Below are 142396 nucleotides of genomic sequence, written 5' to 3' on the forward strand. Positions count from 1 at the left end.
GAACTGAAAGAGACTCAACGGGATCCTCCCAACCTGTTCTTCCTCGTATTGTAGCTGCAGTTCTCAATAACGCTTCTCGAGGTAATTTCCCTTCTTGCATTGTAGAAACGGCAGAAGCCCAAAACTCACTAGTTTTCGTACTTCCACCAATTTCATCATCTACTCTAGTACCATAACTTGCACTTTCTCGTGCTACTGTTTCATGCCCTTTTAAGTAATCTTGAACCAATGCTCTCATTCCTCCCTTGCCAAAATTGGTTTGAAGAAGATCCTCCCTATCTTTCAATGCTATCTTCCCATCTTTCCAGCAAATAATTCCCTGCCGTATCATATTATTAAATTCATTGCAATCTTTTCTAGTGTGTGAAGCATCATCACACCAAATGCATCTTTGTACATATCCTTGTTTTGAAACATTCTTCGAATTGTTTATAGAAGTATTCTCTTCAAGTCTTGCCAATTTGATTTGAAGATCTCGCATTCCTCGTATAATTTCTTCCATACCCATATCTGCTTTCTTTGACAAGGATGTCGAAGGTTGAACTGTAGGCATTGTCGGTGGTGTTGTACGTACTGGAGCTTTGGGTGCTTGTACTGTTTTCGGAATATTACTCCTATCCTTCTTCCTTTCTTTTTTTGTAAGCAACCCCACCGCATCTTCAACGTTCTTCCACTTCGTTGTCAATCCTTCATCTTCTTCTTTGTCTTCAAGAAGGGGTTCTAATTTCTCTTGCAATTCTCTATTAGAAGCTTGAAGAAATAGATCAACTTTGTTCGGCTCCAATGTCAATTTTTCTACCTTCGATAATTGAGAGTACTGCCTCTCAAATTCCCTTAGTAGCTCTGTTGCTTGCAAATTCTTATTGGGCCGTTCAATCCATCCCAGAAACAGCTTCTTAGTAACGCGATCAGCATCTTCCAAGAAATATTCATCTTTCAATGCATGTGAAAAATCCTCCCATGAATTCCCACAACGATCCGTAATCGATGTAATGTGGTCCCTTATCTCCGGTATCGTGGCAAGTCCAAATAGTGCAACCATTTTCTTCTCAGAAACCCGATTTAATTCCATTTCACGAACATAACATCTTAAATACCTTGAAATATTCCTCCCATCAAATTGATCAATTTTATTGACCACTGCTTGTAATGCTTTGGTTGCCAAAGCTTCCTTTCGATCATTGCTTTGCTGTTGCTGCATTGACAATGAGAAGGCTTGAAACAAACTAGCAATAGACGGATCCATGTGCATACCTTGTCCTTTAGAAGACTCTCCACCAGAAACTTCTCCTAAAAATCCTTCAAAATTTTTATTTTCGTTTTCCATAAAAAATAAAGATAAAATCAACCGAAATCCAATACCTTCTACCTCAAGCTTTCACGTCGGGTTCACCACTTATGTCGTATTACGTGCTTTCCTGCTCGAGAATGCGCCAGGCGTCTGGCTGTAGAAGGTAGTATGGAGATTCGCCGATAGTCAAGCAGTCTATCAGTTTTTGACTGCTGGAATATAAACGACTGCAACAATGTACCGTAAATCTATACGGGTGCTCTTCGACTGCTTGTCGAAGTCCTTTTTGCCCCAGCCGGTAGGTCTCTAGACGTTACAGAGAACCCCGTACAACCCAAACTGTTAACCTTCAATACTGCTTTGTACTTACGATCTTGTATCCACTGACTGTCTTGTTAGATTAACCCAATAAATTTCATTCATTCCGCATACTCAATCCTATAGACACCCTTTTAATCCTTCAATCACAGACGTAACTCGATTTCACAAAACAGTCAAGAGTATTCAAACCCACTTCATTTAAAAATCCCGATTCACCATTACAACACTGACTTCAGCAGCGATTGCCAAAACTATATCCCACCTAACCTTATCCTCTGAATTTCTTCAATCTTCCGTCTTAGATCCAGAATTGGCTCCCACCTCAAGCTTGGATCCGAAATTGGCTCTCACCTCAACTTGGATTCGAAATTGGCTCTCGCCGCCAAGCTTTCTCCTCCGTTTTTACCTTTAAGAAATCCATTTACCGAAAACAACGTTCCCTGAGACGGCACAGAGAACAGGACAGCCTGAAACAGAATCGAACCCCGTAATCGGGACCACATTGAGTCGCCCGACCAATTCAGGTCCTATATTGGGAAAGATGCCCATAGTAACCTGGATGTTCCCGTAATTGGGTCAAATTGGTCCTCGCGTCAGATTGGCTAAGATCCGTAGTAAGACCTGGATTTCCCGTAACTAGGTCAAATTGGTCCTTCTCTTCCTGCTGACTCCCGTTATTGGAATCGAAAGGGGCATTCCAGTATGCCCCGGCTGACTGTAACGGAGTCACTGAACCTGACCACTCAGTATTTGTACTGGAGTTGGTCGATGCTCCCAATATTCGAGGTAACTGAATATTAATAAAATTCCCCTTTCTTTTTATTTTCACTGTATACTCGTGTTACAACACGACACCGGATGCAAATCACATAGCAAGGATTGATGGTGAGTCCAAAAAAACTACTGGCTTTTCCAATAGATAGTGTTGCCACACCTTTGTGGTGTATACAATCGCTAATTGCTTCCAATCACGTGCAAAGTAATTGCGCTTTGCCCTTCTAAGCTTGTATGATTCATATGCCACAAATTGAAGGCCCCTATCAAAGTCTTATTGAAAGACCACTCTAATAGCAAAGTTGGAAGGATCAATGTCAAGCATACAAGGGAGATTAAGATCATATAGTTGCAATATTAGAACAATAATGAGTGCCTCTTTCAACTTATCAAAGGTATTTTGCTGCTCTAGTTTCCATTCAAATGGAGCATCCTTCTCCAACAAGGTTGTCAATGAGGCAACAATGTGAGCAAATCATTGAATAAAACAATGATAGTATCCAGCAAGGCCTAAAAATGAGTAAACTTTAAAAGCATCGTTAGGAATTGGCCAATCCTCTAATACTTTTATCTTATCTTCCTCCATATACATACCTTTAGAGGACACCATATGCTCAAAAAATGTGACTACTGACTTCTTAAGTTTACATTTTTATTACTTGCAATAAAAGCATCTATCTTGCAGTTGACACAATACCTCTCATAAATGTTGCTCATGCTTTTTACGGATTTTACTATACATGAGGATATCATCAATGAAGACAACTACATACTTGTCTAAAAGGTCTCAAAATAATCTATTCATGTAACCTATAAAAGAAGTTGGAACATTGGTGAGACCAAAGTGTAAAACTATTCATTCAAAATGTCTATAGTGCATATAAAATATTAACTTTTTTACATCCTCTCTTACAATAGGTGTTTGCCAATATCTACTCTGAAGATTCAATTTATTAAAGATGGTCGTACCTCAAAATTGGTTAAGAAGATTATCCATGTGTTAAAGTGGATATATATTTTTAACAGTTTGCTTATTGAGACCTCGATAGTTAATACAAAGGCAAAGTCCACCATCTTTTTTAGGTGTAAAGAATATAGGTGCTCTCCATGGTAATGTGCTTTCTCAAATGAGGTCTTTTTCCAAAAGTTTGTCCAATATCTTTCGTAGCTCTTCAAATTCCTTTGGTCCTAGGTAATAAATTTTTCAACTTGTTGATTTGGCTCCATGTAATAGTTCTATTTGAAAGAGGGCACCTCAATCAAGAGATACGTCACTAGATAGATTGATTGGAAGAACATCTTGATATTTTTGTATGAATTGCTCCGCCCATTCTACCCCTTTAGCTGCCTTTCCCACCATTGACATAAGATTTGGAACCACCATATATACTGGTTACTCATGTTATAGTTTCTTCTTCATAAAAATCGTCCCTATAAGTAAGTCTTTTATTGCAGATTATCTTTCATATGCACTTGATGTAGAGGTGCAAAGATTCACCTTGAGTCCTCCATCTTTAAAAGAGATTATCATTGCTACCTAATCAACTTGCTTATTTTCTATCTCCAGCCATGGCGTACTAAGGATAACATCATACTTTAGCTTTTGTTACCTTGAATCTCTCTCTTAAGACATAGGTGTCCATCAATCTCAAGGTTTCTTCTTCAGACATCTCACTCAATACGATCTCTCAATCATCTACTAGGTATACAATTCCTCCTTTGATTTCTTTGATTATAATTCCAAATCGATCGCCAATTTTAATTGAAATATAATTTTCTACAGAGCGGCAATCTACAAGCTCTGGATCGAAGAGCTAGCTTCAAGCTTTTTTTCAAGGTTACTAGTTCGGTTTCATTAGAGGTTTTTTTTTGAAGATCGGGGAGAGGAGCTTCATGCTTCGGGCGGAGAAAGAAGACAGAGAATTGGGTTTTTTTTTCATAGGGTTTTGGGAAGACTGAGGCAATCGTTGCTGAAGTCAGTGTTGTAATGGTGAATCGGGATTTTTAATGAAGTGGGTTTGATTACTCTTGACTGTTTTGTGAAATCGAGTTACGTCTGTGATTGAAGAATTAAAAGGGTGTCTATAGGATTGAGTATGCGGAGTACATGAAATTTATTAGATTAATCTAACAAGACATTCAGTGGATACAAGATCGTAAGTACAAAGCGGTATCGAAGATTAGCAGATTGGGTTGTTCGGGGTTCTCTGTAACGTCTAGAGACCTATCGGCTGGGACAAAAAGGACTTTGACAAGCAGTTGAAGGACATCCATATAGATTTACGGTGTATTCTTGCAATCGTTTATATTCCAACAGTCAAAAATTGATAGACTGCTTGACTATTGGCGAATCTCTATACTACCTTCTACAGCCAGACACCCGGCGCGTTCTCAAGTAGGAAAGCACGTAATACGACAGCGGCATAGGACTTTGCACTATAGGTTGTATTCTACAATTTTTGAAATCTCTAGCATTGACCTTCTCTACAATCCAAATTACCTCTTTGAATGTTTGTGGATCCCTTAGCTCCACCTCTTCCTAGACTCCAAGTTTCAAATCTCATAGGAATTGATCCATCATCTTTGCCTTTGAAACATTGTTAATTTGGAGATAAAAGAACTTGAATTGAGAGACATAATCTTACACCAATCTAGCTTATGTAAGATTTACCAAGTGATCGCGTGCTATCTTTTTCACATTGATGGGCCAAAATTGATTCCTAAACTCGATCTCAAATTCATCCCAGTCACAAAATCCACCTTGAGCTCCATAACTTTGAACTTGATGTCGCCACCAAATGGCTGCCGCATCTTTCAAATAATTGGCTACATACATAATTTCTTTAGTAGTATTTGCCCCAGATAGTTTGAAGTATTGTTGCATATTGAAGAGCCATTCACATACATCTTCTTGTTTTAAAGTTTCAAAGTATGTACTAGGCTTATTCAATTTCAACCTAGTAGATGTCGACTTTTTTGTCCTCGAGGCTTCTATTTGCCTTTGCAAAGTACCTATTTGGCCTAAGAGGCGTTGTATTTGAGCCTCCATCTGGGATTGCTCTACCATATCTTCCATACTATAATTTCTACGCCAGACTCCACTATTGTAATGTCTTCTCACCTCCCGATTGATTTTTTAAGAGTAGCTTGTAATAGCCTCAACATAGTACCTAATATAACTACAAGAACTAACCTTAGACTAAATGGTGACTATTAGCATACTACCAAAAATAAACACTTTAAAACTTGATCTGATACTAATGAAATATGACTAGACTATCTCAAAAATCTAAGATCCTTCCAATCCACAACAACATAAGGCCTCTTTACAAAATAGGACAAAATAGACGAGAATATAATTGAACAAAACTAAATAGAATAGGACATGAAAGACAAAACTGAGCAAACAGAAACATAACAGAATAGATTTGAAAAGAAAGATGCAAAACCAAACTGTCGTAAGAGAAAGGATCCGAAGCCATATTTAACCAGATGCCCCAAAAGGCCTTAGCCAGTCGTATTTATACCTTGTCCTATCACCCTAGACTTTCTAGAATATTCTTAGGTAGTAGGCCCTATCTAAATAACCACCTTAAACTCTTTTTTTAAAAGGTTCTATGATAGGTTCTACCTAGATAATTGTCCTAAGCTTTCTTCTAGAAGGTTGTATAATAGGCCCTACTTAAATAACCACCCTAAATCCTTTCTTGAATGTTCTATGATGGATCCTATCTAGTCTACTAATCTAATGTCAATTCTAGAAACTTCCATGGTTCTAAATATCTATATAATTATCTTATCTATACCCTGTTATACATAGACTTTGGTAGATGTAATTGATAAGCGACTTAACTGATTTGTTCATAAATAAGAAATGGTTCACATCTACCATAATCCAACTTATCACAAGGGCGACTAGCCTTAATATTACAATGAAGTAATCATACCTTTTTGCCAATATAAGATTGAGGTTGTTTCTTACAATAGGCATCTATACTAATCTTTTATTATTCTTGAGCTTCTTTTAATTGTACCTTTGTTATTACACGTAGCTTTAATAAATAATTTTTCAAATCTTTTGTTGCAAGATTATCAATTTTTGAGAAGTCAAAAGTATCAAATTATAGATGATAGCCATAATTAGTAAAAAAAATGTATGTTAAATAGAAAAATATATTATGTTGTTATAAATAAAACCATGTCAATGGCAAAATAATTATCTAATCATCTTGATGGTAGTTAATAATATATCTCAAATATTATTCCAAAACTCGATTTATTTGTTTTGTTTGTCTATCAATTTAAAAATAAAAAGCTAAAGTTAATTTTATATCCACCTTCAAAATCTTAAAAAGAATTCTTCAAAACCTCAATACAAATTAGATTCATCTATCTAATATAATATCTTATGGCAATCCATAATAGCAATAAATATTATTAAGAAAAAGTTTAATTTTTTTTTCACTTGCAATAGATTTTGATCTACAAAGAGATATTATGTTAATTTGAAAATATCATCTATCTAAATCTATTATTAAATAAATGATTTTAGATACAAAAATTCATTTGATTTAGTTAAGATTCATTGTGCCAAGTTATTGGTCTATGCAAATAATTTTTTAGTTATTGCAATATATATATATATATATATATATATACTTATACTTTTTTTTCACTTTGAGTTTATTTTTTTCAAACTTATGTGCTTAGCTTCCTAAAACATAATCAATTTGATTAAAGTACATTCTAACTTCTCCCAATTTTAACCAAGAATTGGTAGAGTTTGTTGAACATGATTGAATGCTTGATATGCCCTGATTTCAACTTAATTTGAAATCCATTGTAAGATTTTAAGTTGCACTGCAGTTTGCCTTAGTACAAGTTTTAATTTGAATGACAAACATTCATTCTAATGAGCACGGTGGTGAAACCTTGATTCCTATATATTTTTCATTTTTTATTTTGGTTTTATGGAATGACAATGTAGGTGGATTAAGCCATTGGATTGGATCTTGGGTTGATTTAAGGCGGTTGTACATTTTCGGTGGAATAGAAATTTGATTGAATTCCTTTGATGATGTTGCCAGTACGAGCTGAATGCATTGTTTTGTAAACTAAAGATGGTGAGAATTGAGATCTACATGTCCACACAAGAACTTCCAGAGTTAGGAGAATGCATGAAATATGAGTAGAAATCAGAGAAAATCGAAGGAAGGAGAAAGGCAAGTTTATCGGAACTGTGCTTAAATTAGGAGTTAGACAGAATACACAAATAGCGGTTGAAGGAAAATGAGGATGAGAGTCCTCGTGGTAAGAGCTATGACAGGAATGGAGTTATTTTTCTTGCAAGTTGTAGCAATTTTGTCGCAGGCAGTGTGGCAAAAGCATCGCAAACGTATCCATGGCATTTTTACTGAGCGATTGTGCGGCAACATAGAATTTGCGAGAGCAGCTGTGGGTGCAACATTCAACTTGGCTGTAGCAAAAGCATCTGTGGTGATTCTTGAGAGTTACAGTGCTTCAATGGTCAAGTCAGTTGCATGTTGTTAAATTACATTGAATGCATATCAAGGAAAGTGTTGGAGAATTCAACCTCAAAAAATGCTCTAGAACTGCTTCAAAAAACACAAGATATCATACAAAAAAGTGACCAGTGACCAATGTTATACGTCATCAAGCATTTGATCAAATATTCTCATCACGACAAGGTCAGCTTGAAGCTTCAAATCTTCGTGGGTACTCTGTCATATGTCATTAGGCTACCAGTTCTCCGGCATTCATTGTTGCAAAGTATTTCACCTTCACATCACCACAGCAAAGAAGCAGCCTTCATTCACAGGACGCGCCGGAATGCTATCGCTACCCTTTCTTCTACCGGCAGGCTCGCAGTCCCCGAAAGACGCGAGTTCTCTTACATGTTTTACACAAACGTAGCGCAGGAGTTGAGCATTCTGAAATGCAAGCAACATCCACACTGCTATTTACACAGGAATCAGGCTGGATGAATCAGCGATACAATGTCGCAATTCAAGCCCATCGGACTGACAGCCTCGGCAGGTCGCAAAGTGTCGGCATCCACCATTCGCTGGCAATGAAGGTTCCAGTGACGATGAGCACTGTGCGTGCCTCAAGCATTGACGACGGCGCCGCCGTTAGGGTGGAGCACTTGGCCTGTGTAATAGGAGGAATCCTCAGATGCCAGGAAGACATACGCAGTGCCGCATTCGAAGGGCTGGCCAGCGCGTGCCATGGGCACTGTGCTGGTGCCCCACTTGGCGCCTTCGGTCTGCTCAGCGGGGAAGGAAGCGGGGATGAAGGGGGTCCAGATCGGGCCTGGCGCTACTCCATTGACGCGAATCCCCCTCTTGACGAGTTGCAGAGCGAGTCCTCTTGTGAATGCCAGTATCGCGCCCTTTGTCGCGGAGTAGTCGAGGAGCATCGGAGCGCCTTGGTAGGCTGTGATTGAGGTCGTGTTGATGATGCAGGCTCCCTCCTGCAGATGGGATCGATCATCGAGAAGCATCAGATACCGTAGTGGAGATGTAGAGAGCTTCAGTGCATTTTGGAAGATGATACTTGGGAGTTCCGAGGTTGTGGAGAGTTGGATTTTGAAGAAGCTATTACCTTCATATGCTTGACGGCATGACGGGTCATGTAAAACATCGAGAAGATGTTGCTTCGGAAGGTGCGCTCTAGCTGCTCGGGTTCGATCTCCTCAATGCTCTCCTTGTAAAACTGCTCGGAGGCATTATTGACGAGCACATCGATGCGGCCGAACTCCTTCACTACCGCGTCGATCGTTAGCTTGCAGTTATCATCATGTCCCAAATCTGTCCTAATGACTCTGGCTTTGCACTTCCCGAGCGAAACCCTCTCGATATCTTTCACAGTGTGCTCGCCGTCGATATCCTCTTCAGGAGCCTTATACACAATCACGACCGCCTCTGCTCCCTCGGCAGCGAACAGGACGCTTACAGACCGGCCGATTCCCGAGTCTCCACCTGTGACGATTGCCACTTTGCCTTCCAACTTTCCTGAAAGCGATTTTAAAAACAGGTAAGTGAATCGGAAGTTTTAAATCCATTGAAACTAACGCGTTCTTTTAAGAATGCTGCTACAAATCAATCCCACAGCAAGAGGCATCATCGTGGATTTGAACACCCATCTTTCCATGTTCAGGTACACTTTCCATTAGGACGTGGTAAGAGCATTTGGAACTCCCTTCCTTTCCAATCTCAGTACACAATGAGGAGCTCATCGAAATAATAAAATTTGGATAGGATGTGTACAGAGAATTAATATGGTAGGATGTGAACAATTTAACACGACAATCACCAAAGTTTTCATAAGTTCCAGCTCTTTATCTACAAGAGGTAGGACAAGAAAGAGGTGAGCCCGAAACAAACTGAAGACATTCCTATGCATCCTAATAGATCGCAATGACATTCTTTGTGCACTCAATCGCCCAGTGTTATTGAGGATCCCCAGGAATAAAGATGAATTCAGTGGAAGTATCTGAGCAGAATCCAACACGGACCTGCGGGAACATATTTGTCCGAGTAGTACTGAGGTTTAGGTCCTTGAATCTCCGCCTCTACTCCTGGGTGGTGCTTCTGGGTCTGGGCAGGGATGTTCGGCGACGGGTCTTCAACCATCCGACTCATCTTGTCTGGCTCAAATCTGCGATCATCAACACCAACATAAATTAACCACAATCACCACAATGCCGACCCTCATCCCACACGACCATCACAAAACCCAAACATCAGCGTTACCAAACTGTCAACAATCTGAACGCACTCACAATAATTCTTGAAGCAAAAAATTGAACCGCAAGACTATGCTCTAATGTGCTATGAAAAACTCTGATCGAGACTTGATTTCTATCTCCGAGGATTTGGAGCTGATTTTTAAACAGAGATGCTTGAGCGTTGTCGCCACGGAGCATCATGCAGCAGAAGTGGTCTGTCACAACAAGAGTTAAGGTTTGAGCTAAGGGTCGCATGCAATCGAACTCATGCAAGTGCTACAAGTGGCGATGCAAAGGTCCTTGCCACTTGTTCAATTTTTGACTTGGCTTTCTGACTTTATTTCGTGGATTGTTTTGTGCCAATTTCATCACCAGAATCTCAAAAATCTTGCTTGTCATAATTGGGTTTTTGAAGAAAATATGTGGGTGTATACTTCTCTTTCGATTGCATGCAACCCTTAGCTCAAACAGAACTCAAACAGAACATTTAACAAGAGAAACAAACAAGAATCAGAGTCAGCAGGGGGGATGACTTTGTGATCATGCGCATCTTGCTAAATGCTGTGGATGCATGGAATATATGTCACTATTGAAACAACAGAATGAATGAAATTCAAACTAAAGGATTCCTGAACACAACGCAAACATCATGTTGAACAGGATTGCTATGAAACTCTAATACAGGTCACTCACAGCCATAGAGATTTAGCGCAGAACTTGCAACGTCATGACCTTATAATACTTTCCATCATGAGCCATGCTATGTAGCAGTCTCCATGTCAAGGTGCACAAATGTTTTTGAAAAGCTCATTGGCATCAGCTTATGGAGGTTTCCAAAGCTTTCTGAAACGGCTGCAGCACAGGCAAATTCGGACTCTGCACCCACGATTCCACAAAATAATTCAATCGCTCTGTCGATCTGCATGAAAATGGTCTCTACTTATGTTATACTCATCAAGTTTAGAAAAACTTAGACACGTTCTCCTGAAACTATGCCTTGCAAGGAAAATTATAATTTTCCAGATATGCTGGCCCTCAACCAAAATCAAAAATCATCGCATGGGAGTCGACCATTAGTTTTGAAAACTGAGTTCATTGTTTGCTTTTTTCACGCAGCGTTTGTTTCTGGCGACAAGGGTTAAGCGAAGATCTTCAACAAATTTGTCGAGGGGCAAGGACTAGCTATGAGGCTGTCTTTACTGACAGTAGAAACCTGCTGCTAAGTTCTAAAAAACAAGATAAAATGAGAAATGGAACCCAAACCTGTCCGTACACGAATCACAACTGTCCGCCAGAACACTTCCGGTGCAGGATGCAGATCCATAACATAATCGAATGCTGCTAGAAACTGGCTGAACAGTAACAAGATTTTCCGTAAACACTTAATCTATTTGATACAGCTTCCTAAGTAACAGATCGAGCCAGCATAACACCAATAGAGAGTCGGAGTGTAGGCTTTTCAGTTTTTGGAATCCAACTCTGCTGAAACTCATTTCTGACCTCCAGAATTATGAGAACTTCCAGTAGTTTGGTCTCTTTCTTCATGGCGGAAAGCTGATCAATATTAAAGAGCTAGATTCTAAAACACCAAATTTCTCAACCAAGTGCCATTTACAACTTAAATCATCAGCTATGTGATACATCGCCTTCATCAAAGACCAGTATTCAGAACCGCCGATTCAGACGAAGGGTTGGCCAAGAAGGTTAGAACTCCAACGCTTCTAAATTCAGAGTAGGGTGTACATTGCAAGCAGAGAGGGAATGTTGAGAATCCCGCAAACATCATTGAGTCCCAACACCATTTAATTAATTGCAGATACCTTGCTTCTGGCTCGGATGCCTCGGAAGTATGCTGTTGTCATTCCATAATGGTCCATACTTGAAGCTCAATATCTAGACTTCCTCGCACAGAAAGAGAAACACAATTTAGCATGAAAACATCTCTTTGAACAAGAAAGAAAAAATAAATTAGTTTATCGGACTGTGCTCTTAAAAGATAACCCACAGGACTATCGTCGCTGTGGACATGGGAGTCATCACCTAGCTGTAATGAAGATCACCCAAAGATCTAGAAAACTCCCACCAAGGGTTGATCATCAAAAACGGCCGACAGAAGAAAAAAAGTTAAAACTGCAAAGAACCATAGTCAAGCCGTCTTCGATGACATCAGGCGACCGAGCACCACAACTGCGTGTAGTACTCTCTCGCAAAGACTGGAGCTCCCATGACTCAGGTTCCACGCTGTAGGCTAAAGCGCCATGATTCAGAATAAGACACGGCCAATTCGTCTGGACCTCATATAAAGCTTACTGAGCATCATGAATGATATACATTTGCCATGACCTGCAAGAAACACTGGACATGAAGTACACCAACCTCTCTTTGCAAAGAAAAAATCCAGCAAAAACTGAAATTGGGTGCAAAAACAATTCTGGTACAGAGACTGGTTTGTCGCTGGAAACAGAGGGGTTGAGCCTCAGCATTCATTACATAGGAGTAGAGAAAAACTAAAATCTCAAGCGACGTCAAAGCCGCGGCACCTGACTTAGTCTAGTCTAAAATGGCGGTGATCTACTGTACGCATGTAGATAGGACAAAAAAAAAATTGAAAACTTACATTCTAAACCTTCTGGTCCAAAAAAGAAAAGCGTTGATCGGACCGCCACGGCGTTTGAAACTCTCCTGCTCTAGTTTTTCTACCTATGCCGTGGCACAAAGCCAAAAGTAAGCGGGGTTCATTCCCCGCAAGTCTTAAGACACCGAACAACCTCCCACATGTTGTGAGGCGTTCAAGCTCACTAATATGCACAGTTTTTCAGGTGCTGCTGAAGCCCTAACCCGGCGTAGAATCACAATCTTAAATCTCAAACCTTAGGGTGTATTCACAGGGTATACTTTACAAACGTGTAGCTGTCGGGCTACACTGCGGAGTTAGGGCCGCAGTCAGAAGACGCGCGGTTGTGGCAAAAGTGTTGATGATCAGTGAAAGAAGAAAAAATATTAAATAATCTTAGCGAGAGGTACAACTCATTGGTATCTCAAGATATCGGAGGCTTGCAGGCCTACCCAGGATTGTGACGCATCCTCGTACCCATGAGAGAAGCAATTCCTTGGCGGGCACCACTCCTCGTCTGTGGTGCTACTCGCATTCGGGGAAAGGTTCGTATGTGTCGAGCACTGGTTTTCATCCCATGATGTGTGGGGTACAAGCCTATCGTTCATCACTGGATGGCTTTGCATCAACGCCGCTTCCCAAAAGCCAGGTTTCAAATTTTGCGGCCACCCGCTAGCGTTCATTTGGTTGGCTGGAGCCGCCCGTTCTTCGTACCCGCTGAGGTTTTGCAACTGTGAATTCATCGGAGGCTTAGATTGACTTTCCTCCCAAGACCTCTGCGCTTGCGAGATGCCATTGAGGGATGGCAATTGCTGTGCTGGGTTGGACCACATACAAGCCTTCGCCATCACTGAAGCAAGCGCATCTGATTGGCTAGGCACATGCATTTCCGGTAGGAAAAACCCGCTGTTCATCATCATTGGAGAGAAACTGCTCAGCATGGCAGGACTAACCTGTGGAATCTGAGGAACTTGAGGTACCTCGTACAGGGATTGAAGGTCGGGGACCTCTTGCAGCCCTGAGAGAGGCTTCTGCAACGGAGGATACGTCCCCAGGCTTTGTTCCAAGGCTAAGTGCGAAGATGGAAGTTGCAAGCCAGCGGGGCCGAATGCTGACAACTGGTCGCCAAATCCCAGCATCCCTCCACTAGGGGGGAGCATCGAGAGCTGTTGCATGCAGGCACTTGCACTCAGCAAATCTCCTCCTGAGCCTGAGAGAGTCCTGATTGGGCTCGTTTGCGGTGTTCCACTTCGAAGGTAAGGATCAGTGCGGCTGCGGGTCCGAGTCTTCTTACGAGATCCTCCTCCAACTGGAACATTTCGCAGCGTACCCCCGACGGTCCAGTACCGTTGGCAATTTCGACAGAAATGCCGAGGTTGGTTGACACTGTAGTTGTTGTAGTAGCAGAACTTGGTGTTCATGGATTGACACCGGGGACATGGGATCACCTTCACGAGCTTGTCCCGGATGCAGCCACCATTCCCCCTAGTACCCACGGGCGAATCGCCTTCCCCTGATGGCGACCTGGAGTCGTTCAGTCCAGCTTGAAGCTCATCGTTCGAGTCATCCTCAAAATCTCTCAACACTTTCTGACGATTCATTGGTAGATACATGGTCGCCAACTAACACCCGAAACACACAAGAAAAAAAATCTTCTCTTATCACCCAAATCTCTTTGTTGTGCTTAGCCCCTTCACAGACCACGCACATAAAATCTGCTTCTTCTTCTTCTGCTTCCTTAACTGCGCTGCTGCCACTCTTGATCCTTGCGCACTAGCCCCCCAAACCTGTCAATTCCAAGAATCTTCACGTGATTCACACAGACACACACACACACCAACCAATCCCGCTACCTCAGCAACAACTCCACGTTTAACAGTTGAGGAATACGTTTCAATCGCCGAATGCGCGACCTTCTCAGTTGAACTACACCTTCTGACACAGCTCTCCAAACACTCCACCCACGGCAATCTCTCTTCTACTGAGAAAGCTCTACAACCTTTTCTATGCGTCTGAACAGCCGTGGGGAGGACGACTTGAATGTAGGATGGGGAAGGTGAGGGATAGGACGGTTGCAGAGGTCGACGAACGAAGGTTTAAGTGTCTGCTGGTCCCTGCGAGAATTCGTGAGAGACAGTCGCACATATACACTTCGCACTCCGCAACTATCTTTTGAACACTAAGGAGCATGTATCGACGCAAGCTGCCACAACGTGATCTCTTTTCGTTAAGTCTGAAGTGCCGGACTTGGTGAGTTTATCTATCATCCCCGCTGGCTAAACAAAGCCCACGATCCGCTTGCTCTTCCAATCTCTGAGATTGTCGTCCAAATAAAATTTTAAAAAATAACCACCATGAATTCTCTCCCCGTCTTCGGCACTAGAGGACCAACCACGGCGCTCGCCCAAATCGAGCACATGGGGAAAAACGAAAATCAACTGCTGGCGCATCGTGGGTCCCGCTACTGCTCCGTCCATACCCACGCATGCATTGCTGCCATACTACATCCGCCGCATGTCGAAACACCGGCTCATCCATCCACGCATCCTCCCGTCCTTCACCCCAAATATCTCTCCAGCCTGCCTTATATATCACCTTCACTGGTCATTATTTCCCCGCTAATCCACCACCGCTTCCAGCACTTCAATCTGAAGTTACCTCGTTTGCACCGATAAACTGACCCTTGAGCCCTAAATTCACTCGAAAACTTCCGACCATTTCCAACCAGTGTCTTGGGGTTTTGCTAATTGGGCCTCTACCCGGAGCAACAGGATACGCAGGCTACGTGGATGCATCTACGCCGTGTTATCAACATCCTAAGAATACTCCATCCACCAAACTCGAAGGTGCTGCCTAACTGTAAACTATTGAGAGCTCGCAGCCGGCGGGGAAGGGGCACAGACACCCCTCGTCTGACACTATCGACACAGAAAACACCACATCAGAGGGTCGTGGCCCAATCATTTTCCTCCATCCGTACAGCACCGAATAATATATATATATATATATATATATATATATGAATGTTATCCTAGCATGGAATCTCGTTACCAAATCCTTCCGTTCCGATGGAGCCGATTGAACTTCAACGAAGTCAGTTAGACTGCACATTTTCCTCATTCTTTGGGGGGGGGGGGGGGGTCACCATTCTGATGCCTTCGCAACCCGAGTTTTGTGTTCTGCGCCGCTCCTGGCCTCCACCTCAGTTGTGCAACTTGCATCTCACATGATTTCCTCAACCAAATTATGCAACTATGGAGAGATTTATCCGAGAACAAATTGGAGATATGCGGATTTCTTCACCGAGTCCTACTTCCCCAACGCTCTGACCGTTGCCGTGAGGAGCAGAATGGCAGAGCCTTGGTAGAGCCAGAGCTTTCAGCAGTGATATGCCAGAGTGCTGCCATGAACAGCCGAAAGTAAAAATCAAAATATGAAATATAGCTTCTCCCCCCAACCTCTCGGTCAACGACGTTCTAATTCCCCTTTCATCTCGCTCGCGGCGTCATTCCCAAAGCATCCAGAATGTTTCTGGCTTCTACCAAAAACACAAAAGCTTCAGTTACTGGTGGCGAAAGTGGGTTTCATAGGAGTGTGCAAACCAAATTCTCCTATCAAAAGCCTTCACATGATTCGGGTAATGAAGCGAAAATTCTCCTCATGTGTGTCGGGGCTTTTCGGTTATCCGCAGAGCAAAAGTTTCAAAAGCTGCTGAGACAGCTCAAAGCATATTTTTGTTCCCTCCGAAGCTCATGCTTACAAGGTATTCTGTTTGCATTCTCAAGGCGTTTCACTACCTATCAAAATAAGGAAATCTCAGCAAAAACAAAAAAAAAAAACAAAACAAAAACAAAACAAAACAAAACAAATTCTAACTTACCAACCCATCCTCTACTCTTTCCCATTTTCCAACTGGATGACATCATATAATTATTTCATTTTCCATGTAGCTTGGTCTTTGACCAATACAGCTCTTTGTGGATTACGACTGCTCAATAGTAAGGGAACTTTGATTGGGTCTCTGCATTGGGCTCAACCAGTCACCATCCACCATCCATTGCCTCAGCTTGCAAACAAGGAAGGCTCCAGGCAGTGCTCCAAATAAGGGGTAGAAGCCAGGCTGAACTGGGTGAAAAAAAAAAAAAAAAAAAAAAAAAAATCAAAATCAACAACAACAACAACACCAACAACATAGAAAGAAAGAAAGAAAGAAAGAAAGAATAAAAAATTAAAGCTTCCTCCAACATGACACATGCCCTACATCCACAAGCTTGAAGACAAAATAATGGTGAATCTGGTCTCTGTGAAGGAATGTAAAGGATGAGTGAAGGGGCCTGCGCTTGTGGGCCAGTTTAAGTTCAAAAAATTAATAATATTTAGAAAGGCCCCCACTTATTTATTTTCACTAAGTTGCTGAAGATGATGCCATTTTAGCACTTTCTCAGTGTGTGTTTTCTGGTGCATGGCTTGCAATGAGTGATAGGGCATGAAGCAGAGAAAAGGAAGAAGGGTGGAAGTGTTTATGTGTGGGGGAAGGGCTTTTTTGACAGTGGGTTTCAGGGTATGGAGGGCTTTGGCAGAGGAATAGTATGGCACCACTATCTCTCTCTCAGTGAACAAGGATCCAGGTTTTAGGGTTTTACCTTGTGCAGTATCTAGAGGTGATTAGCTGACTACAAACATTGTCCATGGTGCATGACAGAATGAATACTGACAGCTCAATATCAGTCCCACAAAATTTTAAAAATTCACACCAGTGAAAGACAATATGAAGACACAGTCGGGAAAAAGTCTCATTTAGGGAAGCTGCGGTGATTTTCACAATGAGGGCATTTTGTACTTGTGTGATACTGATTGAAAACAAGGGTTCCACATTGATTGTTGTTCTCAAACAAGTTCACCAAATCAGGGGGGGAGAAATCATTGGGGCATACTGTCTTTTGGAGCATGTTGTTGGCTGTGATCATCATCTTTTACAATGATGTGAGTATGTGTAATAAGAAAAATAAAATCAAAACAAAACGAAACAAAACAAAACAAACAAAAAAAAAGGGAGAAGAATATGAAAGACAACTTAGACCTCCTTCTATTTTGCACATGTGTTTTTCATTTGAGACACCTATACATCACTAATTTAAGCTACAGAAAATGAATGTTGGAAGTTGCTTAACATCAAAAGTAAAATGAAGAGAGATATAGAATGCTTGTTCTATTGAAAATTTTATAAGAATAATAATAAAACCTATAACATATTGGATCTAGGGACACCTTTAGACAACTACTTTCATTTCTGCCTCCAAGATTAGGCTCTCAAGTGCACATTGGGTGTGTGGACTTGGGCTACTGGAGCCCTGTTTGTGGCTCTGCTTGCAGCTTCATGTTTTTGGTGGCCCGACTCCAGGGTAGTGGCAAAATCCACATGGGACAGAGTCTTTATTATTGTGGCTCTGACCTATCAAGAGAGCAGCTAAAAGATCACAGGTCCAAAAAAATATATAGTAATTTGGAGATGTGGCTTGGGTTGAATGTGTTTGAGCCACAATAAGAAGAAACAACAAATATAATTGCATGTAGGGGTGCAATGGGTAATATCAGAAATGTGTCATGGAAAGATATGATCCAGGAAAATTGGTGTGATGGGTATTTTGGATCTCACATGCAATGGCTTTCATCCACTTAAGGTACAATTAGTCATCCATGAAACACATTCACACAACTAGTGTTATTTATTAGTTACTTGCTAAAGATAAATAAAAGACACTTTAATTTTCTTTCCCCACAGTTTTTTGGCCCGTATTCTTTGAAAGATCTAAGCAATGCCTTGGGATGTAGTGAGGCATTCCACAGTATAAAAATAAAGTAAAACAAAACCATTGGCATTTCCTTTTAACTTCACACCACTCCAAGGGCTGCTGTTTTCTGACATGGATACGTCAGAGCAGAGGCTGACACTCTAAACACGAAAGGATACAGAAAAAGAAACGAGCTTAAAGTCAAAAACATATTGATTAGGTGATACTTTTGATCCCAAAAGTTTGATTGGGATTACTTCTTTATACTCAGATGCAGCTTTTTGAGTTTTGGAAATGGTTAAAGAGGTTAACGACCTGCAATTCCTTGTAGCCTCATTGCCCAAACTCTAGTGTATCTGAGTCCAATCACAATGTATCCTTGAGTATGCAACACATGTGTATTGGAATACGAGTAAACAATTGATCAGCACTCATGTTTCTTCTTCCCCTGCCTCCCCTATTTTTTTATTTTTTTACTTTTTATCTCTCTGTATGCAGCAGTTGATAAGAACGGAGTCTGAGCAGTTACTAGGAATATTCCACCGTCTTGCTTTCTGCACCCATAGATCTTCTCTTCCATTTTCTGGACAATCGCAATGCTGCAACAGCTGCAAATCATTTAGTAGCGCAAGACACAAGCTTGCAACAGACTACTTAAAACGCCACCCTTAAAGCCTGTCCTGGGGAAAAAAGCCAGGAGTTGGCTAATTGAAGATCCACGGAAACGGCGCAGTCGACAACCGGCGGAGCCAGTCCCGAATTAGCCCGACGCTCCGTTCGCCCTTGATGATGGATCGTCGAAGCAGCATCGAAAGTGTTCAAGCAACTTCCGAAACAACCATTTGCCCCAATCTACAGTCACAGCGGGGTCACCCCAATGCAGGCGTTGACATTACTCACCAGGGTCCTAAATGACCCTCACCTCGCGGGATGCCATTCTTCTCCAAGGGCCTTTCGGAGCCCCATTCTCTTGTTCCAGATCCTCGCATTTTCTTTTTAGCAGCAGCTTAAGCTAAACGGATTAATTTTATACATCCCCATCGTGAGTTTATTTTGGCCCTCCCTGTTCTCCTCCCTGTCGTCATATGATGGTATTTCGGGGTCTCTCCAGGCAACGCCTCAGGACGTCCAGCGATTGGACGCAGACGCGGGGGAGCAGTAAGACAGGCGCTTTTCGATGTTCAGCTCGGGATCGATAAACTAAGAAGCTCAGTCCTTGACTCAAGTGCCTGTGAATTAGTAGTAATAGTAGTGGGAGGTTGGTCCTGTGGAACCCGATGCAGTGGGACAGATCATGCCAGACGTGGCAGGGGGAGGAATCTAGGCTTCCGAACCAGCACTGTTGGTTTTGCTGCTACCGTTGGATTACTGACTCCGTTCCTGCTCGTCATCGTTATCGTCATAACCACAGTTTTTGCCACACTGTCCTGCTTCGGTATATTTGTCCTCCCGTTGTGAGGGCAAACAAAGGTTGGCACGCCACAATTCATCAGCTCTTCAAAATCCTTTTGGAGTTTGCAATCATCTGTTCTGACCCATTTTTTTTTTTTTTTTTTTTTTTTCCCCCCTTCATCCTGGTTTCTCTAGCAAAAAGGACTACATAACAGGACTCGTGAGTTTTGCATTTTGTAATGGCGTGAGAAATTGAAGCCAAAATTTACTTCAGTTGCGATGCTTTTTCGTACTCTTGCGATGAAAATTTCTAGTTGCTGTGCTCAGTCGTTCTCATGCACCAAATACTGCTGGGTCATTACTATATTCGGAGATAGAGGGATGAAAAAAGACCTATTACCTCGCTTCACTAGTACATGGAATATATCGTTGGTTTGGTTTTAAAAATAAATTTAGAGGGGACTGTTTCAATTTTCAGTTTAGATTAAGTGCCTTACAGTATTAATAAAATAAAATAAAATAAAAATAAAAAATAAAAGAGCTGAACTTTACCAGAAAATATATAGCACTTTTTTTACTATTTGGGAAGAAGCTGTGGATTACATTTGACTTCTAATTCTTCTGATCTATATGTATAAAATTAGCCATGACATTTCAGCCGTTAATAGCAACGGTTTTCATTCCGTTTGATTGTGATGTTTTGCTTGGGTTTAATTAGTTATAATTATTAGTTTGAAACTTGTGAATGAAAAGTCACCTAAATAAATTCTATAATTTTAGAATATTTAAGGGCATAGATTAAAATTGATAAATAATTTTATATAATTATTTAAATGATTAATTGATTGATTTATTTGTGTATGTGTATGTGTGTATTTTTTTTTATTTTTTTATTTTTTTTATACAAATAGAGCTTTTTGTATTGCATAAAAATAATTTATAAGGACCTAGTCAAGTCCAATTGATGTAGGATTGTTAGATAAATGGAACAACACCGATTAATTGTTATTTCCACTCTCCTCTTCCATGCATTAACTACCACAACACAATGTGTCAAAGATCAAAATTCAATGAAAGCATATAACTAAGTAAGGCTTTTTTCAAAGAAGTATGATAAAATAGAAATAAGGAAATATATATATTAAAAAAAATTGGAATAGCTATTGCCAAAAGTCAAGAAAATTAAAGACTCTTGAATCTAGACTAGAGGGTGATAAGAATTGACAAGAGTGAAGAAAACTTCATTCTTGCCTCTATATATATTATCTACCTAGGAGCTATGTAGCGACATTCTATAGGACCTCCAACAAGTGTTGACTTTGTATGCCACATGTTTTAACTTATAAGATAAGTTTTCTATGTGTATGTCACATACTTAGCTTGTTCTACAACCTATCTATACATGTGACACGTGATTAGCTTGTTGACCAAGTTTCTAACCTAAAAGTCAACTATAAACACTTATAAAGTGACAATCATATTTATAGAGCTTTTAAAAAGATTTCTTAGAAGATATTATGAAATTAATTTATTTTTATCTATTTTTATCTACTTTTACCTAATCTTATAGATAATAACTAGATTAAGTATGTATGTCTATGATATAATGCCAAGTTAACCATAATAAATCTACTTCTGTACCTACTCATAGTCTCATATATTCAACCATCTTTGCTTAAATAAAGAAGGTAAAATGTCGCTCCACTTTTGTTCTATTATACTATATATTGAAGAAAAATAACTTTAAAGTCACCAACAAATAGCATCAATAAGGTTGTTTATAAAGAGAGTTTGGAATAAGATATCTCTTACTTCCAATACTGGTTACTTCCATGTAGTGGTTGCTATTCTAATGAATAATTTCTATTCTTTAATAAATACATCCATTCAATACTCTATTGAGACTATCCATTGATATCTTATTTATTATGAAAATATATCTTTAGCATACTCTTTATATCTTTAAGATCATTTGTTTGTTCATTTATTTTATTACTTGGCCTTTTTTTATATCAAGAGTCAATTCTTTGACTAATAATAATTTATCTAAAGTAGTATTCTCTACAATGTTACTTATTTTATTTACTTACTTTAATACTCTCATTTTGTTATTTGTTAAAGACTTTGAATCCTAATGTCTTTGTCAACAAGTAATGTCCATCCTTTATTATTACTTTTTTCAGTAAATTAGCAAACATATCTTTGTTGCAAAATACTTTACATCAATCACCTCCATTTCAATTTTTTTTTATTTTTATTTTTTATTTTTTATAAAGTGATGTTGAATGAAAATGTACTTGGTCCTTGAATGATGCTTTGAGTTCTTTACAAATACAAGATATCATTGATTTTCACATTCCATTGAAGTTATTTCTATTTGTACTACTCCAATATCTTTCAAAAGTTGTTTGAGCCATATTACATCCATTGCACTGTAACTTTCTGCCATATACTCTGCTTCTATTGTTAATCTTGCATTTTTTGGTTGTTTCTTGTAATTCCATGAAATAGCTTCAATTTCAACAAAAAAAATATATCTTATTATTGACCTTCTATCATTTTCATATCTAGCCCAATCCGTATTATAATAACCATGCAAAATAATGTTATTACTTCCAAAGCACAATTTAAAATACAAAGTACCTTTTGAATACCTCATAATCTTTTTGATGGTTGTCTAATGAATTGGTTAAACCTTTGACATGTATTAGCTCACAATACTCATTGCATATGCAAGATCTCATTGAAATCAATACCAACAACTTGTAAGTAGTCTTGGCAATCAATCTAGTCTTGTATCTCATAATATTATCTATTGCATCTTTCTTGGTTCTAAATAGCTACTTCCAATCAATTGAAGATTAATTTGGTGGAAGTTGACCCATCTCCCATGTTTCATTGTCCATGAGTGATTTATACTCTTTTTCTATAGAATTCTCTTACTTCATAGCATCTATGGACTTCATTGCATCATACAAATTCAATGGATTAGCAAAAAATATAATATTTGTATGTTCTTCATTTACTTGAAAAAAGATGTGATTCATCTACTAATCACTAAGTTATTTTCTATCTCTCAAAAGGTATTTCTTTTTGCTTAATGAAGATTCACCTTCTTGCACTCCAAAGTCTCTTGCAACCTTCTTCTTTCTTAAAGCTTATTTCTTCACAGTTAGTAATTGATACTTTTCATCATCAACATCTTCAATATCTTGGTTGCCTTCATTGCTAGTTCTAGCAATTCTAGACAAACTTTGATCTATCTTCTTTGGCTCTTCATCTTCACTCACATCTCCACTATCATCATTGTCATCATTTTTTTCTTCTTTCTTTATTAGAATTGAAGATGTATCAACAAAGATACCATTAGTCTTATTTTGATACATCTTCAAGCACTCACAAGTATTTGTATACTCCAAAAATTCTACATCATGGCTCTTGATGATTTTTTTGGTTTTTAAATATATAAATTTATATTTCTTGATACCTTCACAATATCCAAAAAATACACATTTTATACATTTTGTATCAAGTTTGGATTTTATATAATTTAATACCTTTGTATAAGCAATGCATCCAAAAATCCTTATGTGTAAAACTTAAGGTTTATTGCCACTCTAAGCTTTTTGTAGAGTCATTGATGTGAGTACATTTGTAAGGCATATATTTTTTGTATACATTGCTGTAATCATAGCTTTTGCCTAATATTCATGTTCAAAGTTTTGTAGATGAAGCATGCTCCTTGCTATCTCTATAATAGTGCAATTTGCTCTTTTAACAATTTCATTTTGTTATAGAGTGTAAAGAGTTCAGGTTCATCTTGCGATGCCTTGAATCTTCAAAAATTCATCAAAATACTTTGATATATATTCACATCTATTGTTTGTATACAATACTTTGATCTTGCACTCACATTGTATTTTTACAAGTGCCTAAAACTCCTTAAACCTTGAAAAATACTCTCTCTTGGCTTTAAAGATTTATATCCACATATTTTTTGAAAAATCATTAATAAATATGATAAAGTACCTTGCTCATCCATTTGATGGTGTCATCATTGATCTATAAGCATCAAAATGCATAATTTCTAATAATTTTCTAGCATGTTGTTGTATTATGATTTGACTAACATATGAAAATAATGCATATATATATATATATATATATATATATATATTTTACTTTATAATGTAGCAAAAACCATATCATTAAATTTTTGTTAGTTACAAAATGTAATTAGATTACTACTTTGAAGTGATTAGTTTAAAAGACTATTATTAAAGTTGATTTTATTTTGGTAATAATTTCATATATTTAGAGCTACTTTTATTAGATATTGGTGACTCATAAAATCTTATTTTGTTTCTTATATTTGGTATTTAAGGCATATATTATATAGATATTATAAAAGAAAAAGAATTGGAGAGAGTTTTGGTAACAAAAAGAGTATTATTGATGAAAAGTATCATCCTTCTTCATTGTATTTACAAGATTTTTGACTAGCTCTTATATGCATTCACTTATATTATATCTATGCTAATGAATAAGATATTTTAACCTATTTTGGCCTTGGCTTCAATCTAAGACTTCTTCAACTTCAAATTCTTCATTATTATCCACTTCCATAGGAAGAAATGATATTTGACATCTTTTTGGTATATCTATTACTTTATATAGCTCAAAATGAGATACATGAAATATGAAATGGATCTTTACAAATTTTTGTAGATACAATCAATAAGCAATTGGATTAATTTGTTCACATATAAAAAATAATCCAAGTCTATGGTAATTCAACTTATCACAAAGATAAATAGTCTTGATATTATGTTGAAGTAAACATATCTTATCACCAATATGGAATTAAAATTTCTCCTTGTAATAAGCATCTACATTGATTTTTTGTTATTCTTGAGCTTCTTTTAGTTGCACCTTTATTATTGCATGTAGATTTGACAAACAATTTGCTAAATTCTCTATCATAAGATTACAAACTTTTTAAAAGTCAAAAGTATTAAGTCATAGATAAAAATTATAATTAAAAAAAAGTATTTTTAAAATAAAAAATATACCATATTATTATAAGTAAACTTTATCAATGATAAAAATATTATTTAATCATCTTATTGATAGTTGATGATACATCTCAAATACTATTCTAAAACTTGATTCTTTTCTTTTTTTTATCCAATAATTTGAATAATTTTTTAAAATCTTGATACAAATTGAGTCTTTCTGTTGAATATAATATTTTTTAGCAATCCATGATAGCAATAAATATTATTAAATAAAAGCTTAGTTATTTCTTCACTTACAATAGATTTTATATATTGTACATAGAAACAAAAGTTTATAAGGTTGATGACAAAGAATTTTTGATCTTGAATAAATGTCACATGATTGTATAAAATATTTAACTCCCTTTTGTATTTGAAGCTATCAAAAATCACTAAATACTAGCTTGAAAGTTTTGTTGTATATAAAATATCTAGTTATTGAAAAATCATGATGAGCTTGAAGAACATGTAATTGTGTTTTGCCTTTTAAAATGTACAATTTTCTCCTTGAAATAGAATAGATTGTTTTTAAATTCAAACTTCAAAATATTATAAAACTTAAAAGTAATTTCAATATCATGAATAAGAAGATCAAAGAATATACTCAATTGAAAAAAATTAAATTAGTAGTTAATATTGATTTTATTACTCAAATATGAAAATATTCCAATTTCAAAAAAATTATTCTTTATTGAAAAAAAGATGTATTTTTTTCTTTAAGTGTAAGATAAAAATATCTAAAAAAGGCATATAATAAATCTTATTATTTTTTAAATTGATGAGAGAACTTTAAATCAAATTTTCATAAAGACATACTCTAATGGGCTTAACAACGATTTATAACATGTACCAACATCAAATACTTGAGATTCTTATGATTTGCATATATAATGATTGATTTAGAAGTGCCTTCTAAATAATGATGCCATATTTAAAATGAATCTATGATTACAAGAAGCTCTTAATTATGAATCTTGTAATTACTTTTAATCACTAAAAGTTATCTAGAATAGAAAGCTATTGGATAGAGCTTGTCATCCGCTCCCATTTGTGATAAAATTGCTTTCATATCAAAATCTGATGTATCTATTTTTGTAAAGAATGCCTTCAAAATATTGATGTAATATAAGATTGGTGAAGAAATAAATGATGTCTTTAAGGCTTCAAAACATACTTCAACTTCTTTGCTCCACTCAAGTTTGTTTTTGTATGTTATACATGTAAAAAGAACTGCAATTTAAAAAAAAGTTCTTAATGAAGATGTAATAATTGGCAAATCTCAAAAAACATTATGCAATTTTGATTGTTCTTAGGAATTTCTAATCCATGATAGTTTGGGCCTTCTTAGGATTCATCATAAAGCCATCATTTGCAATGATGTATTCTAAGAAGCTAACTTGAATAGTGTGAAATACACACTTTTCTATTTTGGTGTATAATCTTATATTTTTTAGTTTTTATAACATATGAAAAATATGAAATTCATGCTCTTCTATATTCTTAGAATAGATTAAGATGTTTAACTAATAAATAGCAAAGTTATAAAGAAATTCACAAAAGATATCATTCTTTATTTTTAATGTTAACATATTTCTTTATCAAATTCTTATATTTTTGTATCATGGATATACATATGTATTCTAGTAAATACCTATATGATTAGATAAAAGTAGATAAAAATAGGTTAAATTCATAATCCCTTTTAGAAAAGCTTCCAAAAAGCTTCATAGATGCTATTTTGACTTTATATGTATTTATAATTGATTGATAGGTAAGAAACTTGGTCAATAAGTTAATCATGTATTGAGAGCTTGCAGAACAAGCTAACTATGTGATGCACATATAAAAAACTTGCCTTGTAAGTTAGGATATGTGTCTTACAAAGTCAACACGTTTTGGAGGTCCAATACGACATTGTCACATAGCTCTTAGTTAAGAGTATGTAGTTAGAGATGGGTTGTTTGCATATTAGGCCATAATTTATTATTTTTGTGCTATGGATAGTTGTATATTCCTAATGAATCCATTTTTTTCCATCATAATTATTGTATTAAGAACTTTTGCTTCTATAAAGAAAAGATAGGATACTAAAAGACATTCTTATTTTATTCTTCTTTCGATCATAAATAAATTTGAAAGTGATCCATTGATCTTCACATATGCTTTGGTGTCAATAAAGAGGAGGTTGAATATGTGAATGAATTCATTAAGAAAATCCATCACTCTTATTGTTTAAAAAAAAAAAAAAAAAAAAATCCAATTCCATTATATTATAAGCCTTAAAAATTAAGCTTCAGAAAGAAAAGTGGTTGATTAGATTTTTTTGTCCAAACAATTGTTTCATGTATGAAAAATAAATTATGAAGTATAAATCTTTGAAGTAAAAAAGTAGCTTGATCTTTACTAACTATCTTCATAAAAATTGATTAGAGACGCATTTAGAATGCTTTAGCATATATCTTATTTTTTATTTTTATTTAAGAGAGCAATTGGCCTCCAATCTATACGGTTCTTCCTTGTAAATTCTTTGTGTAACAATGCTATCATCTTTAAACTACTCTTGGTAGAACACAACCTTTAGATATACTTTTATTTATCATAATCAAATACTTGGATCTTATCAAGTTCAAAATTCTTTATAAAATTTTATTATTATCCCATTTGATCTTAGACTTCTTTCCACATATTTTTTGTAAGACATTTATAAGCTTAAAAGTATCAAAGGTGACTTTAATTCTTTAGCTTATTTATAACTTGGCATATCTTATATATACAACAATACTTGCTTATCTGCTTGTTTTATTTCTACAATGGCCAAATAAACTTTTTATAGATTCTTATAAAAAAAAAGATGGCATATGCCAATCATGTTGTATAAATCATGTTATATATGCCCTCTCCTTTTCTTCCATTAACTATCATAATTAGGTAATTTTAATTTCTCCTTACAAATCCTAATCCTAGTCAATCAGCTTTAGTAAGCTATAACTCCTAATTTTACTATCTACTTGGTTAAAAGTTTTGCATAAAAATGCTACTATAAGTCTTCTATAACTCTAAAATAATCCAGTCCAATTTAATTTATAGATTGTGAGAAAAAGTCCAAAAATTGCACTAACATCACTTGGCCACCAACTTGAAAGTTGATGCAAATGTACTAATAGCAATTCTTCCTTCTCCAATTATTAATTTTAACTCAAAATTAGTATATACCTTGATATTAAAGTCTTCTAAAACCATGCTAAATTTTACCTTGATCCGACTAGTAGATCTTTAGATATCATAGAAATTCTATCCAATCTTAAACTACCACTTTCTAATACCTTTTAAAATCAAAACCTAAATATCTTCCAATTTTACTATTATATTAATAAAAAAAATTACAGACATTTAGCACACTCAATCAACTAATTACTATTAAATTTTGAACCATAGATGCAACATTAATTGTACAAACTAATCTAGAGTGTAAGTCCTAATTGTATTGCATAAATCTCAAATCACCAATATAAACTCTAACATTGAATAATAATTACAAAGTCATTCCAAATTCCTTGAGAACAAGTTTTAGATTTATAAAATTAACCTAAGGCTAGATTCGTAATCCTAATTACCGATCTCTAAATACCTCCCTATTTTATCCTAGGTAGTTATTTTAGTAGCTTGGGGTTTGATTTCAATCCTATCCCACAAATGATCAACCTTTGAATATCAATCTAACCTATCCTAGGGATTTTTTAGCCCAACCCTACCTTTAACTTAATCCTATTATCAACCATGCTAATTATTTATCTCTTTTAACCTAATTTTATTAATTTATGGCCTATCTAAGGTAGTAAAAGAGTTTTTACAACCTAAAAGGTAAAATTATTAATCAATCTTTAATCTATTAGCTATTAAGATAAAAAATAAACTAAGAAGCTTTTATAAAATCAATGTTTGAATATCTTGAATTATTATTGAACCAAGATGATTAGATATTAATTAGAAATTTATTTTTGATTATATTTTTAGCATATAATTGTATTAAAACATGACACTGCTATCTTTTAAAATTTCGTATCCAAGTTTAGTGCTATTTATTTGAAAAGACTTAAATATATATATGTTTTGTATAGCCAGAGAAGAATTCAAGATCCATCCCTTCATTTGTAGTTCTAATTAAAACAAAAGAAGATTGTCATTGAAAAGTTGTCTGCAACCTATAGCACATTTCTTAAATTTTTTTAAAAAATGTATTCTTTCTTAAATATGATTGTCTTTTGAGAATTGGATTTGTTACTAGCATTTTTGATATAATTCTAATCTCATATAAGCACCTATTTGTAGTTCAAGGATAGCAAATTTAGGAATTCAAACCATAATTTGTATCTTTCTCTTATGGTGCAAGAGACGTAGATATTCACTGCATTGATATCTATGCCTTCCATTCCTGTAAGCCTTATCCATTGTATCCTATTTCACCTTGAATTTCTAATTGAATCTACTAGATGTGATATATAGAGGACAATCAATATGCACATCTCCTTTTCTCTTCTTCTCTTTTTTCCGCTCTTTGTACCAATATTATTGAATGAATGGTTATAGGCTATTGTCGCCTCTTAACTATTAAAAAAAACAAAAGAAAAGAAAACAAAATAAACAAACATCCTTGGTCACATCATATTTTTCAAGGCCATTAGCTTATCACTTCATATTTTATAGTCTTGAATATACAAGATGTCAATCTTGTATAGTTGTTTTCAAAAATAATTTTTGATAATTCTATTTTTTGTTGGATTATTTTATTCTTGTACATTGTATTTAAATATGTCAACCTTTATGATTTAAAAAAAGAGAGAGGAGGATTTTTTCTGCCAATGCAAGGTATTTTTTATATATTTCATAATGCATCTAAAATCCTATTATTGAATGAAATGTAAGGATTGTTGTTTCTTCAAGTTTTTTTTTTTTTTTTTTTTTGTTAACTTTGCCTTCTCATTGTTTTATTTGATAACTTATTTGATATCATAGAATTCATCAAGTCACTTGATATACCATATTTTATTAGCCACTCAATAAAAAGCGGAGTAAAAAGTGTCAAAATATCCCTATTTACTCTCCGCATTGATCTTATTGAAATCTTAAGAGATTGAAGAGTCTTTTTTGACCTCAATTCATTATTGCTTGTCTTTGCTAGTAAGGTATTTTTCATCACTTCTAATAGATTGTTTCTATTTGCTCCAATTGAAGTTGATTTTAAGGTGTGGCTTCTATTAAGGTTAATATCTACTGTTATAACTTTAAAATCAAATTCTTTATTGACTAAAATATGTATTATTCTATTGAGTGTGACCATCTCTACTTTGTAGCAAATGTTTCTCTCTTTATAAATAATGTCTTTTGTCCAATTTATTTGATTGGAAGTGATATGTGACTTATTATTTAATCCACTTATAATATATATTAATGTTCTTTCATTCGACTATTTATATTAAATAAAAGTAATCACTAGCTCCTAAGTATCAATTTTATATCCACTGCCTTCTTGTATTGTTGATGCCACATTAATGACGGATTATGGATTTGACAATATTAATAGTGGATTTGGTGCCACGGTCATATCTTGACTATTGTTGACTTTTGAATTAGTCACAATTTCAACAAAGGTCTTATGAGATCTACTCAACCAATCATTTTTAGCTTCATTAAACTTGTTAATATATATAAATTTGCTAGTATCAGGAGATGACTCCTACATCCTTTGTAGTTCTTTGTTTAATCATGTTGCCTACTTTAATCCACCCTATTATAGAGCTTTAAATTGGATTTTTTTAATCTCAAGTCAATTTCTTCTTCTATTAGTTTCAAGCTCGTCGTAAGTGCTTAGAACTAGTTGTTGATTTGAACATTGAGATTTGAATGTAAGATTTGATGACCTCTTTGGGAGGATATATACATGAAGTTTTACTATTCATTAAGATTGGCTATCTTCTACTCTGTGTTGGAGTTGTATCTTTCACTGATGTACTTTAGTTAGCAAATATTGTACTCATTAATGGCCTACTTTTGTTTTTAGATTTTTTCATGATCAATATTGACATGCATTCTCAAACTAAGTGTATGATACATAAGCAATAGCAATATTTGATTGAAAAATGATTGTAATCAACTTGTATGTAAGTTATTTCTTTCTTAATTGGATTTATTAGTCCAATAGATAATACGTAAGGACTCTTATTTGTTAGTATAATACAAAAATTATATTTTACCTTGTATCGATTATTTCTATCTCTTCCTTGAACAATGCCAAGGCTTTGTGCTAAGTCTTGAGTATTGCTTACTATTTCATCTAGGACAAATTTAAAAGTCTCACAAATTGGCATCTTCATGCCAACCAATCTATTAGGATTGAAATCTGCCATCTATGGCTAAAGGATACATATCCCCTATTGTGAGATATAGGGCATCTTTATTATAATTTTTTAAGATATTAATTCATCTTTGCATATAAGCTAAACAAAATTGTGGCTCAAGTCTCTCCTCAATTGTAGCTGCTTTAGGACTTTTGCCTAAAAATAGTCTAGTTAGATTTACAAGGTCTTAGTCAACAGTTTACCTCCCACAAAGTATGTAATGACCACACATTATTGAGAATAATCCATCTCTTATTTTACTTTTATTTCATCTAATCAAACTTCTATTACTTTAATATTTAATAAAAATCAGATACAACTACAAATTAATCTCTCTAGGAGTTTTTCACTAGGAGTTGTACAACTAAGATTAATAGCTGCAAACTTAGCTAGATTGGTTTTTGTAGCAATTAGTTTCACTTCCACTTTGTCGTCCTTCATTGTTTATTCTACCATCCATCTTGCTTCAGATTTTGTAGAAACTACTAATGTGTGTGTTAGTGTTGTCCTTAGCTCATCTATGTATAATACCATGGTCAGGTTTTATTTCACAATCATTCAAAGGTTAGTTGTATACACAATTATCACTTTTTAGGTTAAAACCTTAAAGTACGATACAACTCCATTGCATAGATTCTACTACTCTATTGGATGCAAAAAGAGGTTCAATTGAATTGGATAACTAAATTACTATACTACAATTGAATAATTACAAATCAAGGATAAAATATATGCATTCTGCAACTACTCTTGTGGTTCTTACTTATTACGTGATGAAACTCTCTGGAGCCTCATAGTATATCCTCTAAATTTTAATTTTATTTATTTATTTGTGCTTTCACTATATACATTGCAAATGACAAGCTTGGAATTCATTGAATTCAAATTGGTAATGTTTGATCTTGTGGATGGTGCATGAAAATGCTTGCTCTTTTCCCTTCTTGTCAAAAGCAAGAATAAAATCAAAAAAAATAATAATAAATAATTAATTAATTGCCTCTTAGGTGAATGTATGGAAGTTGTTTTACCTTTGATCATCATTTAAGTGTGAATGGTCTTCAAAGTTGTTTCTTAGTAGTGTGGTCTTATGCACTAGGTTTTAAAATAGCTTGGAAAAATATTCATGGTCAATTAAGTCTAAAAAATTAAAGTAATTCAATATGACATGTTGAATGATGATGACATTGTTAGTATATCACTTATAACCATGTGTGATTTCTTGTATGAACGGTTAGTATACAAGTATTGTAAAAAAATGAACAAGTCATGTGAATAAAAATTAAAATAAAATAAATTAATATGGTTATTATTATTATTATTATTATTTTGTGACTACATACATATAAGCTGCATGGTAAATGGAAATAATTATATCATTCTACCATTTATTTTCATGATAGAAACTAGTTTAGAGCTAAAAAAATTGGAATGCAAGAGAATTGATTCCCATTCCGCACTTTCAAATTACAATTAGTGACAGTGCAGCCTTAATAAACAAAGAAATAGTTTACATGATGCACTATAAAAACATGCCTTGGAACTTGTCACAAGCTGCCAAAAAAGTGAGAAGTCGGCAAGAATGGTTACTGCATCGGCATCTCACTTTCCACACTTTTGCGAAGATTGTGGTTGTATTGTCTCATGTCGAAAAGCAGTGTTTAACGCCACTTTGTCATGGATAATGAGACCCCATGAACTCAATCTAGCACAAGAAAACGTGATTCGAAGGTGCTTCAGGATTGTGGAGAAGTCTGTGGGTGCGAACTTCGAAGCGCACTAGGAAGGTTCTTGCGAGCAAGACTCCTTCCATGCAGGGCTGTGAGAGTGTAGGAGAGTTTCGAACCATGTTCCTTCAACTGCAACGTTGAATCGTTAGCTTTGCGAAGAAAGAAGAAGACGGCGACGAGAAAGTGGTCGCCGGCGCCTCGTCTTGTAAAGCCATTCGAATCCAGATGGTTAGTCTGCTGAGGAATCTGAGATTGTGGGTTCGATGAGAATGGCGGACGCCCACAAACCCTGACAACTGCACCAAGAACAATCTCAAGGCAGCCGTTCTAGTCAAAACTCCAACTCCAGTGCTGCGTCGCTGACGGCGGTGTCAGTCCCCAGCCACAACATAGCCCACAAAGGATTGCAATTGATCCAAAATGGAGTCACTGAGAGGCTGGGTGGAGGTGCGATGGGGGTAAAGGGTAACAGAAACTTTTACCGTCCTTGATATAGCCGAACGATCCCGGCGGAGTGCTAAATGGGTCCTGATTGTGGATAGTGACGAAGAATCAGGCAGCGTGCCGAACATGTTCGACGTGCTTGCCTATTATGATAACAAGGACAGGCTTCACCTTTCCTAGTTCTTTTCTTAGCATCAATACTTCGCTGCAGCGCCTGGATGTGGTAAGCCCTCTGGCACGGAGCGCGCCTCGGGCGGAGCCAGAGGAGGAAGATTTTGTGTCGCTATTATTGGATTTCCAGGCTAAACATAGTCTCGGTTTCGCTCCCCCCCCCCCGCTGGGCGATTCAAACAAGGCCATGCAACGGAACCGCCGTGGTCAACCGCCAATTCACAGCCACGACTTCACCTCCACAAGTCTATTCTCCTCTCCCCACCCCACCTCTACATCCACATCATCCCACCTTTCCCTTCACCTCACGTCTGGTTTCTCATCTCTTCCTCTTCGATATCTTCACGCTGTTTGCCACGCACTGAACACGCACTGCAATCGGCGAGCTCACAAGGCAAAACCGTGGCCCACTCTTGCCCAAAGCAGCCACTCATGGCTGCTCGTCCAGTCTTGCCCCCACAATCTGATGATGTTCTCTGACGCTGCATTGCGAAGGCCCTGCAGTGGCAAAAAGCGTTGCCATCGAGTCAGCAGTTGCTCGCCAGGCTAAAAATTGCCTCACTGTCATCAAAACAATGAGGAATCCCTTGGGAAATGCGTGAGCAGTTGTGTGGTAGATTTATATTAGAGCGCTGCTTGTCCGAATTTTCTCTGGTGCTATTATATTTTTGTCTACCCAAGGCAAAAGGCGACAGTAGATTGTCTAGGCACTGAGAAAACGGATTTGCTAAATTGCGACAGTAAATCAGTGTCAATCTTTAAGAGTTTACATAACTGCATTGTAAACTTGTGCAAGTATTGGGCATGCACTGAGCTTCATAGTTTGAATCGACCTGATCATCGAAGGTAGTAAAAACTATCTAAATAATAAAGGCACTCAATTACAATAGAAGTTTATGCACGGGAAGTTTGACCATAATAGTTAATTTATGTAACCGCGATACATGGGATGCATAATAACGACAAAAAACACATTAATTGTGTCCGTTAATAACATGATGTGATTATAACAAGAAGATGTAGAAACATCTTGTTCAAATGTTGTAAAACTGCATTCATAATGAAGTACTGATGGATGAATCCACTTGTCAACCAGCTATTTTAATTGGGCCAGAAATAGTCTTCGAAACAAGAAATTGCAATTGGGTTTATTATCATTGTTTGATTTTGTAGTGGATGATAACTCTGTGGTACTATTTATAAAAATGTGTGCATATATTTATTCCATCACTTTTATATCACACATGTAAATCATTTTACAACAAAAATACTGCAGCCTCATGCACTCTGTGGCATGCACTGAGCCTCTCAACAGAGTGCCATTCAAATATCTTCTTCATATCATAAATCTACCAATACATATTCCAACATCCCCGATTGTATTTTATTGCACGTATCAACACATTTTTTCCCTGATTCTATCATTTGTTAATATATTTTATTTTATGTTCTGTTTCCATTAGGGAATCTTCACATACCGCAGTTGTTTCAGAAGGGAAAATAAATAAAACCAGAGATTCTTCATCCATGTCAATCACAACAAATGTGCCATATCATTGCTTCATGTGTCGTATGGCCTACCTCATATCATAGGTGTGATGCATGAAGTAATAAAAATCGGCCACCACTGCAACTGGGATGAGAAGATTGATCTGATGACACCAGTATCATCCATCAGCAACACAGCAGCAACTTGGATCCGGCGCCGAAGTCTGATCAGGTTGGAATCTTCGGCATCGGAGGGTGAGGTAGCTATTGCCCTCTTGTTGCTGCTGCAACTAAATATCGCCAATGCTCCGTGATCATTGGATGCGGCACCCCAGAAGGCGCGGAATTGTGTGTTACTTGTGAAGGGAAGGAATCGGATAATGACTTTGCACCGGCATCGCCCATTTCTTTTTGAAGCGCATTGCAAGCTGGCCGAGAACTAAAATAAGGTAGGCTCCAAAGAAGGTCTTTTGATCTATTTATAAGTTCCATTGCCTGCTTGGAATTCCAATGCACGCAGTGGAATTCGACGGGACCACATGCAGATTCCCTCTCGTTGCAGTTTCCAATACAGCATCCTGGAAAACTAGCTTTCCTTATTCCCTGTCCCCTAAACTTTTTTGTGATTGAACCCTAAGGCAAATCACAAGAGTACGGATCAGAACACTGTAATCAACCCAAAACGAACAAAGCAGGCAGCACGACGAGGAAAAGAGGGAAATCCCTTCCTCCATTGGATTTCTACCTAAACTTACTGTCATTTGCTCCACTGTAGCGCCGCACACCTGGCGCGAGAACCGAGGCGGACTGTGCTCTGCGCCACCCCATTGGCCCATGCAATTGGATCCTAGCACCCACAGTTTTTCAATAAAATTTATTTCCTTAGTATTATTGTTACTACCGTTGATGTTTTATATGTTGTTGTTTTGTTGTTGTTGTTTTTATTTCTCTTGTATGTATATTAACATGTAGACTTTTCTGTGCTGAGCCCCCCCCCCCCGAATATGTGGTCGGTGCCATAGGGTTCTGAACCTGTATGTGTCAGGTCTAGATCCGACGACACGTTTCCATGTAAGTTCCACCTCGCCGGCACAGGCGGTCAGATCAAGCCCCGGATTATCAGCAATTTCCTTAAGCATCTGCAGGGCCCTCAATTGGCACCGCGGCTGGCGCTACCTACTTGGGCTCCGCAGCTTGTTAGCGATGGAGAAACCGGGAATTTAGAATACGGCCCCTGCATTCGATTGGCTAGCACGTCCCGGGCATCAATGAGTCTGGCGGAGGGACTTCTTAGGTGGGATTTCTCGCTGGCCCGTACTAAACCCAGCTTCGCACTTAGGACAAATCGTGCCTGCTTTTCGGACTTTCATTGCATTGTCACGAGCCACGCAGGCAAGAGGAAAATCTGCGCCCCGAGTTTCGATGAGCAGAGTGTGAACGGAACATCTGACAGATCTCCAGATTGTGTCATGCATTTATTGAATTTGTCCTCAGAGGTCTAAACACGGTGGTGGTCTCCTCTGGAGGGATGGAAATTGGAAGATGCGGGTGGCGCTAGGCGCTACCTGGCCTGGAATGCTCTGGCCAAGCCCTTCTTCCACTCGTTTTGAACTTTTGGGAGAATGGGGGACGTTTGGCAGCGTTGATCAGGAGATCCGTCACTGTGGTCTCGGAGATGGAGCAGGCGTCTGACTCGATGCCCTTCGTCGTCCACGAAGCCTGCATTCCGCAGCATTACCATTCTAGCACGCTCATTGGAGCGATGCTTACTTTCAGGATCATGAACAGAAAACCAGTATTCATGGTGGAAAGTTGTCTCGCAGACTGCAAGGCCTCGGATCTTGCGGCCATCCTTGCCGTGAGCTTAGATCATCAACATAATGGCTAAACATACAACACACATGCCTCGGTGCTGGTTTCTAGTGGTGGAAAAACAGTGTATAAAAGGACTGCAAGTTTTTATGCGCTGAACTCTCGAGCCACAAAGCGCGTGTTGGAAGACCTTGTGTTTTAATTGGTTGCTGATTGATTGCCTCCATTTTTTAAGTGAGTATTTATAAAGCTCCACTTGGACTTAAGAGCTAGGTGGATATCCAGGTGGAATGAGATGCAAAGATTTTCTTAAAAATAACATGGATGTTGAAGACAATAATCAGCCTTCATGATCAAGGCTGTGGACGTTAACTCATTACTCCATAAGGATGCTGTTGTGTTAACAACTTTCTGCCTTGATGTGGGATAATAGTGTATGTACAAAGCTTTTTGTTATTATTATTATTATTATTATTTTCTTTGTTACATAGCCGGGGGGGGGGAGGGGGGGGGGAGGTCAGAGTGCAAAGATTCATTGGCAATGAAATGTAAACACCATTTGTACCAACCCTCCCAAATGTTGACTACAACCATTAACATCACATTGTTTATACAAGTTTTGATTTTGCCCTGAGTGCTGCCAATAGGCACTGGGTTGCCATTGGGTGGGACAAAACCAAAATTGGTACTAGAATTTCTTCTCATCCACGTGCAAGGATGAAATAAAGTTTAAAAGGTACCAACTGGATACCTTTCTAATCAAACCAATAAATGAGTAGAACATTGTAAAAAAAAAATGGATGAAATACCACAATTTAGAATAAGAATGCTAACTACAACAACAATTTTTCTTTAGTAGTGAGTATTGTATGTAAAAAAAAATATATATATATATATATAAATATATATGTTTACCATTCACCACCACCACCACAGAGTGTAAGGTGAGACCCTAGTCAAAGCTCAATAACACACTAATCAATTCCTTAAGCATAAGATTAGCGGGCTCCTCAACACCATGCAGACAGACTTGGTCCTGCTGGTGTAGATTTCCCATGTAACCCCCCCCCCCCCCCCCCTCAAAATGGTGTCCTTCCAGGGGACACCACACCAATTGAGCTCCTCCAATGCCATGTCAAATAGTGGCAGGATCCACACCCTTCCCAATGCCAGTTTATGAAACTGGCACCCACCCCCTGCTCTGCTCTCTCTCTTTCTTCAAACAACTTCAAGCATATTTAAAAATAATAAACATATATGTATAATAATATTGCTGTGAATATTATGAAACAGAGGCAATGGAAATTTCCCACCCACAGGTGCATGGTTGTTGTAGTTTGAACCACAATGAAAGGGCAGTCTGCCCAATAGGAGCCCACCAACATGCCTCCTCTGCACCTTGGGGGAGGCACCTACCTACCTTGCACACACACAGAACAAGGCTGGCTGGCTTCAGGCTGGGACTGGGGGGTAAAAAAGTCTACTTGGATGTGTACTGACTGACTGGGAGTGCTAGATCCTGCCCTGCCCTGCCCAAAAGAGAACATGGTGTATGCTATGGTGGTGAATTTGAGGATCCATGTTCTGTTTGGCAAAGTTGGAGACATGGCCACCCTGCATACTCTTGTACCCTTCTCTAATGCAAAGCCTCCCACTGCACAATCCCCCCCCCCCCTCATTTGATTCTGAAGCAAAGCTAAAGGATGGCCTTGTGTAGCATGCAATCCATGGACATGCCAGTGGAGTTTTGCTTGTAAGGGAGTAGAATTGTCTTTTAATCAAAATGGTGGAAAATAATGCCATTTCTGAAGTATTGAATTAAATATTGCATTGCTTTGTCAATTTTTGTGATGCATACGTTTAGAGCATTGCCACATGTTGGTGACAATGGTAACAACCAATGTGGATGTTATGGTGGCACAACATATTGGCTAAGGCGACCTTAACATGGTTCCCATCCACCAAGAGAGGTCGCCAGCACTAGCTAGGCTCACCATCCACTCGCTTACCTAATATTAGCTACTTGAAGCATCCCTTATAAAAAAAATGGCTTCTATTAACTACCATGTCTTGTGGCCAAAAGAAGCCAAATTCAACACCACATGTAATTTGTCAAGGTTCCATAGTGAGGTCAACTTTGGTAGGAGAGAGTTATTTCTATAACAAAGTATTGGAAAAACAATCCATTTCCTTCTCAAGGATATGAATTTCAAAGAATCAAAAAATCAATATATTCTTGTGACATTAAAAAGATTAAAAAATCATTCAAAGATGATATAATATTAAATTAGAATGGATATTGCCAAAGACAAATAGACTAAAAAATTTCAAAATAAGACTAAAAACTAGAAAGACATTGAAAAGAGTGAAGAAGAATTCATTCTTGCCTTTATATATATTATATAAAAAAAAGATAATATAATATTATCTTTTTTTTTAGAAATGAATTCAACAAAGAACAATGATCATATATTGATAAAGTCTAAGATGCAATGAATTGTATTTGCTCCATACTTTGATCTTTGTTTCTTTCAAAGATAGTTAATAGGTCCTTTTAGCCATCAATATTGTTCCATTCCAAAGCAAAAAGATTACCCTGTTGTTAGATCATTGTTGAGACCTTCCTAACTTCCTTCAAATAAAACATTTATTACAACATTATGAGTTATTCCTACCTCCAATAAAATCAACAATTATCAAGAGTCTCTACTAAAATTGTGATATCAAATACGTTGTATCTTCTCATCTATTCAAGGAATAATATATTATTCTTGAGGAACTTTATTTCTATTACATCATCTTAAAGACTATAACAATTACAATGTTTCATCTAATAAGTCAATAAATGATAACTCTTGAGTCAAATTTGCTACTTGTTGATTTTCCATCTCCTTAGTACTATAAGTATATAAAAACTACAAATAAAAATAGAATATAGAATGCTATCTTCTTTGAATCTTGTTTCTTTTATGACAAAGATTTGATATTTTTTATTTTAATTTAAATAGATGTCATTGATAAAAAGTATTAACTTTCTTTATTATATTTATAAGTTTTTTAGCAAGCTTTCACGTGTATTTATTAATATCATATTTATACTAATAAATAAGATATTTCAACCTATTTTGATGTTGTATTGAGTCTAAAATTTCTTCCACCTCAAATCCTTGATTATTATCTATTTTTAGAGATATTTATTATCTTATATGGTTCAAAAAGAAATATGTAAAATATAAGATAGATCTTCATAGAGACCAATAGATGTAATTGATAAGCAGCTAGATTGATTTATTCATAAATAAAAAATGATTTATGTCTATAATAATTTAATTTATCACAAAAATAGATAGTCTTCATATTGTGATAAAATAATCATACTTTATTACCAACATGGAATTGAGGCTATCTTTACTATATGCATATGTATTGGTCTTTTGTCATTCTTGAACTTCTTTTAATTGAGCCTTCATTATTATATATGGTTCAAATAAACAATTTGTCAAAACTTCCATTATAATATTATCAACTTTTGAGAAGTAAAAAGAACCAAGTCATAGATAATAACTATAATCAACCAAAAAATTTATTTATTGAATAAAAAATATAGCATATTATTATAAAAAAACTTTACCAATGACAAAAGAAATGTCCAATCATTTTGTTGGTAGTTGATGATATATCTCAAATACTACTCCAAAACTTAGTTTATGTGCTTTCTTTGTCTATCAATTTAATGTTGAAAAGTTAAATATAGTTTATGTCTACCTTTTGAATCTTGAAAAGAGTTCTCTAAAATCTTGATATAAATTGAGTTCATCTATTCAATATAATATTCATTGATAATCCATAGTAGCAATAGATATTGTCAAGAAAAAACTTAACTATATCTTTACATGTAATAGATTTTATGTATAATAAAAAATATATCATTTTAGTGAATTGATCTATTATTATAAATATAGTCATAAGAACATGAAATTAGAAGATCTATAATAAAGTCCATAGGAATAAAAGACTATGATTATTTTCGAATAGATAGTAGTTAAAGAAGTCTATAAAGTTGATGACAAGAAGTTTTTGATCTTGAACAAATGTCACATGATTGTACAAAGTCTTTAATTATCTTTTACATTTAAGACTACTAAAAAACTTTAGATATTAGCTTCAAAGTTTTATTATATCTAAAATGTCTAGTTGTTGGAAAGTTGTGACTAGTTTGAAAACACATAATTATGCTTCATCTTCTAGAATGTACAATTGTCCTTCAAAATAAAATAGATTGTTTTTAAATTCAAACTTAGAAGTATCATGAAACTTAAAATTATTCTTAATATTATGAATAAGAGGATCATAGGACATACTCAAATGAACTTGCTTCAAAAAGATTGAATCAATAGATTATATATATAGTCTTGGTTACCGAAAAAAAATTAGAATGAAAATCTACTAAGTAGAGCTTGTTTTTTTCTTCTATTTGTGACAATATTGTATCTATAGTAGAAATTTATGCATCTATTCTCATAAAAAATGCCTTAAAAAAATCAATACAATATAAAATTGATACAAAATCAAATGTTTTTTTAAAGCCTTCAAAAGATGCTTCAACTTCTTTGCACCATTCAAATTTATCTTTATAACTCAAATATATAAAAAAAAAAATAATTTAAGTTTTTTTTTTTTTTTTTTTTTTTTTTTTTTTTTTTTAAATGAAGATTTAATAATAAGTAGAAAATTTCAAAAAATATTGCACATTTTTTACTATTTTTGAGAACTTCTAATTTTTCATAGTATGGATCTTTTAAAATAATATACGCTAAGAAATCAACTTAAGTAGTGTAAAATATATATTTTTCTATTTTAACATATGATCTTATAACTCTTAGATTTTGTTACATACAAAAAATATAAAGTTCATACTCTTCTTTGTTCATAGAATAGATTAAAATATTATATAAATAATAGATAATATAATGATTAAGAAATTTATAAAAGACATTATTCAATAGGTGTTGAAAAGTAACTGGTATATTTGTTAGACTAATAGATATGATATTATATTTAAAATGCCTATATTTGGTTCAAAATATAATTTTTCAATCATCTCCTTCTTTAATATATATTAGGTTGTATGCTTCTTATAGATCTATTTTTTCTATAGATCTATGCTTGATTTAATTGATCTAAAAGTTATAAAATCAAAAGTAAAAAATACTTATTTTTGATGGTGATTTAATTAAGTCTTCAATAATCTATATACAACTATAAAGATCAATTTTTTTTCTTCATAAATAAGATAGGAATTCTTATTGGAGATTTAAAATGGCAAATGAAGTTCTTAGCAAAGTTCTCATCAATGTATTCTTTGAATAGAGTCAATTCATTTTGTGATAAGCTATAGATTGGTTCAAATGGTAATTGAGCTCCTTCTTGAAGATTAATGAAATAATTATAGAGACAATGCTCTAAAAAAAAAAAATTACATTCTTCTTCTCAAAAACATCTTAATAGTCTTAATATTACTTTAGAATGCCACTTGAAGTCTTTTTTTCATCAAAAATAGATGTAGCATATATAGCAAAAGTTGACTTTTTTTTTGTAACCTATATAAAAGCTCTTGCAACTACTAATAAGGATTTGATTGTATTGGACTTATGAATTTTTACTTCACTAGTAGAATCTTAGACAAAACTAAAGAAAAAATTAAGGTTTTTAAGAAATCTACTCTATTTAAAGATTACATATTTTTAGCAATAATAATCTTAAAATAACTAAGTTAATAAGAAATTTAATTATATTATATATTATTTAGCTATTATGATCTTTAGTTGCTATATCAAAAAAATTTATTTCATAGGTAACATTTTTAAAGAACAATAAATGATAATTTGTTATTTTTACATGCATAAATTTATTTTTCTTAATTAAAGATATTTTTTATTTTTTAACAAATATTTTGTCTATAAAACAAGCTAAGGTTCCTGAATCTAATAAGACAAAAGCTTTGTGATTTTTTGGTCCTAAACAAACTTCTATTATAAAATAAAGTGAGAAATCTGAAGAAAGCATATAATCTTTATTAGGTGTTATGGAAGATTTCAATTGTATGGTCTCTATTATAGCTAAAAAATCTTATTTTGAAATACATCATTTTTTTTAACTACTTTGTTCTTCATTCTATGATTATAATACTTCTTTGAATCATATTGAATAGTATGCTTAGGTTCTTTATAATATAAGCTTAATCTTTTTTGACAATGTCAAGTCTTTTCTTCCTTAGTAAGAGGTTTGAAATGTACTATGTCAATTTGCATAGGTTTTGGCTTTGATGAATAAGCTTTAAAAAACTTAAAGACTTTTGTCATGACTTGAATTATACCTCTTCAACTAAACCTTTGTTCTTAGCATCTTTCAAAGAATTGATTGTTACATATAATAGCTTTAGCAATAAATTGTTAAAATGAATTTACTCTTAATATTATCAATAGTAAATCTTTGATATTGTCTTTTAATCTATATTAAAATTGATAAATAAAGGCTTTTTTTATTCCGATCTATGTTTTAAGTAAGATTTTGGAATTTTATAATATATATGATGATTAAAAGTGATTATTGTTGTAAAAAATAAGAATTTGGTCTTTACTACCTTTTTTTGATCCCTTTTTTTAGATGTGGTTGTAAAGTCTTTTAAGCATGAATTTAAATCATAAAAGAGTTATAAACCATTTTTATTATCAAAGGTGCAAACTAAGAGAGAATACTCTTGGATAAAAGTGCACCTATGAATCTAACTTAAATAAATATACTAAGATATTTGAAAAGATACAACTTTAAATAGAACTTCACTTGTTGTAGAAATTCTCAAAATTTTGATCTTATTTCGTCTAACTTCTCTGACATATTTATCCTTGTTGCCCTCATAATATAAAAGCAAGGCTTCTCACATTTAATTATAAACTTGATCTACTTACTTCTCTTAATTGCATAATTTTCTGGCATAGAATTTGAATATTATTGTTGATTTCTTCTATAGGCATAAAAATATTACCTCTATAGTTTACATTAGAAATATGTAAGATTTTGATCCTTAGAGTGTTGATAAGTTTAAGAAGTTTTGTAATAGTAACAAATCTATTCTTATTTTTTTAGAGAATAGCATCTATAATTTTTTCTTTTATAAATAATTCAAATAAACTCATAAGTCAAATTAAAAGAGAATAAACTACAATCTTTATTAATAATTAAAAAATTCCACAAAGAAGATAATTCATTTTTTTAAAAAAATTATGTTATTTTAAAAGCGGATACTTAAAAACTTTCAAATACAAGAATAAAAGTGGAAAAATCTACTTACTTCTAAAATCAAAATAAGAACAATAAGTTACTACTCTTATCAAACTATCATAGATATGAATCTCAAAGAACCAAATAATCAATACTCTTGTGTTATTGTCAAGGATACAAACTAGAAGAAGATACATAAACTTGTAGAATCTGTGTCAAAAAAAAAGTGACAAAATAGAAGAAAGTATGTATATTCAAGGAAGAACTAAAATGATTATTACCAAAGACTAGAAAACATAAGATTCTTGAAACTAGACTAAAAGCAAAAAAAAGAATTGACAAGAGTAAGGAAGGCCTTGTTCTTGCCTCTATATATACTACTTAATTAAGAACTATGTGGTGATATATTATAGGACCTCTTATACGTGTCCAATTTATAAAAAACATGTCTAATTTGCAAGACAAGTTTCTTAGATGTGTGTCATATGTCCAACTTGTACAACAAGTGGTCAACATGTGGATACGTGGCCTTCTTATTGGCCAAGTTTTTAACCTATCAATCACTCATAGACATATATAAAGACAAAGCAGTGTCTATGAAGCTTCTAGGAAGCTTTCTACAAGATATTATTATATTTATCTACTTTGACTTATTTCTACCTATTTTTACTATCTAAATAATTATCAAGGTAAATATATATGTCTGTGATATTATCCCCCCTTCTAAGGACGAGTTCTACAAAGAGCAGTGATAACATGTTGATGAAGTCCAAGATGCACTGAATTGTATTTGCCACATACTCTGATCTTTGTTCCCTTTGAACGTAGTTGATAGGTCCTTTCAACCATCAATAATGTCCCATATCAAGGCAAAAAGACCACCACAATATTTGATCATTATTGAGGCCTTCATAACTTCCTTCAAACAAAATATTAGTAATACCATCAAAAGTGGTTCCTATTTCCAAAAGTATCATTAAATACAGGGGGTTCCTTTCAAAGACATGGTACTAAATGGGTTGTATCTTGCCATCTATTTAAAGAAGAACATGTCATTTTTAAAGATCTTCATCTCAATTTTTTTGTCTCGAAGGTTGTGATAGTCACAATGTCTTGTCTGGTAGCTCAGTAAATGATAGCTCTTGAATTGAATGTGTTGATTGTTGGTTCTCCATATCCTAAGTACTAAAAAATTCATAGAAACAATAATACAAGATAGAATAAAATCTCCATTGGACTTGCTTTACTTTATAGCAGAGAATTTCTTGACTCTTCATGTTGATTTTGATGAACATTGTTGATGAAAAGCTTGAACTTTGATTGATGTATTTGCTAGATTCCTAGATGGCTCCTATATACATTCATTAATGTCATATCCACGCCAATGTATCAAATATTCTAACCTATTTTGGCGCTGCCTTGAATCTAAGACTCCTTCTACTTCAAATTCTTCATTATTGTCCACTTCTATAGAAGGTGGTGGCATTTGTCTCCTTCCTTGTATATCCATTGTCTTATATAGCTCCAATAAAGATACATGGAATACAAGATGGATTATCATAGACTCCAATAGGTAAAATTGATAAGCAATTAGATTGATTTGTTCAAAAATGGAAAATGGTCAAAGCTTGTGATAATCTAGCTTGTCACAAAGACAAATAGTTTTAATATTATGATGAAGTAACCATAACTTATCTCCCACATAGAATTGAGATTGTTTCTTGCAATAGATATCTGCATTGATTTTTGTTGTTCTTGAGCTTCTTTTAATTGTACCTTCATTCGTGCATGTAGTTTTGACAATCAATTTGTCACATCTTTTGCCACATGATTGACAACTTTTGAAAAGTCAAAAGTGTCAAATTGTAGATGATAACCATAATTGATAAAAAAATATATTTATTAAATAAAAGAATATATCAAATTATTATAAGCAAACTATGTCAATAGCAAAAGAGTTTTCCAATCATTCGTTGTCACGAATATATGCATGTAAGCCAATAATTACATGTATAAATAGATAAAAGTAATTAAAAGTAGGTAAAAATAAGTTAATTCTATAATATTTGGTATAAAAGCTTCCTAGAAGCTTTATAGATGCTGCTTTGACTTTATAGGTGTCTTTAATTGACTTTTTGGGATTAGAAACGTAGTCAAAAAGTTGGCCATATACCACACATGTTGTTAGCTTGAAGACCAAGCTAACTATGTGGCCCACACATAGAAAAATTTATCTTGTAAGTCAAAGCATGTGTCCTACAAAGTCAATACATATTGGAGGTCCTATAGAATGTTGCCACATAGCCCCTAGTTAGATAACATATATAGAGACAAGAGTGAAGCCTTCTTCACTCTTGTCAACTCCTTTCTTGCTTCCAGTCTAGTTTCAAGGGTCTCTAGTTTTCTTGGCTTTTGGCAATAGCTATTCCAGTTTCTTTCTTAATATACATATTAATTTATTTCTATTTTTTCATCTTTCTATGAAAGAAGTCTCACTTGTTTATTTATCTTTATCATGTTCTTATCCTTCATAGATTGATAAGAGTACACCTACAATATCAAAGCTTTGTCTAATCTTGATTAAAAGTTGATTATCCCTTTATCTTCATAAGACACAAGCATATTAGAAGTTGCGGATTACCCTCTTCTAAACTGATATTGTCCTTAGTATTTTCTTTGTTCTCAAGTCCTCTCTTCTGTTTGTCTTGAGCGATATTAGACATCTTCTCTTTTTTAAGTGTTATCATGGCAGAACTTACTGCAATGTCATAAATTCAAGAACAATTGAGAGAGTTAATGCTTGCGATGTATCAACTCAATTTACCACGACAAGGAGCAACAAGATTGGCAAGAAGTGAAGATATAGAAATGGTTGGAGCTGCTTCAACATCTGCACCAAATCATGTCCCTTCTCCTATGGCGGAACGCCCTTCCAGTATTAGAGAACCAAGAATTATCCTACTCAAGAAGTTTGATGGCACCAGATCAAAGTTTAGAGGATTTATCAATCAAGTACAACTTGTGATTGAACTTCAACTCCAAACCTATCTAACTCTAGGATCACAAGTTAGATTCATTAGTATGCTTCTTTCAAATTCAGCACTATTGTAGTTTTCATCTTTTCTTGAACAACAAGATCCAATATTGAATAATCTAGAGGCTTTTCTGGTAGAGTTTCGATCTATGTATGGAAAACATGATGCAGTTCATGTTGCAACCAATATGATCCATATTTTACAACAAGGCAATCGATCAGTAATATTATAAGCTTCACAATTTTGACAACTTGTAACTGATATCAAGTGGAATGATGCTGCACTTATTAGCCAATTTCTCTACGGATTACAATATGACATAAAAAAATTAATGCTCAACTTATCTGATCCTCAAACATTGAATCAAGCAATTGACTTTGTTGTGAAGTGCGACAATCATCTTTTTGAATTTCGATCTGAGAACCATACAAGTGGACCTCAACGTTATTATAATTCAATGGCAATACCAATACCTCTTCAACACATACATTCGGAAGTAGAGGATATGTAAATTGATGCTGTACGTTTCAAATCTCTTACTGAGCAAGAAAAGACTCGTCGTCGTCAAGAAAGATTGTACTTATATTATAGAGAACCTAAGCACAATACTCAACATTATCCAAAGAAGCAACGCAACCATTAAATGAAGAGTACGGCCATCAAAGAAGATAGCATGTCGAAAAATGAATTTGTCCAGCTACAATAGGAATCGAGTGGCTGGAACCTTGTACAATGCCTAGTGAAGGTCCTATCCTCTCATCAGAACCCTCTCTATGTTTTATGATAAATATTATTTTAGGACCTAAATATCTCAAAGCCTCTGCCTTGCTAGATTCAGGAGCCTCAACATGTTTTTTAGATAAAAAATTTGCTAAAAGACATAGCATATTTTTAGTAAAGAAAACTAAACTTGTTCATATAGAAGTCATAGATGGTCATCCGTTGTCTTCAAGAGATATTATTCATGAAATCCTTCCTATAGAAATAGTAACTAATGGTCATAGTAGCTTTATAATGTTTAATATCATTAGATCTCCTTCTAATCGAGTCATTTTAGGTTTATCATGGCTAAAAAATTATAATCCTAAAATAGATTGAACTTCTCATGGTTTTGACTTTTTTGAAAGTATAACTAAGAGTGTAGTTAATCAAATAGAAAGTCATAAGTCTATTATAATTAAACCTATATTCATAGGTGCAAGTGCTTTCTTGCATGCTGCAAAAGAAGGATCACCTTGTGTCATTTATGCCACACTTGTTTCTATTGGTGGAAAGACTTCAAGTGGCATTCAAAGCCAATATCAAGATTTTTAAAATATGTTTGAGAAAAAGAATGCGGATACTCTTTTAGAACATCCTTCCTATGACTGCTCAATTGACCTTCAAGAAGGAACACAACCGCCATTTGGACCAATCTACAATTTATCTCAAAATGAGTTAGCTAAACTCAAGGAGCATATTGAAGATAATTTGGCTAAGAACTTCATACACTATTCCAAATCTCCTACAGGAGCTCAAATTTTATTTGTGAAGAAAAAAGATGGATCATTGCAGATGTGTGTTGATTATCGAGGACTTAATAAAATCACTATCAAAAACAAGTACCTGCTACCTTTGATATCTAGACTTCTTAATCAGTTGAATCAAGCTAAGATCTATACAAAAATAGATCTATGGGGAGCATATAATTTGGTATGCATCAAAGAAGGAGATGAATGAAAGACTACGTTTCGAACAAGGTATGGACATTTTGAATACAATGCCATGCCTTTTGGACTTACGAATACACCAATAGCATTCCAACATCTAATGAATGATGTTTTTTGAGAGTTTTTAGATGATTTTATTGTTTGTTACCTAGACGACATCTTAATCTATTTTAAGAATCCAAAAGAATATGAACTTCATACTCGCCAGGTATTACAAAAACTAAGAGATGCAAGATTCTATGCCAAGATAGAAAAGTGTGTATTTTACACTACTCAAGTCGACTTCTTAGGATACATCATTTCAAATGATAGACTTATAATGGATCCTAAGAAAGTTCAAATTATTATGAATTGGAAGATCACAAAAATGGTAAGAGATGTCCAATATTTTTTGGATTTGCCAACTACTATCAGATCTTCATCAAAGTCTTCTCTCAAGTTGCAGCTCCACTTACACGTTTGACTTGCAAAGACAAACTTCAATGGAATCAAGAAGCAGAAGTAGCATTTGAAGCTTTGAAGACATCTTTTATTTTTGAACCAATCTTATATCGCGTCGATATTTCTAAGCCATTTTTTATGGAAATAGACGCATCAAACTTTGCTTTACGTGCCGTATTATCTTAAATGAGAATAGATGATAAACTTCATCTAATAACTTTTCATTCTAGAAAATTTTTAATAGTCAAGATCAACTACAAGATCCACATCAAAGAACTTCTTGCAATCATAGATTCGTTTCAAGAATGGCACCATTATCTAGAAGATGCTTCTAGTCTAGTCATAGTGTATACGGATGACAAGAATCTTGAATATTTTATGTCAGCATGTGTTTTGAATCATTGCCAAGCCCGTTGGAGTATGTCTTTGTCAAGATTCGAATTCAAGATCACTTATCGACCAAGAAAACAATAAGGTTTGTGAGATGCACTCTCTAAATGATCTTATCTTTCACCAAATGAAAGAGATGCTACTTTTGATCCACAACGAATATTTTTCTTGAAGCCAGAGTATCTTCAGCTTTAAGAAATGAAATCAACACTAACTGTTGATTCAACTTTCATTAAGAAAGTTTAGTCAAGTATGTCTTCTAATCCTCTTATTCATGATATGAAGAGAAATCCTTCAAAGTTTCATGATACTTCCAATTTTGAATCTAAGAAGAATCTACTATATTTTTTAGGGATGCCTATATGTTCCAAAAGGTGAAGCTCGATTATGTGTTCTTCAAGCTCATCATGAATTTCCAGCAGCAAGATATTTTGGGTACAATAAAGCTTTGGAACTAATATCTAGGGACTTTTGGTGGCCACAAATGTGGAAAGCAGTCAAAGATTTTGTACAATCTTGTGATGTTTGCTCAAGATCAAAAATTCCTCGTCATCGACCTTACGGACTTCTTCAGCCATTACCCATTCCAGAACAACCATAGTCTTCTATTTCTATGGATTTCATCACGGATCTTCCAATCTCAGGTTCTTATGATTCTATATTTGTGATAGTAGATCGTTTTACCAAGATGGCACATTTTGTACTATGTACAAAATCTATCATAAGTGAAGAAACAGCTAAGTTCTTTCTTGACAATATCTATCGCTATCATGGATTACCTAAGGATATTATATCAGAAAGGAGAACTCAATTTGTATCAAGATTTTGGCGGACTCTTTTCAAGATTCTAAAAGTGGATATAAAACTATCTTCAACATTCCATCCTCAAACTGATGGACAAATAGAACGTGTTAATCAAGTTTTGGAGCAATATTTAAGATGTACCATTAACTACCAATAAGATGATTGAACAATTCTTTTGCCATTGACAGAGTTTGATTAGAATAACACAATACATTCTTCTACAAAATAAACACCTTTTTTTGCTAATTATGGTTATTATCAACGACTTGATACTTTTGACTTTTCAAAAGTTGATAATCTTGCTGCGAAAGATTTGACAATTCATTTATCAGAGCTATATGCAACGATGAAGGCGCAGTTACAAGAAGCTTAAGAACAACAAAAGCTCAATGCACATGTCTATTGAAATGAACAACCACCATTCTACATGGGTAATAAGGTATGGTTACTTTGTCGCAATATCAAGACCACTCATTCTTGTGACAAGTTGGACTATCAAAGGCTTGGACCATTTTCTATTTTTGCACAAATTTATCCAGTTGCATATCGTTTACATCTACCAGAGTCAATAAAAATCCATCCAATATTCCTTGTATCTCTTCTTGAACCATACAAGACAGTAGACATACCAAAAAGAAGACAAGGTCCACTTCTTCTTATAAAAGTAGACAATAATAAAGAGTTTGAAATAGAAGAAGTCTTAGATTCAAGGCGACGCCAAAATAAATTAGAATATCTTGTCCATTGGCGCGGATATGATATTAGTGAATGCATATGGGAGCCAATAAAAAATCTTACAAATGCAGCGAAGGCAATGGAGGCTTTTCATCGATGACATTCATCAAAATTAAGATAAAATCCTTCCTTATAAAAGAAACAAGATCTAGGTAAGATAACATTCTACTTTCAATCCTTGTCTGTAGCTTCTTTGTAGTTGTGACGCTCATAAAATGGAGAACTAACAACCAGTAGATTCGACTCAAGAGCCTTTGTTTGTTGATCTATCGAATAAGATATTACGATTTTCACAACCTTCAAGAAGATGCAATCAAGATGAAGATCTTCAAGAACGACATGTTCTTCCTCAAATAGATGGCGAGATACAATGCGTTTGGTATCACAACTTTGGAAGGGACTCCCTAAATTTGATGATTTTACTGGAGGTAGGAACAATTCTTGATGGTGTTCCAAATATTTTATTCGAAGGAAGTTATGAAGGCCTCAACAATGATCAAATAATTGGTTGGTCTTCCTGCCCTAGTATGGGACACTACCGATAGTTGAGAGGTCCTATCAATCATCTTCGAAGAGAACAAAGATCAAAGTATGTGGTGAATATAATTTGTCGCATCATAGATTTCCTCAATATATGATTACCACTCTTCGTAGAACTCGTCTCTACAAGGAGGGTAATATCATTGACATATGCATGTAAGCCAATAATTACATGTATAAATAGGTAGAAGTAACTAAAAGTAGGTAAAAATAAGTCAATTCTATAGTATTTGATATAGAAGCTTCCTAGAAGCTTTATAGATGCTGCTTTGACTTTATAGGTGTCTTTAATTGACTTTTTGGGATTAGAAACGTGGTCAACAAGTTGGCCATGTGTCAAACATATTGTTAGCTTGAAGACCAAGCTAACTTTGTGGCCTACATGTAAAAAAACTTACCTTGTAAGTCAACGCATGTGTCCTACAAAGTCAACACATATTGGAGGTCCTATAGAACATCGCCACATTATCGTATTACATGCTTTTCTGCTCGAGAATGCGTCGGGCGTCTGGCTGTAGAAGGTAGTATGGAGATTCGCCAATAGTCAAGCAGTCTATCAGTTTTAGACTGCTGGAATATAAATGACTGCAAGAATACACCATAAATCTATACGGATGCCCTTCGACTGCTTGTCGAAGTCCTTTTTGCCCCAGCCAGTAGGTCTCTAGGCATTACAAAGAACCCCGAACAACCCAATCTGCTAATCTCCGATACCGCTTTGTACTTACGATCTTGAATCCACTGACAGTCTTGTAAGATTAACCCAATAAATTTCATTCACTCCGCATACTCAATCCTATAGACACCTTTTTAATCCTTCAATCACAGACGTAACTCGATTTCACAAAACAGTCAGAGTAATCAAACCCACTTCATTAAAAATCCCAATTCACCATTACAACACTGACTTCAGCAATGATTGCCTCTGTCTTTCCAAAACTCTATGAAGAAGAAAAATCCAATTCTCTGTCTTTTCTTCCCCGATCCCGAAGCATGAAGCCCCTCTCCAATTCCCCTGATCTTCAAAAACCTCTAATGAAACCGAACTAGTAACCTTGAAAAAAAACTTGAAGCTAGCTCTTCGATCTAAAAACCCTCCCCCCCCCCCTCTGATCTCTTCTTCCCCTAACCTTATCCTCTGAATTTCTTCAATCTTCCATCTTAGATCCGGAATTGGCTCCCATCGTCAGAGCTTAGATCCGAAATTGGCTCTCGTCGTCAGAGCTTTCAAAACGGCACAGAGAATAGGACAGCCTGAAACAGAATCGAAACCCCATACTCGGATCCACATTGAGTTGCCCGACCAATTCAGGTCTCATATTGGGTAAGAGGACCCGTAGTAACCTGGATGTTCCCGTAATCAGACTGCATTGGGTTGCCCGACCAATGCAGGTCTCATATTGGGTAAGATGCCCGTAGTAACCTCGATGTTCCCGTAATTACTCTGCATTGGGTTGCCCGACCAATACAGGTCTCATATTGGATAAGACGACCTGGAGTAAGACCTGGATTTTCTCGTAATCAGACTGCATTGGATTGCCCGACCAATGTAGGTCTCATGTTGGGTAAGAGGACCCGGATTGGATTCTCAAAATTAGATCCAATTGGCTCTTCGAACCAGGCTCACCCGTCGCGTGAATTGGTCCTTTTCCTTCCTGCTGACTCCCGTTATTGGAATCGAACGGAGCATTTCAGTATGCCCCAGCTCACTGTAACGGGGTGACTGAACCTGACCACTCAGTATTTGCACTGGAGTTGGTCGTTGCTCCCAATATTCGAGGTAACTGAATATTAATAAAAGTCCCTTTTCTTTATATTTTCACGGTATACTCGTGTTACAACACGATAACATAACTCCTAGTTAGATAGTATATATAGAGACAAGAGTGAAGCCTTCTTCACTCTTGTCAATTCTTTTCTTGCTTCTAGTCTAGTTTCAAGGGTCTTTAGTTTTCTTGGCTTTTGACAATAGCTATTCCAGTTTCTTTCTTTATATATATATATATCAATTTATTTCTATTTTTTCATCTTTCTATGAGAGAAGTCTCACTTATTTATTTGTCTTTATCATATTCTTGTCCTTGACATCTTATTGATACTTCATGGTACATCTCAAATACTACTTTAAAACTTGATTTATCCATTTTGTTTGTCCATTTTGAGGATAAAAAGCCAAAGGTAGTTTTATATCTATCTTCAATATCTTAAAAAGACTTCTTCAAAATCTTGATAAAAATTGTGTTCCTTTGTCTGATATAATATCCCTTTATAATCCTTGATAGTGATAGATGTTGTCAAGGAAGAGTTTAGTTGTTCTTTCACCTATGATAGATTTTGTACATGGTACAAGATGTGCCATCTTGGTGAAACAATCTACAATCACAAACATAGAATCATATGAACTTGAAATTGAAAGATCTGTGATAAAATCCATAAAAACAAAAGACCATGGTTGTTCTAGTATAAATAATGGTTGGAAGAGTCTATAAGATCAATGACGAGGATTTTTTGATCTTGAATAAACATCACATGTCTATACAAATTTATTAACAACCTTCTACATTTGATGCTACCAAAAATCTTTGGATATAAGCTTCAAAGTCTTATTATATCCAAAATGTCTTGCTACTAGAAAATTATGACAAGCTTCAAGAGCACATAATTGTGCTTCTCCTTTTGGAACATATAAGTATCTTTCAAAATAGAGTAGGTTTTTTTTAATATCAAAAACAATTGTTACAATCCCATATCTCTAAATTTTTGTAACACATGACTAACATGAATTTCATAGTCTTTTGTGTTCTAAGAGTAGATTAAAATGTCATCTAAGTAATAGATAACAAAATCATCTAGAAATTCACAAAAAATATCATTCATAAGATGTTGAAAAGTAGTTGGTACATTCGTGAGTCCAAAAGGCATGACATTATATTCAAAGTGTCCATACCTTGTTCGAAATGCAGTCTTTCATTCATCTCCTTCTTTAATATAGATCAGATTGTATATTCTTTGTAGATCTATTTTTATATAGATCTTAGCTTCATTTAATTCATCTAAAAGTCCAGATATCAAAGGCAGAGGATATCTATTCTTGATGGTAATCTTATTGAATCTTCAATAATCCACACATATTGACAATGATCCATATTTTTTCTTCACAAATAAGATAGGAGTTCTTGCAAGAGATTTTGAATGGCATATGAAATTCTTGGCCAAATTTTCATTAATATACTTCTTGAATTCAGTCAACTCATTTTGTGATAAACTATAGATTGGACCAAATGGTAGCTGAGTTCCTTCTTTAAGATCAATTGAGCAATCATATGGATAATGCTCCAGGATAATATCTACATTCTTCTTTTCAAAAACATCTTGAAAATCTTCATATTGACTTGGAATTTCACTTGAAAACTTTCCATCATTTAAAATAGATGTGGTGTAAATAATAAAAGACGATCATTTTTTTTGTACCATGCAAAAATACTTTTGCACCTACAAGTATAGGTTTGGCTACACTAAGCTCATGGCTTTCTACTAGATTAGGAAAACTCTTAATGATATTTGAAAAAAAATTAAGTTTATGAGAAATCTAATTTATTACAAAATTATATTTTTTTTATCCATAATAAACCTAAAATAACTTTATTAGAGTGAGATCTAATTATATTAAAAATTATATTTTTTTTATCCATAATAAACCTAAAATAAATTTATTAGAGTGAGATCTAATTATATTAAAAATTATACAACTATTATGACCATTTATTATTACATCTATAAGAAGTATTTTATGAGTAATATCTCTAAAAAATAATGGATGACCGTCTATGACTTCTACGTGTATGGGTTTAGTTTTTTGTATTAACTATATATTATGACTATGAATAAATTCTTCATCTAAAAAATAAGCTGAGGCTCTTAAATTTATTAAAGCACAGGCTTTGTGATTATCAGATCCTAAACGCACATCTATTATAAAACAAGGAGATGGTTTTGAGGAGAGAATAGGACCTTTATTATGAATTGTACAAGATTCTATCTGCACAATTCCTATTGTAGTTGGGCAAATTTATTTTTTGACATATTTTTATCTTTGACAACAGTACTCTTTATTTTGTAGTTGAGTCGTTTCTTTGGACAATATTGAGCAGTGTGCTTAGCTTTTCCACAATATAAACATAGTCTTTCTTAAGGTTGACAAGTCTTTTCTTGTTCAGTAAGAAGTCTAAAACATACTACATCAATTTGCATATCTTTCACTTCTAAATAATTAAATTAAAAAGTCATTGGTATCATCATTGAATTGTAACAATGTTGAGGTTTCCTTGTATGATTCTGAGATCAAAACTCAAAAAGTCGATTGTCACATTTTACAACAAAGTCAATTACTTCACTATATATGTGAGGATCAGATAAATTGAGCATCAATTTCTTTACTTCATATGAGAATCTGTAGAGAAATTGGCTGATGAGTGCTGGATCATCCCACTTGATAATTGTCACTAATTGCCAAAATTGTGAAGCATATAATGTCACTAATCGATTGCCTTGTCGCAAGATATAAATCTTATTAGTTACAACAGAGATTGCATCATGTTTTTTATACATAGATCAAAACTCTACTAAAAATACTTCCAAGTTATCTAATATTAGATAATGTTATTCAAAAAATGATAAAAAATATAATAAAGTAGAACCTCAAAGTAGTGTTTCAATAAACTTGACTTGTGATTCTTGAGTTGGATAACTTTGAGGTTGTAGTTCAATTACCAATTGTACTTGATTGATGAATCTTTAAAACTTGAATCTTGTGCTATCAAACTTCTTAAGCAATTCAATTTTTAGTTCTTTGAAACTTAAATAATATTTTATTGTAGGAACAATAGTATGGCTTAGTGTAGATGTCTAAGCAACTCCAATTATCTCTATATCTTCATTGCCTAATAATCTTGTTGCTCTTTGTGGTGGTAGATTGAGTTGATGCATTACAAGCATTAACTCTTTCATTTTCTCTTGCATTTGAGCCATTTTATTCTTCATTTTAGCAAGCTCTACTATGCTAACACAATAAAAAAATAAAAAAAAAAGAAAAAAAAAGAAAAAAAAAAAGATGGTGTCTATTTTCACAAAATACAATACTCAAGAATAAAAAATAAAATAAAATCTAGAAATAATATTTGTTTAGAAGAAAGTAATCCACAACTTCTAATACGATTATGTCTTATCAAGGGAAAGGAGTAATCCACTCTTAATCAAGAAAGAACAAAGCTTTAGTATTATATGTGTATTCTTGTCAATCTATTAAGGACACAAACTAGAAGAAGATATATAAACTTATGGAATTTATGTCAAAAAGAAAGTCAAAAAATAGAAGAAAGTATGTATATTCAAGGAAGAACTAGAATAGCTATTGTCAAAGACTAAAAAACAAAAGTCTCTTGAAACTAGACTAAAAGCAAAAAAAGAGTTGACAAGAGTGAACAAGGCTTCACTTTTTTCTCTATATATACTACTTAATTAAAAATTATGTGGTAATATGTTGTAGGACCTATAATATGTGTCCAACTTACAGGACACATATCTAATTTACAAGGCAAGTTACCTAGGTGTACACCATATGCCCAACTTATGCTACAAGTGGTCGACATGTGGATACGTGGCTTCCTTGTTGGCTAAGTTTTTAACTTACCAATCACCTATAGACATGTATAAAGGCAAAGCAACGTCTATGAAGCTTCTAGGAAGCTTTCTATAAGATATTATCATATTTATCTACTTTGACTTACTTCTATCTATTCTTATTAATTAGATAATTATCTAGATAAATATGTATGTCCATGACAGTTATTCAAAAAAACTACATCATCCAAAGATGATATAATATTAAACTAAAATTGTTATTGCCAAAGACAAGTCTTAAAACAAGACAAAAGATTAGAAAGACATTGACAAAAGTGAAGAAGGTTTCACTCTTGCTTCTATATATATTATCTAATTAAGAGCTATATGACAATGTTTTATAAGACCTCTAATATGTATTCAACTTATAAGACACATGTCTTAACTAATAAGGCAAGTTTTTTTATATGTGTGCCACATAGTTAGCTTGTACCACAATCTACTAATATATGTAATATATGGCTAACTTGTTGGCAAAGTTTTCAATCTATCAATTAATTATAAACATATATAAAGTCAAATACACATCTATAAAGATTTTAAAAAGCTTTTCCATAAGATACTATTAAATTTATATACTTAAATTTATTTTTACTTATTTATATTATTTAGATAATTATTAGAATAAATATAAATATCTATGACTTTTTTTGGGGCTTATTTTGAGGCCAAGGGGGCTTAATTAGTTGTTGGCTCTACTAATGGCCATTTTCTTAATTGGTTGGTGGTTGTTATTTTGTTATTATTTTTGTAGAAGCAAATAAGTTCATATGTTTGTTTTTATTTGTAAGGTTATGGTATATATATTTTACTTTTAAATTTTATATTTTAAGGCTTTAAACTAAGGTAAGAGGTATAAACTTTAGGAGATAGATTTTAGTTTTAAAGAATCTTTTCTTTTATATGACATACTTGAAATAGCTATTCTAATTTATATTTTATTATTAATTATTATTATTATTATTATTATTATTATAATATGAATGTTTATTTTTTTTTCTAGAATTCTTAGCTAATATAATCTTCTATATTATATGAGGTATTTTTTTGTATTATTTTTTAATTATATTTTAATTTTATATCTAATATTATATTATTTATTAGCCTCTATATTATCAAAATATATAAGACTAAAATAATCATTATTATTAATTATATAGTAAAAGACTTATTTTTTAAAAAATATTTATGCAATGACTATTATGTTTATATATAAAAAAAACCAAAAAAATTATTGATTTTTTTTAAAATTTTATACTATAATTCTTTTATTTTAAGTTAAATTAAAAGTATGTCAACGACATGAATTGGAAGAAGATGCATAAATCTAGGAAATTTGTGTCAAAAGAAAAGTGAAAAAATAAAAATAAAGTAGTATTTATATTAAAAGAAAATTGGAATGGTTATTATCAAAAGACTAGGAAATTAGAAATTCTTGAATCTAGACTAGAAATAAGAAAGGAATTGATAAGTGTAAAGAAGGCTTCACTCTTGCCTCTATATATACTATCTACCTAAGATTTATGTGGCAATATTCTATAGGACCTCCAAAAATGTGTTGACTTTACATGACACATATCTTGACTTGCAAGGCAAGTTTTCTATATGGCTGCCACATAGTTAACTTATTCCACAAGCTACCAACACATATGGTACATGGATAGCTTGTTGACCAAGTTTCTAACCTATCAATCAACTACAAATACATGTAAAGACAAAACAACATCTAAATAATTTGGATAGGAGGTAGGAATGATTATATTTGTATTCTAAGATTATAATATTTCATCATAAAAAAATCCATTAGTTTAAAATCTAAAGTATAAGCTAATTCAAATAAGATAAATAGATACATTTTTATTGTCTATTGTCTTTTCAATTGATATATTAAATATATATATATATATATATATATATTAAAAGATTTATAATGAATATAAATTTATAAATTCTATGTTTAATATTAAAATTTTAATTATTATATATACACTTTATATATTATTAATTTTTTTATTATGAAAATGTCTCTATTTTAATCTTTTGAATGACCTATCAAAACTTAATATATATATATTCTATTTAAATTATTAATAGTTATTTTTGGTCTTATTTATAAAATAAACTAAAATACTATATTTAATGGTTTTTTGATATAATGTGTCCACTTATTGGAATTAAAGTATCATTATAACTATAAATTACATATCATCTTTCTAATTCATATCTTAATAAGTTTTAGTATTTAATTTTTATTTTATTTATACAAATAAAAAATAATTTTTTAATAAGCCAACATCTAATTTAGAAGAGATTCTAAGTAGCATACATTTTTTTCATTATTATTTGTATTTTCTAAGCATTATAATTTTTTTATATAAATACTATGTGATTTTAGACTTATAAAAATTAATTTTAAGACCTAAGATAGTACTGAAGTTGAAGTTTTTTTTAATAACCTTATTTGAATATTAAACTATTTAAAATAAATATTATTAAATAATATAATTTTTTTAATATTAAAATATTTATGATTCTAAAATAGTATTTTAAGGGATAGGATTTTTTATAATTAAGTAATCAAATTAGTTCAAACTTCATACTTTTTCTATAAAAATAATGATTAATCAATTTAAAATTATTTTTTAATTTATTTCATTTTTATGCCATTTAGATAATATTTTATTTACCTTGACCATGTTTTATAGATCAAGGTGTATTAGTTCTAAAAATTAAGGCTTAAAACCTAAAGTCTCTATTGCTTTAGATACAAATTTCCAAAAAAATCTTGTTGTAGGCTTTATTAATTGAGCCTAATATGTTTGTATATGAAGTAAAAATATCTTATGAGTAGTTAGTCAAATTTTCTAATATAAAATAATCTTTAATATCCAAATATATCCTTATATAAACTTAAAAAATATTTATTTTTAACTATATATCTATTTATAATTAAATTATTTCTATTACATTTATTTAGTCATAATTAATTTATCTCTAATACTTATCTAATAATATTTTGAAGAAAAGATTTAATTAAATTCTAAATCTTATTGCCTTTAATAAATTTTTTTTACATATTTATAAGTAATTTCTATATTTTTTACAAATAAAATAATATAGAATATTTAAGATAATATATTATATTAATATATTAAATTAATAATTAGCCTAAAAAATGCTAAAAATTATATTCTTTCAATTTTATCTTTTCATTTGATTTAAGAAGTGTCCTAATTCAATTTCTAGTATATTACATTTTGTTTCTTTTTTTAAATATTTCTAATATATATATATATATATATATATAGTATACCACTAAGTGTGTAGTTCTATATTAATGTCATCATCCAAATAATAAGAAGGATTTTGCATAATTTTGAAATAATTATACTTGGGGTTGTTCAATATTTTTATGTTAAATAACATTATAGAAATATTTATTAATATTATCTTTAGATTCAAATTTTTGGTCCAATGCCTTCAAGTTTTTTATAATAGAAGGAGCATGGTTATTAGATGTTGTAGGATAATCAATTTTTAATCTTTTTATATTAATGTTGCACAGGATTTTACGTGAGATCCATTTAATAGGGCCATGTTGCCCACTTTACTCATCTTTTTTAGAATACATCATTCTGAGTGTCATGTACCAAAGGAGACATGGGTGTTGCTATGAATGAATTATAATGCCATGTTTTGGTGCTTGGTCATTGCATGTAAAGGTCTTCTTAATAAGTTTAGTTTTGTCTTCTTTTGCTGTGAATGTGTCCTTTACACCACTTGTTGTGGCTGTAAGATATTATGAGTTAAAACAGATATGCCAAAAAACATGTATACAATAGTATATTTATTTATTTTTTAATATATAGTTATTTTATTTAGAACTAGATTTTGATTTTGATTTTTAATTTTTTTTTTGGATAAGTGAAAAAAATAAAATCAAAAGTAAAAAATTGATGTCTGTATGTATATGTATACACATACACATATATCTACATACATGTATTATGTATATTTACATATATATACTAACTTACATTGATATGTTTGATGCAAAACTTTATCATTGGCATTAATTCCAATTTCAATTAGGATACACTCTTTAGACCTCATAGATTGCTAATCTTTTTTGTCTGTTAGCAATATTGGGAAAAGGTTTTATTCCTAGTTTAATCTCTATAATTTGTAAAAAAGTTATACCTTCTTATTCAAACTTATTAAAATTAAATTTTATTTATATTTTATTCATATTTTTATTATAGGTATTTAAAATCAGAAACAAGGACATATCTAAACATCTGCACAACCCTTATGTCAATTGAGAATTGTGCTACTTTTAATTTATTTGAAGTAAAAAAAGTAAGGAAACATCAACCAAAGGTTTAATAAAGTAAAAAGATTAGATTGTTGGACAATGTTTTTCATCATGTGTTGAAATCTTCATTTTTATTTTATTTTATTTTATAGAAAATCCACAATGCTGAAAATTTTCTGAAAGTTTACCAATTACCTTCAACGGTGCAAGTACAGGTTTCAATAAAGAGTTTTTTTTTTTTTTTTTTTTTTTTTTTTTTAGTCAAGTTAAATATTTTGCACATGATTTTCCATGTTCATCTCAAAAGTCATCGCAACAAAAATTAAATATGAAGACTTACTGGGTTGAAGAGTCAGTTACTATTTAGAATCCCAGACAAAGAATTTGAGAGGCCCGAAAAAGCATAAAATCTAACACAGATCGTGATTAAATAAATAACCAAGTACAAAATGGGACAAATAGACTTACATACTTACATTGTTCAATACAACAAACATTTCATCACTTTTTTCTTTCAACGAAGCATGTAATTAGGTACCCAAAAGAAGGGGTTGGTAGATGCAACCACAGTGTAATAGAAATAGATCTTTTTAAACTAAACATGTTGAAACCCTATTGTTCATTTTCATTTTCATTTTCATTTTTTTCTTCAGTGATTCAAAACGTATGTTAGTAGATATTATGAAACGATCGCTTGTTTCCTCGCTAGCCTTAAAATTAGCATTCCTACACCAAATTCTCCTTATGATAAAATTTGCCTCTGAGAAATATACCAAACGCAAAGGAACTAGTGGAATCAGCCTCCCACTATATGTATATGGATGAATACTCATCCAAAGTACACAGCACTCACACAGCAACCCACACGGATGAAGCTGCAAATCTCACATCTACTAGTGAAATAAAAAACATTATTACAGTCATAAGTCCGAGTCTTCTGATTCTGATTCTGATTCGTGATGGGGAAGAAGACAAAAGAGCCTCCCCTAATGGATTCACTCACTCACTCACCCACTCACTCAACGGGCTCGTGAACAACGTTTGGTTTTGTTCCCCACCCACGGGAACCTGTTCCCCTATCTCATACGATATTCTGTATCTTAAAAGTAAATATATACGATTATACGAAAATGAATACATGTTTCTGTATGAGAAGGACGCAAGTTTGAGGTTCGGGGGTTGCGCGGGTACGGGTGACGGAGCGGGACAGCCCGTGATCTGAAACCAGCCCGTGATTTGAAGAGCAAGAGAGAGTGCGGTGAGCGATGGTGGAGGGAAGGCTTCATGAAGCGCCGCAGATTTTGCATCCTAACGGCATTGCGAAGCACCAGATTCATTGTTTGTGAGTTTTTTTTTGTTTTTGTTTGTGGGTTTATGCACTCTTGTGTATACTGCAAGAAAACGTCTACATCCATGAGGCTTTTATCAATCCATATCAGGTCTGTACATGATGCGGCGTGGGTTGACGTCAATGAATCGAATAGGGGGGAAAAACAATTCGCGTGGTGGAGCCTCGGGAGGGGAAGGAGACGTTAGGTGTGGGTGTGTGGGTGTGAAGGTGTGTGAATGTGGGTGTGAGGGTGTGTGAATGTGGGTGTGTGGGTGTGAGGGTGTGTAAATGTGGTTGTATTGGTGTGTGTGGGTGTTGGGTGGGGCAGGATGCGGTGCTCACGTCTACCAACCATGAGAGTACGGTTTGTAGTTGACTACCCTTTCGGAAACCCAACCAGTTTTCTTCACTCAAAGCATTCATGTTGCATAGCACCAGCTCACTTCAAAGGAAAACCGGTCAACAAGACTTGAAGATTTGAGTAAATGGAAAGTTGTGTGGGTGGGGCTTCGGGGTTGATATTTCGTCGTCAGGGGTTGTCAATTTGGAATGCTGTGGTTGACGCGAGGCATGAGCCATGCCCCACTGAATGAATTTTGCAGCATTGTACTCCGAACTTGAAGAGTAGAAGGTGCCAAAAAGAATCACCAAACAGATAAAGAGAGAGAGAGAGAGAGAGTGTGAGGAGGGGTGTTGGCCATTCTTTTGTGTGACTGACAGGAGTTGTGCTTCAGTGGGTCACTAACCAACTTGTGGTGTCCTTGGAGGGATTAAAGGTTCTCACCAATCGCCTTCATAATCCTTTCTGTGCACTGTTTTGTTGGATGGAGGGAGGCCGTGGTGTTTTCAACTAATAGTGTGCACTTGATAAGCCCTGTGGTCTCTTTTAGCAAACCGGCCATAATCAATGTCTGCCGGCAAGCTGAGATTGGATAACAGTTGATTCCCTAAAGAAGTGACGTGACGTGAATTACTGTATGACAGTCTTCTAATTTGTTTTTTTTATTTTCATTTTCAATAAATCAAGACGACATAGTCGGTGTTAGCCTTCATACAATCCATCACGCTGCTCTTGAAACATTCGAATGAATAAGATTCTGAATCATACTTGAAGTATTATAGTAGATGCCTCAGCAGTGCAAGAACCTAAGTTTTCCACATGGGTTACAATTGATTAAAAGCCGATATCCTAGTGACCTGCTAGCTGTGAGATAGGCTTTGGATCACTGGTTCTTCAAGCGAAATTTGGCAAGAACTCTTCGAAACAAGTTACAGGCGTGCGAATCTCACCTTCGTGTGGGCCACTATTCTATCTACTCGCCCTGATATTCAGCATGAAACGGAACCAAGGCGGGGGTGAGGTGTCTAGCTTGGGGCAATCGGATGATTTTCGAGTTTCAACGCTCTGACGAAGAGAAATATATTACTAAAAAGTACACAAGGAATCCAGCAACTAAAATTCCACCATAAAGGAGTGTCTGAGTAGACTGTACTGGCCTTGTATACTCAACTCTGCAGCACCGCATAGTATCCCTTTCTGCTGCAATCAGATGTTCCACGTAGCTGCACATAAGCCAAAGTACAACATCAGTAGAGTACTTAAAAAAAGAGAAGACGCATGGATACTGGGATCGATTTCTGGGATGCCAGGATTTAAGGGATTGTAAAAAAAAACTTGGAAGACGAAACTTACTCCTGAGTAAAATGTGCAGACTGCATGATAGTAGAAGCATTCCCAAGGGCGTCCTGAATCTGATGATCATAAAGTAGAGATGACAGTTGCACAAGCTGGTCTTCCAAAGTGCTCAAATAATTTTCTAACCGCTCCACTTTCTCGTGTGGCACGGGAGCTGGTAAAGACGTTCTTTTCTTGTAGAATTTGTCGATCCATAACTCTACTTTGTTCTTCTCCTTCTCGCCCTTCACTTCTTCTCCAAGAGGTGTGCGAAGGAAATCAGAAACAAACTCCTGAATATTATCAGTGGACTGCCTTATTGTTTTGAGCGCCACGTGCACGCGAGCATAAACTGCATTACGCTGCACCATACCAGCAATACACAATTATGCAAAGCACAGACATGTAAACCCCACGTAGAATTCGCTACAAATAAAAAAAATCCCGCTGATGGGAAAAACATACTAATAAAATCAAACTTCCAACATCGGAAAGAGAGAAATCTTTGCACCAAGTAGAATCCTCAACAATCTTAAGCTTGGAGAATGACTAATTCGTCATGTGCTTCCGAGTCATAGTAAAGAAGAAAGCTAAACATACCAAGGTGCAAGTGCAGTTGTAAATTGCTTTGACCTACAATTAGAATGATGTAGAGACAGGTTGGCAGAAACTCACCCTCGCAGTGTCACGCAACAGGTGGCTCACACTAGATGTGTTTGAAAAAGGCCCAAAAGGATGATGACCACAAGCCCAGAGCCAATCGAGAATAGGACGATCATGGATATGAGATGCCCTCTCATAAGGTGCCACCAGCCCACCAACTACAGCCGCAAGCCCAGCTATTATATGACGCTGCGGGGAGGTAGGTATTGCCTTCATCTTTTTAGTTTCTGACACAGCACTACAACATTCAACCAACCAAAATGAGAATCCAAAAAATGTCCATATACAGTCAATTTTCTGCGGACTTCGGGCCACAATGCCGGGCGGGGGAGAGGGAGAAAATGAATTTTCTTAAGAAATGGAAGGCTCCGTCAGACTAACCTGAGGGTTATAGGATCTCCAGGATGTTGCAGGACAAAAATAGCATCATGACTCACCCACATGAGATTTTCTCCTTCCATCAATAGCTGCGGATCCACTCCATCCAAAGATAATACGAACCTAGATTATATCCCGAGGTTAACAGTGAGCACTTTAGTCCACAAATACTGCTTACCGATACAAAACACAGAGCAGGCATTACTTATCATAAAACAGCATTGGATACGCAATAAAAGAATAGTGATTGAAATGTATTGAAATCGTATATTTACTTACACAGGGACTACTCGAGTACCATGAGACTTTGTCACTGGTGTAGCAACAGTAGGGAATCGATCTCGAACAGTTCGTTTGGCATTCTTTTCCTGTGCGTTCTTTTTTAAATATGGATGCCTTGGTTGGCGTGATTTTATAACAGTATCCTCTTGCGCGTTGGGGGGTTCCTCCCAGTTGTGCTGTCATATTCGGATAAGGCACACCCCAGTAAAATCGTTTGTATTAATATTCCGTACAATCCTATTTAAGGCAAAAAATGTTGAGCCAGGCACATATTGCATAGACTTCCTCCTCAGTGGATGCAACAGAATGATATGCCACTGAGACTAAGACTATGATCATGTTTAAAGAGGGCTAGCGAAGTCACCTGCGGTGTCCTTTGTCTAAAGTATCTCCTTGAAAGTTCTGGGTCAGCTACTTCTAGAAGTCCTGCAGCAAGAACATCGGAAGAGTGTCGCATCTCCTGCCACCCGACAACATCAGCTTAAAGCTTAGACATGCCGGGCACTTGTGGTTCTGTTCAAGGTTCCCATCAAACTCTATCTTTCCAAGTTGCCACGCTTCTCTAGAGAAGACCTCACGCTATCAATGCAACAATAAGTGGATATGAGAACGTCTTATGCAGCACTTCAATAGAAACAAAACAAAAGATATGTGACACATTGAAGGTATGGGAGAAACCTCTCGCAACACAGCTCCATCAAGGAAGGTCAAAGTCTTGGCATGAAAACGGCCATCTGGGCGGGTTTCATGAGTCGACATTCCCCGCATGGCTTTTGCCACAGAAATGGACAAGCGTTCGTGATCATGTAAACTATGTATACCTGCCACTACCATAACCTCTTGCCCTGGTTGCAGCATTGACTTTACCTGCAGCACCATAAGTAAGATCGTGAGGATATTTACTTAAGAAGCGAGCTAAACAATGTGAATCTGCAAACTCCTTAAAACGCAGCTAAATTGCTATGCATAACATGTCCAACGTTCTCATATCAGTATGATAGTGGACATGTGATGTGGAGTATAGATGGCTTTAAGGCACTAAGTGCTAAAGTCTACAATTACAACGGACATGGGTAGAAACCTCAGCATTCAAGAACTCGGTGAAGGAATATAAAGTGAAGCTCACCTGATGCCTGATCTCATCCACATCTATGCTGTGATTACTTCCAGATTGAAGAATGTTGTAATGTAAATGGTTTCGAAGAACAATAATGGGAACCAACAATCGTGATGATACATCTACAGTATCGAACCTGTCGATCCAAAATAGCTAGTTAATTAGATAGAATTGATGCTATACCCGCATTCTTGTACTATACTTTGCAATGGATGGACACCTGAAGGAAAAGAAAACTGAAGGGTTGCTTGATTTCTTATAAAGATGCAAATGATCAGATGATTCTGAATGCTGGTCGAACGAGTTAGAACTAAGTGCAGCTTACCTGATATCTGGTGCAATGACGTGCTCTAGTGCAGACACTATCGTTCGAGATATTTGGCCACAAAACACATTCTCAACCACAGAAGGGTTGACAGCAGGGCGATATTTGGGAAGTAAAAGATGCTCGAGCCTGGGTACTGTCCTGTGCCCTACACTTCCCTCTTCAGATTCCAATCTTCCATAGGAGCAAGGTCCAGCTGAAATGTCAATCACCGCATACCTGCAGACAACGTCAAAAGAAGGTCCAGCAAAGAGTAGATTCAGCTGTACTGAACATGACCTTAACTCTCTGACACATAAGGAGGCCTAATCGAGAGAAATGAATCAGTCGTCAAGATATGGAAACATGACTAGTATCCTAGAATTGAAATATTAACTAGCTACTATGTCTAAAATTCGATAATGATAGGATACAACATCCACTTTCAGAGAGTTCTCTACCTTCCATGACTAAGCCAGACTTGCGAGGCAGCACCCCCATTGTACCGGTATCGATAAACAAAACCAGCTTCTTGTTTCAGGAATTGCTCAGAGGTAAGTTCGGTAATGCTAGGAAACGAATCGTGCTCCGAGGTCACATTTTTGGGGTCCATCCTGGCCTGCAAACAGTTCGTGATGAGTTCCAGAGAGATAGGTCACGAAACAGTCAAATGCTGGACGGGGTTGCCCTTCAGAAGATCTGTTGACTTCCACTTAGCTCTACCTACAAAACTGGAACAAAACATGATACGAATATAGAAACTCCATAATTGTGTTACGATCATATCGTTCGTTACTATGACTCTAAAGTCGACTTAACCGACCGCAAGAAACAGGTTAAAACATCCATGCTTGACTTCATAGAAAGCGTTCCTAGTCAGCAAGCACACCTTGTCAAGGTTGAGTATAAAAATCGCAGTGGGTAAGGCTCTGTTGAAGTCGTGTTCTGCACCTGCATCTGCCGGTAGTCCGAACAAATAACTATAGAGTCTATCAAAAGTCGACTCCATTGCTGTTGCCTCGACTTCAAAACAAGGAACTTCTTTACCATATTCGCTCTGTTGTACGTAACGCATCGAAAAAAAAATATTAGACAACACTGTAAACGTGTACAGAAAAACACAAAATTACTGCTGTTGTTTACCAGGAGTAAATTACGTGATCGCAAATATTAGATATACAAGCATAGAATAATCAATCTGCAATAGATGTATTTAGCGTATATAGTACCTCTCTAGCTACACCTGCCTCCACCATTTTTTGTTTCATCTCATCTTCGACCGCAAGAAGTTCTGTTGGCCCCACCTGGAAAACATCGCAAGGAATACATGATACAATAAGAGCTTAAATCTCACAATTAATAGATAATCAATTAGACCTAAGCAGAGAGCGCTCAAATTCATGACAAGCAAGTAGATGAATAAGTCAATAATCAAGGCAGTCACATATATATATATATATATATATATATATATATATATATATATAAACCCTAAACATGATCATTTCATGTAAGAACATGCTGAGTAGAGTTATTTGAACCTCACAAACACCACATATTAAGTATCACCCGTCTGAGAACCTTACTGGTATGACATTGTAACTCATGTCGAATTGAATGTCCAGCATTTCTCCTGTTTCCATACAAGAGGGACGATGTGAAGGAAAACTTGACTTCATGTGGTGATGCAATTTATCATGATCCAAATGAAACCGATAACCCCCATCATTCAGAAACCCTATCAGCACCACGTTGACCTCGAGAGGAACGGGAAATGGAACCTGAATTTTACAAACATAACAGCATCACAGATAGCTCTGCAATTGTTAGAGTATACACAATTTTCCACCAAAAAAAGACGGGGAGGGGGGATTGCTCAAGATAACACTCCCCATTCCTCTCAACGTGTAATCTACCAAAACTCAACTTTCATCAGCGCAATAATCCATGTACGACTGAGAACAGAAGCAGCCACTAGAGGCACCTGTGCACGAGAGTGTAGAAGCTCGTGGGTCATCTTCCGCACACCCTCCTTGTGGTCTTGAAAACTGCCGTGATGCCATTGTGGGTGCCCAGGGTCTCTTCGAAATGGCTCTTTCACAGCTTGAGCGAAGTCCAGAAATTCTAGAAGCAATACAATTGCGACGATCGGCACTATCAACCACCTTACACCCATCGTTTTTTTAGCACTATCAGTCCGTCTCCGTCGTCACACCACCATTGAATCGTCTCCGCGAGCTCACAAGCGTCCACTTCAAGCTCCTCTGCTGGGCTCTAAATTCGAATCTGGCAATCAAAGGCTGCATTGCACTTGTTTGCGAGCAAACCCTTCTCGTCCGTGTAGGGTCTTCGCTACCTGTGTCACTCGACTGCCGCAACCGGACCGTGTCGTAAGGTCCACCTCAGCAACGACGAGCCTCCGTTTGACGAATACACATCTGATCCACGTAGATTGGACGTTGTTTGTTTGTTTGATTTTTTGTTTTGTTTTTTATTTTTATTTTTATTTTGTTTCGTTTTTTCCTCTCTTCTTCTCCTCTTTCTGAGACAGCAGGATTGCACTTGATGTGTATACTTGATAAGAAAGGTAAATACATGGCATTCAAAGACCTAAGATCCAAAAAATTGGATGGTAGATGAAGTAGTATCATAGTTGCTAGACTATGTATTATGATATGTTAGTTGCTAAGCTATTGTGTATTATCATACCTCTATAATGAGGGATTAAATTTCACCTTATAAATTTTTTTTGTCTAATTCTCAACATTTCTTTAGCCATCCAAGTTTTTTTCCCAATGGCAAAACATCCTTTATCATTGTCAATGTCTTTATTTACATTGTCTAGAGTAATTTTCTACATCATTCTATCATAGTCTAGGAGATTGAACTAGATTTTTGTTCTTTATTTTTATTCCAAGTTTCTCTATTAAATGAAAAATCATTGAGTCATCTCCAAATTGTCCATAAATATATACTTCTTAATAGATAACATATTGTTTTCAACATATTGAATTTAAGAAGGATCATTTTGCAACATTTTTTTTTTTTTATAAAAAGGCAAGCTAGGAACTAGCTCTTCTAAGCATGGTGATAAGTTTGTGCAATATTAATATAATCCAGACCCACGCTTTTTTTTACTTTTGAGCATTCTCAAAATTTGTGAAGCATTATTTTGGAAAGATTTAAGCTACAAAGTTGATATAAAGGTGAAATGTTTTTAATAGCTTATACTTTCTTTTGAGAGTATTAAGTGTAGCCGACGCTCTCCATAATATTTATTATAGACTATAGTAAATACCATAGCTACAGTATTTAGAATATAGTGGAAAAGAATTGTTTATCCTCTTTCCTTTCTCCTCTTGCATACGAGACACAACCAGATCAATAGATTTTTATGTGTGAAGCTCTCTCTCCTTAAAAAACCCTCTTGTGTGTATTACTTACTATTATTCTTGTGTATGTGTGTATTACTTATTATTACTCTTGTGTGTGTGTGTGTATTACTTACTACTACTCCTGTGCCTTTTTAAACATTCTCAATATTTTCTATACATTAACTACAAAGCCTCTATAGTATATTAGCCAAATAAGAGTGACTTTGATCTTAGCTTAGAATTGTAACCAAACATCTTTTTATTTAAAGCTATAAGTTTCATCAAATTTGTCACTTAATTTTGATGTAGCTAAATTCCACGCTTTATGACTTATTATGTAGGAATCATCTACTAAGTTTGGCTTTATAAGCTATATTATTAAAAAAAAATCCAAAAATATGCTAATGAATCAAAGATATAATTTTCAAAAGTTTTATCAAAAATTCTATTGTCTTCAACAAATTTACTTTTGACTTTTATTTTAATAACAAATCTTACTACTTTTGCAGATCCTTGTGCTCTTACTATATTTGATTAATATATGTTCAAAGGAATTGATTCTTGTATTAATGATATTTTAGAGTTAAGAATAAGAAGTCTTGTTTGCTTGCCAACTATATAGATTTTAATTTTTAAAGATTTAGGCAAAATCAACTAAGCATTAAACTTATAATAAATATTGAATATGTTAAGTAAAAAAAACAAATTTTAATAATAGTACTTTAAGAGTGCTATAGAGACTAATTCAATCATTTATTTATAGTGATTCTAGTCTATAGCAAAGAAATCTTCTCCAATCTTCTAGATATTGATTTATTAAGGTTGTCAAAGTGAATCTTTATTTTGGTTTAGATAAAATTTGGGATTGACCTCTTGAAATGGTATAAAATAATTTTTTGTATGATTGCAATCATCTTTAATCCTTGTTATATCTTTTTTGTGAAGTTAAGTTAATTTGGTTGAAATAATATGTATGTCAATGAGAGAGGTTTTTTTTAATTCTATCATAGAGATCTATTTTTGACTTCAAGAAATTATTTTGGATCACTAAATTAAAGGTAAATTATGATTCTGGACGAAGATCTTTTAATTTATAATTAAGATTTTGAATCTTTGCCTCATTTATGTTTCAATGACAAAGTCTAAACACAATCAAGGCTCCATTTATCAAGTGCTTTAGAAGAAGCTAACATTAACATGTGTTTCAGTAAAGTTTAGGGATTTGAGTCTCCAAGCTATAGTGAACAAATTACCTATTTAGTTAAAAGATCACTTTCGGCTTCTTGAAGGCCTATTAGTCCAAAACCTCTTTCCTTTAATTCTTTGCAATATATTTTCTAAGCCACCTTTACACATGTGAGATCGTAGGTAATAATCTATAGAAAATTTATCATAAGGATTTTTTTTTTTTTTTCTTTTGAAATCCAATCCAAATAAGTATGAAGTAATAAATATATGATAGAATGATAATATTTATTATAATAATTCTTTTGGCTACATTTTTTTTGTAAACCATTAATCCAATTTTATTTAATCCTTTCTATTAGAATTTTTTTCACATTGTGAGAAATCAAAGAAAGCCCAAAAGATGTGTTCTATATCTTTAATAAGTTTTTTTAGCTCATCTATAATCATCCAAGATTTTCAACTAAAGAAAGTTTGGAAGATGTTTGGTGTTGCTAATATGCAAAAGATTATGACTATTTAATGTCAAGACTTAAGGCAAGTCCAAATTATTTCTTATGTAGCTAATATATTATTATGAATATATTTGAGAAGAAAAAAAAAATATTATTTAAGTTTAATAATTTCTATAAAAAAACTTAAGATCAATTTTTGGGCAATTTGGTATAAATATTTTTTAGGTGTTGAAGAAAGTAATAGATATCTAATTTATAAGTAGATTAGTATCATCACTTTTAGAGAATAAAATAATGGTACTTCTTATTAGACTTTTGAAAAAATATCCTTGTAATATAATAAAATTAGATATATTTATATATCCTTTGTTAATAATATGCAAATAATATTTTAAAATTCAATACTCATACCATTTATCATTGGATTTTTTCCATAATCAATTTCTTCATTTCTACATTAATAAATTGAGAGGAATTAGAATTTATAATAAAAAATTAGATTATATATTTATAATTTTTTTTATCTTATGTGGTTAGAAGGTTAGAATATGAATTGTTATAAATTTTTAAACATGATTCTTCAATTTTTCTTTTAGTCCTAATGCTCTAGATTTAAGGTCATCTATAATTTTAATTTTTTAGGTTGAGGATGTTTCTCCTTGAATACTTAAAAAAAATTCTTTATAAACTAATATTCAAATTTTTCTAACATGTTTGAGCTTTTACCTTGATGATTTCTTGCTTTTAGTCCTCAAACATTTTAAAGATTTTTTGATTTTTTTTAAAAAGAGTATTCAGCTAAAAAATCTAGAGAATTGTAAAGATAAAATTCATGTATTAATCCAAATTATAAGCTAATTTCAATTAAGAGTTACTTATAATTGGTGGTTTAAATTGAAAGAAGTTAAGAATAAGAATAAAAGAAGAACAACAAAAAACAAGTGAAATAATAGTAATCAAGTAATTCCATAATACAACTTGTCAAAGACTATTCATTAGATTTTTATCTAATAAAAAATAAAATTTAAAATCATAAATATATCTTCAGATATTTAATTTTTTTATATGACATAAAAAAATTCAAATTCAAATTACTATGAATAAGTTATAATAGTTTAAAGATCCAATATAAATAATATATATATATATATATATATATATATATATATATAACCATAATTTGCTTAAGTAATTAAAAATTTGAGCCTCACCAAAGTTGACAAATGATATATAAAGGTATTTTAGAGATGCCACAAAATCCTTAATTTTATCCTCCTACCTACAACTAAGGTGCTACAATCCATATAGGACTTGAGCACCTCTCTTCCTATAAAGACTATACTAGTTGCTTGTCTTCTTATTTTTTACTAATAAAACTAATATTTTTATAATTTAAAATTTAGAATAAAATTATCAAATTGTCTTTAGGACCTTTTAAGACCTTCAAATCTTACTCCATTTCTTCATAATGACATGCCCAAGACATAAAAAATATTTTTGCTTAAGTTTTAAAATTCATCTAAAAATTCCTAAAATATTTCAAATAAATTTTAAATAAATTCTATAAATATTTTTAATATTTTTTTCATCATACTATAACATTACAGCCATTTTTTAAATTTTTATAGTAATAAAATAAATTCAAATCAACTAAAAGTTTTATTTTATATATAAATAACTAAAAAAATATGAGGTTCTTTGTTATGCTTCTTCTAAATACTAACTAAAACTTATAGGTTTTTTTTTTTTTTTTTTTTTTTTATAAGTAGTAAATTTATAGAAAAGACCAATGTAGAAATTGGTTTCAATAAATGAACATTAATACTTAACAATAAGAAAAGATATTAGACTAACTAAGATAATTGATTTTTAAACTTATAAAGGTTCTATTTTTATAATTTTTTTCTAATAAGACTCTTATAATTAATAAATCTTTATAAATTCTAATAAGTACTTAAATAATCAAAAATACTCTTTAAACTTAATATTATTATATTTAAGTAACTTAAAATTATATTTTTAATAGTTCTTTCAATTAAGATCTATTGATAGGACTTATGAAGATTATATTATAGTATAATTTATCTCTACATCTTTTCTTGTTCTCACATGGCTTTGGTTCTTACATAATCTTTTGTAGAATTGAATGAATGTTTTAAATCTATTAAGGATGTTTTTGCCATATTTTGTATTAAAGTCTATTTATTCTTACTAAATCTTGAATTCTAAAGTCTTTAAGATAAAATTTATTTAATTTATAAATTTAATTTTAAATTTAATTTTAAAAAATCTAAAAATATAATTTGATTGATAAGTAATTGAATAGGGCTATATTTCTACATATATTAGGTATAAAAATATTATTAAAAAAAAGTAGTGATTGATGTAGAATTTATCAAGATAAGTCAAAATATAAATGACATCTTCTAGATTATTCCATACATAATTAAGGTGATTGATATAAGTAATATTTTTATTAATTTAGAATCTCATCTTAAAAAGATTCTAAATGCAAGCTTCATCTTTAACTAAAATTCTGTAATTAAAAGATTTATCTCTATCATGGTTTTTTAATGTTTTAGTCTCTTCTAAAGAATCAATACAAGTTGGAAGATATGAGGTCTACTATAGTAAACTAAAACTAATACATCTATATATACTTATTTGAAGTATTATTATATTATAAGAAAAATTAGATAAAATAAAAATATATATGTATATGTACATAATAGAAGAGATTATTTGAAAATATAATAAAAATATATTTTATAAATATAAATAATAATTAGAGAGGTAATAAAACTAATAAGTGCTAATATAATCTTTTTATTAATTATACTTCTATTTACTTGGTAGGACCATAAATAAGTCAAATTAAAGTAGATTAGCTAAAATAATATTATTGGCATATTTAAATAGAAACAAACATTAGAAATTTTAAAAAATACTTAGATAAATCTTAAATTGATATCTATGGGGGTTTAAATATGAATCTCAGTTAAAATTAAATCTTGAGACTTAAAACCACATGCCTATGGCAAAAAGGTTGTTTTTTTTCTTATTTTTCTTATTTTTCTTTTTTTTTGTATTGATCAAAAAAATTATTTTAGTATATGCAAGCATATATATATATATATATATATATATATATATATTAATTATCAAAAATCTTTTATGCTTAGATTATAACCAATATTCAAGCTTTATTATTTTTTTTATCAACTTTTATTACTTATAGAAGCAAAAAGAAGAATCAATTTTTAATATTATTATCAATTAGTCAAAAAATAATCCAATTTATTTATCTTTTTTTAATTTCTTTTCACATTGTAAAAGGTTATCATTCAAATTGTTATAGAAAGATTTAGTTATAATATCAAAGACATTAATTACAAAGAACCAAAAAGTCAATACACTCTTGTATTACTAGAAAAGAATAGATAATTGCTTAAACATGATACAATATTAAATTAGAATGGCTATTATTAAAGATAAAAAACTAAAGACTCATGAGACAAGATTAAAAGTAAGAAAGGCATTGATAAGAGTGAAAGAAGCTTCATTCTTGCTTCCATATATACTATCTAACTAAAAGCTACATAGCAACATTCTATAGAATTTCCAACACATATCCAACTTGTAAGATACATATCTAAGTTACAAGATAAGTTTCATACATATGCGCCACATGGCCAACTTGTACTACAAGTTATTAACATGTATAACACATGGCCAATATGTTGGCTACGTTTTTAACCTACCAATGAACTAAAAACATGTATAAAGTCAAATCTGCATCTATGAAGCTTTTAAGAAACTTTTCTGTAAGATATTATTAAATCTACCTTCATTTATCTTCTACCTAACACTTCTCATTTAAGTAATTACGTATTTCTTTGATAAATAGCTATAGTGTCTTATTTGGCATATAAGATGTTTTTCTTGTCCATTATCTATATTATAAATTTTAAAATCTATTTTTTATTAAAATATTTTAAAAATATTCAAAAAAATTGATAAAATATTTTATTATTCTATTTTTATATATTATATAATATATAATATTTATAATATTAGGATATTAAAAAATACCTAAAAACATCATATTAATAAGAAAATTTTTATGTATATTAATCTCTTAAAAATTTTAAAAATTAAAAAAATAAGTATTAAAAATAGTATTATATTATATAAAAAAATTATAAAAATTATAAAAAATATAATTAATATCTTATTGGTGGTACTAAAAGTGGCATCTATACCAATTATATTATAATATTTATATTAGATCATTATTCTAAACATAAATAGTACTTAAATACTAATTATATTTATATATATATATATATATATATATATATTTTTTTTTTTAAAAATAATCTAAGATTTTGTTAAATAAATCTACTTATTTAAACCATCATTGCACCTTCATTCTCTCCATCCTTGTTTTCAACTCCCATCTCTATTCTTCTCATTTTCAATCTTAACCTCAATCCTAGTTTTCAACTGTGATTTCCATTCTCAAACCTTATTCTTTATCTAAATCTCCCTCCTTCTCTATTCCCATGTTGATTTTTAGAGGTGGTATTTGTATAGCAACAAGTCTTATCAATGTATCACATATATGATCTCTATATGTATTTGTACTATTGTCACTAGCTTCAAAATATTACAAAATTCTACTTATAACAAGTAATGTGTTCCTTCTTTATCAACAAATTTTGCAATAATTTATAATCTTATTTTTTTTTATTTTAATGTGACAAAAATACCAACTACCTTCCTAAGTTGCTTTGTATTTCTTCATTGTCTTTAAGAATTCTTGCTCCTTAACTACACTCTTCTCTTATACATATTAAATAATTAAAAATTTTAAGGAATTAGTAATATTATGATGAGTACAAAGTATCAGCATGATCAGTAAAGTACGTATATCTATCAACACAAGCATGTTAAAATAAGATTCATATGTATTCATAGTTGGAATGGTTGAAGATTGGTCATTTGTAGATTGGTGACTCTCTAAGCAAGTAAAAGTTATTTTGTTTTTGACTTAGGAAGATGAAGTGATTTAGAAATAGTAAAAATTTTAATATAGTAAATTTATAATAATGGTTGTTATTAATTGAAGATGGAAGATAGATAAATTAAAATAATTAAGCTAAACCTTTGATAAAACAATTAATACATGAATGTGCTCAAATAACTAGAGGTGTATTCAATAGGTAAAAAATGACCTTTTTAGATGTTGATTTATGTAAAGCTTCTCTTAGCAAAATTGGCTCTTTTGTTGGTTGCTTCTTGTAAGAGACACAACAAGAAAATAATTCAATCCATTATCATTCAATTGGAAACATTGGCCATGGTAAAGGAAATTTGAAAAAACAAAAATTTAGAGAACTTATTCCTTTCTTCCTTAATTTCTCTGTATTAGTTTTAAATTACTTAATTTTTTTGTATCCAAGTAATTCATATTTTTGCATGCTACATCCAAGAATGGGTCCATTCTTCTTGCATTTGCTTGTGTATCTAAATCATTTTTAAAACCATGCTAGTCTTATCAAGTAGCTAAAGTCTATTGATATTACAACTTTAGAAACAAAAGCAATAAAAGAAGATTTGAAGAAGTAGAAATGAAGTTGTGTAAAATAGGCAAAGGATTATACACTTGTATGAAACTAAGTTAGTTGCTATAATTATGGATTAATCTCTCCTTCCTATCCCCTGCTCTTGAACCATGATAGGCATCCATTTTTTCTTCATGTCAAAGTACGAAAATAACTCTCAAAAGCCATAGAACTTTTCTCTTGCTTTGGAAGCATAAATAAGTTGGATGCAATTAAATTTTGGTATGCTTTGCACCTTGTCATTTCCATGAATTCCTCAACCGTTTTTATTTGTTAATCTCTAAAAAAAACTACTCTTGTGGCTATGATCAACATTGCTAAGCATATAATTAAAAATTTGACATTGACATATAAGTTTTAGAACCAACCTTCGAAACATGGATGATTGTTTTTTAAGGCATAATCTTAGTTTGCTAGAAGATTCCACAAGTCTCCAGCTTATGAATAAAAAATATGTCTCTGTTTTTTTTTTTTTTTTTTTTTTTTTTTAAAGTGGAATCTAGCTCAATATAAAAGCCTAACTGATTGTCTCTTTTCTCAAAGAACATTATTTTGTAGCGCACTTTAGCTCTAAGATCATTGCCATTTTTGTGTGATAATATTAGTATATTGTAAAAGATAAAAAATATTGATTTTATTATAGAAGAGCCTAATAAAAAGTTATAGTAATAAAACATGCATAAATGATAAGAAGGTAGTAAAACTTTTAGTATTAATGATGTTTTTTTATAAAAAAAAATTAAATAATGCTTCTATTTTCTTTGTAAGGCCATAAATAAGATAAAATTAAGTAGATTAGGAAATTAAATCATATAAGTATCTTTAAGATGGAATTAAGAATAGATTTTAGTAAAACTTACTTTAAAATACCAAGAATCGATACCTAGAGACAACTAGTTGTGAATCAAGGTTAAAATCAGATTCTAAGATATAAAACCACATATCTATGGTAATTTTGAGATTCTTTGGTTGATTAAAAAACAAACTTTGAGAGCAAACTAATGAAAGTTTATTTAGAAGTTGATTTCATATGATTTGAAGACATATTGAGCTTTTTAAGGTTTTTCAAAATGAAAGATGTACTCAATACTTTTGAATTTTGAGAAATAAAAAGAGGTTTATAATTTTGAGGATTTTGTGGGTATTATAATACTTTTATAAGTGAATTTTTTTGTGTTTATTATTGTATGTGTCTTGAATTTTTTTAAATAATTTGATATTGATGAAATAATTAGATTTAAAGAGGTGAGAGTTTTATTGGATTATGATGTCAAATATTTAAAAATTAGGATTAATGAGGATTTTTGTAAACTTGCAAGATCTATTAATTTTATTGAAGCAAAAATTAAAGAAAGAAATTGGAACTTACAAATCTACACATCAACAAATTTTTAAAGAAATTGAATGGTTTAAGAAGGAGAAATCATTGGTAAAAGATCAACATCTAAGTTGGAAAAAGACTGCAGTCGACATCCAAGAGATTTAGGAGTTTTTTTTTTTTTTTTTTTTTTTTTTTAAAAGTGAATTTTATTTTTTTTTAATTTAATTTTTTATTAATTGCTTTTAGATTAAAATATAGATGAAATTTTAGTTGAAATCGAAGAATTTATTAATATTCATTGAGATTTTAAAATAAATTTAGAAATTTATTAAGATTTATTTAAAATTTGTTTAGGGATTGGTTTGGCTTTAGGATTTGATTAAGATCTCATTAGGATTTGGTTTTAGATTTAAAGATTAGTTAGGATTTGATTAAAGTTTGGCTAGGATTTGATTATAATTTCATTAGGATTTGGTTAAGATTTAGGATTTATTTAAGATTGATTTAGTATTTAAAATTTGATCAGGACTTGATTATGTTTTATTTAGAATTTATTTAGAATTTATTTAGGATCTATTTTTTAAAATTATATTTAGTATTTTTAAGTCTATTTTTTATTTTTTTAAGATTTTTATTTTATTATTTTTAAATATTTATTTATTATTATTTTTAAATATTTCGTTATTATTATTTTTTGAAATTAATTTATGACTTCTTCATATTTTTTTAGTAATTTCTTTTAAATTTCTATTGATTTGGTTAAAGTTTGATTAGGTTTATTAACGTTTAATTAGAATTTATTTAAGGTTCTATTCAACTTGTTAAGATCTTGTTATTGCATTTTTCTATTTACCTTCCAAAGTTAAGTAATTGGTGCATTCTCAAGCTAAAATTCATATTATATGACACCATCAAAGCTAACTGCAAACCAAGGAGCATCCATTTTCTCATCATTGTCATTCTTTTTATGAAATTTGCTCCTTTCTTTATAAATCTATTGCCATCATATAGCCAAAGCTTGTCCTTTGTTAGGTTGAAGTTTGTGTAAATATTTATAAAGCTATTGCAAGTATTTTAAACAACTTCTTTTAAAAATTGGAGCCTACCAAGGAAAAATTCTATTGCCGTAGCTAGAAATACAAGGGATTAGGACAAGGATTGAAAATGGAGGAATGAAAGGTTGAAATAAGAGCTAAAAATGGATGAAGCATGAGTTAAGAACAAGAGGGTGGGAATGATGTTATAGTTACAACAAGGTGGATTAATTTAATAAAACAATGAGTCATTTCACTATATATATATCTAACAAAGTTGTGATTTTTGTTTAAGAAACTTAATTGCACATTCTAAGCTCAAATATTTTTTTAAGTATAGATTGTTTTATGTGGAATTCTAAGAAATTGACACTTAGATTTGCTTATATATGTTAAACAAGTAAACTATATTGTGAGTAAGATATTTTATGTGAGATACCTCTTGAATCATGTCTTCTAAGAAATCTACCTTCTTCTTATACATATTTGTTATCTTTTTTCAACCTTGCTTTTAAAATCTTAAATTTGTTAACAAACTTATTAGCAAAGTCTCTCCACCATATTCAAACAAATCTTTTATATATAAAAAAAAGGCATAATCATCTTTTATATTGTAGTTATATTTGTAAAAAATTAATAGATGGCTTTTTATTAATACCATACTATATTAATTAATACATATTATTACAATCAATTGTCTAAATAGATAATTGATTGCAATGTGGTTCTTCTTAAACAAATATCTATCTATGTATTGTTATGATTTCCATATCCTAAACTCTAAAATTTTAAATCTTGCTAAAAAGAACATTGTCATCCAAATAATCACTCATTATTCTATTTAATGATAGTTGGTTTTTTTTCATATGGTAAATGCATCTAAAAAACATCATCATTGTAGGATCTATATTTACATATATTATTTTAAGACACACCTATTATATTTGTACCAATATATTAACCAAATATTACCAAATTAACCAATAAGTACCATATTGACTAAGTATTCAATTCTTGGCAGATGAAGCCTTTATCTAATCCATTGCTTATTGAATAGTTAGCAATTATTGGACTATCAACCTCTTCAGCTAAATAGTTGAAAGAATGCTTTTGGCCTCACATTGCCACCCGGAGTAATTTGCTCAGCTGAGAAACGTTCCCCCCCCCCCCCCCCCCCCCCCCCGGCAAGAGGCATGGAGAAGGGTGGCGGCCAAGATTATTAACTTAGAATGAAGTTTGATGCTGAAGTTCCCCTAACGGACCTCTGATGCTGCAGGGCCACAGAGCGACAATTGTATTCTTCACCTTGAATCCCTTGCGCTTCTCCGCTGCGATGGTGACTTGAGCAGTAGGCGTTCTTCATCGGTTGCTGATTGTACCCTACGTGAATTAGGAGCCGTGTTAAGCATGCAGGAGCGGAACCTTCTCAATGAGAACGTTGGAATTGTATACCACGATTCCCAAGTCATAGCGCGGTGAATCTACCAATCCGGTGTCGGGATCTGGTCGTCTACTATTTTGTGCGTTGTGGAAGTCTTGTGTTGAGATGTGGAAGATTAATGTTGCGGTTTAGGCTTTCTTGTTTTTATTCATCTTATGACTGTGTTTCGGTCTGGCTTCTTTTATACCTTCATCCGTTTACTTTTGTTTTGTGACCGCGTAGATTTTCTTCAGAATATTCCGTGTATAGATTGTCTGAAGTTATCGTTTAGCATTGTGTCCACTGAGGTTACCGTGATTTTGTCTGCAGCGGGAGAGGCCGGTTAGAAATCTAAGAATTGTGTGGTGTGAGGAACGAGGGTAAGAGCGAGAGGCAAGAGGTTTAAGAAGGAAGCAGGAAGAGTAGCAGGATGAGAAGGGAAGGTCACGTGATACGGAAACCTTGGAGCCATTGCCATAACAGAACAGAAAAAAGGATAGTAGTTGGCTCTCCGGCCTGTCATGGATCTTTTCCTCACAGTAAATCTCGAGGGAAGGGCAAGGGCAGGTTCAAAAGGCTCTTGTCTGATATTCCCAGCACTCACCTGTTATCCGACTGGCGCGTGAACAAGCCTTCTTTTCTGTCTGCTCGCCAAACTGTAAATTCTGGCCTAAGATGGGACGCAGATGCAGACTGGCCAATCAATTATGACGACGTAGAAGAAAATGATGGTGATGATGACGGTAATGAACCCGAGACATGGGTATTATCGATTTCTCTGTTGCTGGACACGGCTTCGAAGCATATACAGGAAATTGCGGATGCTGGCTAAGTGCTCCTGAAGGCAGAAGAGGAGGCTTCCAATGGCAAGGAATGCGAAAAATCGCATGCTCCACTTTCGGAGCATTCTGACGGCGATATCATTGATGCAGAGGTACTGGATTTTAAGAGTTTTAAGAACGAGTTCGAGGTTTTCAAGAGCGAGATTGAAGCAGTGTGTTCGCGGACAAGCACAGAAAAGTGCAGACAGCTGGTCGGACATTCAGCTCTCAGACGTTGATGAGTCCAGTCTCGGCGAGTGGGAGGACGATTGGTCTGTTATGGAGGATGAAATGACCGTATGAATTTCATAACGATTGATTGCAGGTTTCGATCAGGTGATTCCCTCGATTATCCTACTACATGATTCCTTCCTCTTGCAGCCACTCTTGAAAACGATCACAACTACTTTTGTAACGACCATATCTTGCTTCCTCTACACGGTTGGTGCAATTTTCGAAGTCACTGTTTGCTTGTTGACAGGTAAACGTATCCGAGTTGATCAGTTGGCGATAATCGAAGCTAACATATGCTTGATTGCAAGAATTTCTCAGACAATGAGAGTAGCCAATTGTGGAGACTGTACATTTATGCAAATTGATTGGGATCGTTTTATGAAACAAATCAGACCAGCCTCATTGTGCTGTTCTTGTAATTTTTGTAAACTGTGCACGTGTAAATTGGACCAACAACTCTCCAAAACGGAAACATCCAAACAGCCCGATTGTATGTTGAAAGGAATGCTATAATTCATTAGAAAACTTCTGTAGCGACAGTACATCATAGTAATGATGATTACCATTATCAGCGTGTAAATGTCACATACGACCTGAATAAGTCTCTATACCTGATGCTTCTTCTCTTTCTTTTCTTTTTGGAATAAATGTGTACGCTGGATGCTTAATCAATGTGTTGCTCCATTACAATAGTGCCAAGATCTAGATCGTCACTTTTACTCCACGTCTGGTTGCCTATTCTAGATCCGAATGCCTTGTTTGGAAGCTATTTCTCAGGCCCACAAATGGATTAACACATGCTGACTTCTGCCACCCGCTTGGCAACAGAAAAGGCTTGTTCTCCTGAAGTGTGCTGTATGTGCCCGAAGAGCTCCTTCTTCAAACATGCGACAGCTGTTTCTAGGCGCTGCAGCTGTGCATTTGCACAGCATCAAGTCAATCAACACGCATGTACAATGCAGTCACGGGAAAGCCTGTTGAGGAATCAAATGGACTTTGAACATGGACGTACTATACTTGTTACAAATGTTTTTCTTGACCGCTGGACCAAAAAGATGATAAAATTTTCAGAGCATTGTTATGTTCAGTTACGCCATAACCCTAATTATACCACGCTCATCGTATCTATTCCAAGAGGCTGCCAGAAGATAAAGATTGTGGAAAACAGCTGCAGATACTGAATTCGTGAACAGATTTACCTCCTGAACTGCGTTGGGATTATGTACAAAGAGCCCATAGTAAAGGTCAAAGCTGTCTGCCTCTCCGGTCTCCGCCAGTCTCAATATATCCTCATATCCCTTGGTGTTCATTGGAGTACTTTCCAGCTTCATCTTGCCAAGGATTCTACGAATTCAAGATCACAAGTTAGAGTAGACACATTTTTCTCAACACGTTGAAACCCAGAAGATTTTTAACGGGGTCGTGTATTGGAAGTCTGTAATGAAGAGTCTCACCGGCAAACAGTATGAGTGATGAACTGACTCCCAGCCGCATGTACATCGTGCTCTCCGCACGACATTTCAACCATTTTGCATCCCTGATGATGCGCATATACGATTCAGGATGTCAGGGCTCATAATGAGGATGAAAGAGTGAACATGAACGTCAGGAGTAGGAATCAATACCTGGCTACTGAAAATGTCCAGAAATCTGTTACATCGGTCCATGCGTGCGCCTTCTCCAATGCGTACTCTTTCATACACAACCGGCAAGCCAGCCCACGACGCTCTTCCACTGTTCGGGCCGAACATGGGGTGCGTGCATAGCACATCAAATTGAGGTGGTAGGATCTGCATGAGAGAAACAGTACGAAAAGCAGTTAAGAATCCTTTCTCAACTGAAGGTTCAATACCAATATCTGCTACGGACTATGATGAACTTACTGTCAGAAAGAGCTGCTTCGGAAACCCCTTGACGGAGAGGACGTCCACGAAAAGAGTGTCCGGTTTAAGTCGTTCTACTGGTAACGACCTTAGCACAGTTTCAGTGGAGATAATGGAAGCGGACATTATGACTATGTCGGGATGTTCGTCACAAAACGCATTCACGTCTCTGTAATCAAGATAAATCATGCACGATGTAGTTAGAGAGAATTGGGTAAATAATTACCAGCACATTTGAAGTGAGTAGAACAGCAGTCACATAATATAGCATCAAGAAAGAACAATGAACAAGAAAGGCATGACATTGGATGTTAGAGGTTTGTGATCCATGGGAAGGGAACTCGCAAGATTGGATAAGCTTATAGAAGCAACCATGAAGCAAGTTCTCTTGTCGGGAAACCCTTTGCACAAACACATTTCGATGCTCCAAAACTTTCAAATGAGCTTATGTAAAAGTTGCTCCATTAGTGTGATCTTATTCTCTCTAAACATTGAGGTCTTTCACACAACATTCACTGGATTGAAGTGAACAGCATTAACTAAAGATATCTATGAAAATGACGCTCAAGTTTACAAGAAATACTGGCATGGTGTGAGTCACATACCTATGGAAGGAGACACCCAGTCTGCGAGCAACGTCTCGGTAGTCACTGCGGGAAAGGGCCACCACCTCATGACCTTGCCCACAGATCCGCTCCGCAAGGAATTGTCCGAAGGTGCCGAACCCTACGATTCCAATCTTAAGCCCCTCCATGACCTTCGGCATGTGCTGATTAGGAGAAGCTTGGCCTTGAAAACCATTCGGTTTCGAATCTACACGATTAGGTGTTTCAATTTTCGTTGCTGCAGCTCCGTCTCTATGCCTGCACTGCAAAGCTCCACTTGACTAATTACCAACTTCAGTATCGACATGGTTGAACCTTGCAAATCCAATTCGGGAAACAGATACTCGACGTCTCTCTAGCTCCGGTAGAGGTAACCCACATGGACAATGCATTCAACGAAGATTACGCTGGCTGCTTTAGCGAATAGGCACACGCCCAATCTCGACGATATACATATTCCCTTTGCTATCGCACACTCCCACACTTCGCACTCGGTACACTCTCTGCTTGTGTGAATCCAGGGACTACAGTTCGAGAAACCATAAAACACATGAAATAAGGAAAGCGACAAACTCACTCATCAAGGTGGCTGAAGGTGCAGAAAAAAGTAATGAGGTACAGTTTTATCAAATCTACAATAAACAAGGAACGGCGCAGTGGACGTATGCAGCATTTTATTTTCAGTTACTACAAATTGTCTCTACATATGCACTTGATGCGGACACTGAATACATCTCAATGTGTACAGTTTCCTGCAGGATAACTTGAGGAGCAAGAAAAAGAGACGGGACTAACACCAATTAATTTTTATTTAAATCCGGAAAGCGCCTCCAGGACTTGCTAAGTGCAACTCTCTCTGTGGCTTGAACAGACAGTTTTCATCACTTGAAAATAAGGGAAAATTTTACTATTAGCAGATAGAATTTGCACCTGTAGAAAACGAGAGACTTTTTCGTCCGGAGGCGATAGCTTCTCCTCAGTAAGGGGATGCTCCTTCAAGAGCTGAAGAACTGCCTTCCGTTCAGGCATGCTTGGCATTGCACCTTTGGACCGCACACAGATGGAAGCTGCTGCAGCTGCAAGCGACGAAAGAGGAAAGCTGAGGGAAATCAGGAGTAGATACAGCCTATTTCATTTGAAAGCTGTTGGAGTAACTTGGAGAATCAGATAGGACTAGTAGATTTTCTCAAAAAGGAATGAGAACTGAAGTAAAGACTTTACCAGCAAACCTAAGCGCTTCTGCTGGTGTTTGACGCTCGATTAGAGCAACAGCGTAAGAAGCTGTAAAAGTGTCACCAGCACCAGTTGTATCAACTACCGTTGGAGCCAGGATAGCGGGCTGATAAATTGGAGGCTCCTTACCAGACACAAGAACGGAGCCGGTCTCTCCCATCTTGACCAATACTTGCTGGACACCCTGCTCGAACACAAGGAACATCATGCACTTGCACCTGTGATCTGATTACCGCATCTTGCTTGAGACCTCACGCATCGTTGTGGCAAAATTAGGTTACGATGTAAAAAGAAAAAAAACTAAACTAAACTCAACATTATTGCAGCTAGAATGCGAATAAACTACAAGACAGCCATGGAGCCGCACCATCTCTTGAACCTTGGCAGCTGCTAGAAGAATTTTCTCTAAAGAATTGGTTGGCATTGCAGTTAGCCGAGCCAACTCCGACTCGTTAGGGCTCAGCACCGTAACATGTTTCAGAAGCTCTTCTGGAATAGGACCTTCCGCACCTCCGGCATCCATTATCACGGGAACACCAGCACTTTTTGCAACCTACAGATCAGAAAATGATGACATTGGGTTCAGAATGACTCAAGCAAATGGCACTTCAACATCAAAAACTTCAATGCTCACCAGAGAGGGTAAAGTCCCTCAATTTTCTAAGGGAAAATCCCGGAGTGATTTATTTTGATGACATATAAAGAGAAGGGGAGAATCAGAAGGGAATCGCCATTTACCTTAGCAGCTTCCAGATTGACTGCGTCTGGAATTTCACGTTGCAGAAGCACTGCACCTGCTCGCTTGATCAACTGCTGCGCATTAGCTGTTAATCTGCTGATACCGTCTTCTAACTTAGGCCATGCGACATTAGCTCCTCCGACGATGATAATTGAGTTTTTCCCTCCTGGTTGTAACATAACAACTGCATGACCAGTCGGAGAGTCGACCGTGTTCACATGATCTAGACGAACTCCAGCAGATGCGAGGGCATCTTTAACCAGGTTGGCATGGCCGTCCAGTCCAACCTGCATTAGATACGAACTGGGCCTCTGAGGCATCCACTCTGATGGTTCTTATTATATTCCTTCTGGATGAAGCTGGCCTTTGCGCAACCAATCCCGACATGGAACTTCATTTTAGAAACATGAATCATGTACCTGACCACAGAAGAAAGTAGGGTAGGAAAGACGAGCCGCACAAGCAGCTTGATTAGCGCCCTTTCCACCAGGAAGAGTCTGGCCACTTCTAGCAGCAATGGTTTCACCCTCGACCGGAAGCCGCTCAACCTCCACATAAATGTCAGCATTCACCGATCCGACTACGACCAAAGGAGAGCTAACCGCCATTTCTTCAAGCTTCAATGACTGCACAAGTGAACGTCTACATTGCTTAAGGCTTTGAGCAGCCGAAGCGTTTTGGTGGCAATACGACTCTAAAGTGCAAAACGGAGGGAATGCAAGAGCTGCAATATTAGAATACAGTAAAACCATCAAAGATACAACTTGAAGTACCATAAAATCCTCAAGTGAAAAACTCAAATTTGTCAGGGGGCGCAATGTCACTGGTGACAACTTATCCGCTTCAATACCAATCTGAACCTGGCACAGAAACGCTGCTAACCCTAAAGAAAATGAGATGGATGACTAGGCTGGAGGTGAACTCATACAGTGCACGAAGAAAAACAAGCACAAGCAGATTCCAAAGAACGCAACGAGTTTTGATTTATTTATTTATTTATTTATTAAAAAAACACAAACAATCAAAAAAATAAAAGCACATGACAAATGGGACGAGTTGTGCAGCTACAATAGCATCATTTCCTCGACGCACCTAAAGGTAACGCAGAAACCACGATTTAGACGTGCAGCCCAACACAGAGAGCCTAGAAACTCCAAAGCAAGGAGACGACGAGTGGTGGTCTGTGAAGTAATCACCACCGTGCGCAATGCTCGCCTTCCAAGCATCAAAACATATCAGCTCTTCTATGCGCAGGCCAACCAAGGACAAAGGGACTGACAACCATTGTCAATGAAGCGAGAGAGACAAAGACTCAATGCAGCAATTCCACCAAGACGTGATCAATTTCCGTCGGCCAGCACCTTCTGATTCCGTAACTGGTTTCGTACAAATCAGGCCCAAGCTCCTCGTGCCAGCTCGCTAGCAAACGTCATGCATTCCGTCGCACCGAATCAACGAAAACGAAACATTTCCCCATCCCATCCACCAATTCAGGCTCCCTCCCAGAACAGAAAAAAGTGGAGCGATAACGACGAATTCATTTCGCGGTTCCCACCCAAAGCCACAAATGGCAGTTCCAGGCTTTTACCAACCTGCGCAGCCGGTAAAACCAACGCCGAGCTCTGATGAATTCCAAGAGGCTCATCAAAGACGGCGAAACGAAACCGCAAAGCACTCAGCATTCATGGAAGAGGACTCGTTTCGGATTGAACGCGACGCCCAATTCCGCACAACACCGACAGAGAGTTGTTGAAGGTGGGGGGACGAGAGTGCGGCACACACTGCAGTGGCTGAGCATCTACAAACTTTCTCATAGTTGCGCTCCGACATTGGACATCCACGCTGCCCTTATGGCCCCGTCGATCGACGATGCATCGCCAGCCTCGAACAATGCCGAATTTCGTGCGGTGGGTGCCACCGAGAGTACCGCCACAAGGGCGGTGATCACGATGCCAGTAGGAGTTTTTCGAATTGAATAGTTTGCTAGGTGTGCCACGAGGGCCTTCGAAATGCGTGACGTGGAAATACACGTGGCACATGGGTTTGTTGGGTCTTCCTCGTTTGGCTAACTTAAAAAATGTTGGTGCACTTTTTGAGTTCCTTTTCTGCGTTCGATATTTGTATCGCGTTGGGTCATTGCTGGTTCGCATGAATAGTTAATTTAATCATAATTTTGTTTGATTATTGGTGTTTTCATTGCGAAAGAGTCTTGTTACATTTTTGAAGTTGGAAATTTAAGTTTCAAAGAACTTTGTGAAAAATTAGCTAAATTTTTATTTCAGGCTTATTAAGGTTTGTTGTTAAAGTATCTAGATAATTCAAAATGTAATCGTTATCGGATTTTCATGCTATAGATATGAAACCTTTTATATATTTATATATATATATATATATATATATGAGCCAATTGAGATGAGTTCAAGGTGATTTTTATTATGTACTTGTGTAAGAGTCAATTCAAGTTAAAGATTTGGAGGATTTCAAAAGATCTAACACTGAATCTGAAATTAGAATCAAGTGTTCTGTAGAAGTATTTTAAGATGTCATCTTTTTATCTCAAGACTGTATTTTTAGGCACCATCTTCAATCTTATAAAAATATCAATAAATTTTGTGAAAAAATAAATAAATGTATCATTTTTAATTTCATTATATAATTAATTTTCAAAGGCATGTCATACTTATTTTCCTAAATTGGTATTAGATTTTCACAATTATTTTAAAACTATTAAATGGAACGCAATCATAACACATGAATTTGTAATACTATCAAATATATATATATATATATATATATATAGTATTTTATAGAAATCAATTTTCAATCTACAACAAAAAAGATTGTTTTAGAACAAATGTTAAAAAAAGAAATCTCTTTACATGGATTGTTTCAAAGCTTCATATGCAAAATGTATGTGGTTGTCTTTTAAAGTGCTTCCTTAGTACATTACAGGTTCTTTTTATAAGAACATAAATATTTTAGAATATTCTTCATAATAAATTATAGTTTATATTTTAGAATATTCTTCATAATAAATTATAGTTTATATTTTAGAATATTCTTTATAATAATTTTAATTTTTTTTATCTATATCTGTTAGTATATTTTGTTTCAACTATTTTTTAATCAATTAAAAACACCCTTTAATTTCTATGCATGTGGATTCTATTGGTCGTTCAAAATCTTCTTAAACTTTATTTGATGATGATTTTGAAATAAAATTTTAAATTAAAAAATATTCTGGCAATCTTTGATTTAAAATTGTGTCGCTTTACCTAATATTACATTTGCAACCGATAATAATAAAAAGTAATATTAATATTATCAAAAAATCCTGTATATGACAATCCATGAAGTTGTCTTCACTAGGGTTTTATTCATCATCTGAAACCTATCATTACTCTTTCTAGCATTAAATGTTCTGCCAAAGTACCCAATTATTTCTAAAGTGATATAAATAAGAAGAAGATATATATATATATATATATATATATATACACATACACACACAATAGACCATCAATATAATATGTATACAAATAGTTTTATAGTTACTTGAAGAAATCTCTCTCTCTCGATATATATGTATGTATATATATATATATATATATATTATCAACTTGCTAATGTCCAAACTATTAAACTAATAATACACAGTATTAGTACTACTGATGAGGTTCCACTTCACTACTCTTTCTCTACCACTGGACACAAAAAAAGAAGAAGAGTAAGTGATCAATTGCAGTGTCAACGTTGTGGCAACTGTTGTCAGCTTGAGAGGCAGCATTACACTACAAACATTTTACTTCGAACAGCAACCCATAGTTTGGTCTTTGAACCTATGAATTCATCACATGGGTTTAGACCACACTGAGGCTGTGTGTGCAACTGCTCATCGGAATTGTAGAGAAATGAGTACTTGCATTGTGACAGAAGGCAGTGGAAGCAAAGATTATGGGACAAAAGGAAGCAGGGGAGTGTGGTACCATCTCCAGGGTGGGGTGGGTCCAGCAGCAAGCGTCGCTCGCCATTTGTTGTTCTGTGGCTGCTTTGAAAGCGCCACCATCGCACAGACTGACAGAAAACTTCATCTCTCCGAACAATGCAATCGTGTGCCTTGGCCTCCATTGTTTCCTCGTGATGCACGCTGGCCGAGGAAGAATTACATTACACTACACTGCATTACCTTAGTTGAAAGTATGCCACCAGGCTGACAGTTGGGTGTTTCACAGGAATCGTTCAGATTGTGTTTAGAGTGGTGGTGGCCAGCAGCAGAATCTGGAAAATTGGGGTTCAGAAGTCTGGGGACTTGGCGATTGATTCGGCACTCTTTATACTTTTTTTTTTTTTTTTTTTTTTTTTTGCAGTGGGAGATGGGTGTTGATGTGAACTGGTGTTTGCGGTAGCTGATTCGTTCACGAGGGTTAGGTAGGCGCTGGGAGAAGGGGACAAGGAGAGGTTGGTGAAGACCCTGGAAGGCTTGAAGCAGGGAAGACAAAGGGAGTAGACGGGAGGCGGGAGGTGAATGTTTGGTTGCATTGTAGGAGTTGGAGGAGTGAGAGAGTCCTTGGATTCAGTCTATTTCCCAACATGGCGTTCTTACAGAAAATTAAGTCTATCGACGCGTCCATGAGGCTGCTGGTGCCGAAAAAGGTGTCAGAAGATGACATGCTAGTTGATTACGGCGCCAAGTTGGTCGATCGGTCCCTGGCCATCTTGGAAAATCTGCACGGCAAAGAGATGAAAGATACAGTAAGTTGTTTTCTCCACTGCTGCCGCTGCCAGAAGTGAAAACTGTGTTATGCTGGGGCTCCGTGCTCTTGTGGATACTTACGATGTTCAGCTTTGCTCAATACAGCTGTCTATGGTCGTGTTTCTAGCTGGAAACGAACTGTGAAGAGAGTAGAGAAATGCCTGATCGGAGAGCGTGGGGAATTTCTGAGTTTAGACATGTATAACTTTTTTGAAGCTTCGCATGCGGAAGCCTGTGCCGTGAGCAAGGTCTAAATTTCATTTTCTCCCACCTTCCCTCTTCGAAAATCGCGTTTGATTAGCTTGGTATCTTACTCACTACAGGTACTAGAATGCTACGAATTGGCGGGAGCGTTTTGCGCCGACAGTAGGAACGAGGAGAAACTTCAACAACTATCATCGTTGCTGAATAATCTAGATGCTGGTGATTCAATCGTGGTGGCCAGTTCTTTCTCGCATATGCTTAACCTTGAGAACCTGGCGGAGGAGGTGCAGATTGCCCATCGTCGTCCGGCTAACAAGAAGGGAAACATTGGCGATGAGAATAGTGCATTGACGGAGTCCGATTTGGACCAGACGTTTCAAAGGTTGGTGAAGAAGCTGAAAAAATCCCCGGAAGAGATTTTTGAGGCCCTCAAGAATCAGACTGTCGATTTGGTCTTCACGGCGCATCCAACCCAATCAGTTCGTAGATCTCTGCTTCAGAAGCATTCTCGGTGAGAATTTCTACTTGAAATCGCCGATCATTTGAATTTACGTACTCTAGATTTGTCCTCTTTGCAGCTCTTCAAGAACACTCAAAATAATTGCTTGAATTCTGCCTCGCCTGATAAGGATCCCGTGGATTTGCATTGGTAGGATTCGAAATTGCCTGTCACAAATGTACCAGAAAGATATCACAGCGGAGGAGAAGCAGGAACTAGACGAAGCTCTACAAAGAGAGGTTCGATGTTGTCTCACGACTCGGCGAAATACTTTCCTGAAATTTTTGCCCATCCTTCTGAGGCATTGTTGTTCATTAAATCGGCGGATTAATGGTTGTGGTGGTTTAAAATTTTAGTACCACGATTGTTAATATTATTACCGACTTTGTACAGATTCAAGCTGCATTTCGTACTGACGAGATCCGACGGTCACAGCCAACACCCCAGGATGAGATGCGTGCAGGCATGAGTTACTTCCACGAGACTATCTGGAATGGATTACCCAAGTTCTTACGGCGTGTTGATACTGCCTTGAAGGCTATCGGTGTGAACAAGCGTTTGCCACATAATGTGCCACTCATCCAGTTTTCCTCCTGGATGGGTGGTGATCGCGATGGTAACATTTACACCTGCCACTTCAGCATTTTCCGCTTTGTTGTTACTGTAGTAGTTGTTGTGGTTGTTGTTGTTGTTGTTGTTGTTGAGTTTCTTTCAGCCTAGTCCATAGAACTTCACTGATGCGACTATGTTGTATCATCAATGAAACCATCTGGAATCAGGCAACCCGCGCGTCACTCCCGACATGACAAGAGACGTGTGTCTGTTGGCTCGACTGATGGCAGCCAATCTTTACTACTCCCAAATTGAGGATCTTATGTTCGAGGTATGCTTGAGAAGAGATTCAATTGGCTTCAGCAGAATGGAACTAGTCCTCATTGATGCAACCCTTCTTGCTTGCTTACCCTTCCAGTTCTCAACTCCAGTTTGGATATTTTAATGCTTGTGTTAATGATAAGTCCTGCCTGGGCTTTGATCCAGCTGTCTATGTGGCGCTGTAGTGACGAGCTAAGACAGAGAGTGGCGGTTTTGGAGGCGCAACCTAAGAAGGAATCGAAACATTACATTGGTAAACTCCATGCTTCTGGTCGTGAAGCGTTGGTTTTTCTGATGTGCTGCATACTGTGTACTTCCGCTTTAAACTAGAGGGAGTTGACCTGTGCTGAAGTTTTGTGTATGGCACCATATTGTGGAGTCCATCGAAGTGTTGATCATTTGACTGGATGTTGACTTCAGAGTTCTGGAAACAAATTCCACCCAGCGAGCCTTTCCGAGTCCTTTTGGGAGACATGCGTGACAAGCTGTACAACACCCGGGAGTGGATGCGTCAGCTGCTAGCCAACGGCAAATCTGACGTCAATCGGGACAACACTTTCACCGAAAAATCGCAGGTTGGTTGCATGCCTATTGTTTAAGTTGCCTTTCTGCGTCTTGCGTATATATATATATATATATATATATATACACACACACACACATACACACACACACTTGTATTATGATCAATTGCTAGTCATGGGTGATTGTTGACAAAGTTAATTTTCCCTTTTTGTTGATACAGATTCTTGAGCCTTTGGAGCTGTGTTATCGGTCACTGTGCGAAACTGGAGACAAACCCATAGCCGACGGAAGTCTTCTGGATTTCATGCGCCGTGTTTCGTGCTTCGGGTTGAGCTTGGTGCGGCTGGATATTCGGCAAGAATCTGATCGCCATACTGATGTGATGGATACCATTACTAACTATCTGGGCATTGGATCTTATCGCGACTGGTCGGAGGAGCAGCGTCAGGTTTATAACAGAACCCATCAAATGCTACTGTTTGTGAAAACCAGCATTCTGGAGATGAGAGATAGCGTGAGTTTTATTTCTCAATTTCACCTGTTCACTGAAGAAGTGCATGATGTAGGACTGGCTTCTGTCTGAGCTTCGGGGGAAGAGGCCTTTGTTTGGACCCGGTATGCCGACATCAGAGGAAGTGAAGGATGTCCTGGACACTTTCAGAGTCGTTGCTGAGTTGCCAGCAGATTGCTTCGGCGCTTATGTCATCTCTATGGCAACTGCTCCATCAGATGTCTTGGCAGTTGAGCTCTTGCAGCGCGAGTGCCGTATCCCGACTCCACTGCGTGTGGTGCCTTTGTTTGAGAAACTTGCTGACTTGGAATCAGCCCCCGCCTCGCTTTCACGCCTCTTCTCAATTGACTGGTATCTAAATCGCATCAACGGCAAGCAAGAGGTCATGATCGGATACTCCGACTCAGGCAAGGATGCGGGTCGTTTGTCAGCAGCATGGCAAATGTTCAAAGCACAGGAGAATCTTTTGAAAGTTGCAAAGCATTATGGAGTCCGTCTTACAATGTTCCATGGTCGCGGAGGCACCGTTGGCAGGGGTGGAGGTCCGACGCATCTTGCTATTTTGTCTCAGCCTCCAGACACTATCAATGGATCTTTGCGGGTCACCATTCAAGGAGAAGTTATTGAGCAGTCGTTCGGAGAGGAGCACCTGTGCTTCAGGACATTGCAGCGTTTCACTGCCGCGACACTTGAACACGGAATGCACCCTCCCATTGCTCCAAAGCCTGAGTGGAGAGACCTCATGGACTCCATGGCAGTGGTTGCCACCGACGAGTATCGCTCCGTTGTCTTCAAAAATCCCAGATTTGTGGAGTACTTCCGAATGGTAAGCGCTTCCTTTTTTGAATGATTCCTATGATGCGGGTTCATGGTGTTCGAGTGGGTTGATTTGAACCAGATTCATAGAATTCATGATCCAATTGCTTGTGTTTTTGATTCAAATCCCACAGGCCACGCCGGAGTTAGAGTATGGGCGCATGAATATCGGCAGTCGTCCATCGAGACGCAAACCCAGTGGCGGTATTGAATCCCTGCGAGCCATCCCATGGATCTTCGCTTGGACGCAAACACGGTTCCATTTACCCGTTTGGCTTGGACTTGGTGCTGCTTTGAAGAGGGCATTGGAAGACAATCCCAGCAATTTCAACACTCTTTACCGGATGTACGACCAATGGCCTTTCTTCCGAGTGACGATCGACTTAATGGAGATGGTGTTCGCAAAAGGTGACCCTCGAATTGCCCAGTTGTACGATGATTTGCTCGTCGCCGACGAGCTGAAATCTTTGGGTATTGAGCTGCGGCAAAAATATAACGAGACCAAAGAGCATCTTCTAAAGGTGACGCTTGTATTCAGTATGTGCATCGTCTTTAAGTTTTCAACATTATCGGTGTCTAGAGTGCGAGATCTTGCATATATTCTTAATAATACACGTTTTCTGAGCACTGCAGGTTGCAAGACATACGGAAATTCTCCAAGGTAATCCGACTCTGAAGCAGCGTTTACGACTTCGAGAACCTTACATCACTGCTCTCAATGTGCAACAAGCCTTCACGCTCAAGAAGATGCGAGAGCAGCATAGCCAACTGACACAGCCTGATTCTCCCAAGCCCACGAAGCCTGCCGCGGAACTGGTGACGCTAAACCCAACGACCGAGTTCGCGCCTGGACTAGAGGATACCATGATCCTTACAATGAAGGGTATTGCTGCAGGCATCCAGAATACAGGATAGATTCCAATTCAACATCAAGATTATGATACATCGAGCAGGACATGTGTGCTGCCAGCCATACTGTCAGGGTTCCGTGGACGCAACAAATTGTGTGCTCTAGGGAGGTAGAAGAACAAAACATCTCCAAGAGCACACATCCGATTTCTAGTGCTTCTTTCCAAAGACTAGTTCGGCTTTTACAGAACCTCAACGGCAGAGTTCTGCATTGTGGTTAATGAGCTAGGTGGATCCGTAGGATTGTGCAATCCGGTTTACAAGACAGAATAGTTGAACAGTTCTGTCCTTCGGTCAGGCGCGATGTCAAGCCTATTCGTCTTCCAGATTCCATTTGTGGACAGTCTACCCTTTCAATGAGTGCAGGATGAATAATTCTGATGAACTATTTGCAGCTCATGCATTCTTGCAAACAATTCTTGTCCATTTTATTTTATCTTGTTTGTTTGTTTGTTTGTTTGTTTTCCCAAAAGTCATTCCATGTCAGGATGTTGTTACCGAAACACCCGAATTTTGTAATCAGATACAGTTCAATTGAATATTATAATAACTTATATTGATTTGATGAACCAGAATTGAGAAAATCCATCCAGCAGTTCCCCATATCACCATTTCACGATGCCATACAAGCGGTTGCCAAGAAAATTAAATATCAAACTACTCAGCATCCCCACTCTACGCTTTCAACAAAGAAATACTACTTGTTGAGAATGAACATACTTTCACATATCGTATGATTTGCAACACGACTCTAAGTCAAAGCAGGAAAAATAAAACACCCCAAAACAAAAAGCTACCTACATAGAAGTCTACGTCTTCACCCAAGTGCTTGATCAACTAGAAATAAACATACATGTACTACAGCTCACATAATGTAGAACCAAGCGAAACCTGAAATGTGATGATAGAAAGATGAGCAATGACCACCACACAGCTGCTGTCGCAGTGTCAGTGCTCCTCATCCGAATCCTTTCGAGTGTTGCTGCGAAGGCTTGCAGTTGATGATGAGAATGACGACGGACTGTTGAACAAGTGGGGAACCCGACGGGAATAATTCTCCAGAGACCGTTCGGCCGATGCTGAGACCGACGCTGAGGTTTCTGCACCAAAAGATCTTTCAGACGGCCGAGTACAGTAGGGCGAAGACACGACATGAACACTGTATGTATAGTTGTAGAGGAGCAGGACTGAAAATACTTGTACTAAGAGTATGGACATAATAACTAGGGCCATAAAAGTGATAAAGGAAAAGAGGAGTACTTGAAACTCGAGGAACACAGCGATCAGCGTCAGGATCCGAGGCGCGAACCTCAACACCAAGAACAGAGACCATTTTTGGTGGAGAATTGGGTTTGGGAACATGAAAGTCAGCCATGTGTGCTGTAAAGGTCGAGTCACATTTCATGACGGGAGAGGCAGGATCATAAGAATCATTCGAATCAAGGTTGAGGTTGAGGTCTGGAGACGTGTTGCAAGGTTTACGAGGTGGCTCGTTGAGCAGCTCGTGTCTACGGTGTGGCTTTCCAACGTCAATGCCCGTATCCTTCAATTCGTGAGATGATCGAGAGTCTAGTTCTATGTCAGCCGAACCATTGGTTGTAGAAAAACTTGAATGCCTCTCCAACTTACTTTCATCTTCTGAGTCTTCCTTTCCTGGTGAACCATTTCCCCTGTAGTCTGTGGTCTTTCTTGGAGGCTTCACAACGCTAGTCTCTAGAGATCCATGAATCTTGTTGCGAGTGATGATATCAAATGCCTGTAAGCGGGCTGAAGCAGACAACAATCGGGTTTTGTCAGACAGCATGCGCTGCTCGTGCAATTTATGAACTGCTTTCAAGACGGCCTCTCTTGCTTGCATAACTGCAACAGAATCATAGTCGGGGTGCCCTGCATCAGTTAAAAAACGGGCTTGAAAGATGAGATTTCCATTCAAGGTTGAAACAGGAAGAGCTGTTATTTAGGTTCACAAAAACAGGAAACGTTCAAAAGGTGGAATTGAATTAGATGAGAAGGACAAACATGATAAAGGACAGAGGTACCTGACGGGAATGGCACCCATCCCATGTCCAAGTCTTCTCGGGATTTGAGACAAAGCATGAACGTCTTCAATGCGTCCGCTATGGTACTTGCATCACCGCCACACCAAAGCACACGAAACTCGTTTGGATGCAACGTAGCCATATCTCCAGCTGCGCGTTGACGGACGGTTCTAAGAAAGCCTTGAACTTTCTGCACAACGACTTCCCGCTCCATTGCCATTCCATGAAGAAGGACGTTTACATCCTCGAGTATTTCTACTTGTGCCTCTGAATAAGGAGGTAAGTTTGCGAACAGGAAGCACCCATCGTTGAGCACAGCTTGAGCTGACATTTGAAGCACAGGAGCAGCACTTCTATTGGTTGAGTAATTTAGCATCGTCTCCCGCAAAAGTCCCGTTACAGGATCAGCTAGGGTGCTGACTTTACCATAACAATAGAGAGAAACGATCTTGAACATGCGTACTATTAAAGGACAGTGAGGAGGATCGCTGACAATTCGGTTCCGATTCGTCAGTATTGCATGCGCAATTTTCTTTAGCTCCGCATCCGAATGATACCAAGGTCTGCGAGGAACACCTTCGATGACATCGGACTTCAAAAGATGCAGAAGAGGAGACCAACGCCAGATGGCCAATTCCCGACGATCATGCTCCCTAGCGTCGTAGTCACTGAGTCTATCCTTGATGTACCTCTCCCTCCGCACACAGAGTTCTTTCTCAGCTGCTTTCTTCTGCAATTCATAGTGAAACCATTCCTTCTGATTTTGCAAGAACGCTTGCAGAGCCGAATTCTCTTTGTGACGTGCATGTAAATCAGGGCGACCTCCAACTAACTTGAATCGGCTAATTGTAAGTTTCACTGCACTTTTCTCCTCTTCACTTGCATCAGTCTGAAAAAGGCACGTGTACTTAGAAAGCCATGCCTACAAACTAGGACTAAAGAGAAGGTGAAGCACTGATATTCAACCAACATCTGTAATCATGAAACGGCATTAATGATGATTGACCCCTGCACATACCTCTCTCTCCATGTACCACGTTCCATATGACTTCGGTAAAGCGAGATCAATCAATCCCTTATCCACAAAGTCAGTAAAAGCCTGAAGGAAGGAGTCATCCTTCACGTCAGGAAAGTCACTTGGTAGCAACTGGAATTGCATCAAGTGCCAAAGACCGGGACATGGGACCGACTCGGGGCAGGAAACCATGGAAGCATCTGAAAGCATATAGTTAGCAACTTCCCGCGCTTGGGCTTCTACCTGTTCCCTTGTCAACTGCATCTGCACCTGCATCTCTCCTTGCCCACCAACTAAAGAGTCATGGCTGTTGGGATTGCTCACCACTTGCTCGTGGTGTGCATAAGAAATCTGCATTTCACAATCTCTCGAATTTATATGTTTCTTACTGGCCTCACGAGAAGTGAGCGTACCCCGCACTTTCAGTTTCTGAGGCCGAAGTGGATTCTGCTCTTCATGTGCTGCCTGCACTGCCATTCCTACTTCCATATACGTATCCGATTCCTTTAGGGCTGTGACGGACTTTTTCCTCTTAGCCCTTGAAGGTTTCTTCCGTGGATTCATATGACCATGTTTGATGAGGATGTCCTCGATTTCACCCCTTTGGCCTTTTCCAAACACAGGATAAATCTTGAGGGTGGTCTTCTTGCCATCACCATTTACAGCAACGCAGCCTTCGAGCCTGTGAAGATTTAATTTGTTTTTGTCTTTGTAAACTGTTTTGCAATATATGCAGAAAAAAGGCTTTCGTCGAGAACCATTAAGTTCTTTAGCCCTTGCAAGGTGGTGACATTCACATGTCAAAGTTTCGTACTCATCCGTGTCATACTCTTCGTTGTAGACACGTTTGTTCTCCTCCATACGAGTGTACTTCACCATTTTCACTCATTCGCTGCACTCATAAAACCTGCACAAACAAAAGAGGGACAACATCAAAATTCAAACCACAGCTAATACAGCTCTACAAATACGTCTCCAACACACCAAAGCAATCAAAATCCTGAACCACTACACAATAAGCTCCTAGACATCTCTGTTATTTTAAAGAGGTAGGCTACACTTCACTAAAGAAATTGAAAACATGGAGCTAGTTAGCAACTGTTCTTTTAGTGGGCCGAGATGTGGAAACCTAGTTTAAAAGAGCTCTATGTCCACCAAGCTAACAATCAGTCAGAGAGAATCATTAACTTCGTATTGACTGCAATTGAAACCTTCCCTAACATATTGGTAGAATTAACTCCTCCATCCTCACCTGACTGCGACAGGTGTTTACAACAAATAAACATCAATAGCACTTAAAACCTCCAGATTTCGCGCCCAACCTTTCTCCCAAAACAGTTACGACATTCTCCGTAATCATGCCAAGCGATATTATCTGCACAAACAGAAGGACCGAGCAGAGGAAAAGGCTCATTCATAAATTGCGTTTGAGTTTGCCGGGCTTTCCTCCACAACCTAAGTCCTCTTCGAACAATAGAATAGGCAGGGCACTGTACAGTCCTGCTAAATTTCACCCGATGGTAATAGAAGACTACAAACTGGAATAGGCGCACACACAACATCTCAGAGACCAAAAGCTTCCAGGTACATCCTGAAGAAGCTTAGCCGCTCAGTCTTTCCCAAATCTGACGCCAGAGAATCTAAAACCTTGATCCATGACCTTTAAAACTAATAAACAAGATCATGTTTCAATCTAAAAGATGTGGATCAATGGGGCTAAACTTGAGACGAGTAGCCCTTTCTAGTGTATACGCAAGTTATACTGATCGCACAGCTTCTAAGACTTCCTTTGAAAATCTACTGGTTAAGTGCCCTAAAACGGGAAAGCACTATACAACTCAGCTTGATTACATTGCGTACTCCATTCCTTCCAGTGCCTGCGAAACCACCAGTCCAATATGAAACACCTGTTTCCAGCTTCTGAGTTGTGGATGATATTATGCAAGGCAGCGATGCAACTGCTGAAGTGGACAGCACTCCGTGTGGAATGCAGGAAAGCGGGGCACAGGTCCACTTCATATCGGTCTGTCAAAGGGATGTTCGAGGCTCCTTATTTTGAAACCTGATCAGCAGTGCGGCCACTTCCTCGATTTTCACTACCTTTCTCGCTACCGACTAGACCATTTAGGATGCATCATAAGCCTATGCATTGCCTTCCAATTTTCCTCAAGAGTTACAAGCAAACGTGAGCAACGATGTTCCTCCCAGCACCCCATCCGTCGAACTTTACCTCGTCCGGCTCTCCCACGAAATATAGTCTCCTGCTTCCCATTGAAGCTTCATTGCACCCATGAACTTAGTCTGGAACTTTGGGCACGCACCGCAGAAGCTTAGCATAGCTTTATGCACAGCTGCATACTGCGAAATCTGGAAAGACCGTAAGGCCAATGAGAACACTGTTGCTAAATTTTCTTGCTTAATTCCATTACAATTCCAGAATGCTCATGCATGTGTACTGTATACAATATAAACAATGACATTGTTCCTAGCAGCAGAACGATGCGGCTTCACGATGAGGGATGGTTCAATGCATGCTAAATATACAACAGACAACCAAGGCTATGTCATTATTTCATTAGCTCCAAAGAGTCAATATTCTAACCCATTATTCACTTCCCAACTTCCCAAAAGCTCGTCCTATATTCTGATAAAGAAAGTTTTCCTTTCATTCGCAAACTCAAAACAAAATGTGCCAGATATATGGAAAAATAAGGCGTGGTTAAAACCTTCCATTCCCTGGCTCTGGCAACAAACACGATGTGGGAAGTGGATTCTTGCTTCCTCGTGGCAACCAATGGGTTTTGAGGACCCCAAATTTAATGGACCATTTCACTCAATCCCCAATCGAATTTACCCAGTAGTAGCTTCAGAACACATTGACCCAGTCTTCGTAACCCCAAATTCGCTGCACTCAGTGTAAACTATCTGTTCCACTAGAGAGCAACAAAAACCAAAAAAAGACTCTTGCAAATTACCAAAAAATCACAGGTAGACCGTCAAAAAACTCAACGGCGGTGTGTGAAAAGCCTGCTGCTGCGCAACACTCATCTCTCAAGCTCATTCTCCGGCGAAGGACAGCTTAATCCCATCCCCTCTAATTCGCACCCAAACACGCAACACCCACACTCAAACATTCTTAGAAACGTACTCATCCCATTGTAAACCTGCCCAGGACCAAACACAGTGCGAGAATGACACAAATGGGGCACAGGAGGGCGTCATCACCTTCAGCTGATAATCATCCTCCTTGCAGTCCTGCAAACAAAGTAGCACGACAAAGGAGCGTTGCAAAAGGGCCACAATAACACAGACTCCTCGGCACACAGCCTGTAAGTTCTTCCCTGGCCTTGACGCACGACGAAATCTGCATTTCGGAACGAACCCCATAACGATCGCTGACGACCAGACCTCGAATCCTCCACAGAAACGTCCTCGTTCGTCAGATCCCCGTCTGCACGGCGACGATTCTCCCCTATATCCGTCCGAGGACTGATAACGAAACTTTCGTAGTTCTCGACGGAGGTTTGGGAACGAATACCACCTTCGCGACGGACGAAAACTCGCACTCCGTCCAAAATTGGCCCGACTGAGGATGAGGATCCCAAACTGAATGAACCACGTTTTGCCACCGTTTTTCGTTGTTGGGTGGGACGGCGGCGTCCACATCTTTGCCATCTCACGCATTGGGTGGCTCATACCCTCCCACCGCTGCCGCTTCCGGGTATCAATCGCTACCCTCTGACAACTTTGTGCATATTTGGTAAATATTTTATATCGTTAGTTTAAAGAACACATGGTTCACAACAATTTCTTATGTCAAGGTACACTTTTGTATCCACATATTCACTTGGATTCTACTGATTAGCAACCGCATTACATGCATTGATTCTTGCATATGTAAAAGTTTTTGTTTCTTTTTTATTGTTAAAAGGTGTCAACACTTACTAATCAATTTTAATGTTTTCTCATTACATAGTGGGTATTTTGATTATTATTTTTTACATTTATGAGATTGACTTTTCCTGCCCAATTGTTTGAACAATGGTGGAATAAACAACACATGTATCACTACATTTTGATCAAAGACCTTTTGAAATTAATTAAAACGATTACTTGTCCTTATAGAAACCATAGAATATTATATTTTTAATTTATAACATGAATGAAATAGTAATGTAAAATAATAATAACAACAACAACAATAATAATAATAATAAATAACAATAAAATGCAAGAATCAAAGGCTAGAGAGTAGATTGAGAACAAACATAATTATAAGGACTAGGAACAATGTAATTATATAAATTACCCTATTGCCTCAAATGGTAATAGGTGAGGTTTCTTTTGACTTTCAATTTTATACTTTTTTTTAGTTATCTTTCTAAACTCCTATTTCAAAAGTTATAACAGATTTTAAACAACTCTAAAGCCATATAAAAATTTATAAAAGTATCTAGAAATACATCTATATTTTTACAAGATAGTAGAGGCTTTTTGAAAGAATACAAAATACTTTAGAGAATATCTAGAAGGCTGGAAAATGTTTGAAAAGGTTCCAAAGATGTTTTTGAAACTTCATGGCATTGTCTGAATCAGTAACATTTACATAAAAAGAATAATCTAAAATTTGTTGTAGGTAGTCCAAAAAGCTTACAAAAAATATAAAAAATAATCAAATTTAACTTAGAATTTTGAAACTACTAAAATTACCTTATAGCTTTAAATAATAACTAGATACTGACAAGTTATTTTTTACATGTAATATATATAGATATTTAAATTCTCATATTTCTATAGCAGATTCTGAAACAATAATTATTATTAAGATATCTTTGGCTTGTGAAAAGATTTGTAACAAATCTCAACAAACATATATATGTATACATATGTAAATGATGCAACATAACTAACAAAAGTAATGAGATTAAATTGAAAGTATTAGATTAAAATAATAAGATTTTTTATAAACGATTGTATTTTTGTGAGAAGAATGTTAGTTGAAAGAAATTTATTTATTCATTTATTTTTCCTAGTTTTGTTAGAAGTGACAAGACTATATTCTACTTTAATGTTTAATAACCATACTTAAATTTAATTAATAGTATTTTTTACCAATTTTTTTAATTACGAATAAATCTAAATAGATTATATAATTATAATTATAATTTTTATTTATTATAGATAGCAAACTTATTCATTCAATTTAACCAATTTATTAAATAAATATGTAAGGTAAAAAGAAAATTTTCTAACAAATCTATTTGATGTGGCAATATTTTAGAAAATAAATTGCAAAATTACTTATTATTCTAATAGGAGAACTATATTCTATTTGATAATAATTTTGCATATACTATTATCTTTTAAAATATAATAATATTTTGCGGCAAGAACAACACAAGATATCTTTACTAAAAGGTTTTGATAAATGCAATTATTGTTGACTCCATATAAAGTATAGAAAAGGCAATGTTTTTTTGTACTCTATGCAATCTTTACAAACCAAAAAACCTCATATAATATTAAAAATGAATTGAACAATAAAAAACTTTTAGGAGATATGTTCAAGATATCACTCATGGATTCAATTAAAAATCTATGAAAACTTCTCCTTGCATTGAACCAACTTGATAATAGATGTTTCTTATTTGTGAACTTACACCTACTCCACCTTTCAACCTTATTTTTTTTAAATACCTACTTCTTCCAATATTATTGAATGGACTACTAATAGCTGTTTGTATTTCTCACAACATATTTGTTTAACTCCACATTGTTTATTCCAACTTCAAAATTTAAAAGCTAAAACACATCTAACCAAACACCACTTCCTTGATTGGGGCAACATACCGGAGCATCAAACTGTAAAAAGGCAAACAATGAAGATGGAACTCCCAAAGTGCCGAGAAAACGATGAAGCGGAAAATGCTGTTTTTAATGGGGATGAAATTATCACGGAAAAAAATTCACCTTAAAACATTACATTGGCCTGAACTGAAAAACTATTTTGTGGTGTGTTCCATCAAAGGGACAGAGTGCAATGTTGGAATAGAAGTCCTACTACAATCAAACTATGAAGGCCCAGTTGAGACCATGATTTTTAATTTTTAAATTTTTACTTTTTTGTGTTACCGATTATTCATGATCACGAATATCATATGTAAAATTCAAGGGTCAGTCGACCTGCAGTTTTCGAAATAAGGTGATGATCCTTCGTTTCTCTCATTCACAGGTTAGCTTACGGCTGTTCGGCCCTGTTGTACAAGCAACCCTCCAACCTTTTCATTCGTGACAAAATTGCAAGATAATTTGCTGAAAAAATTAGACTATATCCTCCGGATTTTTAGAAAAAGAAGGAAACTAATATAGTAATTAAAGTCTAAAATATAATCGTACAAATTTCTGAAAAAAGCTCCAAGTAATCCATTTTTTTAGTGTTCGGATAGTTGCGGGCTTTGTGAACATTTGAAGTTTGAAATAAACAGATCGCTAAATGTTTGAATCCCGCTTTCCACATCAAACCCTATTTGAGGCACAAGAAGAAATGCATGTTCAATACTACTGTCGAAAGTGATTGTAATGCCAACGAATACACAGCACTGAGAGAAATATACAGATGCGTGTGCTGTGTTGTATGGCTTTCATGTATGTCCTCTTCAGTTCGCCACCCATCGTGGCAGGTATTAATTGAACGTTCTACAACTAATAAAAAGACAATGGCAAATCAAACCCGCACATAACCCCTACTATATGATGTAACAAATCAGGCAATATCTAAAAAGCCTATACAACTGACTTATACCTTATGAGCCAAGATAACCCCACAAAATTTAACCAACGTAGAAGTTAGATGTGACAAACGCCTGTAGCCATTCCTTAAATCGGTTCATCATGATATTCCCATATCTAAAAACCCCGCCCCAGTCGTATTGTTCAAACCTAATCAGACTCCTTCAAGTAAACTTGGATTTAAACCTGTCTGCTTCATTACGCGACATATTTGAACATATTAGGGTTGTCTTTGTCTCGCTCTAAATAATCACGAGCGATAAGGTCCTCAACTCGCTTCTTGATCACCTTGAAATCAGGCTGCAGAACAACGAAGTCCACCATAACCCATATTATAAATATGCATTTGCATTCATGACAAACTCCATAACAGTCTGATCCATGAAGAAAATAGCCAGACTTACACGAGATCCTCATTGAAATGTTCTAATCATAAGGTATGAAAAAAACATTTGAAGCGTACCTTGAACATCCGCCCGAGCTGCTCAACACATTCCAGTACCAGTTGCTGATGAGGAAGCATTTTACGGCTTTTCATGATCCGGACAATAGATGCATCGATTGCGTATCGCCTGTCCTTGTCCACATCCTCTATCACCTTCTTCTTCTCATCCATTGGCGGCAGAGGAATCTATGAATCATGCAACGTATTAAATCTTCCATGGGAAAAAAAAAAAAAAAAAAAAAAAAAGTGTTTTCCACATATTACAATTCCCTACAGTAATCCATATCATATTCCATGAAAAGTTCGCTCATGGATGTACCTTTATCCGTCTCATCTTGTCCGTGAACTTAGTATTAAACTCAAAGATGTCATTTTGTCCGACGGCCTTAGTATTGGGGTCTTTGTTAAGAATCTTGTACTTCGCACATGACAATGAGTGCAACAGTCTAACTATATCCTCATCAGTAAGATTCAGCTGGTTCTTGATATCATTGTAGCTCAGCCTATCCTCGGCATTAAAAAGCAATAGCACTGCGGCCTGTAATTACAAGAGTCTCGTTAATAGTGAACAAAGCTGCGGATCACGAAAGTGGAGGTGTGCCAAAGCTGACAGATTTCAACAAGGATAAAGACTTAGTCGATATTTCAATACTAGAGAATGAAGCACATGCGCACTTCAAGAACGACCTTTATACAGTCAAACATGGACAGTCAGGAACCCATGTCGTGTCTCTGAGGGCTTGATAAAGGTACCTGATATGTTGTTACAATAAGCTCAATAGGCTTGGCATCAAACTTTCCAGTTATGTTACATGTTCCCAGGGAGTAAATCCAAGTCAATTTCCGATGCTTCGTTTTCGTTTGGTAAAACTCCTTGAATACTTCAACACATTTAACCTGTGTGTTTGAAATATAATAAAGTTAGGAAAATGAGGATTATAGTAAAAATGTAATAGAAATAAGAGTCGACAATTATGATGACAAAAACAAACTCCGAATAGAGAAAAAGTAGACTGGCTAATATGAATGCTGACCATCTCTGCCGGTAAGGCCAGATCTGAAGACTTATAACTGGGCCAAAATCCAGTTGTAAGTACTGTCACTGTCAAATCGATGCCTGGATTGGACTTGGTATTATCCGACAAATAGTCCTCAAAGTTCGATTGATTCTCGCGTGCAAGGGTCAGATCTGTCACCTACAAATGTGTGCAACGCCGGACTCAAATTATGCCAGGTTTGTAAGGTGTTTTCTACAAAATTTAAATTGTAGCAAACTCACTTAGGTAAAGATTTTCATCTGAGAATTTAGCTAACCAACTGAAACAAGGATAGTCTGAGGGCATTAAAGAAGTTACCATGCCCTCCATCTTAGAAGTGAACTGTCCTCCACACTGCTGTTTCAACTTGGTCAAGATGCTACGCTCATGATCGTCGTTAGCGCTTTTGTCGAAAAGCAACCTTCGAGCTAGCTTTTTCCTAAACCAACATAAGACTACGTCAGGGAACCTGTTCCGCTAATGTACGTAACAACGTAAGTCTAACACAATGGACATCGTCTGGAGCAGGCACGCCTGCATTGGCAAAAATATAACATCTACCAATTACAGAATATAATCCACGTGCGTTGCAAGATGCATTGAACCTTCGTTGTAATATTTAGGAAATGTAATTCTTTCGAAAGAATGAGGCATATTTAGGGAATATAATTACGTCAAAAGAATCATATTCCCTAAATAGCATGACGAATCCTCAAAAGAGTATAGAAGTGTCGAACTGAACAAAAAGGCACATAAAGAGTAGATAATTCATCTTTATACGGCAAAAGTTTAGGGGGTGTCGGGCCAAATCACAGAAACTGTGCCAAGGCAAAATTACCTGTAAAACTCTGCGAACAGGTCCTTGTCACTGATATACGCAAGAAGCTTCACTACCTGCACTATCCCATTGAAATTGATCAAAAGTTGCCAGGGGAGCATAGTTACCCTTTAATTAAAGAAGGTCACTGCATGAAGGCAGATATCAAGCACGTACTGCACTCTACAACGAAATGGCTGCGAAAAAGTGTCCATTCTTAGGTAACAAGTGATGTGAAAACATTACCTTTTCAAGTGTGTCCTCAATTGCTTCATCACTTAGCTTTTCGCTTCCACCCTTTTTCAATAAATTATCACAAAACGTGGCCAGGAGCTCTGCACTTGTACTCCCTGCAACACCCTTATTACAGAAAACTTCAAAGGCTTCTTTCAATGCCTGCAAGCCACTTTAGTTATTAGATTTTATCACAAAAATCATTTCTAAGAACTACACTAATCATCCCAGACTGCATTCAAGCAGAAAGCAGGGCACCGTTAATACGGAATACCCTCCATAACATCAAAATAAGGCAACCAAAGTCAAGGGCGGCAAACCAGTTACTCACCTTGTGAAAAAGAGAATGATTCGCAAAACACTCGCTGACATACTGCAGATACTTGTCATGCAATTCAATCACCTTTCGCACAAAGACCTGCGACAAGCAAGTAGTGATGCCTAAGAATCCTGCTAAGTACCTATGAGATAAAAGAGGATGACTTACAAGTTTCTAATTCAACCACAACTAGGTCTTTCAAAGAAAGTGACGCAAGAAGTGGCGGAATAATCCCTCGCAGTTAATCGACATACTCAGGATAAGCTGTGGTCACAAATTCAACGAAATTAAATCCAGAAAAGTGATACATGAATAAGCCACCTAACCAGTTCTTAAGATATTACCTGCTCTTGTACTCCAACTGTATCTTTCTTCTCAGCCTAAGTGAACCCAACAGAACAAAGTTAATATAAGGCATGGTGGTAAATCGAACAAACATTAGAAGGTAAGTACAGTAAACTGCTGCAAATTTGATCAGCAGAGAACCGACAAGACTTACCCTCTTATTACTGACTGCATCTTCAGCTTGTTTGACAAGGGCGGTTCCTTCCTCTGTGACATGCTGTAAATAAACAAGAACAAGGTGATCACTTCTAGCATCCACACGAAACAAGCGAGCTCTGAAAACTACACCATATACTTTGAAGCGTCCAAGCATCCAGTGCTTGTCGACAACTTCTTCAATACAATAAACCACTTGTCTCTCTTTTGTCCAGTTCATATATGAGAGGGAAAATATATACAACTATCAATTTCTCAACAAGACGTTGAAAGCTAAATTTATCTCTCAAACTATGATAACAACCAGGATCATTAAACTCCAAAGCTCAAAGCCACTATACCTGTTTAAAAATGGATGCCACAGGTTCCAAACCCTTCGGAATTCTGTAGAATAACCGATACATTCTTGACAGATCATCAACCTTATCATCCCTCAACAGAGTATGACAGCCTGAATGCTCTTTCTCAAGTAATTGTGTTTCGTATTGCGTAAGGAGTTCTTGCTGAACTTTCTCCAGCAATTTTTGCTCACTACTAGCATGCAAGTAATGCCCAACCCTTTCCTTCTCCCTTTTCAAGCATTCCTCGGCCTTGAGCATGTAGTCAGGACATGAATCTTCTTGAATCCAAGACGAGGCCTTCCTCCTGTAGTAAGCAGCAGTATCTTCGAGCATGAATTGCTCAAAGTCTGTGTCGTATGCATCCATGTTGCCCATTCCAATTTCAACAAAGATACCAAGAACATTCTTCAGAAGTGCCCGATCTATCTGCTCGCCTTCACGCTCACGATCAATCAGAGCTACGACCGCATCTTTCACATTGATCTTCGTCTCTGCATAAACCTGCATAATGAAAGGTCGCTCAGCAGACCGAAGCTTCGACTTGTCTATAAACGCAGAGAAGGAACAGTCGCTCACGTCACAAGCAAAAGAAATTCCCCCACACTGCTGGAAAATGCTGACTTCCACAAACTTTTGAAATTAACAAATGGGAAGCCAGTCATTAGGATTAACATACCAGGTTACGGAAACAAATGAGACCGACTTCGCTCAATGCAGGAAGAGACCGCCTGGCGATGAAGTACCGATCTAGGTAATTAAAAAACCGGGACAGCCATCTAACCATAATTTTGTGATTATACCATCTCTTCACAAGCTCCTTGAGCATGAACTCCTCGTGTTTTTCTCTAAGTGCGGGCAACACCTGAATGCAGAGTACATTCCGATCAGTACATGACCAGAAGTTCTTGTTCTCCTAAGAAGACCCTTCACTGAGAAGTTCAGTACGTGATTAGAGCATCTTTCCCGAACCCAAAGCGATAAACTCTTCTTACGGATTCACGAGAATATCATTCCAGTGCAAGACGATGGACACAGCACCCCACTCAAGGTTTTTTGCCGTAAAAGAATGAGGCTATCTCGCTTCCAGGGCAGGGTTTCGCTTGTCCCCCCTCCCAAAAAGGAACTAACAGATACCCCCCATACGCACCTTTGAATTGATGTACTCCTCGAAGGACACTCTATATCCGTCATATAGTTGCTGAGAATAATCCTGTGGAGGCTTCTGCGTACACATATTGTAAATTGTTCTGTACAACAGCCATTAAGGAATCCAAACGAAAAACTTAACGCAAAACCTCAAAACTGAATGACGTCATCGTGAAGACCACAACAACTGCGAACCCCCAACCCACTCTGATCCTCCACCACCATCCCAATTTCAAAAACCTAAACCATCAACGCAATCAAAATTGATGTCGGATACGTATAAAGTAACATGTATTCCTCGGAGCTGAACTGCTGCTCGGGTACGCCCTCCAACAGGTTCTTTAGCTTCGTAATCCCTATCTGCATGAAGCTCCATCCTTGCTCCAACTCAATTACCTTCCGCTCGTTGTTCATCGTCATCGTGTCGGTTCCACTCAACGCCACCCAGCAGACTATCCTCCCACAAACCAACAATCACTCCCTCAAATGAATCTCCACCCTCTCCACTTCCTCCTCCTCTTCTCCTCTTCACACAGCATCTGCACACCCTGCCAAACGTCCAAAATTACTTCCTAACCATCGACAACGCGCGACCAAACGGCTCCCTCTCCCCCAAAACCCTTCGCCATTCCGCACCTGCTCCCCAAAACTCACCCCGCGCTTAAAACTTCCACCGCTCCCTCGCCTTCCACTATCTCTACTACCCTTGCGTCCTGGCACAAACTCCCGCAACCCAATACATGAAATTCATTATCCTCCACAACCCACGATTCAATTTAAGGCCTTATGTGCTCCTCCAGAAACTCAAGCTCCGCGAAGAGGGAGGAGCCAGCCAGCCACAGTTGCTCTTGGCCCTGAGGGGAAAGGAGCTCACGAACATAGACTTTTCCCTGAAGACAAGGGCGTTCATCCATATTGATGGATGAACTATGCGGTCTGCTCTGTCTGCACACACATCTAGCAATTTTCATTCATCGGTTAGTCTGTATGCTGCTCACGGCCAGTCCTGAAGGGAAATCAAAAAGTAAAAGCAACATGGGTGACATGGCCACCTGCACGTTACATGGGATTAAGTGTATTAATGGATCAATGAGGATTTTATCTCTCAATATTTGGCGCAAAATGCAGATTAGGATTAAAAAGAAATTACCTTGCTCAGAGTAATGGCATATCGTGAAGGTCGATCTTAGGTTGATTACTCTTCTTGGAGTCATTTGTCTCAAACTTATGAGGTAGTAGTGTGTTAATTTTAAAAAGGCTTGATGCTCAAAAAAGGTAACATTACTATGTCCAGCAATCTTCTAAAAAATATATATATATATATATATATATATATATCTTTTTCTTTCTTCCTTTTCTTTTTCATCTTGTTCTATTCCTATTGAAAGTTTGTAACAAAATAAAATGAAAGAAAAATATTGTCTTCATGACAAGTTCATTGTGTGATGATTGTAAAAGATATATATATATATATATATATTGTTCGTTCGTTTTTTTTTATTTTTTATTTTTTTTAAAAAAGGATGTGAACAAGTATGCAATTTATACAAATACTATTCATGTTATAGGGTTTTTTTTTGCTAAAAGTGCATAAAAGCAACAATAAAAATAAATAAACAAATAATAGGATGTGGTACTCAAGAAAAATATAAAAGCTACAATGTAGACATATGAAGAAGTATAATATGTTGTAATATAAGCATAAAATAGTAATAAACACCTCACTTTGGAGGTATTGATTACTAACTATGCATCATCAAATATAATAGTGACTTGAAATAATATAATAATAAATGATTCTTTAAATGTGTCACATTATTAAAAAGTCATATCTTTTTCACAACTTGTCATAAATAAATAAATACACTATTTTTATGTAACTATATGGTAAATACAAAAAAACAAATAAAAATATATAAAAAATACTTTCAAGATATATATATATATATATATATATATATATATATGTGTGTGTGTGTGTGTATATATATATATATATATATATATATATATATATGTGTGTGTGTGTGTGTGTATATATATATATATATATATATATGATTTTTTTATTTTTATTTTTATTTTTTTTGCAAAATCATGAAGTAACAAAGTGTGAAGGATATGAATCTTAAAAAAAAGAAAACCTTAATATACTCTTGTGTCACTCAAAAAGACTAAAAAATCATTCAAAGATGATATATTATTGAATTAGCATGGCTATTGTCAAAGACAAAAAGACTAGAAAGTCTTCAAACAAGACTAAGAACTAGAAAGGAATTGATAAGAGTAAAGAAGGCTTCAATCTTGCCTCCATATATAGTCTTAATTAGGAACTATGTAGCAATGTCCTATAGAACCTCCAAAATGTGTTGACTTTACAAGATATATATATCTTAGCTTGCAATATAAGTTTTTTATATATGCACTACATAGTTAGCTTATTTTTTAAGCTACCAACATGTGATTAACTTGTTGACTAAGTTTCTAACGTACTAATCAACTACAAATATATGTAAAGTCAAAGCAGTGCTTATGAAGCTTCTAGAATTTTTTTTTAAAAAATATTATGAAATAAATATATTTTTACATACTTCTACTTAATCATATAGATAAATATTAGAATCAATATGTTTGTCGATAACATTATCTCCTTCATCTTTCTAGAAACAAGTTCCATAGAGAGCGATTATCATATGTTAAAGAAATCCAAAACGTGGCAAATTATATTTGCTACATACTTTGATCTTTGTTCTCTTTAAAGATAGTTGATAGGTCCTCTCAACCATTAATAGTATTTTATACAAAGGCAAGAAGACCACCTTGTTATTTGATTGCTATTGAGGCCTTTGTAATTTCTTTCAAATAAAATATTTGGAATACTATCAAAAAATTGTTAATATCTCTAATAAAATTACCAAAATTCAGAAGTCTTTTTAAAGGCCATAATACCAAATATATTATATCTTACCATCTATTTGATGAAGGACATGTTATTTTTGAAGATCTTCATCTAGATTATGTTATCTTGAAGGTTGTCACAATTATAATATCTTGTTTAGTCTGGAGGTAGAAATTTCAACTCCAAATTCATTATTGATCCTAATATATTGCCAAAATCCTAATAGTAGCTTCAAACTCTTGTTTACATACACCCATGTATAAATTTCTTCATATCTCATAAACTAAATATTTAAATACCATTAAATTTTGATATATAGCTTTTTAACCTAATAACTTACACTTTTAGAAATTTTGAACTAAAAATTCATCCAAAAACTTAAGATATGGTTTCAACCATTACTATCAACAAAATGACTAATTTATTACCTTTGAATTACATATGCTGTCTTCAACACTCTATAATTTCTTCATAAAAATTCTAAATACAAAATGTCTTTCACAAAAGTTATAAATCTTAAAATCATCCTTGCTGCTATATCTTTTGATCTCCAAAATTGATCATAAAATACCTTTTATCTTCAAAAATATGTCTTAAAAAACAACAATATGTCTTAAAAAACATCTTAACTTCAAACAGCTATAACTTCATCACTATAATTCCAAATCCTCTAAAATTTGCATATAAATTGTAGTCCAAATTCTAAATCTTACAATCCTTGCTTTGAATTTTTAAATGCCCCTTCTAAAATCACCGAAATCTTTATTATGGTCACGGACAACCTACTGAATGTCTATTTGGCAAGGCTTTCGGCCAATAAAAATGAAGATCTTTAATTTTTATCTTCATCCATCCATATCTTGCTTTCATTCCTCCAAATAAGTTTCTTAGAGGTTTTGATCTTTATCTTTGAGTTCCAATCTTCTCCTTAAATTTTATATTAAATATCTATTAAAGTAAAAGTAGAATAAGTTATCTTATAGAAGATATTAACTTAGATAAGTTGCTAGTGGTCAAAAGTTTGACTCTTGGTATATGATAAGGGCATCCAATGGATATATGACGAAGTCATGGATCAAGAGTCAAAGTCAAAAGAATAAAGTATTAAAAAGGGAATATCCAAAGACTAAGTATGAGTCATTAGTATATGTCATAAGATATCCTTGAGGCTCGTGAGATGCCAAAAGGATCCTAGGGCCATGTGTATAAAAGTCAAAGAGTAGAAGTTGTCTTTTAGGGCAGCAATCACTACCTATAAGTAATGGATATTGGAAGTGAGAGATATCTTATTCCATACTCTCTTTGTGTGCAACCTTGCTGATGCTAAGTATTGTGTCTTCAAAGTGCTTGTTCTTCAATAGATTATGGGCCCACTCACCTTTACTAGTGAGTTTTGAAGTACTTTGAAGTCTTTCTTGTTGTGACAAATAGATCTTATGGTTGTTGCTGAAGTTTGAGTTTGTTCTCTTCTAACCCTTCTTATGCATCTAGTTGTTGATGTAGTTTTTGCTCTTACTTGTTGTTAAGTGCATTGATAGTCTTGGTTGTTTTTAGACTCTATTTAATGAAATTTTAGAACTTGAGTATTGTTTTTCTTTGCTGAGTTTCATCATTGGTACTCTAACTTTGTGCTTTCATATACTTAACTTCATAAGATATTCTCCTATTATTATAAGAAGTATTTTGTGTAGTTAGAGGGGTGATCGAAGAGTGGCAAAGCTTATGCAAGAGGTTTAGATATAGTATAAGACTTGTGAGAAGTTTTATATGTGAAATTGAGAGTGATACAAGAGTGAAATCACTTGTATAATTACAAAGAGGGCATTCTGGGTTTCTAAGGCAGCAACACCTTCTTGTTGATTTTGAAAATTCTATCTTCTCTTTTCTTGATTTTCTTTCACACATTCCTTCCCTAGACATGGCTTCAAGTGAAGGTAAGAACTTGAAAGTGATTGAAAAGTTTAGAGGTGAAAAATTTTACCATTGGAAGAAGAAAATGGAGCTTTTGTTGGCTCCATTGGACCTTTGGAACATTGTTGATGAAAGTGAAGATCCTCCAAGTGACAATGCTGATATCAAGGTGAAGAAGGAATAAAAACCTGTACGTCATGAAAGGAAGGCTTTTGGGATGATTGCAACAAACCTTGTTGATGCCAACTTTTCACATGTTATAGCTTGCAATGAACTAGCGGAATTATGGAAGACTCTTTGCAACATCTATGAGAGTAGAAACCTTGTCAACATCCCTTGGACAAGGAGGAAGTTCTTGACAATAAAGATAGAAGAAGGAGATGACTTCATGGCTCATGTTAACAAGGTAAAAGCACTTGCTAACCAACTAGCGGTTATTGACAAACCAATTGATAATAAGGATATTGTGTTGATATTACTCATGAGCCTTTTCGAATCCTATAACTACCTCATTGTGGCATTGGAGTCCATCAACATGAAAGAGCTTACCATGAACTATGTCATGTCAAGACTTGTTCATGAAGTGACCAAGAGGAAACAAAAGGAGCTTGCAAGTGATGATTTGGCTCTATTTTTAAGACAAGGCATAGGTAGCTATTCTCACCAACATGATAATTCAAAAAGTAATATGAGGAATTGCTATATTTGTAGAAAATTAGGTCATTTTGTTAGAAATTACTACAAGACCAAGAAAAGAGATAGAAAGAATGCAAACAATGCTAGTGATAGTTTTGGTAGAGATGAGTATGCTTTCATGGTAAGGGAAGGAGCCTCCATGGCTGCTATTTCAAAGTGGATTATAGATTCAGGTGCTACTAAGCACATGACACCATACAAGTGTTCATTTAATACTTGTGAAGAAATTCCAGCAACAAAAGTGTGGTTGAGAGACAATGGCATGGTGCAAGCTATTGAAATTGGCTCCATTGTAGTAGAGATTGTTGTGAAGAACCAAATCAAGAGGATCACATTAAAAGAAGTTATACATGTTCCAAAAATGAAGAAGAACCTCCTTTCGGTGAGTAAACTTGTATCACATGGTTATAAGATTCAATTTGATATGAATGGATGTTTTGTTAAGACATTGAATGGCCAATATGTTGCCAAAGGCCTTAGAGATGAAAATTTCTACTTCATCAATTGCAAGAAGGTGAATGGACTTGAAGTAGCAGCATTTGCTGATTTTTCACAAGATCAAACCAAGTTTGGAATTTGGTATCAACGACTTGGTCATTTGAATGCCAAATACATGAAGGAACTCCAATCCATGGTAAGTGGCTTGGATCTTGGTCAATTCAGCCACAATGCCATAACACTTGCTTGTGAAGGATGTATACAAGGCAAACAACAAAAGGCTTCATTTCCAAGTGGAGTTGCAACACGTGCAAGCAAATTTTTGGAGATTGTATACTCTGATATTTGTGGACCAATGAAGACACCATCAATTGGAGGAGCAAGGTACTTTGTCACATTCATAGATGACTTTTCAAGAAAGGTGTGGATTTACAACATTAAAGCTAAAAGTGAATGTTTCTCAAGGTTTAAAGAGTTTAAGGCTCTTGTAGAGAAACAATGTGAGTGCAAGATCAAAGAGTTGAGAACGGACAATAGAAGTGAAGACATGTCAAAGCATTTTGATGAATTCATAAAGATTCAAGGTATTGCAAGACAAACCTCTACTCCTTACACTCCACAACAAAATAGAGTTGTTGAAAGAGTAAATCGGACCATTGTAGAGATAGCAATGAGTATGCTTCAAATACAAAATCTTGGGCATGAGTATTGGGTGGAAGCTGTGATAAATGCGGTATACACAAGGAATAGGTGCCATACAAGTGCACTTACATCAATGACTCCACAAGAAGCTTGGAGTGGGAAGAAACCTTGTGTTTCACACATGAAGATTTTTGGATGCATTGCTTATGCAAAGGTACCAGATTGTTTGAGGTCCAAATTTGATGCAAAAGATACAGAATGTATATTTGTTAGATATTGTGAAGGTACCAAAGCATATAGACTAATGTGTTTAGAAACCAAAAAGATCATCAAAAGTCATGATGTAGAGTTTTTAGAGCATAAGAGTACTTTTGAGCACTTGGAAGAGTGTCCAAGTGGGAGTGAAGGTATGTTTGTAGACACATCTTTAAGTTCAGTAAAGAAAAAAGAAGGAGAAGATGATGATGACAATGAAGATATAGGAAATAGAAGTCAAGATGAAGTGTCAAAGAAGGTAAATCATAGTGTGCCTTCAATTACTAGAACGAACAATGAAGACAATGAAGATATTGAAGGTGATGATGATGATGAAGAATATCAACCTTTGAGTGAAAAAAGACAAGCATTGAGGAAGAAGAAGGATGAAATGCAAGAAGAAGGGTCTTCTTCAAATAAAAAGAGATGTCCTTTGAGAGAAAGAAAATCACGTGGTGAATGGTGGAAGGACCACATCTTTCCTCAAGTAAGTGAGGAACATACCAATCTTACACTTCTTGCTGATCCATTGAGTTTATATAATGCAATGAAGTCCACGGATGCATTGAAGTGAGAAAATGCTATGGAAGAAGAGTACAAATCACTCATGGACAATGGAACATGGGAATTGACTCAACTTCCACCAAATCAATCTTCAATTGGTTGTAAGTGGGTATTTAGAACCAAAAGGGATGCAATGGATAATATTATGAGATACAAGTCTAGATTGGTTGTTAAAGGCTACTTATAAGTTGCTAGTGTAGATTTCAATGAGACATTTTCTTCCATAGTCAAATTCACCACCATTAAAACCATTGTAGCAATTGGGGCAGCATTGGACTTGGAGATGCAACAAATGGATGTGAAGACGGCTTTCTTGAATAGAAGTTTGGAAGAAGACATCTACATAGAGCAACCTCAAGGATTTGTTGAAGAAGGCAAAGAATATCTTGTTTGTAAGTTGAAAAAATCCTTGTATGGGCTAAAGCAATTACCAAGGACATGGTACCAATGCATTGATACATTCTTTGTGAGTAAAGGATTTGTAAGGAGTGAGGTTGATCATTCCTTAAATGTGATGGAATCAAATAGGTTCATATTTATTATCATCCTCTATGTTGATGATTTGATCATCTTAACCAATATATTGAAGATGATAGATTGATTGAAGGCAAAGTTAGAAAAGGAGTATGAAATGAGTGATTTGAGAGAGCTCCACTATTGCTTAGGAGTGGATTTTGTAAGAAATCGAGCTAAGAAGATTATTACATTGAGCTAAAAGAAGTACATTGAAGAAGTATTGAAACGGTTCAACTTGGAAGAGTGTAAGCCTATTGGAACACCATTGGAGGCAAACTTGAAGTTGATGAAGCTCAAGGATGAAGAGTTTGCTAAAGTTGAAGGTCAAATACAAGGTGTTCCATACAAGGCAACAGTGGGCTCACTTATGTATGCAATGATTGGCACAAGGGTGGATCTTGCATATGCGATGAGTGTTGTGAATCAACACATGTCAAAGGCTGGACTAATCCATTGTGCAACCATCAAAAGGATCATGAGGTACTTAAAAGGTACTTTGAACTTTAAATTATGCCTTGGAGGTGATAACATTAGTTTGCATGGTTATTGTGATGCGGATTGGACTAGAGATACAAATGATAGAAGGTCAACAACGAGATATGTATTCTTTGTTGGAATAGGAGCAATTTCATGGAATTGTAAGAGACAACCAATAATTGCAAGGTCAACAATGGAGGTGGAGTATATGGCAACAAGCCATGGTGCAATGGAGGCAATATGGTTGAGACAACTTTTGGAGGACATTAAAGATGTGTAAATGGAAGCAACTCAAATGGAGTGTGACAATCAAGGATGTCTTGCATTTGCAAAGAATCCAAAGCATCATTCAAGGACCAAACACATTGACATTCAACATCACTTTATAAGAGAGAAGATTGAAATGAGAGTGATTGATATGAAGTATTAAGCAATGGAGGAAATGCTTACTGATTTGTTGACAAAGACATTAGAATTAAAAGCCATTTGACCAATAGCAAAGTAGGAGTGTTAAAATAAAAATAGAATAAGTTACCTTATAGAAGATATTAACTTAGATAAGTTGCTAGTAGTTAAAGATTTGACTCTTGGTATATGATAAGGACATCCAATGGATATAAGACGAACTCATGGACCAAGAGTCAAAGTCAAAAAGGATAAAGTATTAAAAAGGGAATATCCAAAGACTAAGAATGAATCATTAGTATGTGTCATAGGATACCCTCAAGGCTCGTGAGATGCCAAAAGGATCCTAGAGCCAAGTGTGTAAAAGTCAAAGAGTGAAAGTTGTCTTTTTGGACAACAACCACTACCTATAAGTAATGGGTATTGGAAGTGAGAGACATCTTATTCCATACTCTCTTTGCATACAACCTTGCTGATGTTAAGTGTTGTGTCTTCAAAATGCTTGTTCTTCAATAATATCTAAATCTTATATAATTTAAATACTATAATCAATATAGATAAACTTCAAAATAAATTTTCTTACATCAACTCTCTTTAAATTAACCTACTAACCACTTTAATATAAATCAATACTTATAAATATATTATATATTTTAGTTAATTTTTACATATTATAAAAAATTATAATATGACACCAATAAGTCAACAATAAAAATTTATTGAGTTGAATCTACTAGTTGTTGGTTCTTCATTTCTTTAGCCTTATAAATACACAAAATTTATAAACAAGAATAGAAAGTAGAATGCTATCATCTCAGGATCTTCTTTTTTTTACAGTAAAGATTTAATATTCTTCATCTTCGTTTTGATGGATATTATTAATAAAAAGCTTCAACCTTCTTTTTTGCATCTACAAGATTCTTTGCTAGCTTCCATACATATTCATTAATATCATATCCATGGTAATAAATAAGAAATTCTAACCTATTTCAATGCTAGTTTGAATCCAAAACTTCTTTTACTTCAAACTTTTGATTATTATCTACTTCTATAGGAGGAGGTGGCATTTGTCTTCTTTTCAAGATATTCATTATCTTACATGGCTAAAAAAAAAACACATGGAATACAAGATAGATTTTCATAGACTTCACTAGATATAATTGATAAGCATCAAGATTGACTAGTTTACAAATAAGAAAAGGTCCAAGTATTAAGGACATGAATCTCAAAGAAAGAAAATTTTTAATACTCTTGTGTCACTAAAGAAAATTTAAAAGTCACTCAAGAGGTGATGTAATATTTAACTAAAATGATTATTGCCAAATAGAAGAAGATTAGAAAGTTTTGAAACAAGACTAAGGTCTAAAAAGGCATTGACAAGAGTGAAGAAGGCTTCATTCTTGCCTCTTTATATACTTATAACTAGAAGCTATATGACAATATCCTATAGGACCTCCAAAACATGTTGATTTTGCTAAACACATGTCTTAACCAGTAAGATAAGTTATCTATGTATACCCACATAGTTAGCTTGTTTTACAAGCTCTTATATGAAGTTAACTTGATTTATAAGCTATCAACACGTTGTTAGCTTGTTGGCCAAGTTTCTAACCTATAAACACATCAAACGTCAAAACCGTATCTATGAAGCTTCTATAAAGTGTCTCTAGAAGACTTTATAAAATCAATCTATATTTAACTACTTTTACCTAATCATATAAGTAACTATTGAGATAAATGTATATGTATTTGATATTACGCCCTCTTTTAGGGACGAGTTCCATGAGGAGTGGTCATCATCTTTCATAACTCTTTATAATTCTTTATTTTAGTTTTGATGGATGTCATCAATGAAAGGCCTCAACCTCCTTTGTTGCATTTATAAGATTATTTGCTAGCTCTCATGTGTGTTTGCTAAGATCATATGCATACCAATGAATAAAATATCTCAACCTATTTTAATGTCGCCTTGAATCTAAGACTTCTTCTCCTTCAAATTCTTGATTATTATCCACTTCTATAGGAGGAGGTGGCATTTTTCTTCTTCCTAAGTTATTCGCTATCTTATACGGCTTAAGAAGGGATTCATGAAATATAGGGTGGATTTTCATAGACTCTGATAGTTGTAATCAATAAGAAACATGATTGATTTGTTCATAAATAAAAAAAAGGTTTCAACCTACGATAGTCTAACTTATCACAAAGATGAGTAGTCTTGATTTTTTGACAAAGTAATCATACCTTATTACTTATATTGAATTGTGGTTGCTCCTTGTGATAAGCATCCATGTTGATCTTTTTTCATTCTTGAGCTTCTTTAAATTGTATCTTCATTGTTGCATGTAGCTCTAACAAATGATTTATTAAATCTTTTGTCATAGGATTATCAACTTTTGAAAAGTCAAAAATTTTAAATCATAGATGATAACCATAATTGACAAAGAAAGGTATTTGTTGAGCAGAAGAATGTACCAAATTATTGTATGCAAACTCTGCCAATAGCAAAAGAGTTGTCCAATCATCTTGATGATAGTTGATGATATATCTCAAATATTGCTCCAAAACTTAATTCACTTATTTCATTTGCCCATCAATTTGAGGATAAAAAGCCGAAGAAAGTCTTATATCTACCTTTAGAATCTTCAATAGAATTTTCCAAAATCTTGATACAAATTGAGTCCCTCTATCCGATATAATATCCTTTAGCAATCCATCATAGCAACAGATATTATCAAGAAAAATCTTATTTGTTTCTTTACTTAAAATAGATTTTGTACATAGTAAAAAATATACCAATTTAGTGAAGCAATCTATAATTATGAATATAGAGTCATATAAACCTGAGATTGAAAGATCCTTGATAAAATCCATAGAAACGGAAGACCATAGTTGTTCTAGAATTGATAACGTTTGAAAAAGTCCATAAGATCGATAGCAAGGAGTTTTGGATCTTGAACAAGTATTACATTATTGTACAAAGTCTTTTATTACCTTCCACATTTACAGCCACCAAAAATCTCTAGATATAATTTCTAAAGTCTTGTTGTATCTAAATTATTCTACTATTGGAAAGTCATGACGTGCTTGAAGAACATGTAAACATGCTTTTTTTTTTGGAATATATAAGCATCCTTTGAAATAGAGAAGGTTGTTCTTGAACTTAAACTTGAACTTTGAAATATCATAAGACTTGGAAGAAAGATTCTTGATATCATGAACAAGAAGATTAGAGGATAAAGTTAATTGGATTAGCTTGATAAAGGTTGAATCAACAATTAATATTGATTTTATTGCTCAAAGATGAAAATACTTGGGCTTCAAGGGAATTATTCTTTATTAATCAAAAGATGCATATCTTTATTTTGGTGTAATATAAGAACGTTTAGAAAGGGCATGTAATAGAACTTATTATTTTTTGGATCAATAAGTGATCTTGAAATTTAATCTGGATAAAAAAATTCTCCAATGAGTTTGAAGATGATTCAAAGTTTGTGTTGATATGAAATATTCAAGGTTCCTATGATCTATATACATATTGTCGGGGTAGAGAGAGTTTGCCTCAAGAAAGCGTTGAGCTTTTGGATACCACTAAATTCTCAATCAAATCTAAGATATAAAAGTACCAAGTTTATATATATAATATATTCATTTTTAGGGTAATTACATCAAAACATAAGCCGAAGTACCAAGAAAACATCCAAATGTATGATAAAGTATCTTAAAACCTTATATATGCTTATGAGAAATATTTTCCAAACTTCAACGGCTTATATCTCATGATCGGACCATCCAAACAACCCTCAATTTTACATAGAAAACTGATATACTTTCAAAAACTACCACAAAAAAATTCAATTGCAAATTCATTGCGGATCTTGAGATATCACCAAAATCCTAACAATAGCTTTAAAACCTAGCTTACATATACTTGCATGCTAATTTCTTCATATCTCACAAAATAAGTACTCAAATACTATGAAACTTTGATTTATAGCTTCTTAACTTAATAACTCACATTTATGAAAATTTTGAGCCAAAAATTCATCTAGAAACTCAAGATATGGCTCCAACCATTACTATCAATAAAATGACTCCCTTTCTGCCTTTGAATTACATGTATTGTCTTCAATGCCGTATAACTCCTTCATCTAGACTTGAAATTTGTCAAATAGTATATGTAAAGTATACTCAAGAGAATGTTCTCTTCAACTCCAGTTGTTGATCTTTCATTGATCTCCGTACGCACATGTTATGCTTCAAAGAGTGACAATAGATACAAATTTGACAACTTAATTTTGAACACCTATATCTCCTTCATCAAAACTCGAAATCACACAAATTCTTCATCAAAATTATACCCAAAATCCTGAACTTGCTGATCCTAGCTTCCAAAGCTCGAATAAATTCGAAAGAAAAATCCTAATCCCTAATAAGGCCTCGGGCAGCCTCCTTGAAGCCCATTGGGCATGGCCTTCGACCAATAGGAATGAAGATCTCTATTCTTTGCCTTCATCCAACCATGCCTTACTTTCATTCCTTCCAACAAGCTTCCTAATAGTTTAGACTTTTATCTTTATACTCCAACCTTTTCTTAAGTTCCATACTAAATATCTAAATCCTATATAATATAAACACTATAATAAAAATAGATAAATCCCAAAATAAATTTTCCTATATCAATTCTATTTAAATTTATTTACTAACCACTCTAATCTACATCAAGACTTACAAACATATTATATTTCTTAATTAATTTTTACATACTATAAGTAATTACAGTATGATAACGGTAATTAAACTTGAAGTGACTTTAAGATAATGACGCTATTCTTGAAATGAATCCACAATTACAAGGAGCTTTTTTTTCATGGATTTCATAACTAATTTTGGTTGCTACAAATTTCTTAGAATGAAAAGCTATTAGGTGGAATTTATCATTTATTTCTATTTATAACAACAAGCCACTCATAGCAAAGTTTGACATATTTGTTTCTATAAAAAATATCTTGAGAAAGTTGACTTGATATAAGATTGGTACAAAAGTAAATTCTATCTTTAAAGCATCAAATGATGCTTTTTCTTCTTTATTCCACTCAAGTTTGTATTTACAAGTCAAATGTATAAGTAAAGCTATAACTTGAGAAAAATTCTTGATGAAGATTTAGTAATAATTATCAAAGCCCAAAAAGTATTGGACATCTTGTACTATTCTTAGAATCTTCCAATCTATGATAATTTGGATCTTCTTGAAATCAATTACAAGGCCTTTGTTGGAAATGATGTATCCTAAAAAGTCAACTTGAGTAGTGTGGAATATACACTTTTCGAACTTTGCATATAATTCTATATTTCTAAGTTTTTGTAACATGCGATGAATATAAAGTTCATGTTCTTTTAAGTTCTTGGAATAGATTAGAATGTTGTCTAAGTAGCAAATGAAAAAATCATCCAAAAACTCACAAAAAATATCATTCTTAAGATATTAAAAAATAATCGATACATTCATGAGTCTAAAAGACGTGACATTATATTCAAAATATCTGTACCTAGTTCAAAAAGTAAGCTTCTATTCATCTTTTTCTTTGATACGAACTAAGTTGTATACTCTTCATAGATCTATTTTGATGTAGAACTTTGCTTGATTGAGTTAGTCAAGAAGTCCTAAAATCAAAGACAAAGGATATATATTTTTGATGGTGATTTTATTGAATCCTCGATAATCCACACACATCCGTAGAGATCCGTCTTTCTTCTTCACAACTAAGATGGGAGATGCAACTAAAAATTTAGAATGGCGTATGAAGTTTTTTTATCAAGTTGTCATCAATAAATTCTTTTAATGCAGCTAATTCATTTTGTGATAAGCTATAGATTGGTCCAAATGGTAGTTGAGCTCTGTAGAATAAGTAAATAAATTTTGTGGTAAGTTACTGGTTGGTTATTGATAACCTTGAGAGTTAGACTGATGGTTAGATACTTTAGTTGGTAACAGTAGGTTGTCAATAGAATAAATGGTTAAGAATTCAAAGGGTCATAACTTTTGGAATCCGCTGGCCGACGGATCATCTTTTTGGTAGGATAAATAGGTTGAAGAAAGAAAGTCGAGACCCAGACTGTGAGAGTCGTAAGCTGAGAACCAGACTGAGAGTCGTAAGCCAAGGGCCACATTGAGAATCGTAAGCCGAGAGCCAGAGTGTGAGAGTCATAAGCCTAGAGCTAGACTGAGAGTCATAAGTTCAGAGCCAGATTGAGAGTCGTAAGTTGAAAGCCAGACTGAGAGTCGTAAGCCAAGAGCCAGACTATGAGAATCGTAAGCCCATAGCAAGACTGTGAGAGTCATAAGCCGAGAGCAAGACTAAAAGTTGTAAGTCAAGGGCCAGATTTTGAGAGTCGTAAGCCAAGATAAGCTTGGTGCTACCTCTTTGTTTTCTTTATTATTTACAAAGAATTGTGATTGAGAGAAGTATTGTTGAATTGATAATCATAGAATAGATTATGGATTAAATTAAGACGGAAGTAATAAAACTCGATATTTTGTAGTTTGATAATTGATTTGAGATAGCCAAAGTATAGTCAATTGTGACACTAACAGACCCAATTCATATAACCAATCTTTCCCTATGTTCGAACCTACCTCTATTAGTTCAATTGCTTTGATTTATTGAAGCTTGAACGCAACAAGAACAACTTTTTGGTGCTGCTGTGTCACGGACATACATATAATTACCTATATGAATAGATAAAAGTATGTAAAAGTAGGTTAATTGTGTAATATCTTCTAGAGAAGCTTCTTAGAAGCTTCATAGACGCTGCTTTGACTTTATAGGAGTCTATAGTTGACTTTTAGGTTAGAAACTTGGTCAACAAGTTAGCCATGTGCCACGCATGTTGGAAGCTTAAAGAACAAGCTAACTACGTGGTCTATCCATAGAAAACTTGCCTTGCAAGCAAAGGCATGTGGCCTAGAAAGTCAACATATATTGGAGGTCTTATAGAACATCGCCACGTGGCTTCTAGTTAGATAGTATATATAGAGGCAAGAGTGAAGCCCTCTTCACTCTTGTCAACTCCTTTCTTGCTTCTAGTCTAGTTTCAAGGGTCTCTAGTTTTCTTGTATTTTGGCAATAGCCATTCCAGTTTCTTTCTTAATATACATATTTCTATTTTGTCCTATTTCTTTTTGAGAAAAGTCTCACTTACTCTTTAGCTTTCATCGAGTTCTTGTCCCTGACAGATTGACAAGAGTACACTTACAATATCAGAGCTTTGTCTTTTCTTGATTAAGAGTGGATTACCCCTTTTTCTTGATAAGACATAAGCGCATTAGAAGTTGCGGATTACCCTCTTTTAAACTGATATTGTTCTTAGTATTTTCTTTGTTATCAATTCCTCTCTTCTATTTGTTTTGAGCGTTGTTAGACATCTTCTCTTTTTTAAGTGCTACTATGGCAGAGCTTGTTGAAATGAAGAGTGCAATGGCACAGATGCAAGAACAATTGAGGGAGTTAATGCTTGCGATGCATCAACTCAATTTACCACCACAAGGAGCAACAAGAATGGTAGGAAGTGAAGATATAGAGATGATTGGGGCTGCTTCAACATCTGCACCAAACCATGTCCCTTCTCCCAGAATGGAACACCCTTCGAGTGTTAGAGAACCGAGAGTTGCCTTGCCCGAGAAGTTTGATGGTACCAGATCCAAGTTTCGAGGATTCATCAATCAGGTCCAACTAGTGATTGAACTTCAACCCCAGAGCTATCCAACTCCAGGGTCACAAGTAAGATTCATTGGTACACTTCTTTCAGGTTCAGCATTGTCATGGTTTTCATCTTTTCTTGAACGACGAGATCCAATATTGGATAATCTGGAGGCTTTTTTGGCGGAGTTTCGATCCATGTTTGGAGAACATGATGCAATTCGTGTTGCAACCAACAAGATCCATATTTTGCGACAAGGCAATCGATCAGTAACATTATATGCTTCGCAATTTCGACAACTTGCAACTGATATCAAGTGGGATGATGCCGCACTTGTGAGTCAATTTCTCTACGGATTACAATATGAAGTAAAGAAATTGATGCTTAATTTACCTGATCCTCAAACATTGAGTCAAGCAATTGACTTTGCTGTGAAGTGCGACAATCGACTTTTTGAATTTCGATCCGAGAGTCGCACAAGTGGGCCTCAACGTTACTACAATTCAATGGCAACACCGACGTCTCCTCAACACATACCTTCGGAAGTAGAGGATATGCAAATTGATGCGGTACGTTTCAAACCTCTTACTGAGCAAGAAAAGTCTCGTCGTCGACAAGAAGGATTGTGCTTATATTGTGGAGAACCTAAGCACACTGCTCAACATTGTCCAAAGAAGCGACGTAACTACAAAATGAGGAGTACGGCTGTCAAAGAAGACAGTATGTCGGAAAACGAGTACGTCCAGCTACAATAGGGACCGTGCGGCTGGAATCTTGTACAACTTCTAATAAAGGTCCTATCCTCTCCTCAAAACCATCTCCTTGTTTTATAATAGATGTGCGTTTAGGACCTAATAATTACAAAGCCTCTGCCTTGGTAGATTCAGGAGCCTCATCTTGTTTTTTAGATGAAGAATTTGCTAGATGTCATAGAATATCATTAATACAAAAAACTAAACCTGTACACGTAGAAGTCATAGATGGTCGTCCGTTGTCTTCTGGAGATGTAACTCACGAAACACTTCCTGTAGATGTAGTAATAAATGGTCATAGTAGTTGCGTAATTTTTAATATAATTAGATCTCCCTCTAATCCAGTAATTTTAGGCTTATCATGGTTAGAAAAGTATAATCCTCGAATAGATTGGATTTCTCGTAAACTTGATTTTCCTCAGAGCATTAGTAACAGTTCTATTAACCAAGTAAAAAACCATGAGTCTAGTATAGTAAAACTCACACCTATAGGTGCAAAAGCATTTATACACGCAACAAAAGAAGGATCAACTTTTGCTATTTATGCTGCACCTATTTCTGAAAGCGTAAAGACTTCAAGTGGCATTCCAAGTCAATATCAGGATTATCAAGACGTTTTTGAGAAAAAGAATGCAGATACTCTTCCTGAGCATCGCCCATACGATTGTTCAATCGATCTCAAGGAAGGAACTCAGCCACCATTTGGACCAATTTACAGTTTATCGCAAGATGAGTTGGCTGAACTCAAGACATATATTGACGAGAATTTAGCGAAGAATTTCATACGCCATTCAAAATCTCCAGCAGGAGCTCCAATTCTATTCGTAAAGAAAAAGGATGGATCTTTACGAATGTGTGTTGACTATCGAGGACTCAACAAGATCACAATCAAGAACAGGTATCCATTACCTTTGATATCAGGACTCCTTGACCAGTTAAATCAAGCTAAGATCTATACAAAAATAGATCTAAGAGGAGCATATAATCTAGTATGGATCAAAGAAGGAGATGAATGGAAGACTGCGTTTCGAACCAGGTACGGGCATTTTGAATATAATGTCATGCCTTTTGGACTCACGAATGCACCAGCTGCTTTTCAACATCTCATGAATGATGTATTTCGTGAATTCTTAGACAATTTTGTCGTCTGCTACCTAGACGATATCCTGATTTATTCTAAGAATGTTGAAGAACATGAAATACATGTTCGTCAAGTATTACAAAAACTCAGAGATGTAGGATTGTACGCCAAGATGGAAAAGTGTGTATTTCACACTACTCAAGTTGACTTTTTAGGATACATCATTTCAAATGATGGTCTTATGATGGATTCTAAGAAAGTCCAAACAATCATGGATTGGAAGATTCCAAAGACTGTGAGAGATGTCCAATGTTTCTTGGGATTTGCGAATTACTATCGGATCTTCATCAAAGACTTCTCACGAGTTGCAGCTCCACTTACACGCTTGACTAGTAAAGATAAATTCCAATGGAATCAAGAAGCGGAAGCAGCATTTGAAGCCTTGAAGACATCGTTTGTCTCTGCACCAGTCTTATATCGTGTTGATTTTTCCAAGGCATTTTTTATGGAAACAGACACATCGGATTTTGCCTTGGGTGCAGTTTTATCACAAATGGGAACAGATGACAAACTTCATCCGATAGCTTTTCATTCAAGAAAATTCTCAGCAGCCGAGATCAATTATGAGATCCACGATAAAGAACTTCTTGCAATTGTGGATTCCTTTCAAGAATGGCGTCATTATCTAGAAGGTGCTTCTAGTCCAGTCACTGTGTATACAGATCACAAGAACCTTGAGTATTTCATGTCAGCACGCGTGTTGAATCGTCGTCAAGCTCGTTGGAGTATGTCTTTGTCAAGATTCGACTTCATTATCACTTATCGGCCAGGAAAACAACAAGGTTTGTCCGATGCCCTGTCTAGACGTTCTTATTTTGCACCAAAAGAAGGAGATGCAGCTTTTGAGCAACAAAGAACGGTCCTCTTGAAACCGGAGCAATTTCATCTCCGAGCAATGAAATCAACATTGACTGTTGATTCAACTTTTCTCAAGTAAATCCAGTCCAGTATGTCCTCAGACCCTCTTGTTCATGATATCGAGAATAATTCTTCCAAGTCTCATGATTCTTCTAAGTTCGAGTTCAAGAATAATCTATTATATTTTGAAGGACGCCTATATGTTCCAGAAGGAAAAGCACGTTTGCGTGTTCTTCAAGCACGTCATGACTTTCCAGCAGCAGGGCACTTTGGATATAATAAGACTCTGGAACTCATATCAAGAGATTTTTGGTGGCCACAAATGTGGAAGTCAGTCAAAGACTTTGTACAATCATGTGATATTTGTTCAAGATCAAAAATTCCTCGACATCGACCTTACGGACTTCTTCAGCCATTACCTATACCAGAACAACCATGGTCTTCTGTTTCTATGGATTTCATCACAGATCTTCCAAACTCAAGATCTTATGATTCTATATTTGTGATAGTAGATCGTTTCACCAAGATGGCACATTTTATGCCATGTACAAAATCTATCACAGGTGAAGAAACAGCTAAGCTTTTCATTGATAATATCTATCGCTATCATGGATTACCTAAAGATATCATATCGGATAGGAGAACTCAATTTGTGTCGAGATTCTGGAGGACTCTTTTCAAGATTTTAAAAGTGGACATAAAGCTATCTTCAGCTTTCCATCCTCAAACTGATGGACAAACAGAGCGCGTAAACCAAGTCTTGGAACAGTATTTAAGGTGTACCATCAACTACCAACAAGATGATTGGACAAACCTTCTGCCATTGGCAGAGTTTGCTTATAATAATACGGTACATTCCTCCACGCAACAAACACCTTTCTTTGCCAATTATGGCTATCATCCACGACTTGATACTTTTGATTTTTCAAAAGTTGATAATCCTGCAGCAGAAGATATGGCAAATCGGTTGTCAGAGTTACATGCAATAATGAAGGCGCAGTTGAAGAAAGCTCAAGAACGACAAAAGATAAATGCAGATGTATATCGTAAAGAGCAACCACAACTCAACGTGGGTGATAAGGTATGGCTACTTCGTCGCAATATCAAGACCACTCGACCTTGTGACAAATTGGACTATCGTAGGCTTGGCCCCTTTTCTGTTTCTGAACAGATCAACCCAGTTGCATATCGGTTACATCTACCGGAGTCAATGAAGATCCATCCTGTATTCCACGTGTCTCTTCTTGAACCATATAAGACAGTGGATATACAAGGAAGAAGACAAATGCCACCGCCTCCTATAGAAGTAGATAATAATGAAGAATTTGAGGTGGAAGAGATATTAGACTCAAGGCGGCGCCGAAATAAGCTGGAATATCTTGTTCATTGGTGCGGATATGATATTAGTGAGTGCACATGGGAGCCATCTAGGAATCTAGCAAATGCATCAGCTAAAGTCAAAGTTTTTCATCAACGACATCCATCAAAACCAAGATGAAAACCTCTCTTATAAAAGAGACAAGATTGAGGCAAGATAACATTCAATTTCCTATCCTTGTTTATAACTTCTTTACATTTTGTGACGCTAATTAGATGCAGAGCCAACAACCAGCGGATTCAACTCAAGAACCTTCGTTTGCTGACTTACCGGATGAGACATTGCGATTGTCACAACCTTCAAGACGACGCAACCGAGATGAAGACCCTCAAGAACGACATGTTCTTCCTCGAATAGATGGTGAGATACAACGCGTTTGGTATCACGACCTTGGAAGAGATTCTCGATGTTTGGTGATATTATTGGAGATAGGAACGACTCCTGATGGTGTTTCAAATGTATTATTTGAAGGAAGTTATGAAGGCCTCAACAGTGATCAAATAACAGGGTGGTCTTCTCGCCCTGGAATGGGACACTATCGATGGCTAAGAGGACCCATCAACTATCTTCGAAAAGAACAAAGATCAGAGTATGTAGCAAATACAATTCGCCGCATATTAGATTTTCTCAATATATAATCACCGCTCCTCGTGGAACTCGTCCCTAGAAGGGGGGGTAATGTCACGGACATACATATAATTACCTATATGAATAGATAAAAGTATGTAAAAGTAGGTTAATTGTGTAATATCTTCTAGAGAAGCTTCTTAGAAGCTTCATAGATGCTGCTTTGACTTTATAGGAGTCTATAGTTGACTTTTAGGTTAGAAACTTGGTCAACAAGTTAGCCATGTGCCACGCATGTTGGAAGCTTAAAGAACAAGCTAACTACGTGGTCCATCCATAGAAAACTTGCCTTGCAAGCAAAGGCATGTGGCCTAGAAAGTCAACATATATTGGAGGTCTTATAGAACATCGCCACGTGGCTTCTAGTTAGATAGTATATATAGAGGCAAGAGTGAAGCCCTCTTCACTCTTATCAACTCCTTTCTTGCTTCTAGTCTAGTTTCAAGGGTCTCTAGTTTTCTTGTATTTTGGCAATAGCCATTCCAGTTTCTTTCTTAATATACATATTTCTATTTTGTCCTATTTCTTTTTGAGAAAAGTCTCACTTACTCTTTAGCTTTCATCGAGTTCTTGTCCCTGATATGCTGCCAGAGAAATGATAATAATATGAAATGTTAGAAATTGATTCTATAGGAGATGGAATTATATCTTGAATGAAAACGTGAAAAGAACCAATTTTAGGATTATAAATATGTGAGTTATAATTCAAGGCAGTATTGATTTTGAAAAGAAGAATGAAAGATTATGAGTGATAATCATGGGGGGGAGGATTAACAAAGAATTAATCGACAAACAAAAGAAGGGTAAGAAGGATTACACATAAGAAATAGTCTATGGGAACGACAAAAAGAAATTGCATGTCTAAGAAAAATCAAAAGAAGAAAAATTCAGATTCAAATAGTAAGGAGACCAGTGATAACACCAATGGCCACGGGAGTGCTAGAAGTACCAATTGCAGTACAAATGGGAGCAGTAGGAGATCGAACTACAAGTGTGGCACCATTACTTATTTTTAGTGGTTGGCCAGGCTCTGAACTCGATCACCATATATTTCAATTCTTGACAGCCTTCGTGGCTAATAATGGTAGAACTGAAGATATTTGGTTGAGATGGTTGCTAGCAACTTTAAAAGATACAACTTTTGAATGGTATATTCGATAACCAGTGGGTAGATTTTCCAATTGGGAAGCCTTGACAAATGCCTTCTTAATCCATTTCAGATCAATTGGATTTGAAGATCAGCCTCGAGAAAGTTTTATGAATAGCACGATGTTTGCGGGGGAATGCATAGAGTCCTATTATGGCTTGATTGCAGATATACTTTCTAAATGGTCAAATAATCAAATGCCAGATGCATTTATATTATCAATATTAATTAACGGTTTGCATCCACCAGAATTGAAAATGTTTGTAAAAGAGGCTTGATCAACTATGGTAGAGGCATCTTTGGCATGAACAAAGGTGAAGAAAGAATGTCATTATGACCAATTGTTAATAGTGGAGGCCACAGTGATTCTAAGTTCAGGAAGCCAACAAATACAACCGAGAAATGTGTTGATGGATAATTATCCACAAATGGCTGCCTCCAATGTAAAGAATGTTATGTTGCAACAACCAATTAATGCTACACCACTCCAAGTAATAGCACCAATAATGATGACACCTTATTTTACATCTCTAACCTATCAACAACCGGAGTTGTTCACAAATGCGATTGTTAAAGATCCAAATGAAGCCTTGTTACTAAATCTAAGAAAGAAAATAGAAGAATTGGCCGTGAATTTGGCTAAAGATAAGGAGAAACGACATAAGCCTTCTAATACGAGACCTAATATATGGTGTAATAATTGTAAGAGACAAAGTCATTTTGATACGAAATGTCTATCACCTAGACAAACAGGTGATCAATGTACATTTTGTGGAGGAAAGCACCCTATCCAAAACTGTTGGCATTTACAAAGGCAACAACAATTCAATAATCAGACCATGATCCCACCAACTCAATGGAAAGTCAATCAAGTTCAAATGAGAAATATGTATGGATGGAATAGAAATTGATCTAATCAACAAAATCAAATATTTCATAATTTTTAAACTTTCAATTTTAATCAGGGATCTGCATCAAATCCTTAAAACCATAGGAAGGAACAGCAAAAGTATCAGCAATATGCTCCACCAACATCATCGAATCAAGTACCCTCCATACAAATAGGACAACCAGGATCATTTTTTAATCCTACATAGAACAAGCCTAGTAGGTATATACCAGCGGAGACACCTAATATGCCAGATGGGGGTACAAGAAGACCACTTCGTTGTTTTCGTTGCAAATAGATTGGTCGTTATGCCAATAAATGTCTTAATCCCAGAGCTAGCGACAATTATGCGCCAATATGTGCAAATTGCAAGCAATTGAGACATACTTATCAACAATGCAATACTCCATGCAATTTTAATAATCGAGATCAGCAGATCCAAAGCCAAGGAAAAATGGAGGACATAAATTAAGGTCCTCAAAATTGACCAGTTCATCAGGTAGAAGTAGTCCAAGTTGTCCTTACAAGAAGTCAGCAAAAGAGAAAAGCACCAATTCAACATTCGGGTGATCCTGGAGCGAAGGACCAATTGGACCCAATTACGGAGACATCCAATCCAAGTCCTGACATAGGCCCCTTACTCAATATAAGACCTGAATCCATTGTGCACCCTAATTAGGTACCGATTATGAAGGCTTTGGTTCCGTTCCAAGCTGTTTCGTTCTCTACACAGTTTCGAAAAATGTCCTTTTCGTTGAAAGATCCTCTCAGAGGCATGAATTCCAAAGAACCAATATTAGCCCAATTGGGATAACAATCTTATCCGTTGAAAGAACCAATTTTATAGGCTCCGTGAAATTCAGTTTCAGTAGCTTTATCAATTTCCAATATAGAAAAAACCAATTTACATGCGTTAGTGTCTAGGACTGGAAAGAAGAAACGGACATTGGGAATTTTCACTAATACAAAACCATATGATATTCTAAAAGATTTGCACACCATACAGTCCATGATCTCTATGAAGCAACTATTGGCGATAGCACCTGAGTACCAAACTATCTTGAATTCTTCATTAATTCGTCGCAGATCTCAAAATAAAGAAATCCAAGAAATAAGTTTGAATCTTGATCTAGGTGCACCTACAATTGATGTCTCAATTGATAGAGTGTTATTATCGAGAGTACAAGTAGACTGAGGATCTAGTGTAAATCTTATGAATGTCGCTATAATGGAGGAGTTGGATTTGGATCACTTATAGCCTACTACAATAATTTTGAGAATGACTGACTCTAGTCGAGTTAAACTTATGGATATGTTACGAAGTATTGATATAGTAATTACGGAGATTACCTATAAAATTTATTATATTATTTTTTAATTACGAAGTTCTATATTATCATATCCAATTTTATTGAGGCGATCATGGTTGTATCAAGCTAAAGCTTGAAATGACTGGGGCCGCGGTACATCGACAATTAGGAAAGGTAATGATAAAATTGTGCTTCAAATATACCCTGTCCAATATCAAAGAGAAACTCAAGTTGCTAGTTCACAATTCACATCAGATTATGAAGATGAATCTACGGAAGAAGAAATTAGTGCACCTGATCCAATTTATGTTGATACAAGGCGAATTGTCAAGTACACTAGAATGAAATATCAATGCAGAGGACCGGAAAAGTACTTAGTTCCTCCAGATGTTATTAATGATTCTCATCATATGATTACATATTAGATGAATAGATGGGATGTTAATCACGTTAATGCTATGGAACTGAATTTGGAAAGTTTTAATGCATCGGATTTTATAAAAGATTCTGGAATTGAGCAAAACATCAGTCCAGGGACACCTAAAATTCCATGATGTCAACCAATTAATTTAGGTACAGGGGAGGCTCCCTAAATCATTCAGATTTACGATGGTATAAAAGGCAATGAGAAAGAAATTTGGATGGATTACTTTTTACGACATAAAACTACTTTTGCATAGTCATATATAGATTTGAAAGGAATTCCAGCTAAAGTTTGTGAGCATTGAATCATTTTAGAGGAGAACGCTAAACCAGTACGACAAAGACAACATCGCCTTAATCCTAAATATTTTCTCATGGTGAAGGAGGAATTGGACAAGCTTCTTGCGATTGGTTTTATTTACCCAGTACCGAATAGTAAGTAGGTTTCTCCAATCGTGATGGTATCAAAAAAAAAACAAAAAAATCTAAATTTTTAAGATTTTTGGAAATTTAATACGGCCACCAAGAAAGATTACTTCCCATTACCTTCCATGGACTGTATGGATAACATGTTGTCATTATCACCAGATAGTAATAGAATAGGAGTGAGGCACCAGTTAAAGTCATTCTGTGGTATTGTTTTGAGTTGGCTGGAGTGCCATTTTCTTATATTTCTTGTATTTTTAAGAGTAGTAGTTCACGTTAAGAATTAACAATGAGGAGTCGGTCACAAATGTTGATTGAAGATGTTCCTAAATGGATGAGTCAGTAATAGCAACAATTGGAACTTCGAGATGTCCATATCTTAAAACTGGAAGCTTAAGTCTGTGAACTGGGAGAGTGTAATGAAGTTCTCTCAAACTAGTTGAGGAAGGAGTCAATGGACAGACTGGAGGAGGAGGAAGAAGATTTGCAATTGGAACCCAATTTGGTGGAACGCACATTCGATAATGCAAAAAATAATCAATTGGGTGATAAGCCAACACCATTGACTGAAGAAGCCAACGCTATTACGTCTTAATAAGTTGAGGCTAAATAATATTTACGAGGATGCTACATAATTAGGAGTCGGGCTATGTAGAATAGGTAAATAAACTTTGTGGTAAGTTATTGGTTGGTTATTGATAACCTTGAGAATTAAACTGATGGTTAAGCAGTTTAATTGGTAACAGTAGGTTGTTAGTCGAATAAATGATTAAGAATTCAAAGGATCATAATTTTTGGAATCCATTGGCCAACGGATCATCTTTTTGGTAGGATAAATAGGTTGAGGAAAGAAAGTCGAGAGCCAGACTGTGAGAGTCATAAGCCGAGAGCCAAACTGAAAGTCGTAAGGCAATGGCCAGACTGTGAGATTTGTAAGCCGAGGGCCAGATTGAGAGTCATAAGCCAAGAGCCAAACTGTGAGAGTCGTAAGCCAAGAGCTAGACTAAGAGTCATAAGTTGAGAGCCAGATTGAGAGTCGTAAGCCGAGAGTCAGACTGTGAGAGTCGTAAGCTGAGAATCAGACTGTGAGAGTCATAAGTCGAGAGACAAACTAAAAGTCATAAGCCAAGGACCAGACTGTGAGAGTCGTAAGTCGAGGGCCAGACTGAGAGTCGTTAGTCGAGAGCTAGACAGTGAGAGTCGTAAGTTGGGATAAGCTTGGTGCTACCTCTTTATTTTTTTTATTATTTGCTTATGAAGAATTGTGATTGAGAGAAGTATTATTGAATTGATAATCATAGAATGAATTATGGGTTGAATTAAGATGGAAGTAGTAAGCCTCCGTGTTTTGTAGTTTGATAATTGTTTTCAGATAGCCAGAGTACAATCAATTGTGACACTAATAGATCCAATTCATATAACTAGTCTTTCCTCGTCTTCAAATCCACCTTTATTAGTTCAATTGCTTTGGTCTATTGAAGCTTGAACGTAATGAGAACAATAAGTTTTTTCTTGTAGATCAAATGAACAATCATAAGATCGATGCTCTATAAGAATATCTACATTTTTTTTTTCAAAAATGACTTGAAATTCTTGATATTAGCTAGGAAAATCACATGTCATTTTTCCATCAATAGAAATGGGCATAGCATATATAGCAAAAGATGATCGTTCTTTTATAGCATGTATAAAAGCTTTGGCACCTATTAGTAAAGATTTGGATATACTAGACTTATGTAATTCTACTTCATTAACCTGATTTTGGATTATACTATCAAAAAAATTTAAGTTATGAAAAATCCAATCTATTTGAGGGCTATATTTTTTTAGCCACAATAATCCTAGAATAATTAGATTAAAAAAAGATCTTATTATATTAAATACTACTATGTAGTTACAATCTATAATTGTTACATCTAAAAGAACAGTCTCATGGATAATATTTTTTAGAAGATAACAAACGACCATCTATGGCTTCTACATGTATGGATTTAGTTTTCTTCATTAAAGGTATTTTTTAACTTTTGGTAGAATCATCATCTATTAAACAAGATGAGGCCTTTGAATCTAATAAAACAAAGACTTTGTGATTTTTAGGTTCTAAACACACATCTATTACAAAACAAGGTGAAGGATTTGAAGAAAGAATAAAAGCTTTATTAGGTATTGCACATGATTCTAATCATACGATTCTTATTCTAATTGAAGAAACTCGTATTTTGACACATTATCTTCTTTGGTAATTGTGCTTCTCATTTTATAATTGCATTGCTTCTTTAGACAATGTTGAATAGTGTGCTTAGCTTCTCCATAATATAAATACAAACCTTCTTGGCGACGTTGTCATATTACGTGCTATCTTCCTTAAAAACGCACCGGGCATCTAGCTGTGGAAGATAAAAACAACGTTTTGTAAGTATCCAAGTAGGCTAGTAGATTTCAACCATCTAAATACAAACTATTTTGGATTTCAAGGTAAAAACTTAATCCCAATACAAAGTACTTAGAAACACTATTTTTAATAACTTCAAGATATTATAAGCACAAAGTCTTTTATTATTTGTTAGTTTTTATTTTTTATTTATTTTATTTTATTTTATTTTATTATTTTATTTTATTTTTAATCCTAACTCTAGACAACGAGCTTCAACAAGCTGTAATCCACAATCTGACAGTCCGATTGTTGTAAATTTTTACTACTAGTGTCTTTGCAAGCCTTCTAAATGCTCAAGAAGTTTTAATCCAATCTAACTTACATGTTGCAAGAAAATGCCATTAATCCACATTGATGTATCATGACCGCCGTCTAGAAGTTCTCAACTTATCATGCCAAAAGTCACCTTATTCCAGCCATAGATTTCCAGATATTACAGAAATCCTAAACATCTCCAATCTGCTAACTTCCGATACTTCTTTACACTAATGGTCAAATATCTTCTATCTATTTCATTAGATTAACACAAACTTTTGCATGCACTCGACATACTCAATCTTCTAGACACCTCTAAATTTCAACCACAGAAGTTTCTTCAATTTCACAAAACAGTCAAGAGTACTAGCCGTTATTTTATTGCAAAAAATCCAATTCATCAATACAAACATCGACTTTCAGCAATGATTACCAAAGTTCTCCCAAATCCTATGAAACTCAATTCTATACCTTTTGAAGGAGCTTGAAGCTAGCTCTCCAACTCCAAAAATCCGATCTCCAAATGCCCCTTTTCTTGTCCTCTTCTCTCCTTTAATTCAGTGTGGTCCCTTTTTCTCCCGCCTTGGACTCCAAATTGAAACAGCCGACGGCGCTTCTCTGAAATTCCTGTTCCTAAGAGGATCTTTTTTTGGAAAGAACGTTTATTCCAAAACGGCATAGAAAATAGAATAGCTTGAAATGGAACTGAAGCCTCCGTATTTGAGACCTCATTGGATAGCCCAACTAAGTCTAATCTCATACTAGGTAAGAGACCCATACCAGGACTTGGATTGGATGTCCCCGTAATTGGGTCAAATTGGTCCTTCACATTAGACTCACCTGAGTATTGAATTGGTCCTTTCTCTTTTTTTCAACTCCTAGTAAAAATGGCTCGAACTCATTCTACCTGATTTACCAGAGAATCTTGAGGACTTTGATTTATCTCCTCAATTTTTCCTTGGCTTTAGATCTACTGATGCCATTTATTGAAATTGAATGGAGCATTACATTGCTCATAAGTATGCCTCGATTCCTTGCAATTCCTTCACACCGATGCGTAATCATCACTGGCTTTGGGATTGGAACATTCACTGGCATAATGACCAACCTGTCTACAACAGAAACAACAAAGTGGTCTTCCTGTACTCCCATCATGCATATTGGATGTCTCTACTAATATATACTTACTAGGCTTGTTCCATGTAGGGTTGGAAAATGATCTTGGTTGTCCAATTGGTATGGAGGGTACTTGGTTCGATGATACCAGTGGGGTGACATTAAAAGACCCTGAATATTGGTACTGGAATTGGACATTGTTTCTAACATCCAAGATGACTAAATATTAATAATATCTTTTTTATTTATATTTTCACCATATAGTCATGTTACAACACAACAACGTTAAGTTTTTTACTGCTCCATGAGAGGTTTAAAATGTATTATATCAATTTACATTGGTTGTAGCCTTGATAACTATGTTTCACAAAACTTCAGAACTATCACCATTTCTTGACTTGTTCTTCTCCAGCCAAGTCTTTATTCTTGATGCCTTTCAAATAATTAATTATTGCATGCAATGGTTTAAATAATAAATTATTTCAAAGATTTTTCTTTCAACATTATTAATAATAAATATTTGATGCTATCCTTCAACCCATATCAAAATTGATTGATAAGTGACTTGTCATTTCAATCCACATCGCTAGTGAGGTTTTGGAATTCAGTAGCATATATAGTGGCTGACTTTGATCCTTGTTGTAAATATAAGAGCTTAATCTCTCCTACTATTTTTTGATTAATTTTTTCCAAATGTGGTCATAAATACTTTTAGAAATCACTTCAAATCATGAAGGAGTCGTGAATCTTTTTCCATTAAAGGTGCAAACAAAAAGAGAGCACTTCCTAATAAAAGTGCACCTATAAATCTGACTTGAGTAAATCCATCAAGGTATTGGGAAGGATGCAATCTTAAATAGAGCTTGACTTGTTGCAAAAATCTTCGAAATTTTGAACTTATTCCATCAAACTTCTGAGGCATATTAATTCTTGCTCTCATCACACTTGTAGAAGCAAAACTCTTTGGATTTGATTTTGAGGTCAATCTACTTGCTTTCTTTAACAACAAAATTTATTGTCGCAGACTCTGAATTTCTTTCAAAGGCGTAGATATAGTATTTATATGATTCAAATTGAAAATACATGAGATTTCTACTCTTAGGATATTGACAAGTTCATGAAGATCTGCAATAGTTGCAAATTTATTTTCACTTCCACTAAGAGTAGCATCCATTAAGAAAGCTTCATTCTTGTCTTCTTATATACTTATAACAAGAAGCTATATGGCGATGTCTTACATGACCTCCAAAACATGTTGACTTTGCTAATCACATGTCTTAACTTGCAAGGTAAGTTATCTATGTATGCACCACATAGTTACCTTGTTCCACAAGCTACTATACGGAGTTAACTTGTTCCATAAGCTACCAACACGTGATTAGCTTGTTGGTAAAGTCTCTAACCTACAAACACATCTAACGTCAAAACCATTGTCGTAATACATGGCGTTTATCTTAAAAATACATCAGGCACCTAATTGTGGAAGATAAAAGAAAAAATGCAACAACAAATAATCAGTAACAATAATTGGCTTTAGTAACAGTAACCATTAGCAACAACCAATAATCAATAATAATGACTAATAATCAATTGCGATAGCCAAAAACCAATAGCAGTAAGCAATATTCACTAGCAATAATCAATATCTAATAGTAATAACCAATATCCAATAGCAATAATCAATATCTAGTAGCAAAAATCAATATTTAATAGCAATAACCAATATCTA

The 142396-nt window shown here is 35.3% G+C and overlaps 9 protein-coding genes across 27 annotated transcripts; 2 read left to right on the top strand and 7 right to left on the bottom strand.

Annotated features, from left to right (window-relative positions):
* Positions 1-7973: 7973 nt before the first annotated feature.
* LOC112282555 (glucose and ribitol dehydrogenase) lies at positions 7974-10964 on the bottom strand. Of its 3 annotated transcripts, none has more exons than XM_073534316.2 (4): positions 10830-10964; positions 9924-10066; positions 9011-9420; positions 7974-8879 (listed from the first exon to the last, which is right to left on the bottom strand). In XM_073534316.2, exons 2-4 carry the CDS (start codon positions 10048-10050, stop codon positions 8514-8516), a joined length of 903 nt encoding a protein of 300 aa, XP_073390417.1. In that variant the 5' UTR covers positions 10051-10066; positions 10830-10964; the 3' UTR covers positions 7974-8513. The 3 variants fall into 3 exon arrangements, with proteins under 3 accessions (XP_073390417.1, XP_024376059.1, XP_024376057.1); XM_024520291.3 differs by lacking the exon at positions 10830-10964 and adding an exon at positions 10263-10402; XM_024520289.3 differs by lacking the exon at positions 10830-10964 and adding an exon at positions 10191-10331.
* LOC141044410 (uncharacterized) lies at positions 10666-15041 on the bottom strand. 9 transcript variants are annotated; one of them, XM_073534313.2, is made up of 4 exons: positions 13203-15041; positions 11957-12029; positions 11400-11484; positions 10666-11012 (listed from the first exon to the last, which is right to left on the bottom strand). In XM_073534313.2, the coding sequence occupies exons 1-4, from the start codon at positions 14361-14363 to the stop codon at positions 10958-10960; spliced, it is 1374 nt and encodes a 457-aa protein (XP_073390414.2). In that variant the 5' UTR covers positions 14364-15041; the 3' UTR covers positions 10666-10957. The 9 variants fall into 9 exon arrangements, 2 of the variants coding, with proteins under 2 accessions (XP_073390414.2, XP_090106602.1); XR_016502959.1 differs by having other exon boundaries at positions 10962-11012; positions 11400-11488; positions 13203-15036; XM_090250476.1 differs by lacking the exon at positions 11400-11484 and having other exon boundaries at positions 13203-15040.
* A 49326-nt stretch (positions 15042-64367) lies between these two features.
* LOC112282869 (uncharacterized) lies at positions 64368-70066 on the bottom strand. Its single transcript, XM_024520991.3, has 14 exons — positions 69691-70066; positions 69293-69487; positions 68936-69010; positions 68596-68763; positions 68168-68325; positions 67728-67946; positions 67412-67538; positions 66964-67152; positions 66650-66745; positions 66283-66461; positions 66007-66126; positions 65638-65863; positions 64981-65324; positions 64368-64850 (listed from the first exon to the last, which is right to left on the bottom strand). Exons 1-14 carry the CDS (start codon positions 69880-69882, stop codon positions 64685-64687), a joined length of 2454 nt encoding a protein of 817 aa, XP_024376759.1. The 5' UTR covers positions 69883-70066; the 3' UTR covers positions 64368-64684.
* Positions 70067-81934: 11868 nt separating this feature from the next.
* Positions 81935-83605, top strand: LOC141045379 (uncharacterized). Of its 2 annotated transcripts, none has more exons than XR_012217486.2 (2): positions 81935-83279; positions 83425-83605. XR_012217486.2 is itself a non-coding variant. In XM_073533921.2 (2 exons), the coding sequence occupies exon 2, from the start codon at positions 82553-82555 to the stop codon at positions 82952-82954; it is 402 nt and encodes a 133-aa protein (XP_073390022.1). In that variant the 5' UTR covers positions 81969-82177; positions 82453-82552; the 3' UTR covers positions 82955-83605. The 2 variants fall into 2 exon arrangements, 1 of the variants encoding a protein (XP_073390022.1); XM_073533921.2 differs by having other exon boundaries at positions 81969-82177; positions 82453-83605.
* Positions 83606-83665: 60 nt separating this feature from the next.
* LOC112282766 (uncharacterized) lies at positions 83666-89455 on the bottom strand. 7 transcript variants are annotated; one of them, XM_090250477.1, is made up of 13 exons: positions 88730-88980; positions 88411-88511; positions 88057-88263; positions 87637-87924; positions 87266-87451; positions 86887-87082; positions 86596-86741; positions 85666-85928; positions 85061-85229; positions 84803-84967; positions 84632-84714; positions 84377-84521; positions 83666-84090 (listed from the first exon to the last, which is right to left on the bottom strand). In XM_090250477.1, the coding sequence occupies exons 2-13, from the start codon at positions 88411-88413 to the stop codon at positions 83968-83970; spliced, it is 1974 nt and encodes a 657-aa protein (XP_090106603.1). In that variant the 5' UTR covers positions 88414-88511; positions 88730-88980; the 3' UTR covers positions 83666-83967. The 7 variants fall into 7 exon arrangements, with proteins under 7 accessions (XP_090106603.1, XP_073390021.1, XP_024376594.1 ...); XM_073533920.2 differs by having other exon boundaries at positions 85666-85946; positions 88730-88872; XM_024520826.3 differs by lacking the exons at positions 88411-88511; positions 88730-88980 and adding an exon at positions 89230-89455.
* A 2557-nt stretch (positions 89456-92012) lies between these two features.
* LOC112282764 (phosphoenolpyruvate carboxylase) lies at positions 92013-97112 on the top strand. The gene is made up of 11 exons (XM_024520819.3): positions 92013-92389; positions 92714-93105; positions 93248-93332; positions 93487-93709; positions 93873-93976; positions 94132-94219; positions 94387-94541; positions 94712-94939; positions 95058-95828; positions 95953-96339; positions 96452-97112. The coding sequence occupies exons 1-11, from the start codon at positions 92228-92230 to the stop codon at positions 96731-96733; spliced, it is 2877 nt and encodes a 958-aa protein (XP_024376587.1). The 5' UTR covers positions 92013-92227; the 3' UTR covers positions 96734-97112.
* A 296-nt stretch (positions 97113-97408) lies between these two features.
* Positions 97409-101261, bottom strand: LOC112282765 (uncharacterized). Its single transcript, XM_024520824.3, has 5 exons — positions 101034-101261; positions 99785-100688; positions 98767-99655; positions 97988-98614; positions 97409-97827 (listed from the first exon to the last, which is right to left on the bottom strand). The coding sequence occupies exons 2-5, from the start codon at positions 100658-100660 to the stop codon at positions 97676-97678; spliced, it is 2544 nt and encodes an 847-aa protein (XP_024376592.1). The 5' UTR covers positions 100661-100688; positions 101034-101261; the 3' UTR covers positions 97409-97675.
* On the bottom strand, positions 101247-103456 carry LOC141045380 (uncharacterized). Its single transcript, XM_073533922.2, has 3 exons — positions 103007-103456; positions 102012-102148; positions 101247-101658 (listed from the first exon to the last, which is right to left on the bottom strand). The coding sequence occupies exons 1-3, from the start codon at positions 103454-103456 to the stop codon at positions 101595-101597; spliced, it is 651 nt and encodes a 216-aa protein (XP_073390023.2). The 3' UTR covers positions 101247-101594.
* Positions 103457-106352: 2896 nt separating this feature from the next.
* Positions 106353-112209, bottom strand: LOC112282580 (cullin-1). Of its 2 annotated transcripts, none has more exons than XM_024520341.3 (16): positions 112065-112209; positions 111688-111958; positions 111412-111511; positions 110941-111126; positions 110265-110765; positions 109922-109984; positions 109767-109802; positions 109435-109521; positions 109116-109265; positions 108891-108946; positions 108371-108491; positions 108050-108211; positions 107769-107912; positions 107335-107553; positions 107034-107201; positions 106353-106870 (listed from the first exon to the last, which is right to left on the bottom strand). In XM_024520341.3, the coding sequence occupies exons 2-16, from the start codon at positions 111828-111830 to the stop codon at positions 106769-106771; spliced, it is 2238 nt and encodes a 745-aa protein (XP_024376109.1). In that variant the 5' UTR covers positions 111831-111958; positions 112065-112209; the 3' UTR covers positions 106353-106768. The 2 variants fall into 2 exon arrangements, with proteins under 2 accessions (XP_024376109.1, XP_090106605.1); XM_090250479.1 differs by having other exon boundaries at positions 112047-112184.
* Positions 112210-142396: the final 30187 nt, after the last annotated feature.

The sequence above is a fragment of the Physcomitrium patens genome, chromosome 5 (genome assembly GCF_059467195.1).
Source record: "Physcomitrium patens ecotype Gransden chromosome 5, ASM5946719v1, whole genome shotgun sequence".
NCBI lineage: Eukaryota > Viridiplantae > Streptophyta > Bryopsida > Funariales > Funariaceae > Physcomitrium > Physcomitrium patens.

Excerpts from the sequence above, each read along its gene's own strand:
- LOC112282555 (XM_073534316.2), bottom strand. The coding sequence starts at position 10,050 with ATGAGTCGGATGGTTGAAGACCCGTCGCCGAACATCCCTGCCCAGACC. Across the intron at positions 9,421-9,923 it reads GGACAAATATGTTCCCGCAG|GAAAGTTGGAAGGCAAAGTG; the intron begins GTCCGTGTTGGA and ends AATCGCTTTCAG. Across the intron at positions 8,880-9,010 it reads ATGCCGTCAAGCATATGAAG|GAGGGAGCCTGCATCATCAA; the intron begins GTAATAGCTTCT and ends TCCCATCTGCAG.
- LOC141044410 (XM_073534313.2), bottom strand. The coding sequence starts at position 14,363 with ATGTATCTACCAATGAATCGTCAGAAAGTGTTGAGAGATTTTGAGGAT. Across the intron at positions 12,030-13,202 it reads AGGATGCGTCACAATCCTGG|ATATTGAGCTTCAAGTATGG; the intron begins GTAGGCCTGCAA and ends GAGGAAGTCTAG. Across the intron at positions 11,013-11,399 it reads TGTGATTCGTGTACGGACAG|AGTCCGAATTTGCCTGTGCT; the intron begins GTTTGGGTTCCA and ends TCGTGGGTGCAG.
- LOC112282869 (XM_024520991.3), bottom strand. The coding sequence starts at position 69,882 with ATGGGTGTAAGGTGGTTGATAGTGCCGATCGTCGCAATTGTATTGCTT. Across the intron at positions 66,127-66,282 it reads GGTACTCGAGTAGTCCCTGT|GTTCGTATTATCTTTGGATG; the intron begins GTAAGTAAATAT and ends GATATAATCTAG. Across the intron at positions 64,851-64,980 it reads TCTGCACATTTTACTCAGGA|CTACGTGGAACATCTGATTG; the intron begins GTAAGTTTCGTC and ends GCTTATGTGCAG.
- LOC141045379 (XM_073533921.2), top strand. The coding sequence starts at position 82,553 with ATGAGAAGGGAAGGTCACGTGATACGGAAACCTTGGAGCCATTGCCAT.
- LOC112282766 (XM_024520825.3), bottom strand. The coding sequence starts at position 89,319 with ATGCTGAGTGCTTTGCGGTTTCGTTTCGCCGTCTTTGATGAGCCTCTT. Across the intron at positions 85,230-85,665 it reads CTGGGTGTCTCCTTCCATAG|AGACGTGAATGCGTTTTGTG; the intron begins GTATGTGACTCA and ends TCTTGATTACAG. Across the intron at positions 84,522-84,631 it reads ATCACTCATACTGTTTGCCG|AATCCTTGGCAAGATGAAGC; the intron begins GTGAGACTCTTC and ends TTGAATTCGTAG.
- LOC112282764 (XM_024520819.3), top strand. The coding sequence starts at position 92,228 with ATGGCGTTCTTACAGAAAATTAAGTCTATCGACGCGTCCATGAGGCTG. Across the intron at positions 93,710-93,872 it reads GATGGGTGGTGATCGCGATG|GCAACCCGCGCGTCACTCCC; the intron begins GTAACATTTACA and ends ATCTGGAATCAG. Across the intron at positions 93,977-94,131 it reads TTGAGGATCTTATGTTCGAG|CTGTCTATGTGGCGCTGTAG; the intron begins GTATGCTTGAGA and ends GCTTTGATCCAG.
- LOC112282765 (XM_024520824.3), bottom strand. The coding sequence starts at position 100,660 with ATGGTGAAGTACACTCGTATGGAGGAGAACAAACGTGTCTACAACGAA. Across the intron at positions 98,615-98,766 it reads ATGGGTGCCATTCCCGTCAG|GGCACCCCGACTATGATTCT; the intron begins GTACCTCTGTCC and ends TAACTGATGCAG. Across the intron at positions 97,828-97,987 it reads CTGTGTTCCTCGAGTTTCAA|AAACCTCAGCGTCGGTCTCA; the intron begins GTACTCCTCTTT and ends CTTTTGGTGCAG.
- LOC141045380 (XM_073533922.2), bottom strand. The coding sequence starts at position 103,456 with ATGGCAAAGATGTGGACGCCGCCGTCCCACCCAACAACGAAAAACGGT. Across the intron at positions 102,149-103,006 it reads AGGATGATTATCAGCTGAAG|ATTTCGCAGTATGCAGCTGT; the intron begins GTGATGACGCCC and ends CGGTCTTTCCAG. Across the intron at positions 101,659-102,011 it reads TCGTGGGAGAGCCGGACGAG|GCACTGGAAGGAATGGAGTA; the intron begins GTAAAGTTCGAC and ends GTGGTTTCGCAG.
- LOC112282580 (XM_024520341.3), bottom strand. The coding sequence starts at position 111,830 with ATGACGATGAACAACGAGCGGAAGGTAATTGAGTTGGAGCAAGGATGG. Across the intron at positions 109,522-109,766 it reads CAGTTGGAGTACAAGAGCAG|GTCTTTGTGCGAAAGGTGAT; the intron begins GTAATATCTTAA and ends TGCTTGTCGCAG. Across the intron at positions 108,947-109,115 it reads TTGAGGACACACTTGAAAAG|GTAGTGAAGCTTCTTGCGTA; the intron begins GTAATGTTTTCA and ends GGGATAGTGCAG.